Source organism: Pteronotus mesoamericanus, unplaced genomic scaffold (genome assembly GCF_021234165.1).
Source record: "Pteronotus mesoamericanus isolate MK-2021 breed Mesoamerican mustached bat unplaced genomic scaffold, CSHL_Meso_final contig_20, whole genome shotgun sequence".
NCBI lineage: Eukaryota > Metazoa > Chordata > Mammalia > Chiroptera > Mormoopidae > Pteronotus > Pteronotus mesoamericanus.
Window position 1 is genome coordinate 59,944,662 of NW_026555085.1, and position 144,179 is coordinate 60,088,840.

Consider the following 144,179-nt stretch of genomic DNA (forward strand, 5'->3'; position numbering starts at 1 on the left):
TTTTCCTATATGCTGAAATTTGACAATGAGTTTTGCATAAACACCACCACCATATGTCTAGCCTCTGGACTCACTGCTTATCAGAAAGTCCAGCCATCTCTGCAATGTGATGTGCATTTCAGGCATTTACACCATGCTCCATTTAATGCCATTTGGTGGGTTTCCACATGCAATTAATTTGTGATGCTGAAAGCTAGTTTAGGACAGTCTCACTTCTAAGCTAAGTCCAACTGCCAAAATGTGGCTTCACTCATGAAAGGTACTTTCTAGTGGCTAATTTTCAGAAGCATCGCATAGCCACCTATCAGTATATAAAATGTATATTTTAATTGCTATTCATTAAGGACGAAAGAAATCTATTTTGCCTAAATGAAATTAAAGAAAAAAAAGAAGTCACCAGGGGCACAAGAGCACTTGCATCTTTTGGAAGAGAGATTCTTATACTGCATTTATTAGAGTTCTCCAGCATCAGGCAGTCCCGTGCTGAATGTTCAAGATTTTCATGTGTACCATTACATGGTCCTGTTTTTAAAGAGGATCATCTTACTTGGCACAACGTATTTAGACATCCAGCTGTGTTGGTTCAAAGCCTTCTAATTCGAAATGGTTATAGGTAGAAAACAGAAGTGTTAGGAACCTGCTTCCCTTTGCCTTTTCCTGAGATCTGAAAAAGACTAATCCACCACACACCAGAAAATCAGCCTTTCACCAGGGGCTTCGTTCTTCCACCCCGAGACAGCTTCACAGGAAGGAAATCTTAAGAAAGGTACTGGGAAACTAAGGACCATGGCGATCATCTGGAAAGCGCCCAAAGTATTTCAGGGAGCAGAATGTATAATCAGCTCTTTTTCTGAATATGGAAATAAAATCCCCAAATCAGCCAAGGAGAAAAAGATCAAAAAAAGTAGTCCATCTCTATCTCCCCAGAATATGGCACCCATTCTAAATTTTTAAAATGTGAGTATCTTTAGTCCCTTCCAAGGGTGGCTTTAAATATATTGAGAGGTTTGCTTTGAGTGATGGTGCTGGATTCTCCATGGGCAAGTTTCCCAGACCATTCTCCTTGAATGTCAAATTGCCCAGGATGCTTCTCTATGAGAGCCTGACTTTCAAAATATACCAATCCTTAACACTTGAGCTGAACAGGAGAATAGAGGCTTGATTTTAAAGCATGTCGTCAAGTACTAGCTGAGCAGAAGGGACAACTCCCAAGGCTAACATAAAGTGTCTTTGAAGATCCAACTTTATAAATGACTTGTTAATCAAGTGTGAAAGCTTAAGGAAGAAAGAAAGTTCACTGGCATGACTTCTTAATACCCATCTGGTTCCAAATAGCCAATATTTATATTAAAAGGCTGAAGCTAATAACATTTTTCTTGTCTGTGTCAGTCTTAAGAGCTAGCAAGACCTCCAGTCTCTGATAATTCCTTTAAGTAAACACTTGAACATCGTCAGCAATCTGCAGAATGCTGAGGACAGAGCAGGGTGCAACCAAACTAAAAGAGCAGGGACTTCTACCTTACCAGAGTTTTTAGAGTTTTGTGTTCATTGCTGCCATTTAAAATTACGGCTATATTCCATAAATATCCAAATTTCCAATTTTGTTTTTTTAAAGTTGGAAGATCTAGGATCATTGAGCACTCATTCCAGTCCAGCAATAATTGATTGGCACTGAGTGGCTGCTGCTTAATCCCCAGGCCAGATAATCTAGAAAATCCTTCTAAGAGCAAAATTCTGGATATTCAATAATACCGTAGTAAGTTTGTTGTTAAACTTTTCATTCAAATAGCATTAACAAAATCGAATTCCTATGGGTGAAGCTCAGAACACCTCTCTGAAGTTAAAGTGAATTCCAGAATTGTGATTATTTAAAATGACAAGGTGTTTCCTCTTGTACTGAGAAGGATTACCATGGCAACAAGACATCATCAGTAGGGCAAAGTTAACCTGTCCCAACTACGGCCTAATCCCAAATCACATTCCCTATTAGTGGACGAACAATCCAATGCTTGATGAATCCTGCTTCACAATGATAATAAGAACCAACATCGAAGGGTCACAAAGCAACCTCACTATGAACATGTGGCCACCACAGCCAGTTATCCCTGTGGTAACTTTTCTGGTGCCTCCTGCTTAAAACCCAAAAGGTCAAAAGGATCTGTCTGTAGTCACACACTGAAAATGAACATCAAGTGAGCCCTTCCACTTCACGGGATGTTCCTGTCCTCCCTGAGCTCGTTTTAGGACCCCTGCATTAGTACATGACAGGTGTGCCTCCCCGGTCCTGGGCAGCAGCCTGCTGGCCCGCAGCGCCCACGCGCTTGCAGTAGGAGATGTGGGGCAAAGGGGTGGTGACTCTTAGTACTCCACCACGGCAGGGAGGGCTGAGGCACCGACTTCCTCCAGGTTCCTCCGCTCTAGATACACAACCTTGAACTGCAGCCTCTGGAAGACCTGCTCCCAGACTTCAGTGGTCTTAGAGTCGAGCTTCTGAACCTCACTCCTAAAGCTCCATACATACCACCCCTTGGCACAGAAAGAAGAAGCAGCCAGGAGCGGAGCGAGGAATGGGAGGTGGTGCTGACCAAGGTTGACCAGTGGCGGCAGGGCCAGCCAGGTCTGCGGTTCTGAGGAGGCAGGGGCTGCCCACCATATGAAGCCTACACACACAGTGCCTGACCCAGAAGCCAATAAATACATGACCTGACTGGCCACAGTCCTGTCCGGCAGTGGCCCCCGCGCCCCAGGCTGCCTAAGCCTGGGCAGACATCACTGCACAACCTAGGCCACATGATCATGGACCGGGTCCCTGTGTGTGCCCTGATCGCCATGACAGCGTGGAGCATCACCTTCCACAGCTGACTTGCATTCTTCTCTTCTGTCCTCCCTCTATGCAGCTGCCACCAGCTGGCTATGCTCCGCTCACCCTCCGTCCTGCTCTACAGGCTGCTGTTATGCGGCCTGCGCTACATGGGGGCTATGGACCTGCATCCCCAGGTGCCCGCCACCCTGGGCTCCATCAGCCCTCACCAGCTGGGGCTGCAGCACACCCACTAGCCTGCTCAGACCTCAGTGCCGTGTTTCTGCACACTTTGGCCTTCTGGCTCCTGCTACACCAGTTTGTCAAGGAGAAGCTGCTAAAGAAGGTGAAGGCCCGCGCTGCACTGATGGAGGTCACAGTGGCAGACACAGAACCCACACAGATGCAGACACTGCTCCGGAGCCTGGGGGACCCACTTGCGGGTGTCCACACCAGGGACTGGATCTACGCGAGCGCTGACATGTTCCTGGTCGTCAGCTTCACTGGCAGCCTCATCCTCTACAAGACTGTTGAGATGTTCCTCTTCCTGCTCTACCTCACCCTCTTCCAGGTCTACTACAGCCTATGGAGGAAGCTGCTTGAGGTATTCTGGTGGCCGATGGTGGCTTACACCATGCTGGTGCTCACTGCCATCTATCCCTTCCGGTTCCAGGACTTCCTCATGGCCTGGCACAATCTAATGCACTTGGCTGATGAGAGCTGGGAGACCTGGGCCTGGAGCAGTTCAGCCTGTCTGAGCTCTTCCCCTAGCATCCTCTCCTGGGGCTTCTTCCTGTTGACCTGCATCCTGCAGTTGCACTACTTCCACCAGCTCTTCATGCCTCACCAACCTGGGGCACATGCCTCATCCCCACCTCTGCCCAGTGCCACTTCCCACTCTGGGCTCACACAGTGCCACTGCCCATTCTAGACAGTACTGTGGTGAGCGAAACCCCACTGCTACAGCAGCAGCAGGAGGAGGAGGCCCCCAGAGATGATGGGCTGAGCACAGCTGCCCCATGCCAGGCCACACGGGTCCCAGAAGCCGCAGTCAACAAGCGGGGCCTGGTGGTTGAGCAGCTGCCAGATCTGGCTGCTGGCTTCTGGGACGTCCTCACTTTCACATGCAGTGGTTCATGCAGCACCTGTGGGAGCTGCACATCTTCAGACCGGAGGCCCTGTATGTATACTATCTGGGTGGCCTCAAAGAAAGTGTTGGTAAATCATCTGCTGGTCCTGCTGTGAACCCTCCCTCCACATTCCCCCCATGGCCTCCTGTCTGTCCACCCTGTGGACCTGCATCATCACTGTGTGCAAGGTGCTCTACCAGCTCGAGACCCTCAGCCCCTGAGTACTCCAGCAACTGCAATGAGCCCCTCCCAATAACACCAACCAGCAGAACATGGAGATAAACCAGTCCTTGCAATACTGGAGTCCCATCAACTGGTCTGGGGTGTAGAAGCTTCTCAAACCTGGGCTACATCCAGAACCACCTACAGATGCTGCCGCTGCTGCTGCTGTGCAAGGCCATGGTGTACCGGTGCCAATGGCACCTCTACCCATACAGCACCTGCTGGCCGCACTGCCCACCCAGGCTGTCTGTGCTGACAGTGCTGCCAGGAGGTGGACTGAGACCTGCTCAGCTTTTCCAGGTTCCTCCACGATTTGGGCTGGAGATCTTCCTGACAGTCATGGACATGATTGGGCAGCTCATGAACTTAATAATCATGCTACACAGCTGCTGGCCGATGGCCATCCTCACCCACGGATGCTGTGGGCCATCCCCTACCTCTGGCCCATCTGCCTCCTCCTAGTGCTCTTCCTCCTGTACCAGGACCTGCTGTGCCTGGGCATCAGGCCTGCCCTGCGCACAGACTATCCTTGGCATTGGAACCAGACCATCCCCAGGAACTCCACACTCATCAAGTGGTTGTACCTACCTGACTTCAGGGACCCCGACTCCACCAACTTCATCAGTGACTTCCTCTGCTGCTCTGATCCTTTAGGTGGTGGCAGCTGTTCTCTGCCAAGCACACTGAGGGTGGCGCTGTGTGGCCAGCATCAACACCAACCGCTTGGAGTCTGGAGGGCAGGGGAGCCCAACTCTGTGCCCAACTTCATTCACTGCAGGTCCTACCTTGACATGCCAAAGGTGAACATCATTCACTATTTCTAAAAGGTGCCAGTGGTGGTAATCTGTCAACAGAGCCACCCACTTTGGCATCTTCAGTTTGGGCTTCTTGCTGGCCTGCTTCTACCTGCTGCTCTTTGGCACAACCCTGCTACGGAAAGACGTGTGTACCCATATCATGCAGAGGGCTGCTGCATTCTCTGCGGCATCACCGTCATCATCTCCTACAACATGCTCTTGCTACTGTCCCACATCTTCATAGACTAAATGCAGAGTGACTTCTAATGAGCCATCCAGCTTTTCAGCCTCATGTGCATAAGCAAAAGCTACTATGACCTCAAGGAGATGCTGGGCAAGGACAGGACTGCCCGCTGCCGGTTCGGGAGCCAACATTCTCCCAGACAGTGGCTGCTTCCTGTTTTTGGAGTCTTCCTGTCTTCCTCGGCTCCTCGGCTGTGACTTCCTGCACATCAGAGCCGAACTCCAGGCCTCTGCCCTTCAGGCCCGGAGGTGCTTCGCTCTCTGCAACGGTGTCACCCTCAACAGCATCGACCTCCCCCATTAAAGCTGAGAAGTCCCGGGCCCAGCTGAAAAGACAGATGGAGCTCCTCCGCGCCAAGAAGGAGAAGCACAGGCAGGGCCTTCAACACCCCCTGGACCCTAGCCAGGAGACAGAGCCCTGCAGTCCAAGGGGCTCCTCCCGCCACAGGGACTGTGGTGGTGGCCCTAGCTGGACCACACCACAGTCATCCATTCCGGGGCTATTTCCTATCTGAGTTCAACAGTGATGGGGAGATGGAAGTCCGGCCCGAGGACCCCAGAACACCCACAGAGAGAGTCTTCTAGATGGCATGGCATACCAGATGGCATGGGTGAGCAACGCCCAGACAGTGCTAAGGCCGCCGCGGTGGCACGAGCTGTCCTAAACCAGTGGGTGGACCAGAGGGAGGCCTGGAGAACCGGGGGGTTGATCACAGCCCCGAGACACCGAGGGCCGAGCCCTGTGCAATAACCGCCTGCGCTGGGGCAGGCACGGCACAGGCTGCACGCCAATCACTGCCTTATCCCGCGAGATCTCAAGGTGGGAGGGGCACTGGAGCAGAGGGTGCTGGGCGCTCAGGGAAGCCAGGCGGTGCTGAAGGTCCCGCCCAGGCCTGCGACGCGCCGAGCAAACTGTCCAGCGGGCTGGGACCGAGGAGCTGGGCGAGCAGCCCAGCGACACTAGCAGCCTGTGAGCACTGCGTTCACACACCCTTAGCAGCAGCAGTTAAGGGTTAACGCTCTGTAAGCGATAGCCCAGAGGTGGTCTCCAAGCCCAGCGGCCTTCAAGTGCACCCCCAGCTTTCGGTATTTCAGACTCCACCGGGAAGGGGTCGAGGTCCTTCTGCTGGGGCACAGGGGGATGTGTGTAGGCCAGTCGCCCTGTTAGCTGCCTGCGGCACCCACTAGCCACGAGTGACCGATTAATATTAGAGTGAAGCTTGCTCTGCCTCCTTTCGATGTGAGCAAAAGCACTGCTCCATCCAGTGCCTGACTGCCTTGTGTTTTCCTTGGAGCCTCTGATGTGAAGATGCAGTGGGCAGAAGTGGTTGGACTTCTATTCCTGATGGCTGGACTTGTGATGATCTTTGCTGTCCTCCGTGTTTTTGGAGTCTTCCCCTGGCACTGATTACTGGCACTCAGTGTTCTGCTGGACAGACTACTAATAAATACTTGGGTTTCTTTTGGGTGATGAAAATGGTCTAAACTTAGATCATCATGATGGTTGCACAACTTAAATATACTAAATGGATATGGTAGCAATCCTTTTTGGAAAAACATGTACTACAAATGCACTAAAATTAAAACTATATAACCGATGTCTTCTGTAGTCTATGTCCAGGTGAGGATTATACTCGCAGAGGGCTTATACTCCCAAGAAAGAAAAGAGATGCCCGGCGTCTCATCTCCTCCACTTTAAACATCCCAGTCAGCCTCCAGGTTCAAAGAGATCAAGGAGACTAAATATAAAAGGAAGCTGTGATGAAAGGGAGGGTGTGTGTGAGACTTTCCTCTTACTCATACTACGTTCAGTGCTCTCTCTGCTGATCCGTCAGAGATGGGTCAGCTTAATGTCACCTCAGCCTTCATTTTATCTACGTCTCATGGAGGCTCGAATGTAATTCCAGGCATGAGACTTAAAGTTCACTTAAATCAGTTATTCCATTCATTTCTTTAAAAGAGTGTTTAAACTTTAGCATATTCATGTTTCAGCTCCATTGATGCTGTTGTTTCTTCTATCAAACTCCTGGGCCCATTCCAAAAGGAGGAAGGAGATAACTACATTCCAAAACACTCCATTGTTCAGCTCAGAAGACAAATCCTTTCTATTCCAGGTCCAATGGTTGTTGGTGTTTAAAAATGTGGAGCAGGATGATACCTCAAACATTGTTACTAACTTAGCAGTACATTAAACACAGATAAAGTTGCTATTAAAAGCAACATACCAGTTGCCCTGATTGGTGTGGCTCAGTGGGCTGAGCATCTTTTTGCAAACCAAAAGGTCACGGGTTCAATACCTGGTCAGGACACATGCCTGGGTTTTGGGCCAGGACCCTGGTTAGGAGTGCGCAAGAGGCAACTGATCAATGTTTCTCTTGCACATATCTCTCCCTTGCCTTCTCCCTCCCCACCCTCTCTCTAAAAATAAATAAAGTCTTTTTTTTTTAAAAAAAAAAAAGCAATGTACTTTTTCCTCCTGCACACATTCCTGAGGTCACTTTTGTTTGTTACGCTCCTTCACTTTATTACAAAACCATACCCCGGAGTATTGCTAAACTCAGTTTTCCCTCCACTACACTCCATGTAATTTTCACATCAAGGTGTTTCTATAGACTGGACAGAGTTAGAGTTCAGCTTCTTCTAGCCAAAGTGTTTAAATTTGACTAGACAGCAGCAATTGCTTTTTAATCTAAGCAAACCGACCTGTCAAAGGCAATCAACTCAGGGAGGTTACTCCAGGAGGATCCTAATAATCCCGATGAATCACACTGCCCCATATGAAACTCAGCTGCTGAACTCTTGACATAGGGTGTCACAAGTACTTAGAGGAATAAGTATATACAGCTGAACTCTGTGTTGACACACAAACTCTAGCCTCTGGTGCTTAAGTTAATGATCACTGCACTTGGTCTGGTGGAGGAAGCACACTGTTGTGTGTGGGGATGTCAATTCATGTTTAATGATGTTACATCAACTAGGCTTCATGTTACAACCCACTGTCCTCACAAGCATTTATCAACAAACCAAGTGCTTGATTCCTCCAAATGTAAATATGATTTTGTTGTTTTTTAATCACCTCCTATCTTTCCAACAAGGTTCCCAAACTCTTAATAATGCCAATGTGGGGATCTATGGTTAGCAAGATCTTTGCTTAAATATTGCCAAAACACTGAGAGGGCAGTAGCGTTGGAAGCACCATTTACACCATTAGTGAGTCTCTAGGCTGAGACTCAAGCCTAGATTTTATGGTTTCAGATTCTGAGGTCTTACCAATGCCGTAAATCTTGTTATTGAAGTTCAGTATTGCTCTAGTGTTAAGGCTGCACGGGTCAGCGAGGTAACATGAGATGGCAGTGTTGAGAGTCCTGCCGGAGTAAGGCAGCACGGTCGGAGAAGCCCCCCGCAGAGAGCCCTGCCACACTTGAGCGCTTTGGATAAGGAAACAGAGAGCAGGTGGGGAGCCAGAAACAATGAGCGGGGTATGGTGAACGGCAGGGCTGCAAATTCTCCCTCAGTGAAGGAACAAGTGCTCTCTGAGAAAGACTGCCTCTTACCAACGGTTGGAGGACAGCTTTAAGAGAAATGATAACCCACACTCAATTCCATCAAAGGGCAATGGAAAGAGTAGATTCTAAGGAGAAGGTAAGTTTGAAAGAATAACAACAACAGTAATAATAATAACTAATGTATATTAAATAGTTAATATTTTCTACCATTCTAAGTGCTTTATGTATATTAATTTATGAAATTCTCATCACAACCCTATGAAATAGGTACTGTCGTTCTGTTGAGAAAACTGAGGCAACAGGTTTGATAAACTTACCTGTGACCATACAGCTAGTAAATGTTAGAACCAAGCTTCCTACCGAGGCAAACTGATTCTCCAGTATGTGCTCTCGTTACTGGGTGGTAGTAATGACCCATTTCGAGACTTCTTGAATTACTAGAAATTTTACTAGGTCTTTCTGACTTAAAAACAATAATGAATATGTTCATTTCAGGCAGTATTGCAGCCTAGATAGTCTGATTGACCCTCCCATTGAAAATCCTCAAAACTGATGTATAAAATTAAAAGGAAAAAAACTTTTTAAAACATGCTAATAAGCTGATGAGTGGTAAAGGAAAGGTGATGTACATAAAATTACATGGAAAAGTGGACCCAAAGTCCGGGGCTTCCCCAAGGTTAAGAGTCTCATAGGAGAACTCATGACCCATAGATCCACTTTGAACATTAGAAATAAAAAAACTAATTTCTCAAGCCCTAGTGCTAGTGGAGATGAAAAACCGTATCTCCTAAGTTCAACACCACCAAAGAGACCTTCCTTTGGGTTTCTAGTACAAATTCATACTACTAGAGTGGTACCAAAGAAACTTTAGGTTAAGAAAACATAAACGATTCTGAGTTGGTAGTCCACTTAGGTGCCTGGCAGAATCAGAAGCAGCCCCACCCAAAAGGGGCTAAAAACTTAAAATCAGTTCTCCAAGAATTCCCACAGATAATCTACCAAAGAATAAAAGCTCAGAGCAAAATATCACGAAACACATAAATCACCATTTGTGCTTAAGTGTAGAAAATAGAGCCAGTAGAAACTATAAAAATAAGAACCAGACCCCAAGATACCAGGTAGTGCAATTATGCAAGAGAGTGACAGGTGCAATCTGGTAGTGTTTTCTTTAGCTGCACCTCTTATTTCTTGATCTCTGGACCTGGTCTCCTCTCATGTCTGGATGCATCCAGAAACCAGCTAGGCACTCAGGCACGCGTATCTGGAAGTGCAGGGAAGTTGCCATCCCTGGAGCAACACTCGACAATGATGTAATAAATGCTCTCATCTTTCTCTCTTTTCGTGGCCAATCCTGAGATACCAGCTCTTCTAAAGTTCCTGATGGAATTGAGTCCCAGGTGCCCACCGTAGAGATCCACCCATAGGGCCCCCAGATATTGCCTCTCCCTCTTCTCTTATTTCATTTTCTGCAATCTTCCACTCCTGTTCACTGGGTCCAGTTCCTACAGTAAACTACTTGCCCAAGAATTTAAAATACGAATAAGGAACAAAACACTAAAACATGAAAAGAAATATTTGGACAAAAGAACCAAATAGAACTTGTAGAAAGAAAAAAGTAATTTTAAAATTCAAAGGATGATTAAACAAAGAATAGACACATCATAAGAAAGAATAAGCTGGAAAATAAATCAGAGTATTTTGCATAATGCAGAACAAAGACACAAGATTAAGGAAAATATAAAAGAGGTTGCAGAGTGGAAATATCCACAAAAGTCAAGTTGGAATTCCTGAAGGAGAGAATAGGGGAAATTTGGGAAAACAATATTCAAAGAAATAATGGCTGAATTTTCCAGGCTGAATGACCTAAATCTTCAAATGCAGAAAATCCTAAATTGTGAAAGATGACTACATAGAAAAGCTGGACCAATAAAAACCATAATTTAATGTTTCAATAAATATTAATATATGGAAAGAAACACAAAATATGAATTATTACATAAATCTAAACGGAAAAATAAACCTGTTTAAAAGTGAAGATTATCAGATTGGATAAAAATAAATAAAATCCACTTATAAGGTGTTTTAGAAAGAAGCTTGTGATGTAAGGATAGCAAATAGTTGGAATTAGATGCATGAAAAATATATGTACAGTACAGGTAACCAAAAGAAAGCTAATGTTACTATATTAAAATAGACTTTAAAGGAAAAGGCATTGAGACAAGCTACATAATGAGAAAAGGTTAATTTACCAGTGTGATATAAAAATTCTAAGCTAAATTCTAAATAACTTAAAACTAAATAAAGCAAATATTTTAAAAGAATTACAAGAAATAAAAAAAATACACATACCAGAGACGAAGATTTTAACACACCTTAGTGGCTGATAGCTCACAAACTCAAGCAGAAAAATATCAGAAAGGATATAAAAGATTTGAACAATAGAGTTAATAAGCTTTATATATATGTAATATATAGTTATATTTACAGTTTTATAATAGTTATATGTTGTTCATATTAGCTTATGAACAATACAGTAAAGCTAATATATGTAAATATATTTATAGTTACATATTTATATATTTATATTATTACATTGTTATATATATTTATCATATATATAAAACATTGAACTTGAAGAATAGAGAAGTATTTCAAGCAGAGACAGTAACTTATAAGAAAGGAATACATTCTGGGCCATAAAACAAGATTCACCTAATTTTGAATGACTATGTCATACAGATTATGTTCTTTGCCACAATGTGCTTCATTGAAAAATGAAGCACAAATGGCCAATAAATTACTAAAATGATGCATGACTTTTTAGTAATAAAGAAAATGAACATCAGAATCACACTGAAATATAATTTCACACAAACCATATTGGCAAGATTTTTTTAATTGGACAGTTTTAAGTGTTGACAAGAATCTATAGTGACCACATTTCTTATGCACTGCTTGAGGGGATATTAAATTGTATCTTTACTTTGAAAAATTGTTAGGATCAACTAGTAAAGTGGGAAATGTGCATTCCATATGATCCAGCAATTGCACTGGGAAAATTTTGGCACATATGCAGATGAACAAGAATATTCATGGCAGTGTTGCTTTAATAAAAAAAAACTGGAAACAACCCAAATGTCTACACTAAACAAAGCCATAATAAACAAACAATAAAGTTCCCCTACAGACATGCATGAAATCCCTCTGGGAAATACGAAGCATGCGCTGACTGGATCATAGGTACATATTTAATTTTACTAAGATATTCCAGAATTCTTTCCAGGATAATCCTACCAGTTAGCAGAGATCAAGAGTTCTCACATCCAAATGAAAGTGTGGTATTTTCTGTTTTTTAATATTTGCTATTCTGATGTGGACCAAATTTTTATTTTAAATTTGTCTTTTTTGATTTGTATCTCTTCATATATTTTTTAGCCAGACAGACTTCTGTGAATTACCTAACCATATCTTTTGCCCATTTTCCTATTGGGATTCCCGTTTTTTTATTGCTGAAATGAAGAATTTATTTTGTATATTTTATACGTCAATCCCTGATTAGACATTTTGGGTATCTTTTCCCAGTCTGTAATCTGTGTGTCAACTTTATTTATGCTGTCCTTGAAATCAAAAAACCCCTTAATTTTTAGTAAGCAACTTTTCACCTTAAAGTTTGTACTTTTTGGGTCCTATTCAAGTGTTTCCCCACTCTCAGGTCATAAGTCCTTTAAATAGTTTTAACATTTTATCTGTAAATGTTGTTTTACATTCTTTTAAGAGATTATTTCTTAGATACTTTATAGTTTTAGCAGCTATCATAGATAGAATCTAATGTCCAATTAAAGTTTTGCTTGGTTAATACCAATAAATACCAATGCTATCATTCTTATCTCCCATTAGTTCTAATAGTTGTTCTGTTCAATCCACTTATTTCTTATGTACATAATCATAATACCTGCAAATATTTGCAATTTTGTTTCTTTCTTTCCAATCCTGGTAAGTCTTCTTTTCCTTATATCACAGCATTGGCCAAACCTTCAGTGTTATCAACAGTAACAGAGACTATTCTTGCCTTGGAGCAGATCTTAAAGACAATGTACGTTTTCTCACAAACATGATATTTGCTGTAGAATTTTTTTAATATATTTTTATCAAATCAAGGAAGATCTTTAAAATTTTGAATTTTTATGACATCAATAGGGGTAGATGTCATAATTTTATATCATCAAAAGGAGTCGAATTTTATCAACCATTTATTTCTACATTTATTGATGTCATCATGATTTTTTTTCCATTATTCCAATAATGTTCTATCCTCCAGAACAGTTAAGATAAAAAAATGTGTGTGGTTTTAAGCCATTTAGTTTGTGATAATTTGTTAGAGCAGCAAGAAACTAACACAGTATGTAATTCTAATTTTACATCTGTATAAATTGTAGCATACAGAGGTTAAGAAACTTGTCCAAGGTCACACAGCTGAGGAGTCCAGCCCCTGGTTAAAGCTGTGTGTGATTTTTCAGATCTCTTCATAGGCAATTACAAAGGCTTTATTTACCCCGCCCCCATACACAAGACTTGGTGTACAGGCAACTCACTGCATTCTCTAGAGTGGTTCAATCAACAGCTCAGGCCCTCCTGGCCAGTTAGGCTCTTCGAGTATTTGCATTCCTAGCCCTGATGCCTTCATTCCTAGTTCTCTTTATCTGAGGCCTTGGGCAGAGATCTTCAGGCACCTCTGCTGAGACCTTCTCATGAGGGGAGGAGGGAGAAACCTTGAAAACACTTTGTCCCACTCTTTTTCCAATACTTTTCCATTCCTAACCCAACTCCTTTATCCTCCCCTACAACTGTGGGGGTCCTAGAAGTGCTGGAGCCTTTAGGTCGCGGCTCCCTCAACATTGAGACAATGTCCACGCTTGTGCTGATGTGCCTGAGCCTGGATCAGTGCACCCTTCCATGGGGAAATGGAACAGGGGTAGTCGGTACCTTCTCCAATTTTAGACTATCACCACAGGTGATTAAAAGCTTCTTGCATTTTTGGCTTGTTGCTATGAATCAGCTACTCCAACCCCTGACACACCTGGTAGCTCAGCTCGTTTTCTCCCAGCTGAGCTGAGCTGAGCTCCTGACAGCTACTAGTGGAAAAGCTGGAGTTCAAACCCAGGCAGTCTAACGCTAAATCTGTACTCCAACCATGATGTTCTTTTGTGCTAAACCACTGTAGCCCAAGGATGGCGACTTGGACAAGGCAACAGAAGTTGACTAAGATACATTAGACAGGTGAACTCACCAAGAGTTGGAGGTGGCCTGGATGTAGAAAATGGGAGAAAGGGAAGAATAAAGGATGACTTCAGGTTTGTATCTTAAAACAAGTAGATGGTGATCCTCATTTACTGAGATAGGAAATTGGGATAGGGTGACTGGTGGCCCCATTAAAAAAGTAAAATGGAAATTCTCACTCAAAATCATCTAATAGAATTGTGGAATTTGAGTGAGAATTTCCATTTTACTTTTTTTCTCTATTCCTAGATATTATTAGGAAAAGAGAAATACTATATGAGAATACTGTACAGACACCACTTAAGGAGTCCTACCCACTCCTACAGTAAGCTTTTCAAAAAGAATCAGATATTGCTACTCTTCTGAGCAAAATGGAGAGCCTCCATCAAATATGGTTGGTATATGAACAGTCTCCAAGTGGAAACGACCAGATCAGAATTCCCAAGGAATGACCAGAACCTAGGACTAAGCAAGCTAATAATTTAGTCATTTTTAACCCCTTCATTTATATGTTCAATCACCAGGTTGATCAACTTATTAGCTTTGAAATATAGAGGCCAATTTAATAATTCAGTTAGGTCAAATATTGGAAGATGCATTGGACACTTAGTTTCTATTAAAACCGTCTTCCCCATACACAAATGCATTTCTTGTAGCTGGTTTTCACGCTTAATCATATGCTACATAAAACCTATTTCAAATATGCCTTCCATTTGACTGAATTTTATTTCCTTTGAGGGTAGGAACTGGGTCACAGTCCCTAAACCAGTGTTGAATACATAAAAGGTATTTAAGGGAATTTGTTGAATTGATTTGAAGTTTTCTCCACTAACTGTATATCCAGCAACACATAGGACTACTTCTTCTCCATTGCACTTAACGAGACTTGATTCACTCACAGAAGGATACTGTAATAGTCCTATTGTTTACAGTTTTAATGGTTTTGCAACTTTAGATGCACAACATATTTCCAAGCAAGCACCAAGCTTGGAAAAGCAAGTATGCCTAAAAATGAACATTTGTATAAAGATAATAAAAGTTAATGACTATCCGTGATCTATGATCTGACAATACACCTGTTTTTTTTCATTTTGAGATGGTAAAATACCCACCCTAACTTATTGTTGCACAGTGGGAAAGAAGCAATATAGTCCTATTAATCACTCTTAACTATCAGTTTATTAAGTTATAGTTTCCCAAAAGGCTTATCTTACATGACCGTTAATAGGCTGCAGGTGTTTTTCTAAAAGAATCTTTTTATAATGCAGTTATGTCATAAAGAGACAGCATGGAGTAAAAGAAAACCTAGTGGACTAAGAATCAGAAAATCTAGGTTCTAAATTCTAGTTTGGTTAAGGAGCCCTGAAACCTGAAGCAAAGTACCACCTCACAACTCTCCCGTTTTCCAATCTGTACAATGAAAGGTTGATTACAAATTAAGTAAATGAATACGCAAGTAACCATCACCTAGGACTAAGAATTTCACAAAGGACATTTTAACGGAAATCTGGTCACATTACAATAGCTTAAACCAAACTGTAAAATTGGGATTTCTCTTACTATTGTTAACCTTAAAAGTAAATCGTGTTGACTAATAACTGTGGAAGGGCACAAGAACAGAGAAGCATATTTCACATGGAAAAAAAAATGACTCCTGATTTATACTGATACGCCTGAATTGTGGAGAAAATAACCAAAATTTCATTATTAGCTAAATACCCACTCACAGAGACATCTGTTATACTTACATTGTCCAAAGGGCAAAAGGTTGCGCTCCAAAAGCTTGTATGTCCATTTTTAGGGAACTGTATAAATGGAATCGGTGTGTTTCCAGTTTGAGCATAAGCGCATAAGCAACCCTTGATGTAGCTAAACTACGTAACATAAATGCTTTGAGTTCTGGGTTCTGAGAAGGGGGCTTGTATCATATTGACAGATGGGGTAGCTTCCCCATCCTTGGGAAAAGGACTGAAAGTCAGTAATTATTAAAACTACTTTTGCCACACCCTTCTACTCACTTGCTCATCGTTTTACACTCTGACAGGGCACACAGCCCTAACTGAGCTGTGGGCGCAAGCCTGCCGAGTCCTACCTGCCAAACGGGCTCCCATGGGCCTCCCAGCAGGAACTCCACAGCCACGGAGCAACTGATGAGCATTTCAACAAACCACCCAGAAAATGTTACCACTCCTAGACTATAGTGTTGAATGAGACCGCCTGCTATTTATAAAAGCACAGATATTAGAAATCTAAGTGTTAAAAAGAATTTTTCAGACAACAGTGTGGTAATTGCTAGGCAGGGGGGGTGGAGTACAAGGGGACTAAATGTTAATGGAAAAAATACAATAAAGGTTAAATTTTTAAACACTTCTAGAGACATAGTCAAGTAAATTATGATACGTACACACAATAGACTATGCCACTATTTAAAACAATATTTACGAACGAGGTGTAATGACATGGGGAATATTTAAAAGATAATGCTGAATGAGGAAGATACTAAATGTTATGTTCTTTATGAACTCAACTATGGAAAAATGCATTGAGAGAGACTAGAAGACAATTGTTGAGAAGCAGAGTTACAACTTGTTGCTTTTTTCTAGTTAGTACACAAATCCATGCTTACCACATTTTCCCATATTAAATAAGTATTTCTGTTATTTGAAAAAAAGAAAAGAAAAAATGGGAGGGGTGCAAATCCAAATAAATCTCTAATTAGTAGAATTTTAGAAGCCATGAACAGTGCAAAGTACCAGGCAATGTGGAAACGGAGCTTTGTGGGCAAGGGAGCATTTCATTTATTTGTTTCATTTTGTCACTTTCATTTTGTTTGCAACAGAGTTTAATTAGGGGACTTATTTTTAACCACATTATAGAATAAGTCCTGTGATTATGAAAATACTGCTTATCACCATTGCTACTGCATTTTATAGATTCAGTAATACCTATTACTGATACTTGTTTCCCTTGACTAAAGATATACATATAATAGAAGGTAACACAGACTTGTGATTTAGACAAACAGAAAAAGGTTAGATAGTAAAAAAAACTTTATCCTATTTTATAATACTTCCCCAGATATAGCAATAGTCTCTGGCTGAAAAATGTTTCTTGAATATAACCCTATGTATTTTTTATTTATACACTAATAACTCTTCCATACACCTTATTTCACCTAACATACCTTAGAAACATTTACATATCAATATGTATAGATCCATGTCATTCTTTATAAATACTAATTAATATTCTATTGCATGGATGTAACACAATTTATTGGTAATTCCTTACTGATAGACATTCAAATTATTTCCAATTTTTCTCTATGACAAAGAAGGCTTCATTGCCATTTTTTTTACAGATATCTTTATGTACGTGAATTATGTTGTAGTGATAAATTCCTGGAAGTAGAATTGTTGAGTCGAAGAGTATATGTACATTTTTAAAATATGATATTGCCAAATTACCTTCCAAAGTATTTGTACCAATTAACACTCCAAAGAAACATCTCTGATCAACAAAGGTTTTTAAAAGCGAACGCCATGCTGTCAATGCCAGAAAGGTAACAGAAATTAGTGAGGCAGGGGTAAGAAAAAGGCAAACTGGAATGCATATTCAGTCATTGAAAGAAGCAACTTCTACTCAAGTCCAGCCTACTAAAAATGCCTTCCATGAATACTATGCTCAATGTTGTTAGATTGATTTCTCAAAAGCCAAAACTCTGGACTTCTGCACAAAACTTCCAATTTTTAAATTGTTGACAACTCATTAAAATTTTAGCATTGGCATGACTAACAAAAAAACACATGTTGAGTGGGACCGCAGGTACACAACCCTGGATGCTTCCCTGGTGAAATCTGAAAGCAGCCTGCATACAGAGAGAGCAAGGACAAGCTGAGAAAGGAGGCAGGCCCTCCAGACTGCACACACACCTACTTTGGTGGCTTGTTTGGGCGGCTGTGCACTAAAGTAGGTCTTTGCATTCACCGGCCAAATCCTAAAAGTTCAGATAGAGGCCTTAGCTGGGCTCAATCATATATACCTTACAGTTGGTCTTTACACACTGCTCTCTCCAGGCTGTGTCCCTAAAAATGGCTCCCACTGTGGGAATGGTGGGTAGAACGTGCATTCCAAGGGCAGAGAAGGGGGCGAGGAGCCTCTGATCACACAGGTCCAGCTCTAAGGCCAACTGGTGGTCGAGTCCTCTGGATCACCTTCCTCCAACAAGGAATCATCTGCTGGACCTCCACCTTGCGACCTGCGCTTTAAAACTTGCCACCCGCTTCTCCGCCACATCTAATAAAGACCTGTCATGGCCATAAGGCTTGATTCAGCATACTGTTTTAAAGCGGGGATTTCCTTAGATTACATTTTATTTTGTTGATGAACTAGAAAATGGATTTAATTAACTACATGGTCACTATCCACTCAAGCTATTTGAATGACTTAATCACCTCTTGCCCTTCTTGCCTGGAGGTTTTCATTAATCAGTTTTCTACAGTATGTTCCCGTGACTTATATTTTTATTCCTTTTAGAATGTTATGTTTCTCTTTTCTTCCTTATATGGAACTACCACATGTTTTAAGACTTGTCATTTTCCTACAAGTATAATCTTATTTTACCCGAAGGGAAAGTAAAGCTCTAATCATTTTTCTATGCTACCTTCCATTCAACATATCTATCTACTTACAGAAGAAATTGTGGAATAAATTAAGATGACTTGCTGCCTCTTTAAATAGTATTTTAAATCATGTAAAATCTTTTCATATTAACTACATTCCTATAGTTTAAAAAATAAATACCATGTAAAAGAGCAAACCCTGAAATTACTACATCTATATCAATATTTATATTCATGGATAAAATACTATGAGATTTTTAATGTTTAATTATTTCTTATACATAAATACTTGCAAAAGGACCAATCTGACAAAGCAACTGGATTATTTATAAACTGAAATTACTGTTTATTTAAAAAGATAGAGGGCAATGACCTCCTCTACAATTAATTTTGAAAACCAAAATTTAAAAATTATTAGTTTCATTTATTATAAATAAAGCATATGACTCTTAATTTTAGAGCTAAAAGTAATTTGTAAAGAATTTCTAGCTTTTAATGTAATCTGTTGAGATTTTTTTTTCTTTTTCTATTTCTTTTATTTTAAATTGAATTTATTGGGGTGAGATTGGTTAATAAAACTGTATAGGTTTCAGGTGTGTAATTTTATAATACACCAACTGTACATTGTATTGTGTTCACCACCCCAAGTCATGTCTCCTTCCACCACCATTTATCCCCCTCCATCTTTTCCTCCCTCCACCTGCCTTTCCCTCTGGTAATCTCCATGCTGTCGCATGTATCTTGGGAGGGGTTTTTTCCCTTAATCCCTATTCAACAAAATAAACTAACAAACAAAACAGAAACAGACAAGATAGAGAACAGACTGACAGCTGTCAGAGGGGAGAGGGAGGTTGTACGGCTGCATGAAAAAGGTGAAGGGATTAAGGAGATGTTTTTGCAATACAAAAAAAAACCCCACAACAACAAAAGAGGAATGAAAAACACGTATTAAAGAAGCTTTATAATTTAGCAAAGCTTTCAATGTATATATCTATATACATATTTACACAATATATATTTGTCTGTATTGACATTGACATTGTCTATATTTGTCAGTGACAAATATACTGGTTGCTCCTATAAGAAAATAATGCATGGTTAGGCCATTAGAGAGTCTACTGCTAGTTTCCTGACGCAAAGTCCTTAACATTACAAAGTCCCCCATTAGCGGTTCTAAATATGTACATGCTCCTACTTCCCATTAAAAGGTATGTGGCAACTACTCAAGTGTGTCTTTTCAAAATACAAACTGATTAGATCACCCTAAAATTTAAAACCTAATGCTCTGTATTAGGCATATGTCACTGGAACGCAACATTTTAATCATAAAAAGCAATTTAAGAAAAAATTACATATTTAAATTGTAATCTGCACATCAGATTACTTCTTTAAATGTGTCATCAGAACTCAGATAAAATAAAATAAAAATTTGATAAAATATATTTTAGTTTTACCTAAAATATAAATTAAGGCATAAGAAAAACTCTGAGAATGCAATATATATGGAAAACCGACAACTGAAAGAAGCAAATAATTCACAGTATAAGCTTTAATATATAAATTAGATATTATTTCATCAGCTGTGTGTTAGTCACATTAGTTTAAACTTTACATTATATATTAAAAAACTAAAAAGCTAAAAAACATCATTGCAATATAGATTCAATATGGGAAAATACATATTTTGTGGCTTTATACACAATCTAAATTAAACCATTCTATTCAATAGTTTTCCAAAATATAAACAGCACTTTACATGCAACAGAACATACCAGTCTGGATTGTCCTAATATATTTTAATATACAGGAAAATAAAGAGAAAACATCCTTTTAACAAGACAGTAACATAGCAGATGTGGAATGCAGAATAAGATTTTGCCTTAACACTATCTTGGATAAGATTAAAGAAATACCAATAAGGACAGTTTCTACCACTTTCAATTAAAATTTTTTTTAATGAACATTACTGTGATTTTCTATTTTCTAATTGTATCACAAACTGAGAATACATACAAGGGAAAAGGGGCGGGGAGAAAACCTGATCCTTTATGAATTTTAAACATCAGCCCTGCCTACGGGCTGTGTTTAGGCTGCTTTTCTGTTGACAGTTTCCTAAATTACTTCTGCCACTCTGAGTTGTGCATCAGTAGTCAGATGAGTTTTCCAGACTTCATTATGCCATTGTGTAACCATAGCTGCCACAATGTAGCGCCACCAGAAGTCTGTCCTTGAGTATTTCTTTACTTGGGTATTCAGGTAACTTGAGCATGTTGATGCTTTAAAAGAAAAATATACCACCATTAAAGAGGAAATCTATGAAATTTCTAATTGTTTTGTCTAGCAGAGAAAACTTCGAAAATTAACACAAAACCACTCTCTCAAATTTGCATTCAAATGGAAAACCCTGAAGTAGTATTTAAAAAGTAAGAACAAAAAAATAAAACCCTGCTGGCTGCATTGCGGTTTTCTTTAGCATGCAAATGTAGTGAAAGAAAGTAAGTTCCTTTTGGCCAAAAATAAGAGCAATTTAAGTACGAAATGATAGTGTAACTCCATGATACTATGACAATTTAACTTTAGTGACAGGTGAACTACATTCAATTAAATTACAGGTAGTTTCCTCAAACATATTTCCTACCAAAAGGGAGGAAGCAAGAAACCGTTTAGCTATTTATTTATCAGTGATTCCAAAATCCTGATAGAGATCACTGTTGATGTTTTCCTCTCCTTGTAGCAATACAACAGTTAGACTTTTGATCATTCAAAATTAATCAAAAATTCAAAATGCATTAAGATAAAAAAATTTAACATACCAAGTGCTTGAAGTTGGTAGAAGATTTGGAGTATATGGCACAGCAGCAATTGTAAAGTTTTGCAATCCACTTCCACCCATGATATTAGCAAATCCACCATGTGGGACCCTGGAACTAAGAGTTCATATCTTAATAAATTGTAATCATGAAAGGAAAATCTTTGTCATAGATATATTTTAAATTCTAAGTTAGGATAAGAATACATTCAACTCTCAGTCATGGACAAAATAACATTTTTTATTCTGCAACACTCTAACTCATTACTAAAAGTCACCCGGTGGCCAGTTAGCAAGCTTTCATAGAGGCACCCCTGCACATTTCTATAAGCTATACTATACTTTCAATTGGCCACAGCGCATAGCTCTACTATTGCATTTAGCATACTGCATGTACAATTATTTCTCTTCACGCGTCTCCCTACTAAACTGGGACTGACTTGTGGGCCCAAGTAATTTCATATTTGTATTTGCATCCTTGGGGTTAGCAAAATGACTGGCATCTAATAGACATTCATTAAATATTTGCTGAATAAATGAATGTTTGCTTGATTAATTAAAGCAACAAAGGCTTTTACATGTGATCCAAATAATTTCCCTGTTTGAAAAGTATCTAGAGTCAAAGGGATTTTGTTTTGTTTTTCACAGTGGAAAAATTAGAAAATTCTTCACATTTCTCTTTCCAAAGATTCACAATCTCTCTCTTTCTAATTTTTTTTTTTTTTTAATGTCACCTAACATAATGAAACCACAGGAAGGCTAACACAATACATAAACATCACTAGGAAATTTAATCTTGGCTACATGGCTGTAAAGGATGTAATTAAAACTTCTGAAATTCTATTGTCTAAATTTGTAAGAAAATTAGTATTTTAAATTAGCCTTTGCATATATATCATGATTAAACAGAGCCTGGAATAAACTTTTTTGTTTTTAAAATGAGATGCTGTAGTGCTTTTTTGGATAAATTAGAATGATGGTAAACATTTAACATATAGGTATTAAATGCATACTCGAAAGCAATGAACTCTCTTAATATTAAAAATGCTTTCTAACATGATTCATAGTACAAAGGATAATTCAGTTCATTTTTTAAAAACTGCTGACATTTGAATAACCAGACTAAATTTGGAAAAAAGGTCAGAGGGCTCACAGCTTCTGATTTCAAAACTTAAACTACAAAGTTACAATGATCAAAACAGTGTGGCACTGGCATAAAGACAGACACACAGACCAATGGACTAGAACATAAGACCCAAAAATAAACCCTCACATATATGGCCAAATGATTTTCAATGAGTGTGCTAAGAACATTTAATGGGGGAAAAGTCAGTCTTTTCAACAAACTGTGGTGGAAAAACTAGATATCCACCACAAAAAAATTAAGTTGGACCCTTATCTAACACCATTTACAAAAATCAACTCAAAATAATCAAAGACCTAACCTTCAGAGATAAAACTACAAAATTCTTATAAGAAAATATATGGGAAAAGCTTCATGACACTAGATTTTTGTTAGTGATTTCTTGGATATGACACCAAAACACAAAAGACAAAGAAATAAATTGGACTTCATCAAAATTAAAAACTTATATGCCAAAGGATACAAGGAACAGAGGGAAAAGGTAACACACAAAAATGGGTAAAAATATTTTCAAATTCTAAGTCATAAGGAACTGATATCCATAAAATATAGAGAACTCCAACTCAACAACCACCACCAAATAGGGAAAGGACTTAAATAGACACTTCTCCAAAAATGATATGTAAATGGCCTATAAGCAGACAAAAAGATGCTCAATCAAATCATTTGTCATTAGGGAAATGCTAATCAAAACCACTTCATACACATTAGGATTACTATTAATAAAACAAAAAACAAAAAACCACCAACCACCCCCTCAAAAAAAAAGAAGGAAAGAAAACAACCATGGAAAGGAAATGCAGAAATTGGAACCCCTATGTATTGCTGGTGTAGATGTACAGTGGTGCAGCCACTGTGAAAAATATTCTGACAGTTTCTCAAGAAATGAAACACAGAATTACAGTATATATACAAAAGAACCTACAAGAAGAGAATCAAAGAAATAGCTGAACATCCATGCCCATCGCAGCATCACTCACAATAGCCAAAAGGTGGAAGCAACCCAAGTGACCACCCATGGAGGAAGAGATAAGCAGAATGTGGTATATATACAACAATGGAATATTATTTAGACTTAAAAAGGAAGAAAGTTCTGGCATTTGCTACAATATGGATGAACTTTGAGGACATTATGGTAAGTCAAATAAGCCCATCACAAAAAGACAAATAATGTATGAGCCCACTAATACCCACTAATATCAGGTACCTAGAACAGCGAAATTCACAGAGACAGACAGGAGAACGGTGGTGGTCAGCGGCTGGAGGAGAAGGGATGGACAATTAGTGTTTAATGGGTACTGTGTCAACTGAGGAAGATAAAAAAGTTTGGAGAAGGCTGGTGGTGATGGTTGCACAATGTAAATGCACTTAATGTCACAAAACTGTATACTTCAAATGGTAAATGCTATGTATTTTTTAGCACATACTATAAAAGCTGTTGAAAATGAACCAAAATTTTCTATTTGAAATCACAGATATGTATATATTCACAGGGACAAACACAGCAATCTACTATAAATGAATCTCTAAAGACAGCAGTTTTCTCTTCTAGCTGGGAAGCAGTTTGGTTGTTATTAAATGTTTCCTTGATGAAATGCCTGAGTTTACCTTAGAGAGTTAAGTGCATATTGAAAGTCTGTCTGAATCTTACTAATAAAATGCTAATGCATGAGCAATTCCTACTTAGGGCAAAGTAATATCTAAAGACGACCTGAATATGTATGTAGACTGAAATAAAACTCAACACTAGTTAATCTATACATACCAACCTTTGCCTAAAAAATTAACAAAGGCAGCCAAAAATGAAAAAGTATTAAAAAATCCACTGTTCTCAGTTTCCTATAGAGTCAGATTTTAAAAACAAGGATACCACTTTATCAGAACAAGATGAGAAAATGAGCCTTAACACTGATTCTTACACAAATAATAATACAGTATTTCAATAGCAGGATAATCTATCTACTGTTTTCATATAACTAAATTTTGAAAAGCTTAAAAAAATTCCCAGTTTTAATATCTGAATTGAAAGTATTCAGTAAACTGATATTCACAAATAATCCCCAAAACCATACTCCTCCTCTTCTAAACTACAAACAAATATGACTGGGATCCATACTTGAAAAATCAGTAAATCTTATGCTAAGATCATGGTTCATCAAACTTAAGCATGTATGAGGAAAATAAATAGTCTGGATGAATATTATGAAACCTGGGTTATACAATGTAAAATTACAGTTGATAAAAATAATACACCATTACGCTGTTGGTGGGAATGCAGACTGGTGCAGCCACTGTGGAAAACAAGATGGAATTTCCTCAAAAAATTAAAAATGGAACTGCCTTTTGACCCAGCAATGCCACTGCTGGGAATATACTCTAAGAATCCCAAAACACCAATTCAAAAGAACCTATGCACCCCAATGTTCATAGCAGTGTTACTTTTAACAGCCAAGTGCTGGAAACAGCCTAAGTGCCCACTGGTAAATGAATGGATCAAAAAACTGTGGTACATTTATACAATGGAATACTATGCAGTAGAAAGGAAGGAGGAACTTCTATCCTTTGTGACAGCATGTATCAAACTGGAGAGCATTATGCTAAGTGAAATAAGCCGGACAGTGAAAGACAAACACCATATGATCTCATCTATAAGTGGAACCTAGTCAACAAAACAAAGAAGCAAGCAAAATAGAACCGCGGACATGGAAATAAACAACAAACTGACAGTCGCCAGAGGGGTGGAGGGAGGAGGATAACGGGGAAAGGAAGAGAAGGGTCAAGTCAAGGAACATGTAAAAAGGACCCATGGACGAAGATAACAGGGCGGGGGGACTGAATGTGGGAGGCAGGGAGTGAGTAGGGCAAGGGAGAGTAATGGGGGGAAAATGGGAATTAACTGTAATTAAACAACAATAGAAAAAGTTTTTTAAATCCGTTAGTATCTGCAGGGGACTGGTTCCAGGATCTCCTGATGTTACCAAAATCCACTAACACCCAAGTCCCTTACCTAAACTGATGTAGTATTTGTATATAACCTATACACATCTTCCCATATACTTTGAATCACCTCTAGATTACTTACAATACATAACATAATGTAAATGCTATATAGGTATTATACTTTATTGTTTAGGAAAAAATGACAAGGAAAAAAGTCTGTACATCTCCAGAACAGACACAACCAGCAGCCATCTTAGGCCTAACTATGTAGTACACATCAGCAACAAAGTAACATTTTTCAAGAATTTTCAATTAAAGGAGGGTTGAAACTACAGATAAAATCAAGTCTGACTCTCATTATTCTAAAGGGAATATGAAACAAAAGAGTATTACATTTAAGAGACTTATAGACCAAGAAAATATTGTCACTACCATAAAAATATTTAAAAATTACTTTTTATACTTATTCTATAATTGAACACATGTAACTTTTCAAGATTGCACTAAATTATACTAATACACAGAGAAAAACATTTCAGTATCTAAATATAAACCAATGGATAACCAGAATTTTCCAAAAAGCACTAAAGAAAAAAAAAATACATACTTTAGGTTTAGAATGGCAAATGTTATATCTATGGTAATGACTGCTGGAGGTCTAAAGGAAAAGGAAAGTTAAGGTTTAAAAAAATTTAAGACTTACTGTTTGAATTCAAAACAAGGGCTCAATGTACAGTAAGTGTTGAAAGGTGGATTCTTCAACATGAGGTGAAGCTCAGTTGTATTGTTTCCCCTCAGATTCCTTGGCTCTTACTCTTTACCCTCATCCTTCACCTCAGTTTAAATGGATGCATGTGCTCTACTTCATGACCAGTTAGCTAAGCAGCAGCACAGTTTCAGCACTGCTAACGATGACTGTGCACTAGTGACATGAGAGGGGCACTGAGTATTACTAGGCCAAGTGATTTCTAATTCTACAACAGCAGCAATTTTACAGACATTTTTTGGTACCAAAAATGTGAATAATTTTTTTCTCCACTTTAAAAACTCACACTGACTAAATCATAGGGTGAGGATGGGGAAATACAAAAATGCACTACATGGCGTTTAGATATAAACCATTAGAAAAATAATAAAAGAGCACTACCTCAGAAATAAACTGAAGTAAGTCCAGTCAGTTTAAAACTGGAATGTAAAAACAGACCCTATAATAATTTACAGAAAAAAAAGTAGATAAACATATCCATAACATATCTATAAAATCTTGAATGTAGGAAAGGATTTATAAAAACCATAAAGGAAAGTATAAGCAACTTACAACATAGTTTAAAACTTCTATTTTATAAATTAAATTCATAATTTAAATTACATGAAACTAACTTAATACAGTTAAAAGGTAAGTGAAAAACTGGGAAAAAGTTCTTTATATATGTCCCTATTATTTAAAAAAAGAACATTTTTAAACTGAATTTTTGAAAATGACAGCAGAATAATGCACAGAAAATGAAGACAAGCAATTTAAACCACTCAAAAAGTTATATAAATAAGATACATGAAAATAAAAATGATTTTATCTTATATTGACAGAATAAAAGGAACAGGCCGTCTCCCTCCCTGCTCATGTGAATACTGACATCTTTCTGAAGGATAAATGACCAGTATGTATCAAGTTGTAAAAATGTATATATATTTGTATCCAAAAATTTCTCTTCTTTGAATTTAGCGTATATAAATAATGCAGGATATTGGCCTGACTAGTATGTAGCACAAAAATTCCTTATTTCTTCAGCATTTTTCATAAACAGGAAAATTTAGCAACAAAGAACAGTATCAATGAACAAAAGTCAATAAACTGAAGAGCAGGCAGCCGTTTAAAAAATTAGATCTATAAATGGAATAATTTTTAATGATATATTACAAAATTCAGAAGTTATAAAATAGGGACAATGTTCTTTAAGACGTAAAAATTTAGCCCTGTCTGGGTAGCTAAGTTGATTCGAGCATGGTCCCCCTGAACCAAAAGTTTGCAGGTCTGAAACCCAGCCAGGTACGGAAGGCAAATGAACAATGTTTCTTTCTCACATGGATGTCTCTGTCTGTCTGTCTGTCTCTCTCTACCTATTTGTTCCTTTGGTTTTTTTCCATAAATGGATCTAGTAGCATTTAGTTGTCTTTAACTTCATTTGAAACTATTTTATTAGACTGTATTGTGACAGCTGTCATTTCAGTGTGAATTTTTTAAAAAACTTTTCAAAATTGGTGGATTTTTGTATAGCCATTTTAACACTGAAGATGGAAGAAAATAAGCAACATTTTTGGCATATTGTTCTTTATTATTTCAAAAAAGGTAAAAAATGCAACTGAAATACAAAAAGAAAAGACTTTGTGCAGTGTATGGAGAAGGTGTTGTGACTGATCAAATGTGTCAAAAGTGGTTTGTGAAGTTTCGTCCTGGAGATGTCTTGCTGGATGATGCTCCATGGTTGGGAAGACAAGTTAAAGCTGATAGTGATCAAACTGAGACATTGATTGAGAACAGTGAACCTTATACCAAGCAGGAGACAGCCAACATACTCAAAATATCCAAATCAAGACGTTATTGGTGAAAATGAAAAAAAAGGATTTTTATTTTATGGAAAAAACCCTATGGACTCTTAGGCCAACCCAATATCTCTTTCTCTATCTCTCTCCTTTCCTCTCTTTCTAAAAATCAATGAACAAATCCTTGCATGAGGATTAACCAAAAAACAAACAAACAAACAAAAAAAAACAAAGTAAAAATTTATATATGTGAGAAACATTCTGGAAGAATAACCAAAATGTTAAGTGATTACCTTCAGTGATTGAGATTAACAGTGATTTTTTAAAATTTGAATTGTCTAACCTTTCTACACAGAAAATATAAAGCCAAAGGGGGGTAGGATCAAGGGCGGAAGGTGAGGATGGATGGTGCGGGGGGACGAGTAGGGGGGAAATGAGACAACTGTATTTGAACAGCAATTTAAAAAAAAAAGAAAAGAAAAATTTTAAATTATTTTTATTACTCAAATCTCTAGGTATTTCTTGGGATGTTGTGTGTGTGCGTGTGTGTGTGGGTGCGTGCGCATGTATGTGTTGTCCAGAAATAAAAATTTGGCTACTACCACTGACCAATCTTCAGAACGATTACCAAACTATAAAATACAATATAAAGGCTAATAACCCTGGTTGCAACTCAGCTTATTTTTTTATACATTAAATAAACATTTATCGAGCACTACATTTTATTTTAAATGTCTAAATAAATCTTTGTTTAATATCAAAAAAGTGGAGCCCTGACCTGTGTGGCTCAGTTGGTTGGAGCGTTGTCCCATGAACCAAAAGGTCCCGGGTTCAATTTCGAATTAGGGCACATGCCTAGATTCTGGGTTCAGTCACTGGTGGGGATGCGTATGGTTATGCAACAGATCGATGTTTCTCTTTCACATCCATGTTTCTCTACCTCCCTTTCTCCCTTCCTTCCTCTCTCTCTAAAATATCAATAAGCATATCCTTGGATAATGATTAAAGAAAAACAAGTGGAAAGGGAGGTAAGACACAGACAAGTCAGACTAATAATTCATTTTGGTTGTTTATCGCTAAGCCATTAGGAATGGAATACATTAAATTCTTTTCACATTATCATAAAAACACTTCTTACCTGCCAGTAACAAACTGCAGGAGAAGAACTCTCTCCTCTGGAGTAATATCTTCCACAACTTCCCAGAACCACTAACAACAACAACAAAAAAGACTTAGCTCATATTTCAGGGCAATCATAGACTTAATGCCAGAGAAATATGCAGCATTCATAAAGCATATTTTATTCTAAGAAACTCATTTATCAAAAATGATTTCATACAAAGCTTTCATATGCAATTCCCATGAGAAGAATTTAGGGAAAAACTTTGTTAATTAATGTGAGTTTTCATCCAATAGTGCTGAAAAGCTTACAAAATTAAATGGCAAAACTTAACTTCATTCTAAGCTCTAGAGAAATTTTACCTGAATAACTGGATCTTCTCTTTCATAGCCACTTGTGTATTCTGTATTTTTTATCCAATCACTCACATCAATTTCTGGCATGCCAGAAAGCAGTAGCTCCTTTGGGGAAGCAGAAAAATATTTCATTAATCTTCTTGGGCGGGGGGGGGGGACACTATTACATTTAAAGAGTAAATTTGCCTTAATTAGAAACTAATTTCATGTAAAACTGATTATTTTTATGACTGTTTCTATAGGTCATCAATAACAAGTACTATTATACATGGGAGAGAACCCTTCATAATGATGTTCTCAAACACTGTGAGATGTGGAGGTATATCTACATTGATACAATTTAATTAAAACATAAGAGACAATACTTTGTTTATACATAAACATTTATGCAACAATAGTCTACATGTGCAATAATTTTATGAACATTATTATCTTTATGTTTATTTTTGTTTTATGAATTTTTAAAATTCTATAAAGAAACCATACCCGCGATAGGAAAGTGACAACAAAGACCCAAAAAGATCCTGGGTCAAGCAAAGGAAAGGATCATCAAGAAACCCTAATCACTAGGGAAAAGATAATAAAAATAATTATATTTAAAAAGCACACACATTCATGCCTTTGAAGAACTATTCTGGAACAATTCAGATCCTTTAATGTCAACTTTCCCCAAAGTGAGGGAAAAAAAATGGTATTTCCCTAATGACATTTGGTAGCCTCCTTTTTCCCAGGAAGATCATGAAATAAACAAAATAGCAATCAAATAACAAAAAAGTTAAATGAAGAATGACAACAGTATTTACCATTATGGTTTCCAAGAGAAAAGAAAACTTGGAAAAGAGCTTGTCCACATCTCTAAACTAGCCCATTTCTCACAGCTGGATGTATTTACTGACATAGTCAGGTGAGGCAATAACTAGCCTGCACTTAACTAAAACACTGACAAGCTGGAATATCAGGATTTGTTATTACAGAGACAGACATAACGTGGTTCAAAATCAAGTTTCCTACAGCAACGACTCATGATATATACCAGACTAGTATAGAGTGTTCTTTGAAGGTTAATTAAGGCTAATATAAGGCAGTATCTGTGAACTCCTAGGTATTTCTGAGATCTAACTGAGGAGTCTGCAAGGTCTCTCTCTTTTCCAACTTATCTAAGGTTGGATTTTCTCCACATACCTCAACCAAACAGCATATCATAACAGATAATGTGCAGAGGCAGATATAAATACTCAACTGTCTTTTATAAAGCTAGACATTAAAGAAACTTGCAAAAATGTAAAAAACAATACCATTCTTCCCATTATTTATATTTCATTCTGGAAAATGCAGCTGTCATTTTTAAAATGTTATTTATGTTAATAGGTAATGAATTATGTTAATTTGAATAAAATATTTTACACTATTTTAATCTCAATTACAGTAAACACCAATTAATATAACTCACATGTAAACAAAAAGGCTTCTGTCATAGGGGTTCCTGAGAACTGCCAGTGTTTTAGTTCTTGCCATGCTACTATATAAAATAGTTTTACTAGATGAATGCATTCTGGTTAGGGTCCATTTACCACCCACAAATACATTCTCCATCTTTCTTTGCATTGTTCTATTCCCTAGGAGGCTGATCCCAGCAAACTAGCTCTTGCCTCCCAGCTTTGCGTTGGGTTCCTTCTTTGAGAACAGACGAAAGTCTGGAGTGAGAGTATTTTCTGCTCCCTCCCTGCTTTAGCACATCTTTTCAGTAGCCATGTCTCCTCATCACAGGGCTCCTCACAATAATTTCTCTGCTGTCTCTTCAGTTCTAGAGGTGGTACAGCCTTTCCACTGTTACTAGTCTCTGGATGCCTCACCAAATCCTGTTTATTCTTAACACTGCCTGCGCCTCTCTAACAGTCCCTTTGTTAAAATTGTCTTTATTTGAACCATCTGGGGAATTCTGTTTTGTAGCAGGACCCTGATACAGGCCTGTCAAAAGGGAGTAAGAATGAATTTTATGCGTTTCTTAAAATCTGAGTTTAATCTTCTCTTCTAAGCTGGAGTAAGTTTTTAATAATATTAAGATGCTTTCATTGTTAATGATTATGAATAAAAATGACAGGCTTTATTCTCAAGAAATTTGAACTATTTCACGAATATCATAACTTTTTATGAAGAGGATAAAAGATCTTTATTATCTTTTTTAACACTTCTCTTCCCAAACAATCCTATCATCTGAATCAGCTCAACTAGTTTTAAAGCCAGAGTCTAAGACACACCAAGAATCCTAACTTCTAATAAATGTGACAGGCAAAGAAATAAAGCTTTTAGAAGAAAACAAAGAAAAATACCTTCATGACCTTGGAATAAGAAACAGTTTCTTAAACAGGCCACAAAAAGCTACATTCATTTAAAAAAAAAAAAAAAGATACACTGAACAGTGCTAAAACCAAAAACTTTTATTCATTAAGACACCAGAGTAAAAGATACTCACAATATATACACCTGAGAGACTCCTATAAAGAATATATAGAGTCCTACAAATCAGTAACAACAAAAAAACAGAGAACACCATAGAAAAATAGACAAATCACTTGAACAAACACTTCAAAATCAGAGAACACAAACAGCTCATAAACATTTTAAACATATCAAATACACTCAACTACATTAACCATAAAGGAAATGCAAATTAAAATCAGGATGAAATATCACTACTGATCCACTAGAATGGCAAAACGAAAAAATGAATTATCAAATGCTTGTGAAGAATGGGTACACCCAGAACTTTCATACCTGTTGGTGAGAGTGTAACTTGATACAACACTTTGGAAAATTATTGGCTAGTATCTACCCTAACGGAATAAATGCACACCATATCTGCCAGCAATTCTACTCCAATATATATAACCCACAGAATGCATTCCCATGTTCTCCGAAAGATGTGTACTAGAATGTGTATAGCAGCATTATTTCAATAGCCCAAAACTAAAAAGTAACCACCAACTGTTCGTCAAGAGTAGAAAAGACAAAAACGAACTACCATACAGCAATGAAAATGAACAAATTACGCTGCATGCAACAACACCTATTTTCTCACAAACAAAAAGCTTAGCTAAAGAAGTCAGATATATTCAAGGTATTATTTCATTTACATTAAATTCAAAAACAGGCAACCTAATCTATGATATTATCAGTTAGGAGAGTGGTCACCCATGATTGGGGAACAGTGAGTGAAAGGGGACATACGAGGGACATCGGGAGTGCCAGCGTTTGTCAGTTTCTTGATTTGGATGCTGGTTTCATGGGTGCAGTCAGCTTGTGAAAATTCAGCAGGCTATACATTTATGATGCATGTGCTTTTCTCTATGTATACGGTAATTCAGTAAGTTTCACAGGACTTATCAGTATCAGTAAAGGTTGCTATTAGTTTTTTACACCATAGTTCCAAGAAATGATGTAAGTCTGTTTAACAGTTCATAAGTGCTCCTCCATTTTAAATACTAAAAACAACTTTTATGGTTATGCAAAAACTAAGTAAGTCTACGCTAAACAAAACTATTAATCCTAAACCTAAAAACAGAACCAAAAAACTCAAAACTGATATTTAATGAAACTAAGTCACAAGGGACCTCAAAATTTAACAGCAAATTCTGTCCACTACTGTACTAAGATACACTATGAGTGAAAAAATGAAAATACTGGTATATCTATAAAATTAAAGGTACATATCATTGTACTTATTCATATATTAAAATGAAAGGCATAGGGTAAAACTAATTTTATGAAACAGAATAAAAACCAAAGGGTTTCCATTAATCTAAAATTTACTATGCTAAGTTGTACTTCTTAAAAGCTATACTCTATTTAAAATACTACTGTGTTTTATTAAGGAATTAGAAACTCATAGGGTTTGAAAATGATTATTACCAAAAATAAAAGAGAAAAAGGAAATAAGGGAAAATGCAGATATAAATCATATAAAATTAGAAATCCCATTAGATCACAGTAAAAGGTAGGCAAATTAACAAAACATAACAAAACATTCATTAGGGATCAGGGTCCAGCAAATAAAGTGGACTCCACAGAGGTTTGAAATGAAAGATTATAAAATTATACATGTGATTAAAAAAGAAGCTGGGAAGACGACCTAAATACAACAAGAAAAACCCTATTAATCAATTCTTCTATTTTGGAAGTACAAGAAGTTTGTATCAGTATCCTTTTTACCACAGATGGCTAAATAAAATATTCAGAAATAATGGAATTTTGCTTTTGGGGAGGCTGGACTTCAGCATCCCCCATGTACGGTACTTTGGAAATAATATTGCATTTTTGTTCATCACTATTGTACTCCGTTTCACATTAAGTAATTGCTAATCTGGTTATTCAGCTTAAAAGAGGTATAAACACAAGTGTTGCGACAAGCCTCTAAACATGAACATTAAACCATCAATCTTACACATTATTACATTCATCATAGTATTCCAAAATTTTTTCTGAATTACATTAACTGGAGTTTTGTATTGCTGTGTAACAAAGGAGCTGATGTTTTTCCTTACCAACTCAAACTCATCAAAAAGTTGTATGAGGGAAGGTGGAATGAACATATGAAAGCCCTGTAAAAAAGCGTTGATCTGAGGCTGAATGGCTCTTGTCATTCGAAGTTCAGTAACCAGCTGGACATACTCCGCCTATTTAAAAAATAAAAGTTTTTGTGATGACTTTTAATTCCACATACTTAAGATAATGTTAATATAATAATTTCTCACTTAAGAGGTAAAGTTTAGAATTAATTTGGCACCAGTATTCATACACCTCAGCAAACCAGCACTTTACCATTCACTAAACTGTTTGGGCCAAACTTCTAATCACCCATGATTTCTCTCACATCCTGTAACAGCAAGTGCTATCAGATCTACTTCCAAAAAAATATTCTCAATCTGGCCTTACCTCACCACCTCCACTTTTAACACCCCGGCCCAACACCTCACCCGGATCACTGCAATAGCTGGTGTCCCGGTTTCTATTTAGCCTCTGTGCTGCTCCTTCTCCACACCACAGAGCGATTTTTTTTTAAATATGTATAATTTAGATCACATAACTTTCCTGTTCAAAACCCTACACTGACTTTCCATGACACTTAGAATAAAATTTAGATTCCTCTCCTAGCCTTGCTTTCTCATCTCATCTCCTTCCACTCTCCCCCTTGCTCACTTGCTGCGTTACCCAAGCACAAGCTTGCTCAGGCCTCAGTGTCTTTACACTTCCTGGTGCTTCTGACTGAAACGTCTCATTAGGACGTAATCTCTCTGCAGACAGGGCCTCTGGTGTACCAACAGATAGCCTCAGCTCCTAAAAACACTGATGGCCACTTTGTCAGTGTTCAAAAAATATGTGATAAATTCATACATTGAACAAATTCATTAATACATACTTAGAACTTGATGAAATGGCCCGTCTGACCATAGCTGATTTGATTCTAAGTTAAGCTATTTTTACACATTTTACTTTAAAATACATCATCATCATCATAGGAAATAGCATCACTTAAAATTTAACTGGTAATAAAAAATACATATTGGCTCAGACCATAATAAATTATCATATATATATTCTATCAATTATTATTTATTTTAAATTACATCTAAGCGAAATTTTGTGAGTTAAAAACAATATACTGTATGTAATTCTCACTTCCCAGGAACAAATGCTCTAAACACAAAGGGGAGAATGCCTGTTTGAGGACCGTCTCTTTATCTACCTACCTACCTACCTACCTAGCTACCTACCTATCGACACTTATCTGACACTATGTCCCCCAGCTCCCACAGGCGCTGAGCCAGGAAGTCAGATTTGACTACTGGCTATGAATTCTCCATATATCTCAGAGCTATAAAAGTGTCACCGTGAATTCCTCGCAGCTCCGCCCAATCCCCATGTGGCTCCTTGTACAATCTGGCACAGGGAAAGCTGCCATCCCTGCCATTTAATCTATTCCTACCCCCAAATCCCACTCCCTACCACCCAAAGGCTTTTCTCCACTAATAAGAATTGACCAGTTACCACAAGTTACATACAGGTAGTTACAAGAGGGAGATAGAAATGGGGGCCAAATAATCAAATAGAAATATAAACCTAAGTTTTCAGGGTCCAATTAATAATATTTAATAATATACTTCTAAGTGATAACCAGCAGTGACTTCTGCATTAGCACATGATTATGTTGATATTTATGTCTGCTCTAACTAAACCTGCTTACTGAACACTACAATTTTTTTGCCCTATTCATCCATTAATTATATGTTCAAGGTGCTATGTGAGACATTATCTTTCCTTAACAAAAACAGCTTTTTCCCAACAGGTTTTGCTTTTACAGTCCTAAGGTACTATTCAAGTCATCACTCAAGATATTAATAAATTATGAAGCATGAAATAAAAGATCTGTAAATTGCTCAAGTACACTTAATTTGCCACTGTAGTCGACATTTATTAGAAGAGTATACATTCTCTTTTTTATCACTTAATTACTATTATTTCCTCATTCATTTGATTTTTAGAAATCGGCTGTTACACGAACACTAATCTGTGCTCACATGTTCTCTTCTATTCCACCTAATACTGTTTTCCATCTTTAGTTCTGTAACTCTGGTTCATGGTTATTGAATATCATTTAGGAAAAACGAACTCTTTCAGATACCAGTCCCCATACTAAGTTAATTCAAATGTGAATGAATCTTGGTCTAAATTATTTCTCATTAAAACAATAAAATCCTAGCCATCACAAATCGCCTTGAGAGTAGTAAAATAGGAGTTTTCCAGGTATTGAAAAAATAGCTGTGTTTAAGTTAAAATCTACAGAAAACAGAAAATAATCTAAATCCAGTTGCTTCTAAAATATGTTGCTCTGCCTCCTTAAACAGCACATCCTCAAAGAGGAAAACACACACATTTTCTTGATGATACTGTACAATTATTACTATGAACACGCACTGTTACCACGCACTGACACATCGTTCACACTGCGCTATGGAAACGCACTGGCTGCACTCCCTCCGCTTACACAGGCAGCCCAGGCCTCACGTCCACCCTTCCGCCCTGCACATCTACATCAGATATCGTGTATGCCTTACGGAAAAAATGGACATATTGATGACAATCAGTGTACAAGACATTGGCATAAAGAGCTGTACAATCAAACATTAAATATGAACCAAATCTAAAAATCGCACTTTTTTCTAAGGTATTAAAAGAGATGATATATAACTTTAGGGAGGCAAGGGAATATCTTTTATCCCCTACAAACATTAAGATTAAGGAGATGCAACTTCTGACATTATGTTCTAGTTAAATTACAGGTTTAGTTACAAAAGTGTTGTTTTAATAATCTCCTAGTCTTCTGAATGTGTGTAATGAATAGTATCACTCCTCAGAAGTGCTCCTTAAAATTCCAACTTCTTTATAGGCTTTGGACCTAAATTATGTCCTCTTACATGGGGCGATGTTGAAACTTGACACATTTTTTGAAGCTATTTTTCTTCTTTTTCACTCTTTGTAGAAAAATATCTAAATAAACCATATTTATATAAATAATAAATTGCTATGGTGAAAACAAAATATTCCTCTTCCCTCGAGTAGACCAATAAACTTGTTCATATTTGTAAAACTGTCTGGAATTTTTTTTTTTTTAGCAATAGTTTAAAAGCTTTAATTTTGGCATAATTCAATTAACTGTTTGATTATAAATTCTTTGGTAATAAAGGCTTCCTTCCTGGGTTTATCCACTTGACTATTACTGTTCTGTTATGTAAGAATTCTCACTAAAAATTTCTCTACCTAGAACTCAAAAGAATACTTTTGTAGGTTTCTTTTGTAGGAATAAGTAAATACAAGAAAAAGGAGAGGCATGTTCTTACAATGTAGTATTTTTCAATAACTTTTTCTTGATGAGTATATTCTTATTTTCAAGGTCACAGATTAGTTACAAACATTGATAGTCCGGTAAAAATCACATTACTTCAGTTTCCTTGAAAAAAATTTAGTTATTGAAAACAGTGATTCTTCAGATTACCATTTCATAGATTTGATAGAATTTTAGAATATACTAACTAAAGTGCAAGGAAAAGTATGTTCTCCTTGTAGACAAGAAGATATTAAACATAATTTAAAATCTAATCTAATAATACACACACACAATATGAAGCTCAGACCTGAACTGTTTCAAAAGTTTTCTGAGTAATAAAAAGATTTCTCAAAGTATACTTTTCTGAAGATAAAATAAGGAATCCACCACCATATACTCCAACTGATATTTTGTGCTTATATGTGCATCAAATGTGTTTGTGTGTGAAATAAATGAAGTGAAAAATAGCAATAAAATACAAGGTATTAACCATATAAAAATGAAGTGGAGGAAAACATACTAAATATTTACTTGCAACCTTGTTCATATTCACTGGCTTAGTAAATAAGAGGCCTAGCAATTACACAATAATACAGACCTTGATTTAAAGTGAGGGTCCATCACTTACTAATTTTGAGCCCTTATACAGTTATTTAACTTCTAAAGAAACATATAGTGTCGCTCTGGTCAGTGTGGCTCAGTTGGTTGGAGCGTCGTCCCATTATACTGAAGGGTTGCAGGTTGGATTCCCAGTCAGGGAACATGCCTAGGTTGCAGGTTCGATCCCCAGTCCGGGCGCATGCAGGAGGCAGCCGAGCAGTGTTTCTCTCTCACATTGATGTTTCTCTCCCTCCCTTCCTCTCTCCCTTCCTTTCTCTCTAAAAAGCAATGGAAAAATGTCCTCGGGTAAGGATAAAAAAAAGAAAGAAATATAGTGTCATAGTTACAAACTCAGGCTTGAAATTTATAGTCTGCCTGGGTTCAAATCCTAGCTCCAAAACTTATTAATCATGTGATTTGGAGGAAAGCTACTTAAATCCTTTATGCTTCAGTTTCCTGACTTGTAGGAAAAAATATCTACACTTCACATAAAGTACTTTGAACAGCGCCTAACACATTATAAGCACTTAATAAATGTCAGATGCTTTTAATATTAAAGTTGTTTCCACACTCAATAAGAAGAAATAACTATCCCAAAAGGCTGTTATAATAAATGAAAAATACACAAAGCACACATCTCAAATACATGAAATATATACAAAGTACTCAACAGACAGTGGCTGTTATTATCACCAGAGAACAGGACTGGTAGCAGTAAGACCGACGGAGGAGGATGGCAACACCAGCGGTCATTCTGGGGGCCAGCCCACACAGCAGCAGTCATCTTTGAGTCATTCTTTCCACCTTCCCAAACAACTAATTACTAAGTTCTATAAATTCTATATCCTTGAAAGCTAGCTCACTTTCTCCACCCTCACTGTCGCTCTCTTATAAAATCCCCCCTGCATGTTCCACACACCAACGCCACAACATCCTATCCGTTGACCTGACTCCAGTATTGCCCCATTCCAATCCATTCCTCACACTCCAAGCTGAGTTTATGTTTTCCTTAAAAAACAGAAGTTTAATCACGTCACTTCCCTCTACGGCATCTGTAATCACCCCTACAGCCTACAGACCAATTTTCTAATTTCTAATTGTGAATTAAAGTCCTTCAGATTTGGCCCCTTTCTACCTCCCTCACCCCACCTTTTTTCCACTCACTCACTTTGCACTCTAAGGTGATATCTACGAGTCTCATCTGTGGCGCTCCAAACACATGTTCAGTCAGCTCTGTGCCTCCCAGTAAGCACAGAACACTTCCTTCTATCCATTCTTCCTCCTAACTGACCACCTAGTGATTTTCCTCTGTAGTTCAACTTCCACGTCACCTCCTCCATTTCCTAATGTCTTGTCCTATCCCGCCCCCATTTTTCCCTCCCAGTCAGAATGAATTTGATGATTAGTATTGTAAAAGTGTTTCTAACATTTAAACCCAAGTAGCTTACTCTTCATTTCTAGCTGTTGGGTATAACTGAAAGATTTAAGCAACAATGACCATAAAAAAAGTCACTTTTAACTCCAGATTTCACAGTTCTACAATTTGGTTTTCATCAAGAATTTAAAAGTGAAAATGTGAAAGCAAAACAAAATAAAGGTTAAAAAAATTTAAGTGTAAATATTGCTCCTGGTAATTCAGCTGTTTTCAAAAGTGAAACCAAGGTTTCTTCCTCAGATTTTAAAACAAATCATTCACAGATACAAAATTAAATTTAAAAGAACAATATAGTTCAAATGTGGAACCAATATATAGCCTTCTGCCTTACATCACTTGTATTTTTTAATGTACTGCTTTTTAAACAAAGGTATTTTCATCTGTTTGGTTTCACTCTATAATTACCAAAGCCTTTCAATAAAACTTAGGAATAAATGCCTCCCCCATGTGGAGATCAGCTTACATAGACTTTCTCTTACTAACTAGCTTGGCAAGTCATTTATGCTTCAATATACGTATAAATTTTGAAGTTGAACTCCAAACATGACAATTACAATTTTATACCTATAAAGGTAAAATAGATAAAAGGCTGATCATAAAGCAACAAAAAAGTTCATGACAAAAATGTATGTTTAAAAAAAAACACCTCTAAAGAACATGGTTTGAAATTTTTATTTGTAAATTAAATACTTCAACAATTTTAAAGTGAGTGATAAATTTAAGCTGTTGGTATATTTCTAAAGATCTGACTATTAAAAATTAATCAGGTTGTTTATTAAAGAAGCATAAATGTTTAAGCATCAACAATTAAATGTAAAATTAAACTTGGCTCTTACTGGGAATATTAAAAAATGAAGAAGTTCAATTTTTTGTGAAAAATTTTTATATTGGAAAAATGAAAGCTGAGAAGAATTAACATATTAGTGATTGAGAGCCTCCTTTTACTTCTATTACTAAAACTAATTATTGAAAAACATTAGCCTGTAATCAACCAATTAGTTAAGATAGTTAAATAAAAATGTATTAAACTTAGGAACTAAAGTTTCAAGATCTTTAACACTACAAAAGTATTCCAGCCTCAGACTAGAATCAAGATGGAGGGTATGCCTCCATTGTGAGTATATACTCATTAGTTATTATTTTTTCAATATCTTTCTTCATCCTAGATTTCAGTAAAAGACATAACAGCAAAAGAATAAAATATGAATTTTTAAAAATATAAACAAATATCAGATCATAGTGAGAAGGAAGCTATCAGGAGAAACAAGTATGTATATCTATCATGCTATTGTTAACTGGCTTTCCACTTTGTTATATAAAATATATCAGAGAAGACTGACAAAGCCACTCATCAGATACAGCATTCACAGATAGAAATGGTGTTTGAGGTTTCCTCATGAAAAGCCATCCCTTATTTATAAAAAAAAGAGTCTATGACTTCATTGTCCTTAATTAAGAGTATGTCTCCAGTGTAAAATAAAGTGACAAATGCACTACAAAGTTGGACAACCTAAAAATTAGAAGAATTTTAAAAAGTACTTTCATTCACAAGCAAGCTCATATAAATTTTAAAAATTAATTTAAACACTTACTATTTTAACTTTCTAGAGCATCATATTACTCATTATATTACAAGTCAAGTAAGCTCTTCCTCAACACGATTAATTTTGTAAATAGTATGGAGAACATTAGATTTGCAACTGGGAGACCTGGGTTTTGGCCCCTGCTTTACGCTTAAGTATCCTCATGTGTAAATGAGGGGGTAGACTAAAATATTTCTAAGGATAAATGTGGAAAAACTCATTCATAATTTTATGTTCCAAAGATAAACTTGCTTATATGTACAACATCTAAGTTTGCTTATATGTACAATATGTACAATATTTAAGTTTCAAAAAGTAAAATTATGTAGCTTAATCTAGGTCTCCAATTATCTGTATACACCTGAAATGAAACGCTTATTTTCATTAAAAAACTATCCAATAACAGCTAATTTTTGTAATACACTTTTAGGTTTACAAAATGATAGTAAAAATTCTCTACAAGAGGAATTATTATCTCCATTTTACAGACTAGAAAACTGAGGTTCAAATAGTTTAGCTAAAACATGGACAATTCTTTTGACTTAAAAAAATATAATCAATATTTTACTAAATCGCTAGTCTACAAAGTAGTTCTATGAACACTATTTTTTTATAGTTAAGTGATTTTTTTTATCTTTTTTTAAGTTTTATTTTTATAGAGAGGGGAAGGGAGGGAGACAGAGAGGAAGAGGAAGATCAATGTGTGGTTGCCTCTTGCAGGCTCCCTACTGTGGATCTAGCCCACAACCCAGGCCATGTGCCCTGACAGGGAATCAAACCGGAGACCCTTTGGTTCATAGGCCAGCACTCAATCCACTGAGCCACACCAGCCAGGGCTATCGTTACATGATTCTGAAGCTGTCTTGGAACTATAATCCAAGTAAAGGAAAGAAAAAAGGTTTTAGTCTTATTAACTATGAGTTTGATATGTGATGGTTCAGTTAATTTAAATATTTTACCTTTTATAAAATGTTATTGAACTCTAACAGTAAAAGCTTTTTTCGTTAGTGCCAGGAGACTTTAGAACATCAGGGTCAAATTACAAACAATGGCTAAGGTAAAAATTCAAATACTTACTTTGTTATTTTGTGTTACCAGAATACTTTCACCCCCAGGTTTCAAAGGCACCTCTTCCATTGCTCCAAATACATCAGTCTCAACAGAAAAAGTTAGTTCTAGACCCAGATCACTAATATCATTATCTAAAATCCACTGCAAATTTTTGGCATATTCTGGATCAATAGATGCCACATCTTGGTAATTTACAGGAATACCTAAAAATGTAAACATACAGCAGTCATATTTTACATGTTTTTGCCTTTCCTTATCTGTTTAATGGTAAAATACTGCCCTCTACAGATACTGTGTAAAATTGCAATATAATCAAATTCACAGCATGACTTAAATGGATGCTAATTCCTGAATTTGAAGGCCTGTTAATTTAAGCTTATGTTTCTTCCACATTTTTACAATGTAATCTTTTTTTGAAATAGCTATTCAGAAAATTATAAACTTCAAAAGTACCAATTTTCTTACTATATTCCTATCAAAATGCATTCTTAGCATAAATATACACACGCTAAAATGAAAAACTTTTTGTAGCAAAAGAGTAGGTATTTTTTTTCTCTCCCTCAGGCCCCCATTTAAATACCTTACATATACAAATAGTCTCTAATCAAAATAAAAATGATCTCATCCAAAATGCCATTGCTTACCAAACCAGAGTCCCTAAAAACTGTAAGAAAAACACTTTAAAGAAATGTCTATGGAAATAACATTAGTGCCATACCAAGAATGTGCTTGTAGAACGATCTTGTGAAATAAATGTTGACCAGCTGCCTGTGGTTCAGTGCTAATCCCAAGATCTGTCCAGCAAACCGGAAATAGTTCAGGTGATCAGGATTTACATAGGAGTTGCTGTTAGGCTGAAAAGTTGTTCCTATTAAAATAAATACAAAATAACTTACTTTAAAAATTCTATAGGCAGAAGAGAGATCATTTTAATGCAGATAAATTAGCTCACATAAAAATTCAGCAAAACTGAAGTTACGTATAAACTTCCACAGGAATGCTCTTTATGGAGTATGTAATAGGCAGTGGAACTAGAAGTACAAAAGATGATCATTAACCCACACAAACGTGTCATAGTAAATCTTTTTGTGCAGGGAGAAAATTTTAGAATACTTTGAACTGTACTTTTAACTGTACTTTTAACTGCTGTAATTGGAAGACTTGTTAGATCCTAGAAATAATATATTAATCTCTCTCTCTCTCTCTCACACACACACACACACAGAGAGAGAGAGAGAGAGAGAGAGAGAGAGAGAGAGTTTTCCTAGGCAGTTGTGGGGAAGGAGCTACAAGGCTGTGAATCAGGGCAGGCACTGTCTCGTTCAGGCCCAGCATACAGCATAGTAAATGTTTACTACTTTTGCTCTTTAAGGAACAGAGCACTGTAAGAGAATAACTAAAAACTTTAAATGTACAACTGTTCTTAAGTGATAGGCCTCATCAATGAAACTGATGCCTTTTAACAATTACCAGAAAATTAAAAAAATATTAAACAAATAGGGAAATATTCAGGAAACAAATAATAGTTTTTTACTTGAAAACTAGTGAAAACCATATAAATTTTGTAAGTTCAAAATAAAAGTAACTCCAATACTCCCAGCTATTTTCATCACTTTAGAAAAATTGTACTTCACAGAATAATAATAACAACAGCTAATATTTCTGCTTTCTATGTGCCAGATACTGGGCCAATCATTTTTTTTATACAACAGCTAATTGATTCTCACTACATTCTAAAACATAGGTCATCACCATTTCAAATCAGCAAATTGAGGTCCAGAAAGGTTACGTTTACTGGCCCAAGATCATAGCATAAGGAGGGGCAGAGCCAAGATTCACATCCAGTGTAACACCAAAGGCTAAATTCTTAGTCACTATACTATATTACTTCTCTAATGTAAGTATCTTAATTCAGAGAAATTATTATAGACATTCGTCTATTTAAACATTTCCCACATTTAGGAATTTTTAATTCTTAAATGATATTCTATGTTAATTATACCTCAGAATGATTTCATCTAGATTTTAATCTGTTAATACTATGACCCTAAAAAGAATACTCATATGGCTTACAAAAGGGACAAGTCACAATCTTTATAGTCTATGTGCTTCAGTATATGCTATGCTATAAATTGGCAGGATAAGGATGTACCCTGACTAACAATCTCATACAAAATCTGTTTTCCAGGTATGAAACTAAATAGACTCAGAATAAGGGGCTATAAAGGAAAGAAAGAAATCTAAAATACAACGTTTTAATGCTAAATCTTACATCAAAGGTGAGGCCTAACTATCTAAACCCAGTGTTTCATCGATCTTGTCAAATTCAACAAATTCTTCTCAGAGCAAACAGTTAAAGGTAACAGAAATAAAGCAGGCAGTTCCATATTCCTCAATAAATTCAAATGCACCAGGTGTATCTGAGGAGCCCATCACATAGGTGACCTTCTACAGCTGCCTAGCATCACTGCAGCTCACCCCTGCTTGCCTCTCTCTCAGTCATCCTTCTTATTCAGAGGAGATTTGCTGCTCAACTGGTTGGATTCAATCAGGAGCTACAGTTAATGAAGCACTCTATCCTTATTTTAAAAATTTAAACAATGGGAAAGAAAAGATTTTCAGGAAATAAAAGCAACTGTATACAGCATTTAAAAACTGAAATCCTACCTTCACTTGGAGGTCTCTACTAAGTTACAAAACTCTCAATTATACCTCACACAAATAAGGTGGTATTAACCATTTCCATTTAGCCTACAATATAAAATTACAATTCTGTAGGTCAGGAGTTTTCAAGAGTTTTTCATCTGTATCATATGATTAAATAAGAGCTTTTTGAAAACTTTAATCTTTATTTTACTTTTTCCATTACCATTTAGTCTCCTTATACTTCCCTTCTCCCAGCAATAAGAGCTTTTAGTTGTCAGGTCTTGGTATTTTAAAAAGACTGAAAACGATGTTACTATACATAAACAGATTTTAAGTTAAGATTTGACACCATGATTTCTAGACTTTGTTTTTATGACCAATTAATTTTGAGACTTGAAAGCTCAAATAGGGCTAGCAAACTGTAATTTTTCCAAATAAGGATTTATATTATTTTTAAGTTCATCTACTATCACCATTTCACTAAAGGAAATTTTAACTCAAGAAAAGTAGACTAAAGGACAATCCTTAAAGTAAATAAATTTAATTTTAGTTTACAAAGGACTAATGAAAAGTTTCTTGGATACCAACACTAGTAACTGATATAAGCATTTGAATATCAACTGTGTAAAGGAAAGATGGCTAGACTGAGTCAGGTTCCATTCATAACTGTGTTAACGTAGACAAAAACTCTGAATTTTAGTCGTTTCTTCAATGAAATGGGAATACCCCACCTAGCTCATAGGGCTACCATGGGAATCAAAGAATAAAAACACTGAAGTAGTTTGAAAATGTGACAAGTCACAGAAAAAGTCATCTAGACTGTACCACTTACCGTCAGCTGACTGGGTAAACAATGCATAATCGGGATTGACTATCTCATTAGATAGAATATCAAACCACTCACGCACAACACCTTGACCCTGAGTTCAAGAAAATAAAATTAAGTATCAACAGAAATATATAAAATGGGGAAATTTTTTGTAAATAATAAAATTAAAATCATATTAAATTCCTTCCATTATCGATTAAATATTAAACTGTACTCAAGTGCATTTCATTCTTTTATATGCAGTGGTGTTCACAGCACTTAATCTCATACCCACCATGCCTTCTTCGCCATGGAACCTCACAGCAATTCCCTGCTTTAGCTTTGCACAGTTTGCTTTTGACACAACTTCACAGCTACTCCTAAAAATAGAATCTAAATATGTAGCATTGGTTAATTTCACATATTAAAATTTACAATAATTAGTATTTTGTGCCTCACATACACATCCATCTTCTCTGTTACACATACCTCTGTGAACCAGCAGGATATCACTTTCATTCACTGGCCTGTGCACCATGTCTGAATCCGGTTGTCCTGAATGCAAGTGTTCATAGAACCACTCACAGCGATCTTTAAATGGCTACCCCAACAAATAACAGTAAAATATGTTAGCAGTATTCCGGTCACCTATTAAATTTACTAATTAGCACGCTAAAAGTCCTTTCTACAAATAATCATCCTTAGACCTTTATTTTTAATAATAGTTCTAGATAATGTCTTGCTATTTCAATAACTATTCACAAAAATGCAAAGCTTAGCTGAAATATTTTAACTATCTAGATAGCGTATTTTTTAAAATTCCCTACATTTTCAACAGAAAAGACTTTATAAATTAGAAGGTTATATCTAAGAACTTAATGTCATACATGTAATTAAACACACTCTCAATTTCTTTTAAACCCAACAAAGCTTATAAAAATGAAATTTTTTCAAAAAAATTATGCCAATATGTTCTTTTTATTTCTATCCTGTTAATAAATGCAGCAACCAAAAAAGAATTTGTAAGCACCTTCTTTCCCTCCTCCTTCCCTTCTTCCACCCTAAAAATTAAAGAATAAGATCTCTTACACAGTAAAGAAAGTCTCTTTTGTTCATTTGTCAGATATGCATTACATGTGATTTGCAATTTTTATGATTATTCAGAAAGTATTGCTGAGTACCCAGCATGTGCCAATACTGCAGGTAACATAAGAGCTGTAAAAATCTCAATTTATTTGCTAAAAATTGTTTAGTCCAGTTAAAGAGATGAGATTAACATTAGAACAATACCATACATACATACTAAGTTCTACACAGTGATGTACAAATTACAGTACTTAAGCCCTGGCTGGTGTGGCTCAGTGGATTGAACTCTGGCCTGTGAATCAAAGGGTCACCAGTTCAACCCCCCGTCAGTGCACATGCCTGGGTTGCCAACCAGGTCCCCAGTAAGCAGGAGTGTGAGAGGCAACCACACGTTGATGTTTCTCTTCCTCTCTTTCACCTTCCCTTCCCCCCTGTCTAAAAATACATAAATAAAATCTTTTTAAAAAAAAAAGAATTTAGAGGAATTAAGAATCATCTCAGAACTTTATTTTTCCTACCTGTAAATGGGGAAAATAATACTTCTAGGGCTAATTGTGAGGATTAAGTAAAACAATGCAAATATAGAGCATAATAAAAATTACAATAATAAATTAACTAATGTTTATTAAAGCACCCATAAGCCAGGTACTGTTTTAAGCACTTTAAATGCATTTTGACATATCCTTACAACACTATGAGGAAGAGACTCTTATTATACCCATTCAACAGAAGAAAAAAAATGTAACACCAAGAGGTTATCATGTAGAAATACTCAACACCCACAATGCTCAACAAAAAAGGTGTTGCTTTTATTATCACTCATAACAATGTTAAAATTATTGTAAGTAGTTAAAATGACAGTAAGCATCCTTGCTGTTTTAAGATATTAAACTATATATCCTTTATCTGTAAAATGTCAATCAAGAAATAAAAGCAAATAGCAATTTTTTAAAGTAATTCAAAAGGAACATTAAAAGGTACAAAATGCTATCAAAAACTAATAAGATATCTGTAAGATCAAAACATCCACATACATATACACAAACCTACAAAGCCAAAAGGCAGATTTTTGTGTGTATAGTTTCTGAGTATCTGTACTTCCATGAAATAATTCATAAAACAGGACTGACTCAGCAATACAAAATGTTTCTCCCTTAACTAGAAGCCACCTGAAAACCACTCACAGGATGAAAAGTAATCCCTTAGAAGAGAGAGTTTTTGGGGTTTTTTTTTTCTTTCTGGAACAGCATCCAAGTTACAAAAAATTTCTAAGTATAGTAGAATACAAAGTATTTCTTCTTCCTGATGTGAGTGTATGTTGCCAACATGATGTCCAATTACCCCTAAAATCTTCAACGTGTATTTCCTACAAGAGAATTCTTCTACATAACCAGAAAACAACCATCAAAGTCAGAAAACGAACACTGACACATTACTGTATCTAATCCTTATACCCAATTCAAGTTTTGCCAGTTTCCTAATAATGTCCTTTATAGCACAATGACTCATGAATTGTATTTAGTTGTCTGTCTATTTTGGTAAGTTCTTCAGTGTTTTCTTAATTTTCATGACCTTGATACTCTTAAAGATTGCAGGTCAGTTATTTTGTTAGAATGTCCCAATTGGAGTTAGCCTGATGATTTCTCATGATTAAACTCAGGGTGTGCATCTTTGGCAGGAATATTAAAGAAGTGATACCATATTCTTTCTCTGTGCATCTTACCAGCTGGCACACTGATATATCTGCTTTGATCACTGACAAATGTATCCACTGTAAAGTTCTTTTGTTTTTAAATCTTTGTAATCAGTAAGTATTCCATGGAGAGATAGTTTGAAACAGTAAATATATCCCACACATCATCAAACCTTCCATTTATTTTTCTTCAATATAGACTCATGAGTTGATTTCATTTATAATATTTTGCCATCATTATTTATTTTGATGATCATATTGTTCTAGATTTAGCAAGTGAAATCTATTAAAGCTGGTTCTGAGGCATTTTTAATATAACATAATTCTTTAAACAACTTTCTTGCACAGTAAGATGTTCCAGGCTCATCTGTACTTTCCCTGACCCAGTCCTAGAATTAGCCATTTCTCCGGTGAGTCTGGTTCACTGAAAATGGCATTTAGAGACCAAGAACTGAGTGCCAGGATTGCTACGTCTGTCTACATTAAAAACTAAGTTCACACAGCTTTCTCCAATTACAATCCAATGGCACATGGTTCATTCTATTTTTCTCCATTTGGTAACTCCCTCCTCCAACAATAAGAAACTAAGCTCCCATAATCTTCACTTACTTGATCACCCTGTATATAACCAACATCCTATTACTAACATGCACCCTTCACTGCATGGATGCCCTCCATGCCACTTGGGCTTTGTCAAACTACTCTGAGTAAATGCCACCACCCTCCACCGTGGACATCCTCCATATGCCACTCCAACTCGCACACTCCATGCTGAGCCCCTCTTCTACAAAGACACCCTCCTTGCCACGCCCAAGCTCCAAACCCCACAATGGAACAACACAACGTTTGCAGACACCTCCCTCGCCCTGGTCAGGCAACAAAATCCCCTGTAAATCAAAAAGGTGGGTAAGGTGGAGAGCTAATGCAGATGCTTTTGGACTGAATTATTTAGGAAGGAAAGGGGGAAAAGGAACTGAAAAGCAGAGACAGTATTAAAAAATAGCAAACTCCTTTTTTCAAAAACTAAGTTTCTTTCACCTGTAATCTCATTTGCACTAGAATGGAATCACAATGTAGGTTTAAAAAATATGAACTCAAGTACTAGACAGACTTTTAAATTCTGGTTCTCCCACTCAGTAGCTGAATGACTTAACTTACTTCACATCTTCAGCTTCAGTAAGAGTACCCATCTAACATAATTTCTATGAAAATAAAATAATCCACGTAAAGCATCCAATAAATGTTATTATTGGTACCTTCTCTTTTACATTTATCATTATTAAACAGATGTCAAAGGGTACCTATGCACTTGTGTATAATTTTATAAGAATTAGTTCTTAGCTTTAACTTCTGAAAGAATCAGTGGTCACTTAAGACATTTAAAAACACTAGTAGTATTTATCCTATGACTACTATTCAAACCATAGCCTGTAGTCTATCCTACATGTCTGACAACAGTTTCCTAAAATTTTGCCAGGATCATGTCATTCTCCTAAAGCAAAGTGATCAGTGCCTCCTGCCACCCTGGCAAACAAAGATTCTTTAATCTGGCAATCAAGGCTTAAGACATAATGACCCAAATCTGCCTTTCCAGAATTTTATCATATACTTCACCTGCACAAAATTTCTGCTTCAACCACTGTAGTTCGATGCACTTTTCCACCTACATGCCTATATCTTGGCTGGGACATTCATCTTCCCCATTTATCCTCATCAGAATTTTGCATGTTTTTCAAGGTCCAGTTTAAAATCTACCTCCTCTTTGAAATTTCCCTTGACTATAGCAGCCAGAAACAAGTGTTTTATCCCCTAAACTCCTAAAGAACCAGGTAATATTGTAATTACTATCTTATAGGTACATTTATTATCTCCTCTGCTAGACTTAATTAATATCCTCTTGGAGAAAGGATATGTTTCTTCTGTTTCCAAAACAACCATCATTAATTGAACGTGTATGCCAGTCACTACTTAAAACTTACTCTTCACAAGAGTTTTATGAGGTTTACCTCTGTTTTACAGATGAAGAAACCAAGACTCAAGGATGCTAGAAATGTACTCAAAGTCACATAGTTGTTAAGTAGCAAGCTTTTCCTAACATGTTTCACAAAACATGAAATATGTAGGATGAAGCCTAGCAGGGGAAAGGTTCTCAGGTCAAAGAAGTTTAGAGGATTAACAAAAATCTAACCACTCTTTTTAGCAAAGGGCTTCGAAAAGCCTCTAACAAGCTGCTGATAAACTGTATAAATCTCCAACAGGGCATATTTCCCAAATGTATTTGGGGATGAAATCCTTTTCTCAAGGACCATGAGGCTTACAGGATTAGTGTTCCAAGAAACTCATTTCAGGAAATGTGGCGATGTGTTCTGTTGTCTTTGAACAGCCTTCATAAATAGCAGGACTTCAATACACATTTCTTGGAGAAAAAAAATTACTCCTCATACTAAAGTAACACACTAACATAACTCCATAGTCTAAAGAACAAGGTAATTTCACTGTTCTTATAGCAGGAAGTCTCATATATAAAAACTACTTCACTACACAGTACTCAAATTTAGAAAGTTTTCCTTAGACAGACTAAAAACAAGATTTAGAGAAATTTCTACCTGTGCTTTTATGATGTGCATGAATCTTGACATCAACTCAGGACATTCAAGGAGGAAGTGAAAGTGGTCAAATATAATTTTGGGATTTCTAAAAGAAAAATACACTTTGTTTAAATGGACAGAAAGGATGAGTGGCATTAACTGAAATGTAGATGCAGCTATATAGATAGTAAAATAGAAGATTATACCTACTATACTTTCATTTGTCATGAAGCATTTTTTAAATAGTTTAACAGAAGTACTTTTTGTCTTCTGTTGAGATGAAAACTATAAGTAAGGAAAAAAAGCTGTAAGGGCAGTCCATGAATCCAAGAAAGCCTTACCTGTTAACAAAGCATTTTAAGACTTCATCATGTTTGCACACAAATTCAATGAAACGGGGTGAAGTCATTCTGTGGGGAGTAAAAAAAATCAGAACAAATAGACAAAAGTTGGTGATATAGCAAATTTGTAAACTATGTATAGAACTGAACTGGCTTTTAGACAAAAACATATATTGGGGTTTGGATCATCTTTACAAATTTAAGAAATTAGGCATGGCTAGTTAATTATAAGATGAAAAATAAATAATTTTCACTAATATTGATATCAACAAGTGACATTTTAAAAACCTTGAAATGTTAAGCATCTCAGGCCTATACATTTCAAATATGTAATAAAGTGATCCCACACAAAGTGGCATTCACCATTGTACATGCTAATAACTTATATAATGCTTATCAAATATTTTGAACTAATTCTAGATGAGCACAATGACTACCCTAAAACAAGATCAGAACAGAACCTAAAAGCAACAAATTACTATTTGTTTTTACTGAAATTACAAAAAGAAAAGGCATTTTTTCATCTATCAGAAAAGAAAGAATAAGCGTGTAGTATAAGCCTTGCCAGTTGGGCTTTCTCTTTTTTACAATGCAAGCGCCTGACTTAAGTTTTGGTTGCCAAGGCTTCCGCTTCAAAGAGGCATACACTTCAAAGATGGCTATCTTTAATAAACACATTGCCAGCCACCCAACTAGATAAGAGCCAGGCCACCTCCCCCCACTGAGGCTCCCTTGTTTTAGAGATCTTGATTGATTTCAATAACTGACCACTTATGCTACTTGGTTTTTTTTTCCTTCTTCCCACGCTTTAAATTCCCATTCTTATGTTTTAAGTTCACCAATAAAGGTTGAGCACCAGAAACTGCCCCCTATTTTCAACCCCCAAAAAACAGAACGCCCGGCCCATGCCCACACCGCTTGTGCGCTAGCTGTCTCGTGGGCCTTGCTCTCACTCTTGCTCTCTCCCAGCGACCTCGCTGTGTGGCCCCAGGTGTGCCATGTAATTTCCAGACCTTGTAAGTAATAAACCTTTTTTTTTTTTTCAAAGTTTCCTGATGGTTATTGCTGAAGGGCGCCTTGCAATCATAATAAGAACCACAAGGGCTGGTCTAGCCACAAGATTGGTTATTGATAGGCTGAGACCTGCACACAAAACAAAGCAGAAACCTTCTTACCCTGGAGGCATCTGACAAGAACAGCACATGTAAAAAGCTTGAATGACAGCACTTAGCCGGTTAGCTGTCATAGAAATAACATCCTGACAGTCTGCACTGGCTTCCTGTTTCCCTCCTAGAGCATCTGGTTTAGATTCCCTGGTGCCAGTGGATAGATTTTCATAGCTCCCAGGTCCTGGAGGTTGAAATGGAGGAATGGAAGTACCATCTTGATCTTGGCCTTTTTGTTTTAGTAAAATAGAAGTGATATCCGTTGAGTCCTTTTTGTTTTTCATCAGTTCTGTAGCTATTAAAACTAGCCATTCATCTAATGAGTGCCAAAGCAATTCAAGAGGCTAAGAGAAAAAGAAAAGGTTTTTTTAAATATCATTCTGAAACTCCAGCCAAATAATTAATATAAAAAAGAAAATTTACTCTAGATACTTTTATTTTCCCAAGTTAATGTGAAAGCAATGACTATAGGTAAGTAACAAAAAGATATGAGTGCCATATAAATGTCAATTTCTTCATTTATAATGAAAATTTAATCATATTCATGTATTCTTTGGAATAAAAAGGTAAAACTAAAACCTAATAAAAAAATGTATAAGCAATTTTCTTTTAAAAATTTTCAAATATTTAATTTTAAAACTATGTATTACTTTTATATATGTGTGTATATATAATCCCCTTAACCTTTATTGTGTTAATGTGCAACTTTCAATTTTAAGTCTTTTTTCAATATTAAAAAAATGAGAATTCTTAAAGAGCCTAATAAACAGCTTAGTTTACTGTGCTCTCTTCTCTACATCTAATTCCTAAAATTTTGAAAATTTATGACAAGAAATTTTAAACTATGACATATGTATACACACACATATACATATATATGCTTACCAACACACACACAAAAATCAATCTCTATTAAATGGTAACTATAAAATACTGACCACCAAATTCTTAATTCCAAGTAGAGATGAACAGCTTAAAATGGAAAAGGATGGGGAGTAATTAAACTGTTTATTTCTATACTATGTAAAATATTCCTTTTGAAAGGAATAAAGTGTCTTTGGTAAATTAACAGCAAATAAAATTTTATTTTTTAAATATGTGATCTCAAATGTTAAAACAGGACTAAGTATTAGAGAAGATGAAATATATACACCATCTTTAATAATTAATAGTTTTTAATACAAGCAGAAATATAAATGCCCAGCTACTACTAAAAGATCTAATACTGGGAATCTAATGTATAGCAGCATGACTATAGATATCGATGCTGTATCATATAATTGAAAGTTACTATGAGAGTAAAGCTTTAACATTCTCACCATAACAGTAACAAAATGGTAATTATGTGAGGTGAAAGATGCGTTAACTAACCTTACTACAGTAAACATTTTGCAATATATATGTATCAAATCAGCACACTGTATATCTTAAACTTATACAATATTTATGTCAATTAAAAAAGAACCCACTAGAATATTTTTATTTCCCAAATAAAGGTTAACAATTAGCAGGGGGTAATGGTTAAATGGTCCTTCATTCCTGCACCGTTTTAAATGTTCCTGTTGAGAATGATTAACTTTCTGCAAATGAATGTAAAAGTTAACCTTACTTTTTGATTCTTATATGATTATAGAAAGCTACAAACTAAATCATGCACTTTGGAAAAACCTACATTCAACTAAAAATAATCTTACTTTTAAAGACTGCTATGGGAAGAGATTATGCATCCACATTTGGAACCTTAGAAAATGTTTAAATAACCTGATCTGCCAGAAAATTTGTTCCAATTATCTAACAAATCCCTCTACTATGTCTTCAGCCTTTCTTTGGGTATCCATAACATTTTCTTTTTGAGAATATTTGACTTAATAAATTTACAAACAATTAAATCACCCCCAAGTCTTCACTTAAACATTAAATCAAAAAGCAGAAAACAAAATAAAATAAAAAACCTCACTACCATCAACAAAAACGTAATGTACTCATTCAACAAACATTTAATTAGCACATACTAGGTAAACAAGTAAGCAAAGGGAGAAACCAATTATATCCTTTCTAAGGTTGAAATTAGTTCCCCTCTCCACCACAAGAGGGTTTTTCCATGATTAGGCAAAGAGAGCAGTTGGAAGACTGGGGGCCCCCCCCACCCCGCGCTGCTTAAAGGAAGGGCAAAGGAACTGCCTGCTATAAACATTGAGATGATACATCCACTGAAAATGTCTTAATTTTAATCATGATTCAAGTTTGAGTCAAGAGTTGCAATTCGTGAGCAAAACATTAAACCTGATGTAAAAAATGAAAAAGAACTTTTTATGTCAGCATAACTAGCTTTACATCAGAAAATGAACTTCCAAAATAGAAAGAACAGGTGGTGGTGACGTAAACCTGCTTGAAACAAAAGAAAAAAGGAGTAATTGGTCTCTAAATGAGAAGGGCTAAAACCTAGAAAATCAACACACTGGGTGGAGATGAGCCTAAGGCAGGAAACAACCTGTGGCTCATACAGACTAGAACACTGAGTATGAACCCAGAACAATCCTATTTTCAAAAATTGACAATGTGCAAAACTGCAACGTAAATTTTGATTAATCCAGAAATATTTAAAAATAGAGTTTGCAATAAAGGAACACAGCACAGAATTAAAAGAGAATGGGAGGGGGGGGAGTAATAAGCCATCTTAGGCCCTTCTTTTCTCTTTCTCATCTTTTCCTTCTTCATTCACAAATGCACTAAAACAAAATCCCAACCTCGAGGTATTTTTACCTAGGGAGTTGTCCCTTTGAAGATTTGTTCAGAAAATGCAATCCTCAACAACCAAAATAAATACTATCAAAATAACTTTAATTTCTAATTGTGGCAGCAGCCACAGACAAAAAAGATTATAATAAATTTTTAAAAATAAAAATAAATCATTGCAAATCATGTCTATGATGCTTTCTATATTCACAAATAATAATAAGAACATTAGAGAAGATACAAAGCACTGTACATCTCAACTGTTACTGAAAAAATGAGTCAATGACTATGGAAAACACGAACTGACTTCTTAGCACTGTGAAAATATTGCTTCATTTCATATTACTGAGTGATCTTCACCCCAGAGTTATATTCTACCTGTAGCAACAATGATGACAATCATAGATGATTTTTAAAAACATTTCAAGCTATATTTCAAAGCTGTAATATACAATCCCAAACTTGTTGAAAACTTGAAAGTTTTTCCCAGGTGTCAAAGATACAAATTTGACAGGAAAGCATTACCAACTTAAGTTCATCAATAGTATCTTGAAATCCTGTTAGTCTGACTATTCTTAACTTGATAACTTCAAATGCCACAACCCAAAACAAGACCTTAAAGTTAAGTTTCTCAATCTTTCTTGGCTTCCAAATTTTCCCAATGCTACTTCTGTGAAACTGTTAACAGTCACAGCTTACTAGTCATAAAAATAGCATGTCAAGATTCAGGAAGCGTAAATTGTCTTCCCTGTGCTCATCCTGCTTCCAAACCTGAACAACTCCTCCTTCAGATGCTCTGAGGTTCCCAAGGCGCTATATAAAAATCTCCTAACACTGAAAAAAGGCTAAGTGTTCAGATTAATTTAAAGAACTCCTAAGATAAATGAGAAAACTGGTAACAGAATGTTAAATAATTTCACCTACTAAAAACACATGTCCTATAAACCTACTCATATTAATGGAAAACCCATTATTAATCTTACTAGCATGACATGTTAGAGTACCTAGTTCATGAATGGAAAGTGGGGATCAAGAGCTATCTTGAAAAAAATCTAAAAATTAAAATGATATTTCCAATCTAACATTACTGCAACTCAGCAAATATTTAAGAGTTTCACAACTGGAATCATCCCACGATGAACAGAAAACCATATAGTCATAGATGACAATGTAATTTCTATTTTTATCCTGTAAGTGGAGGGCAGATCATTTTGCCATCCTCTAAAGACTCCACACTTAATTCATAAAATTAGATAGAAAGATATCTATATATCTAATAAATCCCTTAAGAACAAAAGTGCTGTTTTAAAAAATTAGCTGAGTTTTATAATAAAAATGTTTTAAGTGACAGATCAAATTTAAGAGAAAGTAAGTACTGAGAGGCAAAAGCAGAAAATAATGCCTTAAAAAAGAAATAAAAGTACTAACAAATGAAATAAAATAGAAGAAAAAATATACATATATAATTGATATATAACAATCAAAATACAGAGTCTGAATCCCATAAAAGAAAAGCTAAAAGCAAAACAGTGATATCCTTTTCTACTCAGTTAATTCTGTACTGACTGGGCAGGTAGGAAACTAACATAAGCATTAAATGAATATAGAGAGGCTCATCAGCCAATGCTTACTTTCTGACATCATTAGCAAATAGGGGGCACATTCAAATTTTAATCAAAAAATCAGACTACAGTGAATATAAATAATCGTGACCATATCCATACCTGATTTGATTTTTCTATTCATCATTATAAGTGAGTAGAAACAGTAAGTAGAAAAATCAAATTAAGGGTAGATTCAGTAACTAACAGCAGAAGCCATACCAGAACATGTTAAGAACACCTTTGTATAATGTGAATGTTTGAGCAATAAAACCCATTTAATACAGCACAGAAAAAACAATGGATCAATAATTTAGATTAGAATTTTACACAGACAGTAAGTTATCACTCCTAACTAATATTCAAGGAAGTGGTATGTGAAAAGCCAAAATTTGAATTACAAGACGATGCATATCTTCCTTCTTCCAGGAGATGGCACAACAGGGGAAGAAAATAGAAGGGGGGAAAAAAAGGGAAACTCTTTCCTACATTGATATGAGAGAGAGAGAGAACGCAAACAGATGCAGGGATACTTATACATACCTTCCAAAAGTATATCATACCTATTCTAAATAGTAAAGCATCTACTAGTGTTAAAGTGTTTGCAAACCATTTATTTGCAGGTGTCTGCCAAAAATTTTCTACATAAGCATCATTGAACATAACTCATTAACTTAATTTTAAATCTTTACAGACAGTAAAGCTGTCAATCATAACAAGTTTGGGAGGAAGTGGCACATAAAAGTAGTTACATCACTTTTTGGATAGATAACTTGTATTAACACTCAAAAGACCATTTAAAAAATGTCTTTATGAATCCAAAAGCAAATTTTATACTATAAAAATTTCTTTAGATAAATTACCTTTAAAAAGATAGCATGGAAAAAAACTATTAAATTACATATTTGTCCAAAATCTGAGTTCTTTGAAAATATAATGCCATAAAAAAGTATAAATAATAGCAATTACAGCCATGTTCATTTTGTTTACTTTATAAAATTATAATTTAACATGAGTAGCAACCTTGCCTTAGGTTTCATATGGAATTACTATTCCAAGAATTCCATCCACAAATTTAATTGTACAAAAGAAGCAACTGAAGCAATATAAAATGTTTTCACAAAACACGTATCTCAAAGATTCTTCCTTGAAGTGATACCAGGAATTAACTTTTGGTAAACCCATTAACTGAAAGTAATATAATTTAAAAACATACGTGGCCACACCCAAAACATATACATGATAAAATCTGAATGTTCTTTCCTTCTGAATTAAGTGTTTTTTAAAAAAGCATAACAGCTGCATATTTCCACCTTAAAAACCTATAATCCAATAAAAAGTAGATTTAAATAGATTTAAATATTAAATTATATATTTACCATTAGAATAAAAAATATTAATGGAATTAAAATTTTACTTGTAAGAGAAATATAAAAGCTCACCAATTGAGACTTGCTGTTGATTAAACAGAGATGAGAGGAGGAAGGTGTGTGCCTAACTTAAAAAGTGGTACGGGTATGAACCAAACTTACGTCCTGTGTATGAGGTTTCTGATTAATGAATGCATGCTTTGTCAAATTCATCTCTTTTACGTCTATCTTCATAACAACGTCATATACTTTTCTGACCTTGAACACCTGGCTTCTTGGAGTTTTATTCCCATTGTAGCCCATATCGATTCCGTTACTGGGAGAGGATGGACCAATTCGAAAGACATGACAAAATATCCTCACAATCCTTAACAGGCTTTTCATTTGAGCATCATAATTACTAGACAGGCTAAAAATAAAAATATGAACAGATTAGACATAATAAAGTAAATTATATCTTAAAATACTTTAACACATTTTCATTAACTGGCCATCTGTTTCATAATATAACAAGTAAAATTCCTTTACTATCATGAAAGAGGACACTATGTTTTGTTTAACAGGAAGTTACCAAACATATGAGGTCTGTCCAGAAAAACTCCAGGCATCATTAATATAATGAGAACAGTTTTCTCAACATCATTATAACCTGGCAGCCAAGCACAGAACACCCATATGTGAACAATAATGACTTCACTGTACTAGTCAGTGGGGGCAATAGACGCTGTTGAGAGAGCATGTATACTGTGTGGCCACTGCATTCAAAATGACTGAAAAAAAGTAGGGCAATGAATCTGCATCAAATGTTGCATGTTAAGCTTGAACATTCTTCCATGGAAACTATTCAGATGGTACAGAAGGTTGCATCTATAGGCAACTGGTGATTGGCAGCTTCATCACAACATGCCCACTCCTGCACGGTATCTTGTGGTTTTTTTGTGAAACTTCAAATCACCTAGGTGACTCAGCCCACTACGGACCAGATATGGCACCCTGAGACTTCTGGCTTTTCCCAAAACTAAAATCACCTTTGGAAGGGAAGAGATTTCAGACCGTCAATAAGATTCAAGAAAATACAACAGGGCATCTGATGGCGATTGAGAGAACTGTGTGAGGTCCCAAAGTGCCTACTTTAAAGAGGACTAAGGTGTGATTGCCCTATATACAAGGTTTCTTGTATCTTGTATCTTCTTCAATGTCTCTATTTTTCATATTACATAGCTGGATAACTTCTGGAAAAACCTCATTTATTACTTGGATTACATATGAATAAGTTATGCATTCTTAAGCCATCAGAATATAATCAATGATCAAAGCATTAAATATGAAGAAAATCACCACTGTAGAAAGTAGGTTTCTTGAGAAACCAGTTACAAGGTTTCTTGAGATACCAGTTACAAGGCAGAAAGCTGGTATCAGCTTTCACTTCCAAAAGTATGTTTATAAATTAAACTGATTCTTTAGAATTCTGAGAACACGTCACAGAAAAACAGTGGTAGAAATGTTGGCCTTATATTCTTAGGCCAACCCAGAGCTCAATTGTACAGGCTGATCTGTCTACTTTTCAATCCATAATTTCATTTCCTCTCTTCACCCCAGAATAATTACCAACTTTTCACATATAGAACATTCTAAAATTGAATAATTACTTAAAGTTACTACCTCTATTAGGGTTGTTCTCTATATAATGGGTTGTCTTATTAGTCTACATAAATATAGGAAATACATTCCACTATTTTAAAAAAAAGAAGACTCAAATCCAATTAACACTAATCCATACTGACTATAATATAAAGTTCCTTTGACAAATCACAAAACCCTTCAGAATCCCATAGTGCCTGGAGATTGGTCATCATCATAAATATCAATCATTACTCTTCCACAGGAAAACTGTAGAGGACAGGCTAAATTTGTATTGAATCTAATGTTACATATTTTAAAATATTTTGTTGGTGGTGTTGTTTAGGGGGTAGCTTTATTCCAAAATCTGTAACATTAGTTATCTTGAATTACAATGGCTGCACAAAATCAGAGTGAAGAGTTGCATATACTTTTGGATAGAATAGTATGACTGCCTTTGTACAAATTTAATTACTATCAAAGCTTATTCTATCTTCCCCTAAGTGAATTTTATCCAGTGCATTAAAGTTTGCCTCTATGATACTTTTAGGTATCTTTTAACATTAAAAAAAAAAAAAAAGCCTCAGGATTAGTAATGTAGAAATAGCAAATGCCTACTTCTAAGTATTTCATTTTGGTAAGTGCCAATTTAGAGGTAATTTCCTATCCCTCTAATTTGACATGGCAGTCAAAATTTCCTGACATTTTCACGTCAATATTCATGTTGTTTTTTTCATTCTAAGAATTCTTAAATTGGCCCTGGCTGGTGTGGCTCAGTGGATTGAGCACCGGCCTGTGAACCAAAGGTTCACTGGTTCAATTCCAGTCAGTGCACATGCCTGGGTTGCAGGCCAGGTCCCCGGTTGGGGATGCATGAGAGGCCACCGCACATTGATGTTTCTCTCTTTCTCCCTCCCTTCCCCTCTCTCTAAAAATTAATTAATCAACTCTTTAAAAAAAAGAATTATAAAATTGTTTAAAGTAACCAATAAAAATGAGCTCTCAGTTTTAAGTATTAATAAAATATAGTAGCTATTGACTGGGACAGCTACAGCACATCAGCAAAATTTTTCCTTTGTGTTAGTAACTTTAAAATGTGCACAGAATCATTAATTTTGGTTGAATTAATTTTTAAATATTTGTTTTTACTAAATATTTCTAATTTTATATCATAAGACTATTCAGACTGACAAAATAGAAAGGTTGTTTGGTTGAAACAATTTTCTTGTTTTATGGTGTTGCAGATCTTGGAAAATTTAACTACAATAACTCAAATTCTTCTGCATGAGAAAAGTGTGATTTGATTCTCTTCTGCAAAATTACTACATAATTGCTACAGGTAATGTAAGTACCTGATCTGGAGTTATCTTACAGTAAGAAATATTTCCTTACAATGGAATTTTAAAATCATTAACTATTAATATAGTCTAATTTTATATTTCTTTGCCCAGTTTAAGCTTCTTCCAAGCCAAGCCAATTGGAAGAAACTTAAAGTCTTAAAAAAAAAAAAAAAAGATCATTTTTCACTCTCCAACTAGTGAAGTATCTCTTTTTGTATTAAACAAAGAGATTATAAAAATCCAAACTTCACCATACCTTTCCCAATAGATCATAAAATAATTTCTTTCCAAGATACCAGGTCTCAATACAAAAGTTTAAAAATCAGTTTCCTAGTTCAAAACCCTACCAATGTATCACCACTTTTGTTTTTTATGAGTGTACACCTCCATTCAGTCAGTGTCTTACTTAGCAAAGGCTGTGATTTCTCTGTTCATTTGCGCATTCTTAACTGTCTTTACCTATAATTTTAAATCTGTAGAAAGCAAGATAACTCACTTAATAAAACAAAATATGTGAAGGCCCTCAGTAAATATTTATTATCTTTACCAAATATTCCTAGAATCAGTTACACAAAAGGCTATTCATTTTTTCCAAAAGTGTGCCAAATAACATCTCAATTGTCATTAAGATATAAAAATCAGTTATTTCCTTAATTAAAATGTCTGTTAAAGTAAATGGCCAAAATTACATCATATTGTAGCTTGAGAAACATAAAATGATTCACAAATGAAAAGAAAGACAATCTGCAAAAATCCCATTAAACATAACTAATATAATACTGAATGACAACTGTAATTTAAAAATTTAAAGAATTTTAAATACCATTAAACATAATTTAGAAGGCAGAAATAATTTGTATTTAAGATCCTCTTAAGAATCTACCTTAGAAGCTGTGAGATAATAGAAAATATATCTATTGGTCTCTGCCCCTAGTTCCTGGTAGAGCTCCTAAAAACCCTTAAAACTTAAGTGATTAGAGCACTAGGAGCATCTTTTGTTCTACTATTTGGTCTTCAATGTACAGAGCTCCTAAATCCCTTGGAATTTCCTGGGTGATACCAGTGTCTTTTGCTCTGCCAAGGTCATCCCTGGCCCAGGATAGAGGCTAGATACCAAAAAGGCCAAGTCATGATTAAAAGCTTAAAATTTTCAGGCCCATTCCCCGTCCTCCAGAGAGAAGAGAGGCTGGAAATGGTGTTAATGATCAACATGCCTACGTGATAAAGCCTACGTAAAAAGCCAAAAAATATGGGACTCAGGAAACCTCTGGGTTGGTGAACACATCCATGTACCAGGATGGTGATGAAACCTAACTCCGTGGGAACAGAAGCTCCTATGCTCAGGACCCTCCCAGACCTTGCCCTAAGTATCTCTTTATCTGGCTGTTCATCAGTATCCTTTATCATATCCTTTAATAAACTGGTAACTGTTTCCCTGAATTTTGTGAGCTAGGAAATAATCAAATCCAAAGGGAAGGAGATCATTAGAGCCTCCACTTTGTAGTCAAGTCAGACAGAAGTTATGAGTAATCTGGAGACCTACTGCCTGGGACTGACATCTGAAAGGAGGGCAGTCTCATGGAACTAAGCCCGTAATCTGTGGGACTGGATCCTATCTCCAGATAGATAGTGCCCAAATTGATTTAAATTCTAAGACACCCAGCTGGTGTTGGAAATTGTGTGATGTAAGAAACAAAAGCCCACACATCTGGTATCAGAGCGTTGTTTGAGCGTGAGAGTGATATGAGAGTAAAGGAGAAACAGAGAGGGAGAACTGGGTTTTCTCCAAACAGTATCAATATAATAAACTCTAACAATTCTAATAATCAATACTCACTACTGATCCCAACAAAGATGTTTTTACAGGCCAAAGAAGGCCATAGTAAAAGATTCTATAAAACATTTGAATAGTAGCATGGTAGCGGCAGTTTAGCAAAGTAACTTTAAGACTTGTACTGGTAATAGATCCCTTTTTCCTACCCTGTTTCTCCTGTTCCATTAATCTTCATTCATATTTTTTTGGCTGTTGCAATTTATTTTTTAATTATATTTTCTTGATTATGCTATTACAGTTGTCCTGATTTTCCCCCCTTTACCCCCCTCCACCCAGCACCCCCATTCCCTCAGGCAATCCCCCACCATTGTTCATGTCCATGGGTCAGGTATCTAAGTTCTCTGGCTTCTCCATTTCCTCTATGTACTTTACATCCCCATGACTATTCTGTTACTACCTATTTGTACTTCTTAATCACCTCACTTCTTTTCCTATGCCCCCACACAGCCTCTCCCACCTGGCAACCATCAAAACACTCTCTGTAGGCACAATTCTGTCTCTGTTCTTGTTTACTTTTTTGTTTTTTAAATTCAATTGTTGATAGGTATGTATTTTTTGCCATTTTATTGTTTATAGTTTTGATCTTCTTTTCCTTAAATAAGTCCCTTTAACATTTCATATAATAATGGTTTGGTGGTAATGAAGTCCTTTAGTTTTCTCTTCTCTGGGAAACTCTTTATCTGCCTGCCCTTCAATTCTGAATGATAGCTTTGCTGGGTAGAGATGTCTTAGCTTCAAGTCCCTGCTTTTCATGACTTTGAATATTTCTTACTAATCTCTTTTAGCCCACAAAGAATCTTTTGAGAAATCGGCTGGTAGTCTTATGGGAACTCCTTTGTAGGTAAACAATTGCTTTTCTCTTGCTGCTTTTAAAATCCTCTCTTTATCTGTAACCTTTGGCATTTTAATTATGACGTGTCTTGGAGGAGGCCTCTGCATCCATATTGTTTGGGACTCTCAGTGCTTCCTGGACTTACATGCCTATTTCCTTCACCAAATTAGGGAAGTTTTGTTTCATTATTTTTTCAAATAGATTTCCAATTTCTTGTTCTTTCTCTTCTCCTTCTAGCACCGCTATGATACAAATGTTGGAATGCTTAAAGTTGTCCCAGAGGCCGCTTATACTTTCCTCATTTTTTTAGATTCTTTTTCCTTCCTGTTCTGATTGGCTGTTTTTTGCTTAATTACACTCCAAATCATTGATTTGAGTCTTGACTTCATCCACTCTACTGTTGTTTCCCTGTAAATTGTTCTTTATTTAAATTAGTGTATCTGTTGTTTCTGTCCAAATGTTTTATGCTCTTGAGGTCCTCACTAAGTGCCTTGAGCATCCTTCTAAACCGTGTTTAGAAAAGGGTTTTAGAAAAGGCCAATGGCCTCTGTTCACCCTGATGCCAGACACTTCAGTTTCTCCCTGTATGCCACTGGTGACTTTCAAGCTGCCACCCTGGTGCTGGAGCTCAGAGGGAGTGAGTCGGAGTAGATGAGTGTGAGTGTAGGCTCTCTAAGAGGAACCCCACTTGGGGCTCCAGCAGTTTGTTCCACTGACTCAATCCCCACTGGTTTCTGCAGCCACAAGTTGTGGGAATTTATCTTCCTGGCACTGGAACCCTGGGCTGGGCGTCCTGGTGTGGGGCTCAGACTCCTCGCTACTGAGATATCCCTCCCAAAGTTTTATCCACCACACATGGGTATGGGACCAGCTTGTTCCACACCTGCGTCCCTCCTACCAGTCTGGATATATGTGATTTCTTTAATTCTGTACTTGTCAAACTTCCATTCAACTAGATTTGTCGGTGCTGAGTGATGGTTGTTTTATATTTTAGTTATAATTTTGATGCTGTTGTGTGAATAGGTGAGCCACATCTGCCTATGCCACTGTCTTGACCAGCAGTCCTCCTACTCAGTTTTAAGGGTTAGATTGGAACCTAGTTTCTGCTCTTTTTAAGTGAGGATATGAATCCTGGTTCTCCTACGTATTAGCTTGGCAAATCATTAAACTTCATTTTCTTAAAAAAAATACGAAGATAACAATATCTAAATCACAAAGTTACTATGAGGTTTTAATAAAACAATGTATTTGAATGTTTCTTAGCTTAGTACCTGTTTAATAACTGTTACAGGTGGGCGTAAAAACATATACATCTGTGCATCATACAGACATGTACTATGGGATCCAGCCATGTACTATGATAGAGACATTTATTGAAGAGGATACAAGAAACAGTGTACATAAGACTCTGACACCTCAGTCCCCTTCAAAGTAGGCACCTTGGGACCTCACACAGTTCTCCCAATTGCCATCGCCTGCCCTGTTTTATTTTCCTGAATCTCATTGTTGATCTGAAATCTTTTCCCTTTGAAAGGTTATTTTTGTTTTGGGAAAAGCCAGAAGTCTCAAGGTGCCAAATCTGGGCTATCGCGAGGCTGAGTCACCTTGGTGATTTGATGTTTCACAAAAAACTCTTCACAGGATGTGATGCATGAACAGTCATATTGTGATGAAGCTGCCAATCACCAATTGCCCATAGATGTAGGCTTCTGAATCATCTGAATAGTTTCCATGGAAGAATGTTCAAGCTTAACGTGCAACATTTGATGCAGATTCATTGCTCTCCTCACTCAGTCGACAGCCACACAGTATACATGTTCACTCAATGGTTTCTACTGCCCCCATTGACTAGTACAGTGAAGTTGTCATTGTTCGCTTATGCACATTCCAATCCACTCTCTCAGGCTGCCAGCTTACATCAATGTCACGCAAACCATTCCCATTATATTATCAATAGCTGGACTTTTTCTGGACAGACATTATATATATAAAACATAAATGCTTTCTGATTACTGTAAAAGAACAGAAAATGGCACAAAGATTTATATAGAAAAAACAAGTAACATTTCTAATGTTGGAAAACAGGTTAAAGGTATTATGAGGCATTTAAAATAATAATCATCATCTCTAGCATTTTCCATTTATATCATTGTCATCATCGTCGTCATCCTCTCCTCTACTATGTGCCAGGCACTGTGCTTGGCACTTTATAGCACCTTATTACTTCATTCTTACAACAATTCTTTAAGATATTTACTATTGTTTTTCCAACAAAGAAATACAATCCTGATTAAACTGTAAATGAAACATAAGGGGCACCTGGTAGATGGCCTGGTAGATAGTAGGCACTCAAAAATAAGTATTAGGTGGATGGTGAAGGGAGACCTGGGAAAGTTATTGTACTTGCTGAGGTCACATACTATATGTGATGTCTGGATTTACACCTGAGTCTGGTGTAAATACTTTTACTTAGCATGTCTAAATCTTAGAAAGTCCCCATCAAATAAATGGATTAATGAAAATAAAAGGAGAGCATTATTTCAAGGTAGAATTCAATGACTCTTACAGACAGAGTCTAAAGTGGTCTTGTTCTATAAAAGGATTAATGGAAATAACTAAATATAAGGAGAGCATTATATCAAGGTAGAATTCAATGACTTGAGTAAAACTACTGACAAGAGACTTAAATGGCTAAACGAACACAAGAAGTTGACACTGGCACCACAAAGTATAAGGGACCTAGCAAAGATTCTTCTAAGTAAATAATACAGAATGTAATTCTAGTCTGAAGTATATGAAAAGTCTGAAGGAAGACAGAAAAAAAGGGCTAACATAATGGATTTGACGATGTAGTTGTTTTACACCACAGAAGCAGCATGTAATTGGAAGAAAGAAGTCCAGCTGCAACTCAAAGAGGTATGGAAAGATCATGACCTATTAATACTGTCAATGTATTAAGAATAGAATTAAAAAGATTATTACAAATTGAAAAGCGTCCAGATTAAAGGTGGGCCAAGTCTGCCCTGGCTGAGGTGGTTCAGTGGATTGAGCACTGGTCTGCGAACCAAAGGGCTGCCCTTTCAATTCCCAGTCAGGGCACATGTCTGAGTTGTGGCCAGGTCCCCAGTAGGGGGCGCACAAGAGGCAACAACACAGGGGTGTGTCCCAGTCTCTCTCCCTTCCCCTCTCTCTGAAAATGAATAAAATCTTTAAAAAAAATAAAAAATAAAAAAAGTGGGCCAAGTCTGTAAGCTACAGAAGTACACATTAACCATTTCTAAATGGCTGTTTATTCCTTATTGAAGTGGCTAACCACATACAAATAAGTGTAGTTTCAAGAAAATGTAATATATAAAGCAAATATTATAAAGGCATTAACTCCATGGACTTAGAGATGAGCTATTAAAACCATGTAATTTTTTGAAAGAATAAAGAACTAAAAAGAGGGAGAGTTCAAGGAGAAAATTTTATAAGGAACATTAGGGTGTACTGAGAGGTTGAACTAAGCAGCTTATACCTGGTTCTATGTATTAGTGATCAAGATTCCTAAACTAATTTCTTGATTCTTCTTTAGGCAGATTTTACTTACATGACTGTTCAAAGCAATCATTTTATAAACTTCTATACACATATGCCCAAACTTAGTCTCTAGTTTTAGTCTCCTTAGGGAGACTAAAGTCTTCTCAGTAAAAGTTGATTTTTCTGGTCCTTTCAAACAAAGCATACAATGATGTGTCAACAAATTTTTAGAATCTCTTACCACTGGCAAAAAATGCATACAGCAAAATACACTATTCCCAGAAAAGCCTACAAGACAAAGCTGACAGATACAGCTACTTATTAATCTGTTTCTATTTTAAAACACTTACCTAAGCAGTTTATGACCATTGGTTGTGGCAACTTCAGCAAGGCTTGTTAAAATCTTCAGGTACTGGCTTTCACTCTGCTGAGACAAATGTTCTAGAACTTGCCGTAACTAAATTTTTTACAAATTAAAAAAGTATGATTATTTAATAATCCATTAAACTTTATCAAAAAATTAAGTACCTGTAAGTATCCCAAAGCCAATTAGCTGAAATCGAGTCCTTTACAATTTTGCCTTGCATAAATTCAAAAGCTAATATAGAGATAACATAAAATCTTTGTTCAAAGTCACCAAGGAAGCAATAAAAAATATAAATAGAAAAGAAATCACCAAGTTTATTTATAGAAATTTAATTCTAAAATTTAAGGAAAATTTAAACGCTACTATTCTAGATACAGAACTAAGATTATCAATCATAACATGATATTCCTCTTAAGACCAAAGGCCAGAGAAAAGATTTCTAAGGCCAAATATTAGCACAAAGTGTATTATTATATAATACAAACTTATCCTATAATGCAGATAAGGAAATTTATTATTATAGTATAAATATTAAAATACAATAAATTTATTATATTATTATAAATATTTATATTAGTACAGTATTATAAATATTACAATACTTAAAATTATCAATATAACATTTATAATAACAAAGTTAAGAAACACATTTGCAAACTTTCATATATGCTAAGCATGCCTAAAGCTTGTTCTTTTACAAGCTACTAGCACAATTACATTACCATGTTTTCTCGGAGATCTTCATTTTGTGTCATTTGAATAATTGTCTGGAAGAGCCTAGGGTGATACTGAATTAATACTTCACAGGTCTCTCCATATCCACCCTAAAAAAGATTAAAAATTATCTAGGTTAAAAACGAAGCTCCTAAAGGAAAACTTGTAGACCCTACACGTTAGGAGCTTAGTCCCACAAGAGTGGCCCCACTTTGGAAGGCAATCACCAGTCCAGGCCTCCCATGCTTCTGACTAACCAGCTATAAGTCAGGAGTTCCCACAATCCTCTTCTTGAGTTTGCTAGAGGAGTTCACAGAACTCTGGGAATCACTTTACTATTACTTGTTCATTATAAAGGATTCAACTCTGGAACAGCCAATAAAGGAGATTCTTAGGGCAAGGTATGTGGGAAGGACCACAGAGCTTCCTGCCCTCTCTGAGCATGCCACCCTCCCAGCACTCTGATGTATTCACCAACCCAGAACTGAGAGCCCCACTGTTTAGGATGTTTAGGGAAGTTATGTGATGTAAGCATGCCTGATTAAATTATTGATCATCAGTGAATGAACTCAAGCTGGAGCCTCTTCCCCACCATGAGTTGGGGAAGAGGATGCCCTCTAAACACATGGTTGGCTCCTCTGGCAAGCAGCCCCCATCTTGAAGCTATCTAGGGGCTTTCAGCCACCAGTCGTCTCATTAATACACAAAAGGACATTCTTATATGTCCTCTCGAGATTCCCAAGGTCTTAAAAGCTCTTGTGTCATAAACTGGGATAATAACCAATATACATTTCTTAGATCACAGTTCTTTTAAAGAATATATTCTTCACAGAATAAAAATCTTTGAACCCACTGTCTCACTTGAGAAAGAAAGGGATTTTGCCAATCTGTTTCTATGATAAAGTAAGGGACTAAGAATATATAGTAATAACATACCTGTACACATAAATCCAGAGGGGTTATTCCATTTTTATCTGGCAGATATTTGGCTCCTCGTAATAAAAGAATCTGTGCTGTGTCTCTCTGACCATGACTGTACAGAAATAGAATCGAGTTAAAAATATAATCATTTTAATTTCATGTGTTCTCCATAAATGATGGACAGTTAATATGAATGAACAGAAGATGAACAATTTTTAAAAATTGAGGGGAAGGTCTGAACTACATCCTCAACAATCAGGAAAACATTTCTCAATGTTGTCGTACTTTCACTATGTAGATAAGAAAATAACTTATTAAATCTTATAATTGAACTTGGAACACATTACTTACAATAAATCATAACATTTTTGAAATAAGTAGCTGCTACTTAGGCTTATGCTTTATTATTTTCTTCTAGTCACTTCTTCTCGCTCTAACCAGATCTTCCTCCTACCACGCACATCCAAAAAACCTCATTGCTCCAAATAAGAGTACATTTTATGGCACCTTAATACTTGAAAAAAATGTAAAATGAAAAAAAAGAAAAATATCAAAGTAAGAGAATGGGGGAAGAGTTAGGGTTGGTTAGCCAAAAACACCATCTAGCTTCTAGTCTTCATTTTATCAGTCCACTCTGTTTGGCTTCTGCGGACAGCTATTCAATCTGACCTAGAATGGATAATTCTTTTATCCACATGCCCCATTCTCTCCAATTACTACTCGCTTTCTAAAAGTAGTAAAGTTAGAAACTACCACTCTTTCAGCTAAGAGGCAGTTTATTTGGGGGTAGCTTCAATGAGATAATCTGATCTTAGATACAGGAAATAAAAAATATTTACAACTCAGGGACATTAAAGTTTTGAGCTAACTTTATGAAATGCCCAAGAAAGTCATACAGTTTGGAAGAGTATCTGATAAAAAATGTTTTACCTTATAAATGAGAAAAGTCACTACCTCAAATACAGGTAAAACTAGAACTCAGCTCTCTGTCTTCTAGACCAATAGTCTTTCCACAATACCATTACTTAAAAAAGAAAAGCCATTTCACATAGAGAAAGGCTATACAGATTTCTCTGAACCTAAAAAAAGAAACCAAACCAAAAACAAAAACTATTTATTCCTTTTTTTTACAAATGACAGTGTGTAAAGTATAATTTATAACCAACTAGAATTAAAGGTTAAAAAACAGGATCCTACTATAAATCTGGTGGCAGATAATAATAGTTATATCACTCTCTTGATATTTTATTGTAATACTGATTACCTTCCTTAATACAAATAACAACAGGCCCAAACTAACTTAAGAACAATATCTAAAACACTAAATTGTACACTGGAAACCAATACAAAATAAATTTTTTTAAAAACGAACAATATCTAATTTATTCCAGAAAAAGCAAATCAAGAAACCATGTTTTTAAATATTCCTGTGTGCAATTTTTCCAATTAAACTATAAACTTCTTGACTTGTTCCATAGTAGTAAGCATGGTAGTTGGTTTATAACATGTACTCAATACCATTGATGAAACATATTATAGGTTTTAACTTTAGATATCACTCATTTGACAAATAAGCATTTAAGGAGGTGCTGCATTACAGAAAATTACAAAAGAGGTCTGAATGTTAATTTATTTGAGGATCTATAGGTGACAAACATAATGTTCAGTTCTTTGTGCAGTTACATAGCACAGCAGAATTTAAATCTAGATTAGTCTGATTCCAAAATCCTTTATTTATATCACATTGCTCTACCAAGATGAACAAACATACAGTTTACCCTCAAACAATAAACAATTTCATACTCAAGAAAGTATGATATCAGGTGCAAAAGGAAGTATGCTTTGAGAACAACACAATGGGGATCACACAGTATGAACAGCAAAGATCACCATGTACAAATGACTGTTCAATAGATGTGGTTTTTAAAGAGTCTCAAATTAACTTCGCACCATACATAGCAAAAAGGAGAATTTGCATGGAAAAAAAATACCACTATGACATTTTTATAAGGATGAAGTAATTTCTAAAACTACAATAAAATCTCATCTATGATCAGGTGACACTTCATTTCAAAAGTAAATTAGAAACAAGAAACAAGAGCTAATTATATACAGAATCTGCATAACACAAGAAGGGCTTCCAGTGCCTCATTTGAATATTCCAAGAGATTAGGGCTACCCTATAACAGACTGCTGAGTTCAAGTAACTGCAAAAATTTGCTCAATGAATAATTATTCTTTACAATTCAACTTATTTTTTTTATACTGGTTGAGATAATACCCCCTTCAAGGATATGACAACGTATTTTAGGGAAACGAAAAAGTTATAAGATTCAACCATTAAAAAACCTGTAGTGCACCCAAAATACTTAGAACTGATTTCTCAAGCACTTTTTAAGTCTCCTAACTTTAGGCTCTTTCAACGATATGATTTGAAAACTTGGCTGAAATGCATATGGTATATACATTGCAATATTTTTAGGAAATGCTTACGAAACAAAGACACCGTATTTTCTAATGGTCTTTTCCCATTCTAATAGTTTACAATTTTGAGTCTACGGGCTGTTTTACATGGCTATTTTGAATCTGAGTTCACTAACTGAAAGAAGTTGCCTAGTAATACCTACAAATCCGTGTTCAAAATTTTACTTATTAGTTTATTACAGACCTCTGAAATGCCAGCGTGTGCCCATAGTACACATGAAAGAAAGTTAATAAATTATAATGTTTTATGCAAAATAACTAAAGAAAAAAGTGGCTAGGAAGTAGTTCTTGTCATAATTTTAGGTCAAAATCAGTCTAAAAATGACTCACTCACTAAAACATTCTACTATTAAATAATACTCAGAATTAAGACAGAAGTAATACAAAGGAAAAAAGAAAAGGTCTGTATGATAGGAGAAAAATGATATTTCCCAGAAAGAAAACACTTAATAGCTATGAAACTGAATGAGGACAATACAATTTTGTGCTTCCTGGGGAATGGGAAAGTGTGCTGGCACTCAGTGAGCGCTTACCAACTACTAGGTGCCAAATACTCGGCAGGATGCTTTCTATTAAACCCAACTCATTTAATTCTCCCTGTAGTCTCACAAGGCAGACATCAGCATTTCCATTTCACAAAGAAATAAAGCTTCAGAGATCAAGAAACTTGACTATAGTTGTAAGGCTTTGGGCTGCTTCCAAAACTTAGGCTCTTTCTCCTATATATCTCAATACCTTTTGAATTTAATTCAAAATAAAAAAAATTGTTTTGACAGTTGATCTTTAAATAAGACACATGTTAATATACCTAGTAACACCTCTCAAACAGTAAAATCTTGCATTAAGTCTAACTTTTTAATCTTCAAGCCCTATAATTTGTCTGCAGGATCAAGTTGTTTTAATTCCCACAGTCCTTTCCCTTTGTTTATCAAAGGCCATATATAGAAAATAATTATACCTTTAATATATAACTATATTTAGATAACACAAATACTATTAAAAGTCTGCTTATAAATGAACCATATTCCACACCTATTATCCTGCTATAATACAATGAATTTATTTTCCTGTTTCAGTTTTAATCAGATTTGCTTAACCATCTTTGTTCAAAGAGATCCAATGTTTGCTAGATTAAAACCTGATGATGGGGGCCCTGGACAGGTAGCTTAACTGGTTAGTGTCGTCCCAATACACTGAAGTGTGGGTTCAATACCTGGTCTGGGCACATATAAGAATCAACCAATGAATGCATAAATAAATGGAACAACAAATCAATGTTTTCTCTCCTTCTCGCTCTAAAATCAATTTTTTAAAAAACTTAATGATGGGAATATAATACTAGCAGAAAATAGTTCAAAAAAATTTTTACCATATCCCTCTGCTTAGACTAATTATATGAATATACCAGTTCTGTACAATACTAATATAGTTATATTTTACTATTATACGTGGCATTATTTTATATAAGATATTTCTCAAACATATAATTATAGTGATTGATTCATTCAAAAACATTTACTAAGCATTTAAGCAGAAAGCACCATATTGCACATTGACTATAAAGTAGTGAATAAAATAAACAAAATTCTTGCTTTCACTGAGGTTTTGGTCTAATAGGGGAGGCACACTGTAAATAAGTAAATAAACAATTACAAAATATAAAGTGCTGTGAAGGAATTGCTCATAATGCTGTGCTAGAAAATTTGGGGAGAGGCTTGGTTGGATTAGTAAGGAATTGCCTTCCTAAAAAGTAACAGAGGCATGAAGAAGGAGTCAGCCACAGAAAAAGCGTAGGGAAGAACTTCTTAGGCAAAACAAACAGCACATAGAAAAGCCTGCTGGAAGGGGCCGGCTGTGTTTGGTGAACTCCAAGAGAACCAGTGGGCTGAAGGACAGCGAGCCAAGCCAGGGTGAGACCACGCAGGCCTCACAGGTGAATGCAGAGTTTGGATTTTATTTTAAATGCAACAAAGAGGCACCGAAAAGTTTTAAATTCAAGGTTTAAACACAAAAGGACAAGACCAATTAATTATTTTTTAAAGATCTCTTTGGCAGCTGAGGAAAGAACAGACAGGAGGGAAACAGAGGACTCAGGAAGACCAGTTAAGTGTCTACTGCAATACTCTAGATAAGAGTTAACACTTTAACTAAAGAGGTTTCAGTGAGTTGAAGAGAATAAAGAGATTCAGAATCTATTCTTAAGATGGAATTTACAGAACTGACTAATAATTTCCAAGTTAAGAGTCAGAGAAAGAGAAATAAAAAACAATGATCTAGTTTCTGGTTTAAACTGAAAGGATACAGGTTACAATGACTGAGGTGAGAAAAACTGAAGGAGGTTTGAAAAGGAAAGTCAAAAAGCTGCATTTTAGACATGTTCACATCAGAGATTCTATGAGGCTTGCCAGTGATGGTGTAAATCAGACAGGTGGCCATTCAAATCTGAAGCTTCAAAGAAAGGTCTTATATTGAGATAACCCCTCAGGATAGGATATGATTTCACAGAATCAAACAATGATATTATTCATAAACTCAGGACACTATAGAAAAAACTGGTTTTCTAGCCAAGCAACCAAATGATAATTTTAGAAAATGACCAAATTCAGGTAAGATCTAAAGTCTAGAGATCCAAAGTCCTTGTATTTTGATTCAAGGTTGTTCAATGACGATTTGCATCAGTCGGATGAAAGTAACATAAGAAATCCTAAAAAGCAGCTAAACAAGAAGAAAATTATGTATTTCAGTCTGAAACAAATTTCCATAAAGTGGTATAAAACAGGAAAAAGGATAAAGAAAAAGAACAGCTTTCTGAATAGCGCTATATTTGAATTTAAGAGCCTAAATAAATATTATAATTCATATAATTTAAACCAAAGAGAAGAATCACTAGTATATTGTGAACTGCTGCTAACTACAAACAACATTTACATAATGTTGTGTGTGTATGTGTGTATGTATGTATGGGAGGGTGTATTTTTATAATTACTATACTGTAACCTCCACAAGGACTGGGGTGTATTTACTACTGCATCACTAATGCCTGTAACAATGGATGGCGCACAGTGAGTGCTAACTAAATGTTTGCATGTTGCATAAATGAATCAATGAACAAAGTATATGCTTTAAGAATTTTAACCAGGACAGAGTGCAAAAATAACTTAAAGCATAATTTAACATGTAAGAAGAATGATTCAATATTTCTTTTTTCTTTAAAGTTACAAATCCAGAGAAAGCAAAGACATGGCTCTGGACCAAGACATACTTTAAAATTTATCTCACTGGAACTGACTTGGTAAACTTAATAAAGTTAAACTATGGGAATTACTGTGTTATATGTCTCTTATTAGTTTACAAGTAATTAATCTAAAATTAAATAATCAAAATGTCAAAAGCTCCACTTATACCATATAAAGACAATATAGTAGAAAATACTTTTCCTCATGCAGTTAAGTAACAACCATAATGCTATATACTTCATCTTAAAAGACAGCATAGTATTAATAGGAAAACAAGAGAGCCTTAGAAAATATACAGAAATGTTTGCACTTGAAATACAGTACATATACAACATTTTTTAATGATACCATCTGGAAATATAAAATATCATACCTGCAAGCAAAGTACAGTGGAGTGGCTCCTGATACGTTTGGCCTGTTAATATCAGCGCCACTGTCTAGCAAGCATTGCACTGTCTGGGAAGAAAAGAAACATTAAAAGTAAAGCCAGAAAATTCAAACAAAGACGCAATTATCACAGTTTTAATCCATGTAAGGAAAGTTCTTGTCACAACTTGAAGGTCTGAAGAATGAGTAGGGACATGGCAATTATGAATCCTGAACAAATTCAACTTCTGATAAGCCGTGAGTCTCTCAGGCACTATACAACATACAAGGAACTATCTATGTAATATAAAGTGTGTTAACCTGGAAAAGCTCTAGAAAGCTTGCACATAGAGTACCAAAAACTTTCAATTTGGCTACTATAGCCCTGGCTGGGTGGCTCAGCTTGTTGGAACACTGTCCTGTACAGCAAAAGATTGCAGGTTTCATTCCCGGTCAGGGTGAGTACCAGAGGTAACCAATTAATGTTTCTCTCTCACATTGATGTTTCTCTCTCTCCTGCTCGCTCTCTCTCATTCCATTCTCTTCCTCTAAATTCAATAAACATATCCTCAGGTGATGATTCTTTTTTAAATTAGCCTTAATTTTTTAAAAATTTGGCTAGCACAAATGAGAAACTAAATTTAATTTTATTTTATAATTATTCTAAGTTTAAACAGCCATACATGGCTAGTAAATTTAACAATACTGCTCTAAAGATCTTAATTTAAAAACCAGATTATTTTTTTGTCTCTAAAAAGAAAAAATATGTACCGGAGCTATAACTCTCAAAGTCAAAGGACATAACTGTTAAAGTACAAAATGTTAAAAACTTAAGAATCCTTTTGCTATTAACAGCAGCCAATACTGACTCAGTTTTTCAGATCACCAGTTACATATACTCTGTCCCCTAAGTTTTTCTTCTGCAATCATCTAATACTAACAAAAAGTAAGCTAATATAAAATCTTAAGAATACACATCTGATGATTAGGGGTTGGGCAAGGCTTGCCTGAAAACTGTAAGAACAAGAATCTTTTCAGGTTTTATTCCTATGACCCTCACTTTAATTTCTCCTAAAAAAGAAAATGTGTAAACCTTAGTTTTTGGAATTAGACTGTTTAATATTACTTCTGGATTGAACACACATGTTCATTTTTCTTGCTGTTCTAAAACCTAATGCAATGGCAGTAAAATAATCAGACTATAAAAACCCACAAGGAAGAACAGGAAAGAATATAACAGCATACCAGGCAATGGCAGTAAAATAATCAGACTATAAAAACCCACAAGGAAGAACAGGGCAGAATACAATAGCATTCCAGATAAATCAATCAGTTTGGGAAAATGGCAAGCACATGAAGAAATAGTAACTGACTTAGCAGATCAAAGAAAAGTCAAAGTCTACAGTGCCTATAAACAGGGATTCCAACAACGAATCATCAATGCTTGCTACAGAACACAAAAATTACAGTAGCTGATAGTACCAAGTACCATGGAAGATAGGAATTTTTACATAAAGCTAAAAACAGGAGTAGTTGAAAGCTTAGAAAAGAAACAGCTGGATCTTCTTCCAGAACCCCTCTTCCCCAACCCAGTCAGCTCCTAACCCACCATATACTGTCTCAGAAGGAAGGAGGTTTATTCTTTGGATAAAGTGAACAGAGAGGTTCTGGACTGCCAGACAAGAAATATACTTGACTCAGCAGTAAACGATATTTACTTAACTCTATAAACAACTAATATTATCTAAGCAAAACTTGTGGTATAATTAATTTTAGAAATTGGGGATGAAGGCATGGGAATAGGATTTAAATTAGTCAAATCCTCATGCATCGTAACAAAAACTGATTTGGTGCTATCTAAAAGTTATGAACTGAGAAAGAGCAGCAGAAGCATGTTATTTGGAAAGAGATATTATTACAAAAAGCAAAAAAGAATTGAATGTTGTTGCCTGGTGATCAAGACTTGACAAAAAAGAATGATGGCTTAAGGAAGTATTTTTTATTACAAAGGTTTTAATAAAAATATTTTAAGATACACTATTCACATATTGCTACTTGAATTTACTTCTATCCCAAGAGGAATTCTAAAATCTATATAATCTATAAATATAATAGAAATATTACGTAAAGCTTTATGATCAGCTATATAATTCCTTTACATTGAGCACAAGTGGTACAGCTCTTCTTTCAAAGAGAAAAAATTAAGCATTTGGATCATTGGCCAAACTGAGCCTTTTGATCATTGCTTTCCTCTTTTTGATTTCGGACCTCAAAGTTCTCTGTGTGGTCCCAAAACAGGACATAAATAGCAGCAATAATGTTTGCTAACTGTTATTGAAATTATAGACAATAAACTATCTTGCAAAAGGCTCAGGAAAGTCCTGACCAGTGTGGCTCAGTGCGTTGGGTGTCATCCTGCCAAATGAAAGGTTGCCAGTTCAATTCCTGGTCGCAAGGCACATGCCTGGGTTGCAGGCCAGGTCTCTGGTTGGGGGCTTGCAAGAGGCAACTGATTAATGTTTCCCTGGCACATAAATGTTTTTCTTCCTCTCTTTCTCCCTCCCTTCCCCTCTCTCTAAAAATAAATGAATAAAATCTTTTTTTTAAAAAGGCCCAAGAGAGATGAAAGCAAATATATCTATATCTATCTACCTATCTATATATATGTATTAATATGCAATTAAAACTTAACAATCCAAAGAGAAGCTGAAATAAAATAATTAGTAACAAAATATACTATGCATTCATAAAACTTATATAGTTATCAAAACTATGTAATGATATAATAATATGAATAACTTTAACATGTGCCTAGACAGTGTGCAATAAGCAATCATTTCACTTAATACAGTGTTTGAGAAAGTCAATATTCTCTCCACTTCTACAAGCAGGAATCTGAGTCTCAAAGAGGTCAAATAACGTGCACCTCAACACACAGATAAACAAACAAAAAGGAATCAAAACCTAATCCCACGTTCATAGCCACTATGCTATTTACCTAAGTAAGAATTCTAATTTTTCTGAATTCAGATTACTAAATATATTATGACTACTTTGGTGTATCTTCATATGCTATATTACTCATAGATGATCTAATAATTCCTTATTAAATAAATGCCTAGACAGGTACCTGTGTTTAGTTTTTAAGTAATGCTAAAACAATATACTTTTTATAATACTTCTCTATTTTTATTTATACTGTAGAGCTTGCAGTATATAAACAATTTAGCCATTAGACTAACACATTCTCTACTGTTCTCTTCCACAAAGTGGTAAAACAAACTTGGGGCAAATCATAGCAAGAAAGCATTATTTACAATATGAACTATCATATGTTCCTATCATATCCTTGTACATAGGAAATATTCTACAAAGACAGTAGAAATTCTTTCTGTTCTTTTAAGAGAAAAACACTTAAGTGGAAATAGCTCATTCCAGCATTTACTTTTCCATTATAAATCTTTGTTTTTGTTTTAACAAAATTATCTCAATTAAGATCCTCAAAATAGTCAACTACAAAAAAAAAAGTTGTAGTAAGTTTTCAATAGCTTCACTTGTAGATTATAGATAAAATGTTATCCGAAGACAAACAGGGAGAAAAACCTATTTCCCTCAGAGTAAAGATAAAAAATACATAAAGGGATATGAATGGGAAGAATAAAAAACCACCTTATAGCACTGAAATGAGTATAAAGCCATCGATCTTTGTAATTTAAAAAAAAAAGGATTTTTTTTTTTTTTTTTTTTTTTTTGGTAAAAGCTCTGAAACAGGAAGAGAAAGTCCAATGCATAATTCAATTATCAACTAAATGGCATAATGGGACAAGGAGCAAGAAAGTCACAAAGAACCTAAATCACCATTTTAAAACATTTTCCAGTTTATGTAATTGATTTATATGTACACAAAGGGTAAAATAACTTTGTAACTAGTAAAACTTAGGTGGATGAAATTGAGTATTTATTAAAATAAATACACAAATGCATTTGGAGAAACAATACTATTTGAAAATATTAAACTATATAGAAGCATTAAAGCAAAAACATAATTGAAGAGAATAAATTCTGGATCCAACTACTAACATCCCTAAGGATCCTTAAAAGTGAAGAATTTCTCAATAGATACCAACAAACTAGGTAAGATCTTTTACAACAACCAGCACTATCAACTCATTATACTTAAAAGTAAAAAAAGTGAGCCCTGACCAGGTAGCTCATTGGTTAGAGCATCGCCCGGAAAAGCCAAGTTTTCTGGTTGGATCCCCAGTTGGGGCACATACAAGAATCAAACAATGAATATATAACTAACTGGAACAACAAGTCTATGTCTGTCTGTCTCTCTGTCTCTCACTCTCTCTCCTCCTCTCCCTCCCCTGATCTAAAATCCATTTAAAAAAAAAAAAATGACACTCAGAAATGGAAAGATAATATCAGAAATAAATTGGTTGAAATGATATGGCATTTGACTAGTCCATTCTTTCCATCTTTCAACAAAAATTTCAATGTTTATTATGTGCTAGGGACTACTCTAGATGCTTACAGCAATGAACAAAAGGGACAAAACTCTCTGTCTTTATGAAGCTTACATTCTAGTGGAAAAGGAAGACCAAGAGACAAAAGAAATAAATGAAATATCTAGCATGCTAGATGGCAATAAAACCTATCCAGAAAAATTGATAGAATTTGAATGACAGATTTGAACTCAAATTTGTTTTAGCATATTTCTCACCACTAAACCCCTATACAAAATAACTGCTGTGAAAACCTGCATTGTGTCTGCTTATTTTATGGCTTCTCATTTACTTGCAAACATTAAGCTCAGCAGCTTACAATTTAGTAACTATAAATGTAGAAGTATGCCAACATAAATAAATGTGGCTGATACAAGATTACCTCTATTTTTCAAGTTATCACAACACAATTTTAAGAAGGACACTGAGCTGATATAACTTTATATGCCTCATTTAGATCACCAAAATATGGCTTTAAAATAATTCAGAATTTGAAATTCCCTCCTCCTCTTAAAAAAAAAAAAAATTATTCTCGTATTTCTAGATAATCTACAATGGGGGTTGGGGGTCTTCTTCCTTATGAAATAAGAAAGTGCCGGGAAGGACACTTGAAGGAAAAGCATTGAAAGGGGATTTTCATATGGGCTGCAAGAAATCCTTAAAAAGAAACGACACATTTTCTACAGACTTCATGACCTTTCAAATGATAAAACAATATCCTGAGTAGAAAACTAATGTGCAAAGCTAATGTTTGGGTCAATCACAAAAGTCATTTAATTGAAGGCAGTGACTAACAAAGACCACCTGTGCCCAATACACTGATAAATTACAAAGTAAGAAATCCAAGGCAGCTCTACTTTATCAATGCCAAGGCTCTAAACAACACTGATCAAAGTAAAAAGGAATAATACATATTCAATATTAAAACTACAAGTAAAAATCTACTATAGCATTATCATACACTGAAAGGCCAAATAACCAAAAAGGATCTTTGTTTTACCTTTTATTAAAAATAATTATGGATATTAACCAATGTCACCCCAATAAATTTAATTTTAAAAATTCTGAACATTAGAAAAAAACTCAGATGACATGACTTATTGGCAATGCACAAATAACTTAAGCACTAAGAAAAATGGCCAAGTCATTAATCAGTGACTGGTTTATATGTCTTCTCTAGAAATCTGTCCACATAAAACTATGGGGACTTTAAACTCTTATGTAATATCTAGCAAAAAAAAAAAATCAGTATTATCCATTTATATGAGAAAAATCAGAATAGTAAGAGAACTTTCTATTTTTGCTCACATTTCCCAGAAGTGATAAAGGAGAAGTCTAGCATTAGAATAAATTACTCAAAACCTAAAAATACAAAAAATATGTAATGTTAGTCTATCTACCTTTGTGCCTTGAGGCTGATCCAATCAATATTTTTGCAAAGCTTTTACTTAAGCATGTCTATACTATAATCTCTGGATGAAAAGCTTGGAAGCTGGCTAAAGATATCAAGAGAGCTGACTGAACATAGGTGAATGAGCACTGTTCCTTTAACAAGCCTACAATTTCAGCAAAAAAAATGCAGTCAGTTCTATCAAAGATATTCTATAACATCAGTGTCAAAGGACTGCTTTTATGTTTCAGGAGCTTAAATCTACCACAAGCAGGGTTCAGTTATCATTTTATATGTTTAAAAAGCTTCATATTCAGCATATAAATTTAGCAATATAAAATTTATTCTGATAAAAATAAAATTTATTTTATAAGAAAATGGAAATTTGTCCATAAATTAATCCTGCTGTATACTCTAATTTACATAAATTAAGACTGAACCATCTGACAGTTCTCTAGGGTTTCTAAATCCCAGTTATTCCAGGGATACATTAAGCAACTATTTGAGGCAATTCGACACATTAATAAATTTTAACTAATGACAAAGAACGTTACCAAAAAGTAAGTTCAATTTATGACCAAAAAAAATCAGAGTCAATTATACCTATGTAGAATAATATTAGGTCTCACTACTCTTTCTGAAAACATGATTAAACCGCAAACAACACACTGCACAAGAGTAAACGAATTAAGGATCCGGATAGTGCTCTCTATATTTCCTTCTAGATTTACATTATCTATATTAATAATAGCAGTAACAGTACCAATACTATTATTGCTTTTAAGTGTCTTCCGATGTGTTCACAACTCTTTTCTTAATTTTGTAATCAGTAAAAAATATGTATACCTTAGGAGGTACATAAGGCAGGGGAAGAAAAAGTTGTCAAAGACTATACAATAAGCACACTGAATAATCAAACTCTGAAATGACTTGTTAAAATCAATATCCAAAGACAAATCATAATTTTAGTATTGTACAGCTAATAACAACTGACCTAAGTTATAAAGAATTACATTATTAAGGAGTTATGATCATTTCTTTCACCTGATCATTTATAAATAAGTATAGAAGCAGTTTAAAATCTAGTGCTATGATGTTGCAAGGACAAATAAAGATCAGAACGTACTCTTCAGATGACCAAACCACTACCTTCATTTTGGTTCAATGTTAGTGAAACAGATGCATCTATATGAAACCATAGCAAAGATTACTCAATTTTTTGGTTATAACAAAAGTGAGTGTACCAAATCTTTTAATTCTCAAAAAAGCAATGTAAATCTGGAAAACATTTCTTGTCATTAAAGCAAGAATATAGTATTCAAGTACAAATTCTACAAAGTTTTAGCCAGTTACTCAAAATCTTATCATGTACCCTTCTTCTTTTTTTTAAAGTTCTGAACTTTTTAGTCTCCTAAGAAACCAAATCACATATTTTATAAACATACTGCATTCTTGGCATCAAATATCATGACTATTCCCTTTATTCAGCACATTTAAAATTATATTTGTTATTCTCTTCACTCTGAAAAACAATGTTACAATAAACATGAAACTTATTAATTTGATATTTGTTAGATATTATCAAGAGTATATGTGTTAATTTGTTATGTTTTCAATTACACAGCCTAGGCTCTAATTCTAATTTGACTCCTAACAGTGTGATCATGGATGAGTCATCCAATTTTCAATTCTGTAAAGTGGAATGATCCACTTCTAAAAATATACACCTGATTATTAGGAGTATCAGTTCAAAGGAAAAAAAATTTAAATGTATTGGTTAAAACATTATAATTTCAGTTGCAAGTAACAGAAACACAATTTTAAACAAATTAATATAATAGGTGGGGGAGGTATTGTCATGCACCCTTGAGATTTACCCTAATATGAGATTAGAGAGTAAATTTCAGAGGATTTGTTTATCGTACCTATCTCTTTATTTGAAAAGAAATGGTATGTTTTTATAAATGTTTTTTAAGTAGAGTTTCTCTCCCTCTTTAAAGTTTTATATTTTGTAAAAATTATATAAGCAATACACAAGCTTTTAAACTTAAACATAAACTGAAATCTTGAAAACCATATCTACACTGACACCAGTTTTCAATACCTTTTAATGATTTTATGTAAGAAATGGCTACTTTGACTCCATGAAAAGGCCACTTTTACTTGCCACTAAAATAAGTCACTGTGGTAGCTGACAAGCATTTTAGACTCAGTATTCAACTTATGTAAAGATATGCAAAGAGTTAAAAAATTCAATAATCCCTATCCTATAATAAATTATATCTCATAAATGAATAAATCATATCTAACTCAACATAAAAGGGTATGCTCCTCTACTGACATCTGAATAAGGCCCAGAAATATATGAGTAATTATGAAACACAGGTAATATCAACACAACTATCAACACAGATTTTTAGAGGTACAATTCAGCCTGGAGGCTAGAAGACAGTAATTTTTCAAGATTCCTTCTTGCCCTCATTGAAGAAGGAGTAAAGATGAATAAAATGATTCAGAAAATTGCCAGTTTTAAACATTATATGTATATGATCCTTGCAGATAACTATAACTGATCAACTATGACAGAATGGAATGTCACTCACTAATACAATCAACCCCAAGTCAACATGGTTTTTTGTACACTTCCTCCTCTACTATATCTGCAAAATCTCACCCTGTAAAACTCATCACCACAGTAAAGTCAGACTCCCTATAAATCTTCTGAGAATACAATTCTTCAAAGGCATTTGGCTATGAGGAATTCTCCCTTACTTTACCACACCTGCTTTAGGTTGCAAACCATATGGAATATATTATACTTATACTAACTACCTTTCAATAACTTCAGAAGGCAATTCTAAATTTCTAATGCAGCCTGTAACGCACATGTTTTGAAACAAGATTTCCTATGTAATTCTTGCTTCTTCACTGATTCAAGACAACTAAAATTAGCTTTTATAGATCACTTCTAATCTAAATTCTAGCTTTTCCTACACAAGTTTTGGGTACACAGGTAGGTTTTACAATCTTAGTAAATGATACTCTTCTTATATGTTATATAGCAAAACAACGTTTATATTAAAGTAAGTGCTTTTCTGTCCTATGAGAGCTACCAATAGGACTCATTCTCTGATAAGCATGAGCTGCGTAAAAACCTGAGCCACTCACAATAATATTTCAGGTAATTTTTTTTCATATGGAATACTTTTAAAATTTAATAGTGTGGAATCTGAGAAAGTAAAAAATAATGAGTAAGAATGCACCGTGAAAATACTGGGTTAGTTTTCAGATGATAAAAGATAAAAAACTTAAAATGAACACTGATGTTCAGAAGAAATTCCTGGAAGATAAAAAACAATCCTATATCCTTCCTCTTTTATTGAACTCTTATTAAACATAAGACGATGTCAACCTTGGCCTCACTATCTCAAACAAGTGGAATATTCTGTGAATTGAAGTCGTATGTAAAGTATCTAATCATGTTGGATCCTACATCCTGAACCCAGATTAGGAAAAAAGTGTTTGCAGAGATGGAAGTCCAGGATTCCACTAAAAACTCTCCCAACAAAAAAGATAAGACTCAGACAGTATACAAAAAAATAAACATAAACAAATTTGGTATCTTTGTAGTTGTGGATGTGACTTTTTGTTTTGGGGTGGTCTTTGTTGTTGATTAGCAAGTAAATAAATTGTATTACGAATAATAGTAAATGTAAAAATAAAACTGAAAGTAACCAGGAAATCATAGGAAATTATAGCAAAGCGGAAATTCATCTAAAATCTTATGCTAACAACCTTTATATAAGGCAGCGAAGTTTCCTAATGAGAAAGAAAGCTATTAGCAATTTTAAAAGCCAAATGTTTGTGCATAGGAATAACAGAAAAAGTATAGTTATAGGACAAATGTATGATTTCAGAAATCTAAAGCCAGAAAGAAAACAACTGTCATTCTAGTCTTTGTATCATATTCTAAGACAGTATACAAATAGGATAGCCCAGGTTAAACTCTTTAAGCAATGTCAGTATTCACTTTTTTTACTATTTAATTCCAATAATTGAGGCTTAGTAGTAAAAAAATAAAGTAAAATAGGAAGAAGTTAGTTGATGAAACTGAGAACAAGACATAATTTTTAGTTAGATATGAACATACTACATTAAAATTTTAATATATTCAACAATTAAAAATGTACAAATCAGAAATAAAATAAACCCAAATTACAAATATTTTAAACAAATTTAAAAGCACTATTTTCTATTCCTTTTTTCTACATTAAATATATTAATCAGAAGTCTGTATGATGCAGAAAATATTATAACAAGATTTTGCTATAATGCTTCATGTTCCTAATTGTACACAGTAAAAACTTTTCTGGGATTGAGAGTTTTAAAAAATAAACACATGCAACTTAAAATTCTCACAGCTGAATTTACCGTCTTATGACCGTTCTGGCAGGCCACATGCAGCGCTGTCTGCCCCATTGCGTCCTCAACATCGACGTCACTGACGTGTTGTACAAGGTCATGGAGTAGTTCTGTCCGCCCATTCACAGCCAGCCAGTGTATCTGTGCAGCCATTCAGTTACTTAACATTTATGCAAGAGTTTTTCATATAAAAACAGCAGATAAATAATGCTATTATTTCCCAAATTGTGAGCATAATACACACACTAAAAACTAAAATTAAAATTTAACACCTGTATTTTTTATGTATGAGGAAAATATGCATCAATATGTAGGTTAGTTACACCACCATGTATTTCAAAATGAAGCACTTCATTGTTCAAAGTAGTTAAGTGTAGACTTAGGATCATTAAGTACTCTGTTTCTTAGATGATCCTGGACTCTATGCATATCTTGTCTCTTGAAAAAAGGTACTAAATATTTTTTCCCTTCCCCAGAAGCAAACATAAGTTAAAAAGTAATTAACCAGTAGGTGTCATATTCTTTACTTCCTGTATTTTACAGGTAATACAGATATCATATATAAATAATAAAAAAATATGGAAAATAAAAAAAATACAAAACGCCAGTAAGTCTACCACTCAAAGATAATCAATGTTAAAACTCTGCACTATGCGAACCATCCATTTTCATTTGACTTTTTTCCAATTAAAAAATATGATTAAGGACATGGACTCAGTGACAAGATGCATGACTCCCATGGGCAAGAAGAGTGAACTAACTCAAGATACAAGGCACCTTTAGTGAGAACAGCAAAGGGCATCTACAGAAACCAGCCACATGGCTGATACAGATTGTACTATCTGATGTGAAATAGCCTACCTCCACCAGTCCTGTATACTGTCCAAAGTAAATTTTTTCTATGAACAATCCCTTTTTAGGTAAATCAAAATGCTTAAAATCTGAACGGATGTAACTTAAAACTACTTTATGGAAACATCAACCTGGGCAGCAAGAAAGAAAAAGACATGTAAAATTTTGCTGTTTCCAGTCTATATACAAAAAAAGTCATCAAAAGGAAAAAAAAAAAAACATTGATTAGTGTTAAAAAGATTGGTTTATTAAATGTGTTAATCAATCCTTCAACATAAGCCTCATCTTTCATTTTAAAGCTATCCATAGAATGTGGTTATTTTATCTTTCAGCCATATACTAGTTTTTTTCTCTTGCCAACATGTGTAAAAAGGGAAGCCAATTACAAGTGCAAATAATGTGATAATCTTTTGTAACTCAAGTCTTAAAATGTTCTGTAGTGCTAATCAAAGCTTCCTCTTGCTGATACTAATGATATAATGATAATGATACTTGCTGATACTTGCTTGATATATATATATATAGTTTATATACATATAAAGTGTGTGTGTGCGCGCACGCGTGCATCACGAAACTTCGGTTTTAAAACAGCAGCTTGAACACATGTATCAGATCGATTTCTTCCCCAAACACCAGTGAAATGACAGTAAAGAGTACTTCATCTTAAAGAACAAACTCAATATGATAAAGAAAAGAATACAACAGCAACAAATTTTGGGAACTGGAAGCTTTTGTCTGACTTGTCAAAACCAAAAGCTGAAGCCTAAATCAGCAGTAGACAAAGCCAAGGACCATGATCCTATCACAGAACTCCCAAAACACTTAAAGAATCATTAGTAATTACCTCTTGAAGCAGGAGTAAATGTGGGACTCCAGTCAGATCAGTTGAAAGACTGTTTGATAAGACTTAGACCCTTAGTTCCCCAATCCTTCCCTACTCTGCATGGCCAGTAAATGTCCCCCCTCAATTTGACAGAACACAAGAGGCTTAAAAACAAAAATGTTAAAGTAAAAGACGCTAGGCACATTGAGGCAAGAGTGGCACTCTGAAAAGGGAGATGAAGTGCAAGTTTACACAGTGAATACTGAAATCCCAAAGCATTCTCCTCCACCCAGCATCCAGAATGCTAAGCAGTTCAAGAGTAAATGCCGAAAGAAAATGACATCAGGAAAGGTCCTAAAGACAGATCACCCTACACTGAAGCCCACAGTGAACAAACCTCACTCATTCAAGGCTTTCGAAGAGCTTTCTCCTCTCCCATCAAACATCTGACAAATGCAGCTAATTTAAAAGACAAAATACAAAATAAACTAAAAGCCAAAGTAGAGAAGAAAAGGAACAATGAATATTCAAGAAAGAAACTTCAAAAGAAAAAAACTAGATTTAATACTCTCAAAGAGAGAACATGCTGACTACACCCTTAAAACAAGAGAAGAAAAAAAATTTTTTAAATGGGCAGTTCAAAAAAAACCTCTCAAAAATTAATAATGTGATTAGAGGCATGAAAACTCAAAAGAAGATTTAGCAGATAATATTGAAAAAGTCTCCCAGAAAGCACAAAAAGACAGAAATGGAGAAACAAGAGAAAAGGTAAGAAGATTGAAAGGCTAGCCCAAGGAGTCCAATATTCAAACAACAGGAATTCAAAAAGATGAGAGTAAGGAAAACAGAGGAGCGGAAATCACCAAAGAAATCATTTATGAAAATTTCTTATGAGCTCCCATTACATTAGTTTCCAGGCTGATAAAACATCAGTATTATCCAACCAAATGGATAAAATTAATCCAAACCAGGACATATAGCCATGAAATTTCAGAACTCTATGGACAGAGTAGATTCTGTAAGTTTCTACAGAGAGAAGGGAAAAGAAAAAACAGGTTTCATAAAAAGAATCAGAATCAAAATGGACCACACTTTCAAAAATGAAAACCAGAAGACAACGAAGCAATGTTTTTAAAGTTCTAAGGGAAAGCAATGTCCAGCCTGGAATTTCATTGTCAGTTAAATTATCAATTGCATAATCAGACAAACTCCAAGACTCAAGTAACATTCACTCATGCAAACTATGAACAAATTTGCCTCCCATACATCCTTTCTCAGTTAATTACTAGAAAATTTGCTCCAGCAAAGTAACAGATTAGTTACTAGGAAAAAAAAAACAGATATAGAACCTATATAACAAAGAACCCAAAGAACCCAAGAGAAAGGCAAAAGGAATCTCCAGGATGATGGTGACATTCCAAAAAGTGTGAAGCAGACCTAGAAATCAAGCAGTCTGGCTCGGGGAGAACAGAGGTCTCCATGAGAGATTCGTTCAAAACTAATCAAGAAGAAAGGCACTGACCCTGACTGGTGTGGCTCAGTGGGATGAGCGCCTTGCAGGCCAAAAGGTCACCCCATAGGACTCCAGGTCAGCAGGACTCATGCCTGGGTTACCTCTAAGTGTATGCAAGAGGCAACCAATAGATATTTCTCTCCCACATCAATGTTTCTCTCCCACATCAATGTTTCTATCCCTCTACTCCTCCCTCCCTTCCATTCTCTCTAAAAATAAATAAATAAAGTCTTTAAAAATAGAGAAGGAATTTCCTGAATACATATTATAAGGATAGTTATAAAGCTTAGGGAAAGTTTGGTAATGAATTAATAATTAAATACTTGGAAAATTTGAAAAAATGTATTAAGCTATAGTAAGGGAAGAAAGAGAAATAAAAGACATACAGATTGGAACTGAAAACTATATATCTATTTGCAGATAACAAAAAATCCCAAGGAATCTACAAAAATCTCCTGGAACTCATAAGTGAGTTTAGCAAGGTCTCAAGATACATGATCAAAATACAAAAACCAAACACATTTCTATATACTGTCAGTAAACATACAGAAACAAAAATTAAAATCATAATACCATTTACTACTGCTCAAAAGAAAATGAAATATTTAGCTATACACTTAAAAGATGGACAAGATCTGTATGCTGAGGAATACAAAATGCTGATAACAGAAATCTAAGACCTAAATAAATAGGGAGAAACACTGTGTTTATAGATTGGAACATTCAACATAGTAAAGCTGTCAATTCTCCCCAAATTGGTCCATAGGTTTAATGCAGTTCCAATAAAAATCCCAGTAAGGATTTTTTGTCATAGACAACTTTATTCTAAAATTTATATGAAAAGACAAAGGAATCAGTATATCTAACACAATCTTACAGAAAAAAAAGTGGGAGAAATTACTCCACCTGATAATAAGGCTTACTATGAAGCTACAATTATCAAGACTGTGTGTATTAGCAAAAGGACAGACACCTAGATCAGTGGAACAGTATTGAGAACCCAGAAACAACCTTACACAAATATGCCTAACGCCCTGGCTGGTGTGGCTCAGTGGACTGAGCACCAGCCTGAGAACTGAAAGGTTGCTGGTTTGATCCCCAGTCAGGGCACAAGCGTGGGCTGTAGGCCAGGCCCCAAGTTGAGGGTGTGCAAAAGACAACCAATCAATGTATCTCTGACACACTAATGTTTCTCTCCCTCTCTCCCTTACCCTCTCTCTGAAAGTAAATTTAAAAAAAATGCACACACACACACACACACACACACACCCCACCCCCACCCCCCAGCCCCAGCCCAACAGGTTTTTGGGAAAGATGCAAACCATTTTCATGCAGGACAGATAGCCTTTTCAACTAACCATGCCAGAGTAATTGGACTTCATAGGCAAAACCAGAACCTTGACTTAAGTGTCACATCTTATACTGATATGAGTTTGAAATAGATCCTAAGACTTAGATACAAAATATACAATTATAAAATTTTTTGAAAAAAGATAGGAGAAAATCTTCAGGATCTAGAGCTAGGCAGAGTTCTTTTCCATAAAAGGAAAACCTCATATATTGGACTTCATCAAAATTTAAAACTTTTGCCCTACAACAAAACCCGTTTAAGAGTTTAAAAAGGCAAACTAAAGATTTGGAGAAAATATTTGTAAAAGACTAATCCTTGACAAAGAACTAGTATCTTCAATACATAAAGAATTATCACAATTCAACAGTTAAAAAATCCAATTATAAATAGCAATGAACTACCATTTCACATAAAAGGATGAAAAATTGATAAGAGAGCACATGAAAACATGTTCAACAACATTAGTAATTAGGCAAATTCAAGTTAAAACAGCAAGAGATATCACTATATACCTAGAATAATGGCTAAAAGAAAAAAGAAAAACTAATAACAATAACAACACCAAATGCTGATGAGGATGCCAAAAAGTGAGATTCCTGGTGGGGTTGTAAAATGATACAGCCACTCTGAAAAAGCTAGGCAGCTCATTTGAAAATTAAACATAAAACTGCCATACAACCCAGCAACTGCATTCCCGGGCATTTATTCCAGAGAAATGAAAATTTTTATGTTCATACAAAAACCTGTACACTGTTTATGTTTATAGTGGCTTTATTTGTAAATAGCTCCAAAGAGGAAACAACCCAGATGTCCTTCAACAGGTGAATAGTTAAATAAACAGTGGTACATTCACACCAAGGAATACTAGTCAGTAATGTAAAAGAACCAATATTGATACACACAAAAATCTGAATCAATCTCCAGGGAATATGATGAGCATACAAAAGCCAATCCCCAAAGCTTCCACACAATATGATTACATTTATATAATATTATTAAAATCAAACAGATTAGTGGTTGCCAGGGGTTAGGCATGGAGTTAAGGGGAAGAAAGGTGTGGTTTTTAAAGAAGAGCAACACAGGACATCTTTGTGGAATTAGAAATGTTTGGAATATTGTCTACGGTAATAGACACGTGGGCCTACACAGGTAATAAAATTGTATACAACTTGATACACATACATACACAGACACACAGGTAAAACTGGGTACAAGTAAACAAGTAAAACTGGGGAAATGAGTCAGACTGCATCAATGTCAATATCCTGGTCATGATATTATATTATACTATGGTTCTATAAAATGTGGTCATTGAGAAACTGAGCAAAATATATAGGGGATTTTTCTGTATCATTTCTTACAACTGCATATGAATCTATAATTATCTCAATTTTTTAAATGTGATTATTAACTACATGGAAAATAAAATGCATTATAAGAAAAGTACTATGGAAAACAACATAGCCTAATTATGAATAGTTTTTATATAATCAAAAATTAAAACACTGAAAAATGATGTTGCTAAAATTATGTCTATATTTGTAAAGGTAAGAGGGAAATGTGCTTGTACATACATGATGGAATGTGAGGAAGAGGGACTGAAAAAGAGAGATATTATCTTATTTTCCAGAAAGTCAATAGGTGATGCCTAAAACTGAAAAAAAATAAAAAAGGAGCAGTATTAGCATGTTATTCAGATACAGGGAAACAAAGTTTTTAAATCCATTAACAATACTTCAGAAGAATCGACTATAAAATGAGAATTTTGGAGGTTGAAAGGAGTATCAAGAGAATGTTTTATTTTTTGGGGGGAGAGGGTGTCATAAGGTGTTTGTATACTTATTTGAGGTATAACGCCATATAACTAGTCATACAATTCACCTATTTAATGTATGTAACCTATTGGTTTTTAGTATATTCAGGGCTGTACAATAATTACCACCATCAACTAAAGAACATTTTCATTCCCCCTAAAAGAAAACCTATACCCATTAGGAGCCACTGCCCATTTTCTGTTTCCTGAGACAGATAAAATAGAAATATAGATATAAATACGAAGATAGGTAATAGATAGATAGATAGATAGATAGATAGATAGATAAAAGTCCACCCTGACTTTGCCACCTTGGTGAAATAAGTCACCATTGACTTCAGTATTTCTTACTGATGTCCTTTTTGCTTTGTTCTCAAGGAACTTTCTCTTAGAGGCAATGAATTCTTTGACAGTATCTGGGAGAGGGTATCAGTGACAAACCAAACAAATATTCCATCACTCCTATTGCATAATTCTTATAATTGTGCTGAATCCAGAACAAAGCAACTTAAGTCTAAATACCTCACCGCTAACAGCAATACATATATAAGTCAGGAAAGAGTCTATAAAGCCTAAGGGTGCTGAATGATGGACACTTAGCAGACATCAATATTTTGAGTTGTTTTTTGGTGTGACCCTACCCCTATCCCATCCTTGATAATGTGTGTGTCTTGCAATATTCAGGATGGGTGAGTATAAAATATACAATGTTCAAAGTGGTGGAAGAGTGCTTTTGAAGGTCAAGGTGGAAAGGTCTGGCTCTCTACTATAGGATGTCCTTGAGCAGATTGTCTTAAGAAAGAGCACATATAGAAGCTGAAGATCTGTAAAGTGATCCCCTTAACCACACATGCCATAGACCTTTGGAAGTATTCATGAAACCCCAGGGCTATCTGAGTACCAGCTAAGCTTACTGCTTTAATGTAGCACGCTCTCTTTCATTTCCATGCCTTTGCTAATCTATTCTACAGAACAAAAACTCTCTTCCCCAATTCCACTCCCACCACCACCACTTTTACCACTCTAACTTCTATTTGTCCCTTTGGCCTCCCCTCACATGGTATTTCCTGGGATGAGTCCTCTGCTATGACTCCCATAACTCCTATGTTCACATTCATTACAATGTGTCACCAATACCCACTGACTTTCTTCTTTGGAGACTTGGTCAGTTATATTCACTACTCTACCCCTACACCAGCAAAGTGCCTACCTAGCGTATGGTAGGTATTCAAGAAATTCCCATTGAAAGAACAAATGAAGAAACATGAGAAATCCTTTCTGAGGGTGACCAGCCTAGAAAGCTTGCAGTCACCAATTCTCTTCTTTCAGAAAAATAATCCTGGGGCTCTTGGCTCCCTATTGAAGATTACTTCCCCCTCAGGAGCGCTTCTGTAGCAGCACATTTTCACCATCCTAGCTTCCTTCACCCAATGGTGTCCATGAACCTAATTGTTGAATTAATTCCACCATAGCAGTCTGGGACAAGACAGGAACATAGTTGGCAGCCAGAACAGTATCCAAGAAAAGGAAGCATACCACACCAATCAGGGCCACAGGAGAGAACACTGAGGCTGATCCCAGGCAGAAAGAGGATAGAGACTGTTTTTCTATAACAAGCCTTGGAGACTCAAATGACTCTTTAAATATATGCATGAATAATTTCTAAATAAAAATTTGATTTTAGAAGTTTTCTACTTCACTTCCCTTTAAGTTCAGAAGGATGAGGAATTAGCACATAAAAACTTACGTGATAAAACAATTATATTAATATTGGACATTTTATCTTGCCTATACTAGACTGTGCCCTAAGGAGAGATCTATACCAATTCCATAGTTTTATAACCCTCTGTGATACTTAGCATATTACTAAGCAATCACTAGATATTCAAAACAGTTTTTCTTTATAAAGTAGATGATGCTATACATATAACAATATCTGAATTATCACAGGAATTGTGGATTCTATATAATCATGATTGAGCTTATTCTTTAATAAGCCATTAAAAGAAGGATACAAATCTTAAGGAAGCTTTTTTTTTAGTGCTCTACTGCACCCCACGAGTCCCCCCTCCTGCCAAAAAAATGTTTTAAATCAGAAAGGTCTTGAAAATTGGCATGGTAAGTAAATACTCAATATTCATCTTTATTCACAAGTTAAAAGATTCAAAACCTACAAATATTACCAAAGGAAGGTAATATTTGTTTAAAAAAAAGAATTTTCAGCTTTACTGAGATATGACTGACATAAACTGCGAAATATTTAAAGTATACAATGTGATTATTGGATATACATTGTGAAAGGATTCCAACCATCTAGTTAACTAATAGATCATCATATGCACCTCTTGTAAAGGAAGGTTAAATTTAATAATAAAACTTAACATCTTCTGCCATAACTTCAGAGTAACTTCTCAATAATCACAAAATTCTATTTTATCTCTATTTCTAAAATGAATAATGCACAATTAGTGACAGAAAAAGAAGTTTAATTAAAATTCTTGAATTCAACAGTCTCCTCAGAAATATCCCAAACCATCTCCCTATAATATCTATGTAGGTAAAAAATTAAAAATAACTTTTAAAAAAAAAAATGACAAGGCAAAATGAATACAAATAGTTTAAATAGAACATATTCTTCTGAAATAATATAGGCCAAAATATTAACAGTGATTATCTCTGAGTGCAGGGAATACAGGTGAGTAGTTATTCTCTTTGTTACCTTTTTTTCCCTTTCTGCCTAACAACACAGTTTTCCTATAATGTACATATAAAAAGAATTTAAAAGGACATAGTGAAAAACAGCTCTCCTATAATGAACTCATAACACACCTTGACAAAGATACCCCTAAAAAGTCCCTGGAAAATTGATGACAAAAACTAAGAAACTAAGACCTCAAAATAAAGGAAATGTCATAAACTGAAATATGAGGAAAAAGGAGAAATATGGTAAACCACAGTTTATCTTAATAAATATTGCTGAGAACTATATCTCAAGTCATTCTGCATCTTCTTAATTATCACAAATAAGTAACCTAAAGAAACATGTATACTATACATTGCATTACTACCACCTTCAATATTATCTTCTAAAAAGTATTTTGAGAATCTCGTGAAATTCTTAGTACTTACTGCTGTAAGGCCTTCATTATTACAAATGTTGACATCAGCACTGTATTCTAATAATTTACTCATGCATTTCTTCTGCCTGAAAAGAAAGAGGCAGTCACAAATAACTAATAAAAGAAAAATAAACAAATGACAATTATTTTCCTGAAATATTAACTACACTCAATATTAGTTTATAGCAAGTATCAATCTATATCTGCAATATTTAAATAAACACTATAACATTTGAAATAATATGCAAAATGGTTTCTGCAACTCAAAGATAATAGGATAAAGAAAAAGCACAATAAGATTTTCATGTCATGGGGGCAAATTATTATTCAAAATGCCATGATTTGCCCTGGCTGGTGCAGCTCAGTGAACTGAGTGCCAGCCTGCAAACTGTAAGGTGGCAGATTCAATTCCCAGTCAGGGCACATGCCTGGGTTGCAGTCAAGGTCCCTAGTTCGGGGCATGTGAAAGGCAACCAATCTATGTATCATTCACACATCAATGTTTCTTTCTCTCTCTTTCTCCCTCCCTTCCCCTCTCTCTAAAAATAAATAAATAAAATCTTTTTAAAAAGTGCCAAGACAGTTCTAGTGTTGATCGAATGTTTGAAATAGTAATCTTCATTAGCAATATAACATGAGTCTAATGGAAGGGGAATGGATATAGCAAAAGGATATCTTGATGTTGTATTCTATATTCTTGATTGCAAAATATTCAAAGTTGAAACTAAGATGAATTATAAAAATATATACATTAATTAATAAAATGCATGTATATGCATCCCCCTACCCACTTTATTTTTTAAAATTATGTCTACTGTGGTAAAATATATATAACATAAAATTTAGCTTTTTTAAAAATTCTATTGATTTTTAGAGAGAGAGAAACACTGATTTGTTGTTCCACTTATTCAGGCATCCATTGGTTGATTCTTGTACATAACCTGACAGGAGATGGAACCCGCAAACTTGGCATATCAGGACAACGCAATAACCAAATGAGCAACCCAGCCAGGGCCAGAATTTAGCATCTTAACTATTTTTAAGTGTACAATTCAGTGATATTACGTATATTCATACTGTACAACCATCACGACCATCTATCTTAAGAACTATTTTCACATTGAAAACTGAAACCCATTGAACAATAACTCCCCATTCCCTCTCCCCAGAGATTTGTAACCACCATGCTACTTTCTGTCTCTACAGTTTGGGCTTATCTAAGTACCTCATAAAAGTGGAATCACACAGTTGTTTGTCTTTTTTGTGAGTGGCCTAATTTCACTTTACATAATCTCCTCAAGATGTATCCCTTTTTTTAGCATATGTCAGAATTTCCTTCTTTTTTCAGGCTAACTAATATTCCACTGTAGGTATATGCCACATTTTGTTTATCCATTCATCCGTCAATGGATACTTACATTACTTTCCTTTTAGCTATTGCGAATAGCTATAATCACGGGTATAGAAATATTTCTTTGGGACTCTGCTTTCAATTTTACTGGGTATATATCCAAAAGTAGGATTGTTGGATCATACAGTAATTCTATTTTTAATTTTTTGAGGAACTACCAAACTGTTTTTCAGAGCATCTGCTCCATTTTACATTCCACCAACAGTGCACAAGAGTTCCCATTTCTCTATACCAAAAGTTTTTTTTGATAGCCATACTAATGAGTGAGTTAATATCTAATCATTGTTTTGATTTTTATTTTCCTAATGGTTAGTGATATTGAGAACCTTTACATGTACTTAATGGCCATTTGTGTATCTTCTTTGGAAAAATGCCTATTCAAGTCCTTTGCCCCCTTTTTAACTGCCTACCCATTTAACTTGCTTACAATGTTTCCTCTTAGCCTGATCAATTACTAGTCACTATTCAATATTTATATCGATGTTCCCTTCATTAAGTAATGAAATGAAAATTATTGCTTTGGAAACAAAGTGATACACACATACAGATGGGTGCATGTGTGTATATAATATCCATTTTCTACATATGCATTAAGGAAGCGTAATCCATGGCATAAATATTTATTATCTAGTTGAGTAAATAATTACATATATAAAAAACACATAACACTGTACGTGTAATAGTATACTGTGTAGTATGTTATATATATTATATATAACCTTAATATGAGTATAGTATCTACATATATAGTACATGATATATAAAATATTTAGTACATAGAGTATATATGTATAACTGTTTACTGAATTAGATAAGTTTCTTCATGCCATGGATTATATCATATTTCTTTAATCAACTCAGTACTAAGCATACCTAGGTGTTCTCAATAAGCCTCAATAAAACTTTATGAATTATTATTAACCTTTATAAATCAATAGATAAAATTTTTATTGGCTGAATAAATCTTTTATAGGAACAAATTACTTTTCTTGCTTTGATTTTTGTATCTAAAATGAAGGTCAATGTCATTTAAAATCAGCATTATAATAAAAGAAACAGAAGAAAATAAAGCTGAGTAAACTTCCAAGTTCAAACATTTACAAAATTCCTTCATCTAACACATTGTTATGAAAACCTTCTAAAATAAATCTTCAATAATGCCAAGAAAACAGACCAGAGAGTCATATTAAAATGAATTCACTGCTTAAAATATGTGTGTGTCTGTGCCCATATTGCTGAATGTAAAGCCTATTCAGAATCCTGTCAACTTATTGCCAAAATAAACACTTAGTGGAAACGGGCCAGTGAAATGGTCCCAAAGAAGTATTTTGGGTGGGGATCACTTGAGAAAAAGAGCAGTGCATAATGAACCTCCTCTCAAAAATGAATTGCAAAAGGTACAAGGCAATATGAGAGAAATAGATCCTCTTCTTACTTAACAATCATTATTGCTACTTTCCAGAACCTGAGGTAAGTCAAAACAACCCACTAAGAGAGCACGTATTTTGCTAAAAATTGGAGCTAAAATATTAACACGGGCTCTGTGCTTTAGGAGCTCACAATCTAGCCAAAAAAAATAAAGAAGAAATCACGTTTCAAATCTGAGCAATATGAAACCACAGGATACACAATAATTTTGAAGTCTTCCCTTTTATTCCCATACAACTGTAAGCAACAGTGGATCCTGCTATACAGGAAGCAACTATTTTCCCACCCCAATATTGCAACAATTATAGGAAGCTTATGGTAACCCATAGGAGAGGGATCTGTCACCTAAGTGCTCTGTGGCAGCTTAATGAGTCTTCCGCTGGAAAGGAGGGCAATTCAGTACTAATGCACCCAGTATTAATGGGTAAAGAAAGGAATGCTAAAGTAGGGCACCTGACAATGGTAGCTGAGGAAACAAAAAAAAAACAAAAAAACACGAAAAAACAAGAAACAAATGGACTAGCAAAAGAGGCAAAATCCCCTACAACTTATGCTTTAGTCTACACAGATATGAACTCATAAAAAAATTAAAGTAAAAAGCTATTTCTGAACACATAAGAAGCTACAGGAAGTAACAAGTACTCAAGTGGCTTAGAATTTATTGGGCACCTCTAAGTTGTACAAGACACCCATTCAATGAATACACCCATCTGTCCTTGCAGATACAGAGTACTGAGATATTTTTCAATGCGTAACTTTTTCAAAGAGCTTTGTCACTATTCTACCAACACTTGGAATAAGGTATCTAGGTTTGAGATTAATTCAGGAAGGAAATTAATGATTTACTTCATGACATTTAGGTGACACCCTACAACATACCTAATGTTGCCAATTATTATAAAAACAATTCTTTAATCAGCAAGCTGTTACCAATTAGAACAGTGGATAACTAAATTAGTTCATATGTTAAGTCAGGAAATGGGGAAGACTAGATGGGGTCAAAAGACTATGTCCTTCCCAGTCCAATTTAGACATCAGTACGGGTTCTTATCTTTTTGGTTTCACTTTAATTCTTGTATGTGAAAATTTGTCTCAAACCTATATCCATATCTAGGATCCCAGTTCAAAACAGGAAAAATATTTGTAAGAGTAATCAAAAGAAGAGACACATGGAAATAAATTTTCATAAAGAAGTTTTATAGCATTAGAAAAATGTAAGTTTCAAGTACTTATTTTCATTTTGAATATAATTCCAAACATTTTTGTATGGTTTTTCAGTCCAACAGAATTTTAAGAAGTAAAACATAGCAATAGAGACAAACACAGAGGTGTAATATTTTTGACAAAAAAGGAGAAACCATAAAGAGTATAGTAGGATTTAAAATAGCACACAATAATGTAATGATGTTCATAATGATGACCAGAGTTATCAAGAAAAGGAAAAATATATTCACATTTTGGAAATACTACTTTCATAATGGGGAAAAAGCAATTAAAAAATTAAAAGGAGGGCTAGTAAGTGCATTACATATTGATGAAACATTTTGTTATAACTAAAATGAAAAGCAGTTTTGGCACTGAAAGGAATAAGCTACCCTTATCCAAAAAGCTTACTCTATCTACTACAGCTCATTCTCAAATAATTACTATACATAAACTGGATATAATATTTACTCTGTATTTAATTACATTAATAAAATTAAATAAGCAATTTGGAAAATATGCCATGGAGTAAGATGTGGCTAAAGATTAGCAGGAAAAAAACATCAAAACAAAAAAAGTGAAAATTATGCTTTTCAGAAAATAAAATGTAATTACAGTACAAGTAAAAATGAACTTTAAATATATTTTCAAGAATAAAAATATCAGTAAACAATTTCATAAATTATTAAATATGATAATACTTAAAAATTGAATATAATGACCTAAGAACCTCTTCCCAAGACTGTAATTGGGTTGGAAAAAAATCAAATCAAGGTAGAGTGCCTTGAATACTGATAATACAACATAATCTACTTAAGGAAACAAATATTTACCCATTTCTAGCTGCCAAATGAAGTGGAGTACAGCCGGAAATATCTTGATAGTTAGGGTTTGCTCCTTTCTTTAATAGCAGAACCAAGCATTCCACAGAGCCACAACTAAAACAATATTAAAAACAGATCAGATATATTCGACAAACAGCCAAGTTGACATAGCTTAAAGAACAAAAACCTCTATTAAACACATTATTTTTAGAGTCCATAGTAACCTAAAATTTGGCTTAACTTCTGTCACAAATAATAAATATCATCTACTTTAAGATACTATAAAGCCAATGACCATGTGCAGTTAGCATATGAAATCTTATATTGGTTGGAAAAAAGAAAAATTTTGATAAATGAACTCTCTTAAGTACATCTAGGAAAGACAGTCCCTGTGCCTAACCTACTCTGATCTGACCTAGAACAATCTAAGACAGTACATATGAGACTTGAGTCCAATCTCAAGGTTAACAATTTATTTAGAGAAAGAACGCAAGCATGACACACTATGCCCTAAACATATAAAGAATCACTCAGCTGTCCTCATCGCTCTCCATAACTACTGTGGGCCAACACTGACTCAAAGTCAACTACTGATCATTACTCTAGATCAGAGTTTGATCCAAAATATCTTTAATCTTACTTTGCTGCAATGTGAAGCAGGCTTCTTTTTACACGTCCAAATGCATAGTTAACATCAAACTTCGAATTTGATAGTAGTTCAGAAACAGACCTGCACAAAAGAAAAAATTAAAGTGTTCATATGTTTTAAAAAACACATAGCTAAAGTTAGTTGCTCTTTAGGTAGTCTTACCAGATTCTGTCTTGCATAAACTAAAAAACAACCATTGTTCTTTAAGCGTAGCATGGCTGCCAGCATAGAATCATCCAAAAACCAATTGCCCTGACCGATAAACTAGTGCTGAAGTTTTCTTCATCTACACTGTGTCACCTGCTCTGAAGACAGTTAGGTGGCCTTCAGCTCCCCCTAGATTCTTGACGAACAAAAGGAGCAGGGCTGGCTGCTCCCCTTGCAGAAAGCTGAGCCCAACTATATAAATCTTGATCAAGAAGAAAAATCAGAGACAAAAACATGTTTTAATTATTATCAGAATTTTAAAGCAAAAAACTTGTTTCAAAATATAGTTTCTCTTCATTTTTTTCTTACTTACACCAAACTATCCAATGGCTAAATACAGCAGAGCGGTCTGCTAAAAGTGTAAACACCTCATCCCACAATCATATAACTGCGTCTTTTTTTACTTTATTTTTGTTATCAACACAATTACAGATATCCCACTTTTTCCCCTCTTTGCCCACCTCCACTCACCCCTGACCAACCAAATACTTGATTTAATAGCTAACTACTTATTTTAAAAAGTCTGTTGCCATAGAATCTTAGAAAATCATGTTTCTTAATTCACAGACAGACAATTATAACAGACTTAAATAACTTGCCCCAGAACAACATTTATGTCCAAACTGCATGTGTATATACACACAACATTCAGATAAATTTACATTTCTCAAAAAGCATAAATTTGTGAAATTGGGACTCACCTGTGTTGGTCAGCCATAACCATTGGCATTAACGTATAAACAGCAGTTTCATTATCTGATAAAGAAAAATAAAAACAGAAAAAGAATTCATTTATCTCCTACCTTTCAGCTAGTGTTTGAATTCACTTTTATTTATTACTAATGGTCATTTCTCAATTCAATGAATTTTAGAGGTTTATGTTTTTTAAATAAGTTACTTACAAAGGAATAACCCTAACAACTCCCATTTAGTCCTTAAAAAGTTAATTTTTTAATTTTTTAGTTTTTAATCCTCACTTGAGGATATGCTCATTGATTTTAGAAGAGAGAGGAAGAGGGGAAAGGAGAAGGAGGAGAGAGAAAGAGAGATGTGAGAGAGAAACATCAACCAGTTACCTCCCACAGGTGCCCCAATGGAGGATCGAACCTGCAATCTTTTGGTGCACGGGAGTGACACTCCTACCAAACGAACCACCAGGCCAGGGCCAGCCGTTACAACGTTAATACCAAAGCTAACACTGATGAGTTCAATTTTGAGGAGGAGAACAACGACATAGTATCAAAATATCTCCCCAAAATATTAATTACAGAGGAAAAATAATAAATTTATAGTGGAAAACCAAGAAGTTATCACCTACTCAAGTGACAAAGGGTAGTAACATCACCAAAAATAATGTACATTGATTTCATACAGCCCTTGATATGATCCACTGAGAAGGGCAACATCACTTTTTTAATATTCTTGCCAAAAATGCCCAACTTTAATCATGAGAAAACACTGGACAAACCCAAATTAAGAAGGATTCCACAAAATATCTAAATAGTACTCTTACAGTCTCAAGGACATTAAGCCCTGGCCAGTTTACTCAGTTGGTTGGAGCATCGTCCTGTACACCAAAAAGTTGCGGGTTCAATCCCCCCCCCGTCAAGGCACACATGATCAGTAACTGATGGAGAGGTAACTGATCACTATTTCTCTCTTACACTGGTGTTTCTCTCTCCCTTTTTCTCTCTCTGAAATCAATAAAAATATACCCTCGGTGAGGATTTTTTTAAAAAGTCTCAAGGTCATTAAATACAAGGAAAAACTGAAGAATTATTAGTTTGGGGAAGGCTATGACAACTAAATGTAATATGGTATCCTGGATTGGATCCTAAAGTAGAGAAAGGGCATTAGTGGGAAAACTTGTCAAATGAAAATAAAGTCTACAATGTAGTTAATGGTATTATATCAATGTTAACTCCTCAATTTTGATAACTGTACTATAGCAGTAAAAGATGTGAACATTAGGGGAAGTTAGGGAAAGAGTTTATGGGAATTCTGCACTACATATACAACTTTTCTGTAAGTCTAAAATTAGTTAAAAAATAAAACATTTAAAAAAATAACTACATGCCCTGGCTGATGTGGCTCAGTGGATTGAGCAGTAGCCTGCGAACTAAAAGATTACCTGTTATTCCCAGTCAGGGCACAGGCTTGGGTTTCAGGCCTTGTCCCCAGTTGGGGATGTGCTAGAGGCAATCGATCAATGTTTCTCTCCCTTTCTTCCTCCATTCCCCTCTCTCCAAAAATATATAAAATCTTTAAAAACAAGCACAAGCACAAAAAAGGAGAAGGAGCAGCTGCAGCTCCGAGCAGAGTAGGTAGGAAACCAAACGGGAGCAGGAGCTAGGTGGGCACCGTGGCCGGGATCACTACCATCGAGGTAGCGAAACGCAAGATCCAAGTTCTGCAGCAGCAGGCCGATAACGCAGAGGAGAGGGCACAGAGCCTCCAGCGGGAAGTGGAGGGAGAAAGACAGGCCGACAACAAGCTGAGGCTGAGGTGGCTCCCTTCAAGCACAGGATGCAGCTAGTTGAAATGGAGCTGGACCACACTCAGGAGCGCCTGGCCCACTGCCTGCAAAAACTGGAGGAAGCTGAGAAAGCTACTAATGATAGAGAGAGAGCGATGAAGGTTATTGAAAACCGAGCTTTAAAAGATGAAGATGGAACTCCAGGAAATCCAATTCAAAGAAGCTAAGCACATGCACAAGGGGCAGATAGAATTATTAAGAGGTGGCTTGTAAATTGGTAATTATTGACGGAGACTTGGGACGCACAAACGAACAGGCTGAGCTGGCAGAGTCCCGTTGCCGAGATGGATACACAGATCAGACTGATGGACCAGACCCTTGAAGTGTCGAGCGCTGCCGAAGAAAAGTACTCTCAAAAAGAAAACAAATATGAGAAAGAGATAAAGATTCTTACTGACAAATTCAAGGAGGCAGAGACCCATGCTTAGTTTGCTGATAAATCAGTAGCCAAGGTGGAAAAGACAATTGGTGATTTGGAAGTTAAACTGAAACGGATCAAAGAGAAATGACTCAGTACACAAAGGATGCGGGACCAAACTTTCTGATCTGAAGGGGGTGTGGAGCACCCCAGTCCCGCCCTGCTGCTGCTCCTCCCTCTGACCCTTACTCCGCCTGAGGCCAATCTGCCAGAAGCTGACCTTTAAACTGAGGGCTGATCTTTGGCTGAAAGGCTGCTTTCTCCTTTCACTTCTTCCCCCACCCCCAACTCGCCCAAAGTTTTTCGCCAAAATGTCTCTGCCTCTCTCCAGAGATTCTGGTTGGACTAAAGCTGAGCACCTTTGGGAACATTTAAGGGAATGTGAGCACAACGCCAAGTGTCTTTAAAAGCATGTTGTGATATACACATTTTGTAATTATCTTTGTTGTTGTTTTTGTTGTTGTAGGAGCAACCATTTGTGAAACATTTCAAATAATTCCACGGTTCTCGTACAGCAGTCTATTCTCACTTTTAAAAGGTAACTTTTTAGCTTAATCCCTATTGCACTCCATTGAGGAGAGACAAAGGTATGGGCCTGCCTTACTGAGAGCCAAACAGAGCCCAGAGACTCTGCTATGGGGAATCACTGCTTTGTGCAGAGTACCAGTCAAACTGGAAAGGTTATTCCGGGGGGAGTTAGGGAAAAAAAGTGATGTTCTGGTGAGACCTCTCTGAGACCAAATCCTGACCCATCTCTACCCCCTTCTCAATGGTTTACAAAATAAACTGTGCAACTCTTACGTTGAAGTGACTGGTTATCTGCTCTCATGCCTCCTTAAAAGAAAATTGTTTTTGCCACTGACTTAGCCGTATAAAACTCATCTCATCAGCCTTTTCTGGGTCTGAAGCTGCTGTCTCTAAAAGTGCCATCTCATTGTGCTTTGTATCAGTCAGTGCTGGAGAAATCTTGAATAGTTTATGTACAAAATTGTTTATAAATTTTGAAACTTTGCTTCTTTGGGGTTGGAGGGCACTGGCCAACCCACCTGGCTGTGAAAGCTCTCTACGATCTGGGCTGGCAGTGTGCTGATCTTTAAAAGTTTCTTTCCTTACCCAGTACCCCATTTTTGGTGAGGTTTCTGTGAGGTCTGTTAGGTGCACATCCTGCAGCTTATAGGCTTAAAACGTACTCTTCTTTGTTGTAGTCTCTTTGGGGGCCAGTGGGACAAAGAGAAACCAATAGTGCAACTATTTTGATACTGAAAATTGTCAAATGTCTCTTTAAAATACAGAACTAGTCCCTCAGGGGAAACAACAACAACAGCAAAGGAGGGAGAATTGTTATCATTACAAGTAACTTCAGAGATAAAGCAACCAAATGTATGGACTTTGTCTGGATACTGACTCAAATCAACTGTAAGAGGATATTTTTGAGAAGAAAAAACTAATTATGGACTAGGTAATTAATGATAAAAAATTATCATTAATTATGGCATTGCAATTATATTTGAAAAAACAATTTATATATTTAGGAATGTATACTGAAGAATTTAGATATGAAAAGGAAGTAAGTTACTATTTCTTCACATTTTTTTTATTTAACTATTTGGGAGTATATACATGCAAAGCAATTCGCTCCTAATCAACATTCACAATTTCAGTATGGAGATGCAACTCTCTTGCTATAAAAATAAAATACCAAAGAATCCTATTAACTAACAGTCAACATGTTTTAAACTATTATCTTAGAGGCACTGCTCTAAGCACTTTTCTTTTTTCTTCATTGCATCATTTCCTTTATCCTCACAACTATCTCATGATATAGGCACTATTATTATCCCCATTTTACAAATGAGAAAACTGAAGCACTAAAGTAACAAGCTGAATGATGGTGACATTAAGTGGCTAGATTTCAAACATGGCTAATTCCAAAGCCCCATAATAAAGTTTTCAGTGTACCCAGTATGCGCTATAGATAGTAACCAAAGGTTTAAAGTACAAAACATACTATTCACAGATGCAATACATTGTAATGTTTTATTACTTTATAGGTTTTGGGGGGTTTTTTTTGTTTGTTTTTAATGTTGACTGCAGCTATTAAGTTGTTCCCATCAACTACAAGTAAGTCACCACCAGGAGTTGAAAAACACTACACTAAGCCTCCCTGGGCATGGTAACATTTTTTTTGCTTGATTTTTTAAATTAAATTTGTTAGGATGACATTGGTTAATAAAATTATGTATGTTTCAAGTGTACAAGTCTACGATACATCATCCAAAGTCAAATCTTCAAGTGCACAATTCTGTGATACCACCCAAAGTCAAATCTTCTGTCACCATATATTTGACCCCCTTAACCCTCCCATGCTCCTTCCTTCTGGTAATTACCATACTATTGCCTGTGTCTATGAGTTTTTATTTATGTTTCTTGTTGATTCATTTGTTGTTTTCAGTTTTACATCCCACATGAGTGATGTCATATGGCTGACTTTTTCTGTCGACTTATTTCACTTAGCATATTTTCAAGATCCATCCGTCCTGTTATAAATGACAGCATTTCATCTTTTCTTATGGCTAAGTAGTATTTCATTGTATCTTTGTACACCTTGGTTTTCCAATCATCTATCCAGGGGCACTTTTGTTGTTTCCGTATCTTCGTCACTGAATAATACTGCAATGAACACAGGGGTACATATATCTACGTGAATAAATGTTTTCAAATTTTTCAGGCAGATACCCAGAAAGGTTGCTCAGTCATATGACAACTCTATTCTTAATTTTTTTAAGAATCTCCTTACAGTTTTTCATATTGACTGTACCAATTCAAATTCCTACCAGCAATGAATTTTTCTCTGGGTTCCTTTTTCTCCCCAACCTCTCCAACACCTGTTATTTCTTGTCTTGTTGATAACAGACATTTTAACAGGTGTGAGGTGGTATCTCATTGTAGTTTTGATTTTGCATTTCCCTAACAGCTAGTGAGGCTGAGTATTTTTTCATGTATCTGTTCAGGAGAAGTGTCTGTTCAGGGCCTCTGTCTATTTTTTATTTGGATTGTTTTTGGGTTTTTTGTGGTGGTTTTATTTTGTTTTTGGTGTTGAGTTGTATGAGTTCTTTAAACATTTTGGATATTAACCCTTTTTAAGGGGGTGGTATTTGCAAATATCTTCTCCCATTTGGTTGTCTGCCTTTTTGTTTTGTTGGCGGTTTCTTTTGCGGTGTGGAAGCTTTTTCTTTTGATACAGTCCCATTCATTGATTTTTGTTTTCACTAACATTCTTTATATCTCACATAATACACACACCAATAAAAATACAAACTTCTAAACCATGACAATTTCAATTAAGTAACTCCATAATCAACAAAGTCATAAACAGGAAATGCCTTTATTTGTGAATTCAAACTTATAAATCAGGATAGTGCACAATTTTAAGTGAGCATAGGTAATCATCATGAGGTTCACACAGGTTTTAATTATAAGGTGTTACTTAGGTAACATTTAAATGTAGACCTTATTTTTTTAAGTTAAATCTAACCTTATAAAAATATAGCTCACATACATTAAAAGGTAGGAAGAAACACATAGAATCATAACTATGGTGCTAGAAGGAGACTAACTAGTAAATACTTTCCTTAAAACAGACTATAACTTGTCAGGTACTTCCTTCTCTACTCTCATAAAGATACTGAGTACTAGATGTATAATTTAAGTGTTCAGTGATAAAAAAAAAAGTTTAATCTCTTACTTAACCAGATATGTTGGTCATTTTCATTAATAAAATTTCACAACTCAACAACTAATGAAAATCTTAAAAAACATTTATGTGTTATATATACAATTACTCCTCAAACCATCAAATGGAAGTGATTTTTTTAAAACACTGATAATTATCCTAATCATCATGCAAATATATGCTAAAATGGGCTCAAGTTCTGTCATTTTATTATATAAGCTACATTCACTGTAATGCAGTAGTTTAAGACTTCTTCCATGTAAGCAAACAATATAAATCAACTTTTCAAAGTCCACTGAGAATCCATATCCCTAAAGTAAGTTCTTTCCTTTCACTTCCTCTCTCATAAGAATATTCTTACATCAGCTCTGAAGAGGATGACCCAACAACCTCCACTCCCTCCATTACTTAATGGCAACACTCAAGTTTTCATCAAGCCAAGGAAATATAAATGTGTCCTCTCAGTACAATTCAGGAAATCAAGTATCTGCAGTTTAATCCTATGTGACAATTTTAGAGTAAAAACTGATTAAAAACTTTCCAACCCTAATAATGTGCTCCAATTAGATGCTTATTAATTGATGAACTCTAGCAATGCAAAATAAATTTCTGATTAGTTCCTAAATTTAGAGAGAACTCTGAAGTTCTCTTCAGCCTTCCAAATGCAAACACAACAATCTGGAATTTTATAATTAGAATATGATACACACACACAAAAGAGCCAATCTCAGAAAATTCAGAAACAGTCATCAAAATTTAGGGACGAAGATAATTAAAGGAACAAGATGAGCACAAACTCACTATAATCAAAGAAAAACAAATATAAGCAAAATACCACTTCTACCTAACAGCATGGGAAAAAGTTTTATTTTTAGTTACTCTAGTTTTCAGGGCCTCTCAGATTATTGGTGGAATCCTCCAAAGAGTATGTTAAGAGGTAAACACTCACAATTTTTAAAATGTTGTTATAATTAGATCTATAATTCTTCTTTTACATATTAATCCTAATATGTAAATATTTATAGAGACGATTTAAAAAGTACCAGCTTTACCTCATAAAATCTATCTTAAGAAAATTAGACTCTATATTTGTTACATATATCCTATGAATCCTACAAAGTCATTAAGCATATTTAAAGATACAAAAAAAGTGGTTCATTTTCTAAAAGCAAAATAAAAGACTATATGTAGTATGATCTTAATGTGATAGAAAAAGAAATAATAATAAAAGTTAAGAAAATAATAACATTGTTTATTATTGGGTGAATAACAGAATTTTTGATTTTTCTTTTCAAAATTTTCTACAATGAAAGTGCACTACTATTTTTAAAACCAGGAAACAACAAATTCTAAATCATATTTATATTAAAAAGGCTGGGATCTAACCTAGGCAATACAAATTGCTGTGTAAATAAACCTGCACATGCAGTCTTCTTCAACTTATATTAATAATATGACTGGACAATGAGTGAGAGCAACACTTAAGAAATAAACTCAAAGGTGGAAGAAAATGTTGAAGCTGGAATTCAAGCTACTAAAAATCAGGATTATTTTCAGTCAACTACTTCATAATAGCAAGGTATTAAATAAAAAATTATTGAGAAACAGTGACCACAGATCATCCCTATTCTTGAGTCATAAGTAGAGTCTAGAGAAAATTTTTTCAAGAAAATTACTCCCAAAGTATCCAGACCCACATCTCTTTGATGACTCCCTCCAAAGGTCTCTGTCACTAATTTACAAATCATCTCTCCAGCAACAATTCAAATAAAGTTTTGAAAAAATAAGATAAACTGATGTAATGCATAAAAAAAAAATCAGCAACCGTAATAGCCTAACCCTTCCCTCACATAAACGAAAGCCTCTGAGAGAGGCTGACTGTCATCCTCCACTGCCACTAAAACGTCAGAATTCAAGAGGCTGCAAACAAAATGGCTTTCTTTCTCACCTCTGTTATAGGTAGCATTTTACCTGTCCTGAAAGGACCGTCCCTGCCTGGTACACTGAACTAAAATTCCTAAATTGCAGTGGTCGCTCCTCGTTCCTTTTAGAAGCTCCCCAGCTCCCACTTATGCCTGACCAATAGATAAAGGATGAAGGCAGGCAAGCACATTAAAGAAAAGTGTAAATACGAGTTTGTACATACACAGTATTTCAAGAGGACAGGTTTCACATTTGACACCCTCTTATTCACCTATTGTGAAAATACAATAGTGCTCTTCGCCAGGGATCCCCATCCTCCCGTCCACTCACTGCCTGTTAGGAACCTGGCCGTGAGCAAAGCTTGCCTGAGGTCCATCCCCTGTCGCCCCGCCCCCCTCGACAGTGGGCGCGCCAGGGAAGCTCACCTGAGCTCCGCCTCCAGTCTCCCCGTCCCATTCATCCACAGCGGTAGAGCTAGGGAACCTCACCTAACCTCCACCTCCTGTCGCCCGTCCCCGATCATCCACAAAACCGGTCCTTGGTGCCAAAAAGGTTGGGGACCGCTGCTCTACTCTTTCAAAAATAAAAGACTGCTTAATCCCCACCCCACCCACTGCAGCCTAAAGTAAATAATACTATTTTTGGCGCATCTCCCTATCCCCAACAAACAGCAACTGTAAAATGGCCCTCAACTGTGTTGTTTCCGGAATCTGGGTCTCCGCCATCCGTCGGGAGAGACTTCTGTCTCTTCTGCTTCTTCCATCAGCAGGACCAGCCACTACCTTGGCCCCTTCAGCAAACTACCCCCTGCCTAGGTGAGAGCAAGAGCGAAGGGTGGTCGGGGGTCCAGCCCCGCCCCTCCCAGATCAGGAAAGTAAATATAGGCATTTTGTCAGCTTTCAGTTACTTTTCCCACCGGCCTCTCAGGGCGCGAGCTCCACCCCCGGGCCGGCCGCCCCTGGATCCCAGTCCCGAGCCGCGCGGCCCCGCTCACCGTCGGGCAGCTCCACGGTGCGAGCGCGGCGCAGCGAGCGAGTCAGGCGGTTGAGCTGCTCCATCGCTCTCTCCATCCTCGGCGCGCACTCAGCGCCTACCTAGCCGCGCCGGCGGCCTCCGCGCCCGGCGCCCTACATTCCGCCCCGACCCGTCCTGCGGTCGGATGCGCCGGCTCGCCCCGGCCGGCGCCCGGGACTTGCGAGGACTGCAAGGACTGCACTGTGCCGCGTTCTGCCTGGGTTTCGGAGATTGCCAAACCGACCACCAAGGGAACACCCGCCACCGCCCCTTCTCTCGCTCTTCCGGCCGCCGCGGCTCTTCCCTCTTGGCCTTGCACGGCCTTCTGGGAATCGTAGTTCGGAACCGGCCTATCCTAGCTAAGCGACTCGGGCGGAGCCAAGCTAGGTGTGCGGTGGTTACTCCTCACTCTGGCAGCGCCGAAGCCCGGGTAGGGCAGTGGGTGCGGAAAGCAGTGCCAAGCCCAGGCGTACCCCCAAGTTCTTGGAGAGACTTTTGGATGTCACCACGCCTTATCTTCTGGTCTTGCAAAGTTGCACGGGAGCCGTTTCCTTGACGTTCAATTGTGTCACTCTACTGTATAGTAGATTGCGGATTTGCACAGTTCTTAAAAACCATCATCCCGGTTTTGGTACATTTGTTTTTCAGACATGTAAATTGTTGAAATATTATACTATTTTCACATATAAAATTTAAATAATAATAGAGTCAAACAAGTGCCAAAGCAGAATACACATTTTCCTTCATTGCAAGTGACTTAACCATAGCTTAATCATTTGTCTCTCCTGCTGGGTGACTTCATAAGGATAGGACCCCATTCCGTCTTGTCTTGTGCCTTATATTCCCGTACTTGCCACAGCACCTGAAACAAAGCTGAAGCTTTGGGGGAAGATCCGGATGATGAATATTTCCGTTTACTTAGTACAATGCTGAAGTGTCAAGGTGGTGACAGGTTCCAGTGGGAAATCCAAAGACTCTGACTTTTTAACTTGCAAAAAACTTCACAATACAAACAAAATGTGAAGGAAAAGAATTTTAAGGAAATCAGTAAGGGATATCATGATTGTCGCTTCTACACAAAAGTTGAGCACAAGCCAAGATAAAAACAGAAATTTGAGCAGCTAAAACATGAAAGAATTAATCCATGCACGTGAATATGAATCTAACACAACTGACAATGAAAAGATAAGGAGGGAATTTTGTCTTCTTGGATATAACCAGTGTCAAGATGGGGCCAGAGTAAGAGAGAATCAAAGAATGTGTATTTTTACATCTTCTTCCTGGCAGAAAGGCAAAGTTATTCCTGCAATGAATGGGCACAGATATGTTGATAATGTATGTTAGCTAGTCCAAAGAAAGAAAGCTAGTCTCACCTGCCCATCCAGGAAATGAAGGGGCATATGGTGGCTGGCATGGGTTTTCTCTGCCAATGCCATCCTAAATTAGTTCCAATCTGCAGCTATCAGTCACTTGTGCCAGTGGTGCAACAGGCTCAGGGCAGAATCCTCACCACCTGGTTCAGATGAGAGCTAACCAGTCTGGCAACAAGGTGGAGAGGTTAAAGTTTCCAAGGAATGCCAAATGCTGCTATCAGCCAATGTGGACTATGCCCAACCCTTTGCCACCTAGCTTCAACTGGAAACGTTCCAACCTTTCTTGGCTTCCCTATACCATTCAGAATGTCAAGTTCCCCACTGCTGGACAGAAGCTAGCACTTCAGTCCCTATTATCACCACCACTCCCTAAGCTGTTGTGCTAAATAAATCATTTTCAATGTCCCATTGACACCAAGTCTGGAGTTTTGTGCAGGGGTAGGAGTTCCCAGTAGCCTCCAAGGTGGGCATCACTCCTGCTGATCACTGTTCACCACAGGAGCAAAGGTTGGAAGAATGTTACAGAATGCTACTGTAGATCCTGCAACATGATATCTCTCAAATTGCTCTGCTCCAAGGTATATGAAGTTGCAGTGCTACTATAAACTTTTCACTCTCTGTCCAACAGAACTTTTCTACAATGGTAAAAATGTTCCATAATCTGCACTATCCAAAATAGTTGCCACTAACCAAATGCAGTCACTGGGTACTTGGAATGTGACTAAAGCAATTAGATTTTAAATGTGTATTTAAATGTAATTATTTTAAATTAAATACCCACATGCACCTAGTGGCTCCCATATTGGACAGGGAAGATTATAATACCAACAAGAAAGCTGTCCAGCAGGACAACAAAACCCAAATAGCTCTTCATAGGTTATTAACTAAAGAATTCTGAAAGAACTGAAGATTTTCTCATTTGTCCTATGGAAACCAACACCAAGAGTGTCAAATGAGAGATTTAAAAGGTCATTTAGAATCATAAGCCCCACTATCAAAAGCATAGAATTTTTCACTTCTAAAATTCAAGATTTTTCTCTGGCTCAGTTTTAATTTTTTTTCTAATTTTTTATTTCTTTTCTTCCCAGGAAACTGGTTTTATAGGTCATTCCTAAGCTTAAGTTTCTCCATGTAAAAGAAGAAAATAAGTCCTGACTGGTGTAGCCCAGTGGGCTGGGCATTATCCTGCAGACCTAAAGGCTGCGGTTTGATACCCTGTCAGGGTACATGCTTGGATTGCAGGCGGGGACCCCTCTGGGGGGTGTGTGAGAGGTAGCCAATCAATGTTTCTCTTCTCCTCTTTCTAAAAATAAATAAATAAATTATTTTTAAAAAATAAAAGAAAACAATCAATTCAACAAAAATTCAACAAAAAATGCAGGAGGTGAGCAAGGAAAAAAAAAGAGCAAAGACCAACCATTGTCTTCCTCCTAAGATCAGGAATAAAACAAGAATGATTTTATCACTTCTCTTCAACATTATACTAGAGGTCCTAATCAGTGAAAATAGTACTGAAGTAATTAGATATCCACTTAGAGGGGGAACCAAAAAAAGAAAGAACAATTCCTATATCACATCCCAGACAAAAAAAGCAAGGAAAGATCATTAATATGAATGTAAGAGTTAAAACTGTAAAGCTTTTAAACGAAAATATAGGAGACTACTTTTGCGTCCTGGTGACCTGGGAGAAGGCAAAGACTTCTTATATAGGGCACAGGAAGATTAAAAAAAGGCATAAAAACAAAAATTGATGTTAGTTTTAAAAATTAAAATCTTATGGTCATCAAAAGACACCATTTGGAAAATTCTCCATGGGAAAAAATATTTGCAACACGTCTATCTCATAAAAATGTTGTATATGAAAAACTCCTACTACTCAAAAGACAACTCGGTAAATTGAAGATGTTTGTGCTATAATATCCTTAGGAAACCTGATATAATTGGAAAGATATCCTAACTTCTCTTATGACAAAGTCAGTAAGTGTTTATTCCATCAAAGCAAGAGGCTTAGTCTCTAAAACTAAGGTGAGATAATATGGGGATAGGGTGGAAGATGTTCTCCTTTCCAGACAACATGCAAGCTTTATATATGGGACAAAATTAATCCTGGGAAAATCTAACTGCAGTATATTTTTTTCTATTTTCTTGAGTCCTGATAACACACTACAAATACTAAAGACACATACCTTAAAAAATTTTAATATACATTAAAAATTCATAATGAATTCATAAATTCAAAGCACTATAGATATCTGTTCTCTTCCATGAATATCAGCCATGGGAAATACATGCCAATTGCAGCTCTTGCTCATGGATATAAATTGCAAGTCACCAGAACTTTCTCAGGAGTAGATTATTGCAATCCATAGGAAATTCAGGATTACAATGTATTAACTCTTGGAAGAGATGTAAATTATGGGATTTCCATAAATCACAAAAATTGTGATTTTTGTGAAGTAGGAGCTTTTGGCTACAACTAAAATAATTTTGACATTTCAAAGTTTCCCATACCTGTTGCAAAAATGTGTATGATTTATGCTAATATTAAAAGCAGTACTATGTCTTCTAAAGCAAGGCTTTGGAATATAGAGACAGACAACATCCAAAATGAGATGCATACTGAGAATTTTTTAAATTCTAAACTGTTAAAGCATTCATAAAAGTCTCTGACTTTCATAATAAATGAAATGAAATCAGTGATTAGTCCTATGAAAGAGTTTCCTGAATTTCGTAGTAAATTTAATGACCTTAGTGATCACCTGAGAGAGCTGAAAGATCATGTTTCCTACCTAAAATAACAGTGTTAAGGAAACTAGTATTGTTGAACTTGCATATATTTGAAACCAATTTTATTTGTATTGTTTTTTTGCCCACTCCAGTAAAATACTACTTTTTTGCATTTTTTTTTTAACATTCATCTTGGGTTAGGTAAAAGATGTCAGTGAGTTCATTCCATCTTCAGTAACTCAGTCCCAAATTCAATGCAAACAAATATTTATATGAAAGGAGCAAGGTGAAAGTACTATAAAGATTAAGACATTTTTACTCTCAAGGAGTACAACTTTTGAACAGAAAGTTAAGACATGTACAAACATCAAAGTAATACATAGAAAACTGCAGAGAGTCCTAAAAGTTATGGGAAAAAAAACCCACTGGGGATGCGAGGTAGAGAATCATCACTTCATTATATGGGGGCAGTAGAATCAAGGAAAATTTCATGCCTGAAAGGAGGTCAAGTTAACACATGGTAAATAAGAACAAGCAGGACAATCTGATTAATAGTAAATAATAACCGTTGATACCTGTTGAACATTAATGGCTGATTCAGCTGAGGCTCATGATAAGTTGGATAATTAAGGCTACCTAATATGTATTAGTCAGATTTCAGTTGGCCTTGAATGCCATGCTTAGGAGCTTGAAGCCAGTTCCTCAAGCAGTGAGGAGCAACATAATTAAATGGTAGTACAAGAAGGTGGCAACAGCTGAATGAATTAGAAGGCCACTACAATTATACAGGTGAGTGAAACCAAACACTCTATGAAGGTGGGAGTGAAGAAAAAAGAGGTGGATGTGAGTGCTAAGGATTGACAGGATGCAGAATCTAGATTTTAGATGAGTAAGAGTTAAAAATGACTCTGAAAGTAATGGTACTCAGAGTAAGTTCTCATGAAGGAGAAAACCTTGTTCAAAAGTTTTTAAACTTTTTAACAAATTTTCATGGTGGAAAACAATATTTTAAATTCAAGTCATCCATTCCTCATGAAGCTGGGTCTGATTTAGTGTTATGTACGTTTGAGTCTGTCTCTCCTCCGCTTTGGTACAGTGGGCTTATTAATAAACACATTATCATGTGTTTCCTTATTTATGTGCACATGCTGTGTCTCTAAATCCAAATCATTAGATTACAGAGTCTGAAGAGTCTTAGAAAGACTAAGTCTGGAGTATGGGATGATCTTATGCTAAATACATTTAATAAATCCATCTGTCATATGAGTATTGGTTTTCCACATCAATATCAGTGTGGGTTTAATTTACATAAAATCACTTTCAACCACCTATGAATTGATTTGTTCACCTTAAGACAATTAGTGCGGCAAAAAAGTAAAAGGTCTAATTTCCCAAAGTAGAGTGGTTTAGGACTACAGATTGAAGACATGGGCATTCTGGTGCTGACACTGACACTAGAAAACTGGGATTCATTCAGAACATCTGGTTTCAAGTTTCCTTGTCTGCAAACTGAGATTTATTAATCAGGACTTTTTCAGTTGCAAGGGACAGAAATTTGACTTCAGCTAGCTTAAGTTAAATATAGAATTTATTATTATAATAGGATGATTCATGGACCCCAAAGGAGGAGGAACTATTAGTCTCTCTCTGGTTTCTGTCAGACTTCTCTTCCTAAAGAACAACTTGAAACATTTACTTTCCACCCCAGGATCTATACAGCCATCCGCATTCTTCATAATTTAAAGACTAAACTCCTTAGCATGCTATTTATAGCTTGAAAGTCTGTCCTCAAACAACCTTTTCAGTCTTATTTTAATAACTGCCTGCATTTATTGAGCCCTTTCTACAACCACAATTTGCCTTAGAGGCAAACAAACTGACATTAGAATTCCTGGGTCTACCCCAACCAATCATATGCCTTGAAAAACATTCTTAACCCTGGAAGCCTCCATTTTCATCATTTGCAAAATGGGGGCAAATACAGTGTCAACAAATAAGTACTATTTCACTGATTTCTTTCTGTATTTCATAGTTGGAAACATGGTCTCACATCTTACAGCTTTTCTTGATGGCCCATTCTTAGACCAGGGTGCAGGGTCAAATTATTTAAATAGGTTGCTCTCTTAGGAACCGGGTGCATGGATTATGCACTTTCCCAAAAAGGAGCCAAGAGACATAAAATAAATTGGCCAATAAGAGAAAGCAGATTTATTCAACTCCAAAAGTTTGTGTCTGGGAAATAACATCCTTATTTGGCATATCCTTTATATCTAATCTTCCAAAATATTGTTAAGTTTTTTTGCTTCTTGCATTTGAATCCTTCCTCATTTTAGCACTACCACACTCCCAGAAATTCTCAGTTTATTATCTTTGCACTTGTTGCTTTCAGACAAAAAGTAATCTGAAATAACAGCAGTTGCTGTTCTGTCTACCCTCCACAATAGCCACCATGGAAGACTGTGCCCCTCACTACTCTCTTGATCCCAACTGGTCATTTGAGGCAGGGTCAAGGATACTTGGTCAGCCTCCCCATTCTGAGCCTTGGAGGCGGTAGATTTCATATCTTCAAGGGAGGAGCAGTCTCCTTACAGCTTTATTGTACCTGGACACATATCACAGCTCTAAAATCCTTATTAACTTCACCAAAATAACCACTGACTTCTGTGCCTTTGCAACCTGCTTCCTACCTAATCTTACAGTTCCCGTTTAACCCTTACATTTCAGCATTCTGGGCACTGATTCTTCAAATTAAATCTATGACTGAGAATGCCTATAGCATTCACAAAGGCAGAACTTGACTTGGTATGAAAATCAAGGGGAAAAAAACAAAAACAAAGACGGTTGGATCTATCGTTTAAAACTTTACAATTACTGTGTTTTGCTGTATATACTGTGCAGCCATGTTTTTGGCCGAAACTTTTAGGGAAAAAAATCTTTTGTTATAATTTTTTAATTCAATTTTTTAAAATTTATATTTATATGCTTGTTTTTTGTATTATAAAGAAAATTTAGCATTTTGAACACATGTATATTGTTATTGCTTTCTAGGGTTACACTTTTAACACATAAGCATAAATAAAAGAATTAAAAACATTTATATGGATATGGAATTAGTACTACCCATGCATAATGCGCATCTTTATTTTTCCCTCAAAAATTTGGGCAACAAGCCCTGGCTGGTGTAGCTCAGTGGATTGAGTGCCAGCCTGCGAACCAAAGGGTTGCCAATTCAACTCCCAGTCGGGGGTCGGGGGGTATATGCCTTGGTTGCAGGCCAGGTCCCCAGTGGGGGGCGCGTGAGAGGCAACCACACATCGATGTTTCTCTCCCACTCTTTCTTCTTCCTTTCCCCTCTCTCTAAAAATAAATAAACAAAATCTTTCTTAAAATTTGGGCAAAGAGTGCATGTTATATGGCAAAATGTGGATACCTAAAACATGGATACCTGAGAATGCAAGTATATGGACTTAGAAGTAGAGTGTAGAAAACTTTTGATTCTTTTTTTTTTAATTAATTTATTTTTTCAAATACATTTGTCTCTGCCTTCCCCCTACCACTTTCCCTTACCCCCTCCCTCCTTGCCTCCCTGCCTCCCTCCCTCCCTCAACTCTTCCCCTTTGGCTTTGTCCATGACTGCTTGCTATATGTTCCTTGACTTTCCCCTTCCCTTCCTTTTCCCCTGCCCCTCCTCCCTCCTTCCCTCTTGTCTCTGTTGATTTCTTTTCCTTTCAGTGCTGCTGGTCTTATTTTCCTTGCATCTTTGTATTATTGGTTAGGTTCCGCTTATAGGTGAGATCATATGGTATTTGTTTTTCACCCCCTGGCTTATTTTGCTTAGCATAATGTTCTCAAGTTCCATCCATGCTGTTGCGAAGTTTAGTAGTTTTTTTTTCTTTCTGCTGAGTAGTATTCCATTGTGTAAATGTACCACAATTTTTTGATCCAATCATCTACTGATGGGCATTGAGGTTGCTTCCAACACTTGGCTATTGTAAATTGTGCTGCTATGAACATTGGGATGCATAGGTTCTTTTGAATTGGCGTTTTGGGACTCTTAGGGTATAGTCTCAGCAGGGGAATCCCTGGATCAAAAGGCAGTTCCATTTTCAGCTTTTTGAGGAAATTCCACACTGCTTTCCACAATGGCTGCACCAGTCTGCATTCCCCCAACAGTGGACTAGGGTCCCCTTTTCTCCACAGCCTCGCCAGCACCTGTTGTTTGTTGATCTGTTTATGATGGCCATTCTGACTGGTGTGAGGTGGTACCTCATGGTGGTTTTGATCTGCATTTCTCTGATGGCTAGTGATGCTGAGCATCCTTTCAAATGTCTCTGGGCCCTCTGTATCTCTTTCTTGGAAAAGCGTCTGCCCAGGTCCTTTGCCCATTTTTGGATTGGATCGTTTGTCTTCTTGGAGTGGAGTCGAGTGAGTTCTTTATATATAGTGGAGATCAAATCTCTATCTGATGTATCATTAGCAAATATATTTTCCCATACGGTTGGCTACCTTTTCATTTTGCTGATGTTTTCTTTAGCCGTGCAGAAGCTTCTTATTTTGATGAGGTCCCACTTGTTTATTCTTTCCTCTATGTCCCTTGCTTTAGGAGACATATCAGTGAAAAAATTGCTGCGTGGGATATCTGAGCATTTCCTGCCAATGTTCTCCTCTAAGACTTTGATGGTGTTGCGACTTATATTTAAGTCTTCTATCCATCCTGAGTTTATTTTTGTGTATGGTGTCAGCTGATGATCCAATTTCAATTTTTTGCATGTAGCCATCCAGCTCTCCCAACACCATTTGTTGAAGAGGCTATTATTGCTCCATTTTATGCTTCTACCCCCTTTATCAAATATTAGTTGCCCATAGAGACCTGGGCTTATTTCTGGGCTTTCTATTCTGTTCCACTGGTCTATGGGTCTGTTCTTGTGGCAGTAACATTGTTTTGAGTATAGTGGCTTTGTAGTATAGTTTGATGTCTGGTATTGTGATCCCTCCTACTTTGTTTTTCTTTCTCAAAATTGCTGGGGCTATTCGGGGTCGTTTATGGTTCCATATAAATTTTTGAAATGTCTGTTCTATTTCTGTGAAATACATCATTGGTATCTTAATAGGGATTGCGTTGAATCTATAAATTGCTTTGGGCAGTATGGACATTTTGATGATATTAACTCTTCCAATCCATGAGTACGGTATATGCTTCCATTTATTTGTGTCTTCCTTAATTTCTTTCTTCAATGTTGTATAGTTTTCTGCGTACAAGTCTTTTACCTCCTTGGTTAAGTTTACTCCGAGGTACTTTATTTTTCTTGTTGCTATATCGAATGGTATTTTTTTCTGAATTTTTCTTCTTCTATTTCATTGCTGGTGTACAAAAATGCCTTTGATTTCTGAATGTTGACTTTGTATCCTGCTGTTTTGCCAAATTCACTTATTAGGTTGAGTAGATTTTTGGTGGAGTCTACAGGGTTTTCTATGTACACTATCATGTCATCTGCAAACAATGATAGCTTTACTTCCTCCTTTCCTATTTGGATGCTTTTTATTTCTTTTTCTCATCTGACTGCTGTGGCTAGGACTTCCAATACGATGTTGAAAAGAAGTGGTGACAGTGGACATCCTTGTCGTGTTCCCGATCTTAGTGGGAAAGCTTTCAGTTTTTGCCCGTTGAGTATGATATTGGCTGTAGGTTTTCCATATATGGCCTTTATTATGTTGAGGAATGCCCCATTTATTCCCATTTTGCTGAGTGTTTTGATCATAAATGGGTGCTGTACCTTATCGATTGCTTTTTCTGCATCTATCAAGATGATCATGTGGTTTTTGTCTTGTCTTTTGTTTATGTGATGTATTACATTTATTGACTTGCATATATTGAATCATCCCTGCATCCCTGGGATGAATCCCACTTGATCATGGTAGATAATCTTTTGAATGTATTGCTGGATGCGGTTTGCCAATATTTTGTTCAGGATTTTAGCATGTATGTTCATCAGCGAAATTGGCCTGTAGTTTTCTTTCTTTGTAGGGTCTTTATCTGAGAACACATTTGATTCTTCATGGTACTTTCTTAGCTGAACACTGACTCAGTTGGAGAGGGGTGATTTCTTTTCACCTTCCTAAATAATCTATACAGAATATATAGTTATTGCTTTTTATCTCTCTCTGAATTTCAACACAATAAATTCATTTACACTTTTTGGGTCACTGTGGAGAGAAGTTTGGTGAGAGTGGGGGTAGAAGACAGGTGAAAGGGGAAGCAGGTGCTCTAGACTGGGTGGCTGAGGAATAGTGAGGATGGGGGAGCATCTAAACTCCCGTGCACAGACCCAGGGATGCTTTGAAGAGCTTCTCTGTTGGAGGATTATATTGCCCTGACCACCTCATTTCTGGACGAAATTGTTCCCAAGAGCATTGAAGGTAGGAAGGGGTTTGATTCTTGCACATGGTCATGTACTGCTTACACTGATGCTCAGAAAAGTGCCACTAGACTGGCATTTGGGCTGAGGGCAGCTGCACAGCTATTCCATTCTGAGCAGCTTTTCATAATTGGGTTGATTATAGATTTAAACATTTTTGCAAGATATCATCAGACTGTAAGGCTAAAAGAAATAGCCTTTCAAAAAATAGCCTTTCATCTTTATGACACCTGTCTATTTCTTCAGATCGCTATTTCATTATGTGTTCAACAAATGGAACAAGTGCAGAGCCTTGTGTTTCATGCTTAAAGGGGTACTGAGAAACATAAGGTGCTGTCCTTGCCCATAAGAAAAGAACAAGTGAGCGCTGGTGATAAAGATGGGGGAGAGGTAAAATACATGACAGAAAACAGATTAAGACATGCACATTTTAATTCATTGAACACATATTTATTGCGTATCTATTGCATTCCAGGTGCTGTTCTAGGTATTGGGGACATAACACTAAACAAAATAGACAATATCCTGGTCCTCATGGGTTTACGTTAAAGTAGAGAAAACTTAAAATGTGAATATTAAAATAGATAATATAACATAAGCTATTTTAAAGTGCTTGGTGGGGAAAGGCAGAAGGATCCACAAGTACAAAAGTCATGAAGTGGAAAAGAGTTTGGAGTATTTGGGAGACAGCACAAAGCCTGGTGCAATTACAGTAGAGTGAGCTTGGGGGAAGTACTAAGACATAAGGTCAAAGAAATACTGGGGTAGGTAGACTGTGATTTGATGAGCCACCAAATGATGTGAAACAAATAGAATGATGTAATCTAACATACGTGTTTTAAAAAGTATTTGCCTAACTACTGAGTAGAGAGCAAGCTGTAGGAGATACAAAAGTGCAGCATAAGAGGTCAGTTAGGAGGTTGTAGCAACAGTTCTGCAGAGGCATGGTGGTGACTCAAACCAGGATTGTTTCTGTGAAGATGGTGAGATAGAATGGTTTTTAGGAATCTGTTGGTGGTTAGGGGGGATTTGAAGGAAAGAGAGCAGTCAAGAATCTAAGGTTTAGAGCTAAGGATTTTACTGGGTGATTGAGTTGCCATTTATTGATATGGAGGACACTGGAGAAGGAGCTGGTTGGAGCAGGGAGCAATCAGGAGTCTTTTAAGTTTCAGATACTTATATATATATTAGACATGTAAGAGAAAATGTCAAGTAGAAGGTTGGATCCATAAGGCTGGCATTGAGGAAAGAGGTGGAAGCTAGATATATTACATTTCTCGTCACATTACATTACATTACATTTCTCATAAGCACTGGATAGTATTAAAACCGTAAACTGGATGAGACCTCTTAAAGAATGACATCAACATTTACAGATAGGAAAGTGTAGATGGATCTAGCAAAGCAGAGAGTTGGGCAATGAGAAGCCAACTTAAGAATGTTTTTAAAGTGATCCTGAGAGTCAGAACTAAGAAGACTGACAATTGACTCTTGAATTTCTTAGTTTAGAGGTAATTTATGTCTTTGATAAGTATGGTTGCAGTGGAGTGGTAAGTGTAAAACCTGATTGCAATGGGTTTAAATGAAACAGCTTTCCTGCATTGCTGAAGATAGCATTAACTGGTGTAACTCATTTGGAGGACAGTTGGACAGTATCTATCAAAATGCAAATGTACACGTTTGACCCAGCAATTCAAGTTGGAATTTATTCTGTAGATACACTTGAATATGTGCAAAATAACATATGTAAAGGTAATTTTTTAAATGGTAGTAAAATTTGCAAAACAAAATTTTACCACCTGAACCATTTTTAAGTATATAGTTCAGTGGAATTAAGAACATTCACATTATGCAACCATCACCACCATCCATCTCCAGAATACTTTTAATCTTACAAAACTGAAACCCTGTATCAATTAAATCCTAATTCCCCACTTCCACTCTTCCTCCAGCCTCTGGCAACCACTGCTCTACCTCTGTCTCTACCACAGTGAGGTGTTTCTTTTATAACCTCCACCTATATAAATTAATACTGTTAAATTAACTACAAAGGAGGCCGTTAGACAGGAAGCTCTAATGCCCTGGCAGCCCACATAAGCAAACCAAATACTAGGCCTGTAAGTGCCTCAAGGTTAAAAAAATCAAAGCCTAAGAACAATCAATCACAAATAGCCAACCAGGCTTTCCCAAATAAGGCAACCATGGAAGCTATAGCTAATCCAATAATTTCCTTGTTTTGCTTTTGTGTTTTCTCTATAAATGTGTTGATCCTAGCTCTTGTTAGTAGAGTGCTTCTAACCATTTCTAGTAGGATGCTGCCCATTTGAATAGGTTTGCTCAAACAAACTTTTTCTTAAAGATTTTACTTATTTATTTTTAGAGAGAAGGGAAAGGTGGGAGAAAGCGAGGGAAACAATCGCCGTGTAAGAGAAACATCAATCAGTTGCCTCTCGCACACCCCCAACTGGAGATCTGGCCCACAACCCAGGCATGTGCCCTGACTGGGAATTGAACTGGGAACCTTTCAGTCCACAAGCCAGCACTCAATCCACTGAGCCACACCAGCTCAAGAGTTTGTTAAACTCTTAAACAATTTAATATGCCTCAGTTTATTTTTAAATAATACCCAACTGACTTTACTTGTTATTTGTTAAATCCTTCATCCTATTTTTTTCTACTTATATTTCTTCCCATCTAATACATACAATTATTTATCTGTCTGTCACCACTGGAATGTATACTCCCTCAGGGCAAGGACCTCTGTTTATTTTTGTTCATTGCTATATCCTCAGAACCTAGCACAGTACTTGTCAAGTGTAGGAGCACAGATATTTGTTGACATGAATAAAGTTCAGAGAGAAAAGCACTCCTTTCTAGTTTCCTGGTGAATGGATAAATCCTGTCCCTGAGGATGTGCATCATCCTAGTGTTGAGCCCTTAGTTTTCTGCTCTTGTTTCTCTCCAACTATCAGTTCACTACCAATACAATTTTTCTCTTAAGTTCTGACATAGTTTTGATTCAATTTCTTATCTTTTACCACCATTTCAAATTCTTAGTCCCTTTGCCCTTCCCCTCTGACCTCCTCACAACTGCTACCTCTAAGACCATTGATGTCCTCAGAATACATGGACGTATCGACTACTTCTTCCTCCCTCTCCATGTTTATTAGTATTATCTCAAACATACATACAAAGTTTCTGGAGTGGAGGCAGATAATTATTAACTTAAAAGCAAATAAACACCCTATGATTTCCCATGGCCCAATTATTTCCCCTGGGGTGATAAAACAAAAGCCAAATATTATTCTACAAACACAGGGCTTGTACTGTAGAAGAAGAATGTCTTCCCCCAAGAGAATCTGGACATTTATGCCAACAAAAAAAGAAATGAGAGTCAGCTATCTCCTTCCCTACTGAAAGTCTCCTTGGAGATGAGATGGAGAAGATCCAGGATTCTCTTGTAAAGAAATCTGTCTGGAGAAAGATAAGGCCTTTACAACTCAGGGGTGCATCCTAGGTCTGGCTGCTGTGTCTCCCATCCCACCCTCAACTGTAAAGAGATTTACCCTGAGAAATCTGTCTGGAAGTTTCTCATTATCTAGTCACAAGTTACCTTTCAGGCTTGCTGGAACGAAGTTTCAGTACCACTTGTTTAGTACCACAAGTTACTACTTGTTCAGCTATGCAGAAACATATCTTCTTTGGATATTTGCTATAGTATTTTCTCTACAGCCTCACACCATCATACCCTCTGGTTTGCTAGTATCCACCAAAGACTTAAAGCACAAGCATCAGGAACTCACTCTGACTGAAGCTGAAGAAGAGTCACTAGGAAGCACAGAGTCAGGCTTGGGAGCCAGGACAGCAGATTACAACCAGGATTACTCTACAGAAAGGGTCTGATGACTGCTGACGGACACCAGGCACCACAGTCACACAGCTGCCGTCAGCTGTTAGCTGCTGACATCAAACACGGGGTGCCACAGCAGAACTTCCACTACTGCTGCTGCCATCACAAAAATGGATTGGAGTACCCATTCTTTATACCACTGATTTCCAGTTTAAACTGGGGGGATGGAGTATCTAATTGGTTGAGCATAGGAGATGTGCTTCTGCCTTAGTTGCAACAGAGGATAGCAAAGCGAATCTGTCTTTCTACCTTCTGTGGAGGGAGGTGGGCTCTGGCTATCACTAAGACTTATATTATGGAAAGTTGTCCCCTCTCAAAAAAAGGAAGTTCTGATGCTGGGCATCCACAAAAACAACAAATATCTGCTGTCTTGCTACTCTACCTGTGTTTATCACATTTTTTTTTTATCTACCTCCATCCAAATGCATAAACCAGACATCATGGCATCATCTCTGAATTGTTCACTCAACACACACTAGGTCTCAAGGATCTGTTGCTCCACCTCCTCTTAAGGATTTATTTTTCTCTCCATCCTGGGTCTATTAAGATATAATAAATATTCAATGTAACAAAAATACAATATAATATGATGATTTCATGTATGTATATATTGCAAAATAATTACCACAGTAAGTTTGGTAACAAATGTTTTTTTTCTTGTCCTGAGAACTTTTAAGATCTAATCTCTTTGCAACTTTCAACCATACAATATGGTGTTAACTTTAGTCAGCATGCTGTATATTTTATCCCCAAAGTTTATTTCTTTTGCAACTGGAAGTTTGTGCCTTTTAATGACCTTCACTGTCTCCTCTACCCACCCCTTAGCCCATCCCCCTGTAAGCATTTCTTGTATCTATCCTTTTATCTCTATCCCCATCACCATGGCCATAGTTGGGCCTTCCTCATTTCCTCTTGCATATTGTCCTGGGATATTTGCTAGAGTATCCTAGGTGGTTCCCCTGAACCAGGCCTCAACACTTGCAATCAATCTTCCAAACTGCTCTCACACAATTGTTTTTCTAATATTCAATCACATCATTCCCAGACTTAAAGTCTGTCAAGTGGCTTTCATCATATTCCGAATTAAGTTGAGACTATTGAAATGGCATATAGGGCCCTTCTAAAGCCCTATTTTAAGTTTCATCTCCTTTAGATATTTTGCTACATGAACCCTACATTCCAATTGTGACAAAGTACTTATTCTCAAATATGTAGTGCTTTCTCACACATTACACTGGAATGATGTGTTGTTGCTTGCCCCAGAAATGTCCTTCCGACCTCATTTACTTGCATAGTTGCTCCTTTTTCCTTAAGTCTCAGCTCATGCCACACCCTTGATGAGTTAGGGGCCCACCTTCTCTAATCCCATAGGTTATTCTATACACAGCTTAATCACCATGTGTTATTTTATTGTCTGTCTCCCTCACTAAGTGATTTCTTTGAGGTAGGATCTTGCTATCTCTAGCTCTTCATTGCCTTGAGTATTTAATGCATATTTGGTAATGAAATAAAAAGCATCACTGGAGGCAGAAAAGAAAGAAATTTCCATTGCACAGGTGAAATTGAGACCTGAGCAGGATAGATGACTTGTCCTAAACTAGATGGCTAATTATGGCAGAACTAAAGTGAGAATTCTTAAATCCTAACTCACTACTTTCTCCTTTCTTTTAGAACTCCTCTTCTACAAGTCATATTGGCTCTTCTGAAAATCTCACTGCAAATTTGATTCTGGAAGTTTGCTCCTACGAATGGAAGGGTCACATATGTTTTTAAGTAGAAATTTATGCAAAGATATTGCCCGGTAACGACACCTCAGGGAAAGTTACCCAGATTTTATCAACTTCATATACGTATAAATTCTATTAAAAATTATTTAAAAGTCATTTCCTCATAACACAAGTCAGCTGACCTGTTTCAGTGATGGTTGAGGTGATGGCACTTGTATGAATGCAAAAATCTGGGTTTGGACACAGATGCATACTATATGATGTCATATGTGGAATCTAAGATAGACAAACTCAGAGAAATAGAGAGTAGACTTCTGGTTGTGAGTGATTGAGGGTGGGGGAACTGGGGAAATATCAGTCAAAAGATATAAACTTTCAGTTATATGATTAATAAGTTTGGGGATCTAATGTACAACATGGTGATTATAGCTAATAATACTGTATCACATACATGAACATTGCCAAGAGAGTAGATGATATATGTTTGCACCACAAAAGGAAATGAAAACTATGTGACAGGATGGATGTGGTAGCTGATATTATGGTGGTAATCATTTTGCAATTTATAAATGTATCAAATCAACACATTGTATACCGTAAATATAAACAATGTTATTTGTCAATTACATCTCACTAATATTGGGAAAAAATTAAGAAAACAGCTAATTCAAAGGGGAAAATCTGAGTTTTAAGGAAGCAGGTAATGTTTTAAGACATTGACATGTCAATAATATGGGGAGGCTTTGTGCTATCGCCCTTGTTAAGCAAATCAGATGATTGTTTATATCCCTGCCAGTGCTTAGATGCTATAATTGCAAAAATTGTCTGCTCAATAAAAGTAAAAGAGAGAAACTGACAGGCAGCCATGAGTTCATGGATGACCCAGAACAAAGTTGTCAGACTCTGCATGTGAGGCTATAATTATAGGACCCAAGCAGAATCCACCATGATTGGAAGTCTAATTGTTGCTCAATACCAGTGGTCTGAGAAAATTAGAGAAGTACTTCCAAATCACTATTGCCACGTATTTTATAGCCTGAGTTCAACAAATTATCATAACTACCCAGGCTGTGGTAGTAGTAGGCCATAAATATTTTCTTTTATCTTTGAAATTTTACCCTTTGTTTTGTTTTCCATACCAGGAGGACTAGAAGCTTGTCATTAGAATAATGAGACAACAAATTTAGTCTTATAATGAAATAGGTATTTTAAATAGAAGGGTAAATTTATATTTAATGACTATCACCATCTCTCAAATAGAGTTAAGTTTAAAATTCAATTGGCAGGAATACATACAATATAATGTATGTATGTATTTATAACAAAACTACATATTTATAAATTTACACATCCATATTAATTTTTTAAAAAGTCTACAATGATAATACTCATTAAGGACCTGATACTGGTGTCACCTCTGATGAGGGACATTATATTGAGAGAAGAAAAGTTAAGATCACATGAAGTAATTTATAGTTTATGTGTCTCTGTATTTTTAAAGTGTTTAGCAAAAAACAAAAACAAAAACCCAAGTTGAATTAAGTATTAGTCTTGCTAGTAAAAAAACAAACAAATGCACACTCATGAATTGGTATAGCAGGATCTGACCCAGGCTAGATAGAATTTCTTATGCCTTTAATAGCTCTGTTACTAGACCCAATTATATTACATTCATGTTTACATAAAAGACCCTAAAAGTAATTTTAATATGTATCTGGTATTTTATTATATAGATGTAGTGTAATTTTATTCACAAGTCTTTTACTTTCTTCACAACTATTTAAAACAACTTTTAACTCTTTTTGTTAGGGAGTTTTCCAAACACAAACAAAAATAGAGGAAATATACAAGGGTAGGCAAACATAGGCATACTGCTGTGAGTATAGGAAACACAGAGTTTATTCTTGTATTATTTATTAACTTTGGTATTATTTTCCATATGAACAGTTGTAAACCTACTTTTAAACACTGATTATAAAGAACACCTAAGTATCCATAACCCAGATTCACTCTGTTGCCATACTTTTTTGCATAAATTGAAAACCTTATTTTCTCTACTTATATAACTTCTTCCTCATTGTAATCATCTTTATCTAAAGATGAAGAGAATTTATGAATGCCTGGTTTCTGACCCATTCACTATTCTCAACAAGTTTAATTAACCTTTAAAATCATTTTCCATCAATTACAGAACTATTTATCAGAGTTTCATAACTATCTGGGGCAAACTTATTTAAGGTCTAAATCCTCTAAGATTTTCTCTGTCTTTGTGATAATTCAAAAATATAAAAATCTTGTACAAATAACTACAATGATAATTATGTATATAAAACTATTAGTGATGTGATAGAAAGTTAAAAAGTTGGATAAAATAGGGAGAATCAGAAAATAAAATACTGTTTTCTCCCTGTTTTGTTGTATGGATACAACAAAAAGTTGTATCCATACCTAACATTTTCTTTCAAGCCATGGTCTTTGGTTTTAAGCATCTTTTGGCCAACAGAAAATAAACAGGTGGAAGATGCAAGTCTAGTTCACTATTTTAGTTCCTCTAAATACCATCCTCCTGGACATGCTTCAAATTTAAAATAGGGTTGTTCTCCAATGCATGACAGAGGCGGAACTCAGAGGCCAAGACCAAGAATTAGTCTGGAGAGCAAAGTGGAGTGTAACCACAGTGTGCTTCAGAACAATGGCGATTCAGGACCATGGAGAGCGACTCACCTTCTTTATTACCCTTTCTGCGGAGAGTATGCTCATACAGAAAGGCACCTGTAACTACCATGTGTATCAAGAGTGGCTAGAGCGCATGCACAGACATGGTTCAGAGGCCAACAGCAGAGGCCAATCTAGCAGCCATAGAGCCCAGGCAGAGGGATGATAAACGTCTTCAAATCCAGACAAACATCCAGGAATCACTCTCAGGGAAAGGAAAAGTCAAGTCTGAGGACAAAATGGAAGGATGGGGCTGAATAAAATAGACAAGGGAAAGCATTCAGGCTTGAGGACTAGAAACAGCATTTTCACATATGGAAGCAGGTAAGCAGGTCCATACAAGAGTGCAACTAGAGTAAGTTCTTCCTGCCCTTTTATCTGAATCAGTTCAATTTGATTCAAATCCACAAGCACTCAAGGCATGTCAATAAAAGTGAAATAATAGTTTTAGGCAGTAGCCCTGGTGTAGACAGATAAGAGTTAACAGATTTGCACTCCTCACTGGCGTGAACAAAATCGAATGAATGTTATTGATTACAACTGTGACCTGGGTAGGTCCTGCTGAGTCCTCATGGTCTTTATATTTGGAAGCAGATACCTTTATTCACTACCAATTATTTTGCACTAAACCAGAGTAGCTAAAACAGAATGAAAGAAAAATGAGGTTTGGGAAGGGAAAATTGATGAGTATAGGCATTATTATTTCCACCCTCATTTTAAGTACTTTAATATTATTTTAATCTCTCAAGACAAAATATTACTTTATATAGACCTCTTTTAGGAAGAAAACCACAAGTGTGTGTGTGTGTGTGTGTGTGTGTACACATGTGCATATAAGTTATATAAATTGAGAATAACTTTTGTCTTGATTTTATTCAAAATAGATAAAAGGGTGTCAACACAATTAGGAGAAATCAACAAGTAAGCACAGTATATAGAGACAAGTTTTTTTTCTTTGATTCAAGAAGAAAACTGTCTCTTACTTAAAGGTAAGAGAACACTTATACTCTATTTTTAACTATTTTAATAAAGGACAGTTTCATTAGAAGAAACAAACCAAAAATACAGTGTACAGTGGGTAAGATTCTTAACATCAGAAGCTCCTTTCATAGAGACTGACAATGCTGTCTACTTAGCAGGGAAAAAACTGTGAACAGAAGTTCAATAGTTTGGCAAATAAGCAAGTAGAAGTAGTAGAGGACCATATGTCCACTTCATTTTACTGCATCACTGTCATAACTACTGTGAATGCAAATGTTGTCTGGCACTAGCATAAGTCTCTTCATTAACCTCTACAATGAATTTGGTATGATATGACTGACTATGTGCATGTCCTCAATGCTCCATGTGTACTTTTTCCAGATTTGTATTTTGTTGGTTACAGGACACCTTCCTATACAAAAGACTCATTTTCTGTTCAAAGATATAGAAGAAACTACAGGGTGGGGCAAAAGTAGGTTTACAGTTGTCCATTTGGAAAATAATACAATAATTAATAAATAATAATGCAAGAATAAACTCTGTGTTTTGTGTACTCACAATTGTAAACCTAATTTTGACCCACCCTGTATACTTCTGCTAAAATCATATCCAGCTCTTGCCCAATATCTAGAAATATCAAGGGCCAAGCCTGGACCATAATAATTTTTCCTCTGCAAGTGCTATGATTAGGGACTTTGAGCAAACTCCTAGTATAGAGGTTAGCATTTTTTTTCTGTAAAGGGCCAGATTTTTACACCTTTATGGGCCACAAAGTCTTTACCATCACATATTCTCCTTTTTTTAATTTTTAAAATAACAGTTTAAAAATGTAAAAGACCATTCTTAGTTTAAACAAACCAGAGGTCATATTTGACCCATAATATATAGTCTGCAAACTCCTTCAAGGAAAAGGTTGGTAGAAGATTAAAGTTGCTTGGCCTAAAGAAAGTAATGAAATGAGGGCACATCAATAAAATCAGGGAAATAAGCATTTAAGTGACCTTTTAAAGATGTTATACCTTTTTTTCCCCAAAGGAATGATATGGCCATGCAATGTTTTTTTTGACAACTAAAATTACTTTGTGCCTTGGAAAAGGATATGAGTTGCCCATTCCACATAAACAGTGATGTTTATAGGACTAAACTGATAAGACAGCTGACACACTCAAGTGCAGTATTCACTACCGTCCTTGATTTTTTTTCGCTAATCAAGGGTTGTTTAAGCAACAAGTTGAGAGAAACTTTCTATATTATGTGGATAAAATCTGTATGTGTATATCTCTGTGCATTTATACATAGGAAAAAGATAAAATATATGTGCATTTACATGTGTGATAATGAATATATATGAGTTAGTAGAGTATAATTGAATGAATAGGAATGGTTATTACACAGCCAGCCTGTTAACTAGTTTTGTTCAATCATTGCCTTCTACCCCCATAAGGTCCTGGACATACCCACTCATATAGCAAAGAGGTCTCCAGTGTCACTTTACAGAGCAGTGCTCATGTCTGGAGTGAAGAGAATTCTGTTCTGCCTGACAATGACTGCCAAGGTATACCTTACCCACTTCCATTTAATTAATTGGTTGATCCTCTTTGGAGGAAGTTTTTCATATATATGTGTATTTAGATTAAGCGTACTGTCAAGGAGGTGACAGTGCCTGCTACAAATGGATCCCACATATGCTAATTACTTTACTGAGCACAGAGGATACAGAGAGATTAGGGTAATGACTTGGATGGATGAACAAATAGGTCACCTAGAGATGAGTGAACTGATTTGTCTAATATTAGAACCGAGCCCCACAAACCTCCTGCCTGAACTAAATCATTCAATTGCTTCTGTAGCTTTAGAATTTGAAGTACGCTTTTAAGCCTTTAGAATTTTAAATTTTCCATGTATTTGCCAGGCTTCTGCCTGTGGAAAATTATAAGGATATAAAAACAAACTCTAACATAACTGCATTCCTAGCAGTTTATGATTTGTCAAAATAACCTCTACCGTCCTGCAAGATTTTAATTATTTACCTAATATCAGTCATATAAAGACTCTGAATGGGAAAATCCTCAGCACTGCATGGGCTGCAGTCATGAACAAATATCAAGATGTAACATAAAGATATTCCTTCATAACTCTTAACAGCAAATTGGACTTTATAATTTCAGTACATAAAATAAAGTGATAAGAAGCCAACACAGAGGGTTTGCTGATCTAGGAGTTAAGGGACACAGATCCTTAGTTCACTTCTGCCTTTAGGGACTTTGTGAAGTTAAGATATTTAACCCTCAGTGCCTTATTTTTCTCTTTTTATATAATTGATTTCACAGGCAAGTGTCCATACTTTAGTTAATGTTAAAGTTGTCTAGACGTAAGGTAAGGAAAGGGTGCTTTATTTTGCACTTCTCCCTGCCTCTCAAATACATACTTCTCAATGTTTATGCCACAAAAATAAATATACTAGGTTCAGTGATAGAATGAGAAGAATGATTTGTCAAGTTTTTAAAAAAGAAAAAAAGCTAACCTATTGGGTAATGTGTTCTGATTTAACACTTGTTTTAATTTCTGTAGGCTTTCAAGAACTATCTCTACATGTTCTAATGAGATATCTCATTTCTGTGATGAGAAATTAGGTCAGAGAGTTTAAATTAACACCAGTTTTACCACCATAGGAAAAACTGAAAGTTGCTCATATGATTGGATCAAAACCAGCATTTAGATATAACTAGACTGACTTTTTCTTTTCCTTTCTCCCCTGCCATCTCTCACTCTTCATATCCCTCCCAACCACTCACGTGAGGCCAAAGATGGAGAAAACAGTATATTCTGTGGCTGAACTCCATTAATTTTCATTGGGACTCTCTATAAAGATAAGTGACAAAAGGAACTCCAAGTAACACTTTAAATGGTTTCTGGAAGCCAAAGGGACACCTCTCGATATAAGTGAGAAAGAGGGGCACTCTCTACACATCTTCTCATAGCACAGCATGACTTGGCATCACCAACAATAGTTTCAGAAAATGCAGCGCTGCTTCAGCACCTCCAAACTGGGCAGTCTGAAAACAATAAAAAATGACACCTTCAATAGATTCAATATTATATCAGATGAAGGCAGCAAAGGCAGCCACCACTTTCAGGGGCTTCTCTTCTCAGGCGGCACATTTAGACCAGAATTTCAGAATATAACAGGGCTTCCATACAAGACATGCCCTGGGAATTCAGAGGGAGACTGGAGGTCCTGTGATAGATGAGGGCAGAAATATTAAAATTTGATTGATCACTTATTTAACTCCATTTTTATCCACAGACTGGTGAAGAATGACAAATTCAGCTCATGTGGAATTTCTGGTAAAATCTAGATTTCAAATATTCTTCCCATCATGTTCATAAACCATGGAATTGCATAAATTTGATCTTCAAACTATATGCTTGATTTTAGGCAGAAATATAATTACCATATTCACGTGTTACAATAAGAGAGGTGATGGAAAGAAGTCTCACTAAAAGAAAAAAATAATTTCCATTGATTGCTGAAATTCCACCATAAATAATGTTTTGTTGTTGTTGTTGATTACTGCTCTTTGAGAGCAGTTCTGTTCCTTTATCAGGTGAAAAGGAGATGGAAAGGAATTTGAGGGGGGCAGTGAAGAAGTGAAAATGATAAGAAATAATGAGGATAAGTCTCATGCCCCCATCAGCTTCGCTATTGTGTTGTTCCTCTGGCTGGAAGGCAGGAAGAACGGTCCTTTCAGTTTCTGCTTCAGCCTACCCCACCCCAGTGTTTCCCTGAGCAGTTTCTAGTTATACTGGTGTGTTGATGCTAGGATTTGGAGAAAGGACCACTGGATTTAGGAATAGGACACCTGGTTTTAGCCCTGTCTCTCTAACTAGCTAACAAAGGCTCTTGAGGGGTGGGGGGAAATGACCATGGTTTATACAGCATTTGCCAATTGCTGTGATGTAAATATTCCCATAATGACCTATTCCACACTACATGATGTCAGTGACTGTGGAATTGTGAAGAGATTCAAAATGGCACATATTATCATGTAATATTGCCACCATACAGACACAAGTATTTGTAAATAACCTCAAGGACACAGATGATACCAAAATGTAGAAAAATAATTAGGAAATGAGTTCTATCTTACGTGTGTGTGTGTGTGTTTGTTAAAAACAACTAAATCTTATTTAATTATCACTGTGGGTCAGAATTTGTTTTTTTCTAATTGAGGTAAAATTGACATACAATAAAAAACACATACTTAAAGTGTAGAATTTTTGACACATGTATTCATCCATGAAACCATCATCAAAATCACAAAGGTGAACATATCCATCACTCCAGAAAGTTTCCCCGTGCCCTTTTGTAATCCCCCCTCCCGCTCATCCATCCCCACTCTCGTCCTATCTCCCAGGCAGCTCCTGATCTGCTTTCTGTCATTAAATTAATTTGGATTTCCTAGAACTTTGTATAAGTAGAATCATACAATATGTTTTTGTTATCTCATTTCTTTAACAGCTTATTTTTTTGAGATTCATCCATGTTGTTGTATGTATCAGTAGTTTATTCCTTTTTATTACTGAGTACATTCCATCACATGAATATACCATAATTTGTTTATCCACTCACCTATTAATTTATGTTTGGGTTGTGTCTCAAAGTTTACTGATGTTCTTGTTTTGTTTTCTGTTTTTAATTTTTTACTTTTTTGCATGTCATTGCTGATAGTTTCTATTGCTGTGCATCCAAATTTACCAATCTTTTCTTCTGCAATGTCTACTCCATTGTTAATCCAGAATGGTATAGAATAGTTAAGCTAGAATAGTATTTTTTTTCACCTCAGTCTAGTTCTCATCTCTAGAAATTCTATATGGATTTTTAAAATACCTTCCATGTTTCTATCATAATTAAATGTTGAACACATGGAATATAGTTAACCTGTTTCTTACTGTCTTTTTCTGCTAATTATAATCTCCGTATCTGTTCTAAATTGGTTTTAATCTATTAATTTTTCTTCTTATAGTTCCCTTTTCCTGCTTCTTTGCATTCTTCTTATCTTGGATTGGATATTATGAATTTTACTTTGTTGAGTAGTACTGCATATTTTTGTACTTCTATAAATTTTCTTGGGCCTTTTCTGTGATGTAGTTAAGTTACTTAAAAAGTTTGTTCCTTTTGGTTCTCAATTTTATGAATTTTTAGGTCAACTGGACCAATATTTAGCCCAGGGTTAATTATTCCCCACTATTGAGGCAAGACCCTTTTCAGTATTTTACCCAAGTTACAAGTTTTTCCAGTTAGTGGGAACAGGCATTATTTCAGATCACGTGTGAGCAGAGCACTATTTCTTCTAATGCTTTCAATAGGTCTTTTGCTGGTCTCAATTGATTTCCTTATATGCACATGCTGGTCAGTACTCTGCAGAATACTCTAGAGAGATCCTATGCAGAGCTTTGAGGTGCTTTCTCTCTATTGCCCTCTCCTCTCTGGTACTTTGTCTGGAGAATTCTGGCTGCCCTGGTCTTTCTGGGCTCTTAATACTATCTCCACATCTCCTTAGATGTGAGTCCTTAGCTCTGCCTACATTCTCCCTTTGCTCAATGGCCAAGAGCCTTTCTCAAGGCAGTAAACTGCGGGCAACTGCAGGATCTCATTCCTCAGGGATCACTCTTTTGTTACCAAATGCTCAGTGTCTAGAAAACTATTTTTTAGTATATATTATCTCAGTTTTACAATTTCTTTCAGGTGGAAAAATAAATCCAGTCCCTGTTATTTTTATCTTGGCTGGAAGCAGAAGTAATTACTTTTATTTTTAGCATAATTTATTTCATTGTAAGTTTACACAATTACATTTTTAACAATGGCTGTGTAAATCAACTAACTCACAAAATTCCTGAAAATTTTACAAGTACCTCATGCAAACCAGTAAAAGCTGCCTCTAACACACCTCTCTTGAGTTTCACTTTCTATGTCCATTTGAAAAATAGACTCTTCAATACAATTTAAGATTACTTCCAGTTTATCAAGTCCAAATTCCATGGCTTTAGGAAGAATTGCTTTGACCAGGTTTATTCGATAATTTTTAAAAATGAAACAAACTAATAAATTCTTTAGGATTCAGACTCACAATTTAACCTGTTGTACTACTCTCTCCTTTTTATTTAATCAAGTCTTCTGTCTCTATGCAGGCCAAGGCACATTTCCAGTTCAGGCTTTTGTCATCTCTAGACTAAGACATTACTGCAACTGATATTTCTGCTTTCAGTCTTGTTCCTCTCCAATTCTCCCCTCCATGCATCAGGAGAACCATCTTTCTAAAACCACAGATTTGATCAGGTGTTTCCATTATCTGCAGGATAAAGTCAAAGCTCCTTAGGATGATACATAAGGCCTTTGGAATAAAAACATATGGCAAAATAAGTTACTTCCACAGTCTTGGCAGTATGAAACATCCACACCCATGTTGTCACTCATGGAGTCACAGGATGCTTTCTTGCCCTTTGACTTTCAACTTGGCCATATGGTTGCTTTGACCAATGGGATGTTAGGAATGTGACATGAACAAAGGCTTGAAAGGAGTTTGTTTAGTTGGGCTTGTGCTTCTGACACCACTCTAAGGCCATACTCTGGTAGGCTTTGTTCTTACACCCAGAGCTCAAAATGAGCTATGTGGGCTCAACCCACAGCCTGAAGCAGAGTTCTTTAGCCACCCTAGCCTAGATCAGCCCACTGCAGTTTACCTGAAGACCAATGAGCATGAAAAGAAACACTAGTTGTAGGCCAGAGATTTCTGTGATTGTTTAAAGTGCAGCAAAAGCTGATGGCTACAATAACCTTTTAGTCCTTATTCCTGCTTTCACAATAACCTGTGAGGCAGCCTTACTTGTATTGTACAGATGGCATAAATGATATTTAGTGAGCATATGTCGCTTGCTTAAAGTTTACATACAAGTATGTGTGGTGGATGTGGGTTTTGAGTTCAGATTTGTCTTTCCCTATTATGCACCTTGCTTTCATACTGCTCCCCCAATTTCTTCTACTTTTTGCTTTAGCAATAAGAGATCTAAAATACCATTCATATCTCTAGCCTTTACACATACTGTACTGCACTAGGTATATGGTAGATATTCTCTAAATATTTATTGAATGGTTAACCAATAAATGACTGTTCAGTGTGTCTTTGTTTTGTCACCTGGATAATTCATAAATATTCTTCAATACCTGGTTTAGAGATCACTCCTATGCGAGTTTTTCTTCCTTCCTCCAATAATTTCCTTTGTGCTTTTCAATATTTACCACAGTTCCAATATTATAGCTATCATACTAAATTGCTATTATTTCATAATACATATGTTTTTCTTACCTTAAAATTTCTCAGTAATTAATTTTGTGTCCCTAAGATTAGTCTGGGAATAGTAAATGCCTGATGTATGTTTTCATTCTAAGCAATCTTTGTGATCACCAGAATTGTAGTAGACCTAAGCTTCCAGGAAATTCCAGTGCATGTAATCATCATTATAACCCACTGACATTATCCACACTTTTAAGCAGACACTGAAGAAAAACTTAAAATTAGCAAGTTTTGCCCTGGCCAACGTGGCTCAGTTGGCTGGAGCATTGTTCTGCAACTGAAAGGTTGTAGGTTTGATTCCCAGCCAAGGCACATACCTAGGTTGTGGATTCAATCCCCAGACCAAGCATGTATGATGCCCAGTCTGAGTGCATTCAGGAGGCTTTGCTGGGTAGAGCAATCTTGGCTGTAGGTTGCTACTTTTCATGACTTTGAATATTTTTTGCCAATCCTCCTAGACTGCAAAGTTTCTTTTGAGAAATTAGCTGACAGTCTTATGGGAACTCCCCTATAGGTAACTAACTTCTTTTCTTGTTCTGCTTTATTTTTTTTTAAGATTTTATTTTTAGAGAGGGGAAGAGCAATGTGTGGTTGCATTTCACGCACCCCCTGCTGGGGACATGGCCTGCAACCCAGGCATGAGCCCTCGACTGGGAATCAAACTGGTGGTCCTTTGGTTTGCAGGCCGGCACTCAGTTCACTGAGCCACGCTAGCTAGGACTCTCTTGCTGCTTTTAAGAGTCTCTCTTTATCTTTAACCTTTGGCATTTTAATTATGATGTGTGTTGGAGTGGGCTTCTTTGCATTCATCAGTTTGGGACTCTACGATTCCTGGACTTGCATGTCTGTTTCCTTCACCAAATTAGGGAAGTTTTCTTTTATTATTTTTTCAAATAGATTTCCAATTTCTTGCTCTTTCTTTTCTCCTTCTGGCCCCTCTATGAATGTTAGACCTCTTAAAGTTGTTCTAGAGGCTGCTTATACTTCCCTTATTTTTTTGGATTCTTTTTTCTTCTTGTTGTTCTGATTAGTTGTTTTTTGCTTCCTTATATTCCAAATCATTGATTTCATTCTCGGCTTCATCCACTCCACTGTTGTTTCCCTATAAATTGTTCTTTATTTCAATTAGTGTATCTTTTGTTTTTGACTGGATATTTTTTATCCTGTTGAGGTCCTCACTAAGTTCTTTGGGGCATTCTTAGAACCAGTGTTTGGAACTCTGTATCTGATAGGTTGCTTATCTCCATTTCGTTTAGCTCTGTTTCTGGAGTTTTGATGTAGTCTTCCATTTGGGACTTTTTTCTTTGTTTCCTTGTTTTGGCAGCCTCCCTGTGTTTGTTTCTCTGTACTAGATAGAGCTGCTTTGACTCCCTGTCTTGGTAGTGTGGCCTAATGTAGTACGTGGTCTGTAGGTTCCAGTGGCACAGCCTCGCCTATCACCTAAGCTGGGTACTAAAGATGTGCCCTTTGTGTGGACTGAGTACACCCTCCTCTTGTAGTTGAGCCTTGGTTGCTATTGGCAGATCAATGGGAGAGACTTACCCAGGCCAGTTAGCTGCAAAGATTGGCTGTGACCACTTACCACCAATCTCTGCCCTCCATGGAGTATCAGCTGTGCAGGGAGAGTGTGGTGGTTCTCTGATGTGGTCTGTAGATGTCCACTGGGTGTGCTAGCCCTGGGGTTTCTTGGGTGGTGCAGGCCAAGGTCAGCCCCTACATGTGTTTTGCCTGGGGCCACCTTGCCTGAGCTATGAGGCAATCTGAGGTAACTGCTACTTGTGCTGGGCTGGAGATTCCCAGGTGAAGCCAAGCTGTGAATGTAGGCTGGCTGCTGCTAGTGCCATACCCAGGGCTCACTGAAGTCAGCTATTGCTTGTTTGAGAGGATTTAGGACGTTGTGAAGCATGAGCCAAGACCAGCCATTAATACGGAAAAGGAGCTTGGGTGGGACATTATTTGGGTGGGGCAGAGTCTCTGGGGATCTCAAGACTGGTCAAATAGTGATAGCCAGGTTGATGGAGTCTCAGATATAGCACCAGCTTGACAGCTCTGTGGGGGGAAGGTTTAGAAAAGGGACAATGGCCTCTGCTCACCTTGATGCCTGACACTTCAGTTTCTCTCTGTATGCCACTGGTGCCTTTCAAGCTACTACCCTGGTGCTGGAACTCAAAGGGAATGAGTATGAGAAGGCGAGTCTGCATGTGGGTTCCTTAAGAGGAACTGCTTCAGGCTCCAGAAGTTTCTTCCACTGACTCAGTTCTTGCTGGATAATGCAGCCAGAAGTTGTGGGGACTTATCTTCTTGGCACTGGAACTTGGGCTGGGGGGCTTGGTGTGGGGCTGGGACTCCTTGCTCCTGAGATATCCCTCCTGAACTTTTATCCACCACACATGGGTGAGAGACCAGCCATTCTGCATCTGCGCCCCTCCTACCAGTCTGGATGGATGTGGTTTCTTTAATTCCATAGTTGTCAGACTTCCATTCAATTCTACTTCTGATGGTTCTGAGTTATGGTTATTATGTATTTTAGTTTTTAATTTTGATGTGGTTGTACAAAGAGGAGAGCCATGTTTGCCTATGCCGCCATCTTGACTGGAAGTCTGAAGTCAGTACTTTTAAACCTCACATGATAGAGCCCTCAGAAAAGACTAACTGGCTCAGCCTTTATGTAAGAACAGCAACAGCCACTAGATGTCAGCACTTATGAGCTGTAACCCTGCCAATGGCTCTGATGTTGGTTTTCTTTATTTTTCAGGCTATGATCTATGACAAAACAAATTAGAAACCATATAAAATGCTCGCTTGAAATATGTAAAATAATATATCTAGAAAATTAGAGAGTAAACTCAATCATGGTGACAATTCTTGTAACAAGATAAAAATCTCATTTTAAGTGACTGTTTTGCAAGCCCTAGGGGTCAATGACCTGGAATTTTGCCGAATCAGGACTAGGACAAAAATTCTACATGTAAGGATTCTCCATGGGCAATACCCTATTATCTCAAGAACCAACTAAGTGGACTTTGAATTTATGTATTTGGGATTTTCTTCAGGTCATGAGAGCAAGATATTCTTCACAAAAGAATTACCCATTGTAGCCCTGCCCATGTGCCTTCATATGAAGCTTCTTGCCACCTACCCAACAACTGTCTTCAATTTCTCCTTTTATATATGCGCCACAGAATCACTAAATTCCCTAGTACTTCTCTTTTGAAGTATATTAAACAAATCAAAACCAGTGCACTAAGAGGCTCATAAAATATAGTTTTTTCTTTTTCTTTTTCTAGAACACGAAACTCCCTCTTGGGCTGCTTCTCAGTAGCAAAACAAAGATGCACCAAGAGCAAGGAGCATGCCAAGGATGTGTCCACTGGGCAGAGTCTGTGAGCTTCTTACTGAGAATAATGCAAGTCTAATTAGCTGCTTAATGAATCATTATTAAGCTGTCTGGGGTTGAGGGAGGAATGTACACATTCAGCTCAGCTGACTGGCATAATTTGATCAGAGTCTGAAATAAAACAATAGAATTTATTAGGCCATTAGATAGATACTTCCATAGGTAGCCTCAGAGATCTCTTCCATATCTGAGGTTCTATAATGAAGCTAATTAAAGAGCCCCTGTTTCTTGAATCACCAAAACTTAGTTTTAAGAAAATACAAATGGTCTTTACTTTTTAGAAATAAAAACATGGTAAAATCACTTCACAAAATTAACATTTCTATTGAGCATGCCATATAACAGAGAAGTAAAATAAGGCACTAATATTGCTTTCCATTTTCCTCAACTTCAAATTTTTGTTTGCATGCTCTGAGAATTTTGTCCTAAACTATTATAGTCAAATTATTATTATACACTGATTCTTTTAAAATAATTGTCAGATTTGTACACTCCTTTCTAACCATAATTGCCAGGTATTTAATATTTTTAAATGGGTTCATTGGGTATCACTAGTCCTTTCCTACATAATTTAATCATTTATTTTTACTTATCTTTTTAAAATGAGAATAAAATTCTTGAGGTGCTTTTATTTGTTTTCCTAAAAATTATATGGAGAGTTAGAAAAAAGTTAGCATTATTTGACACTGTCTTTTCTCATTTTTATGGACTTCATATTTTCTTTAATCTTGGGAATCAAAGCAATTATGTAAAATTTTCTTTTGAAGTATGCTCTTCATCTATAATTTACATTCTTTATTCCATTCTGTTTTTGTTCCAGCATTTTTATACAGGTCCTATGTGGGTGTTTATTACTATTTGTCAAAAAAAAAAAATAGTGTGGTGGAGTCATCTTAATGCCTTATTCATCTGGGGAGCATTTAAATCCTTACCTTAGAATATGAACTAGAGGTTTCATTTTAATGTTTTTTATTCTATTGTATAATCAGTCCTCTATTTGCCTAAAGGTGAGGGGGACCAAACCTGTTGCTGTAGGTAGCCACAGTGTTAGGGTTTTGTATTATAAACTCCTCACCACTGCCCAGTTATATAAAACTATGAAAAAATATATACTGTCATGTTCAGTGGGATGTCCTCAAGTGCTGACTTATTCTTTAATCTGAGTCCCACAATTTTGTGAAAAATCAGGTTAATGTGACACCCATAGTTTGTTAACCACTTTTTTTAAAATTTTTCTTCCTTCCTTCCTTCCTTCTTTCCTCTCATTTTGAGTGGGTCAACTTACCTATTTCCCTATCCAATCATCTTTGTTCCTCTACTGCAAATTTGATTCTTAACATAGAATCCCCTTTCTCTTATCATCCAGAGCTCTCTCAGCCTGATTAAGGAGACAGAATAGAAAAATTTTTAAATGATAACTAGTAGCCACAGGGTCTATTACAACTGACCATCTGCACTGGGGAAATGGGCTATAGAAGACTTGGTCTTTGCCTTTCTTGTCGCCTCCCCATGATTTTAGCCTTGCATCTTCAAAATGGAAGTACAGTGGGCACTTTATTACCTTGACTTACTTCTAATAATACTACAAATGACTTCTAGTAGGGGAAAGCTTTGTTGATGCTTTGGGAAAGCATATACCAAACTTTTAACTCTGAGAATTTGGCTTGTTACACATTATGTATTCTATCATGTTCTAATTTTTTTTCAATAAGCTTTGTTTCATTTCAGTAATTTCTAAGAGTATTTAAAAATTAATTTTTAATATTGTGGCAAATAAAATTTTAGTACATTGAACATTAAGAAGTGAATAAGAAAATCCTTTGTAGAGAAAATGAATGCAATTATAATTAAAGTTGCAGAAATGAAAAATTTTCCAAATGAATATAAATATACTACAGCAAGTACATGGACTGAGGAAGGGCATTAATTATATTGAAATGCAATGACAATTATATTCACTATAATCTAAATTTCAAATTGGAAAAAATATTAAAGGAAAGAGGAGGGCCTAGAAGTTCCTATTGAATTGACTGACTTCGGAAATGTTAAAATATTTGATGATGCTGGAAGTGCTGTTACATTTATAGACAGGTTCTAACAGATTTTCCCAATTATCATGAAAACTATTCTAGTTCAGTAGACAACAGGCATCAATAATAAGCCTTGGAAACAACCTCCCAGGTATTTCCATGAGATGATTATATTATAGATGCTTTCATGCAAACACATAGATATTATAACTTGAACCAATTTCTTCATGATGCACTAATTATTATTCAAATATCTTCCAAGTCTCTATTCAGCTAAACAGGGGTGTCTGTGTTCCAAGTCCTTGAGGAACCCTGTAGAAACCTGAGTCTAAGAAATTGGAGCATCTCCACACCGCTCTGAGTTAACTGTTTATTTTATGGCTGCCTCAAGTTTTTGTTTGTTTTGTTTTTTGTCTAGGTTTTTTTTTGTTTTTTTTTTTTTTTTTGCAGATAAAGCATCACTGTAGCAAAGCATGTCGTTAGATAAATTAGTTCTATGAATCAATATCAGATATTTCAGTCCCAATCCTGATTTTTATTGGTTATGTGAAACACTGCCCCAGTTATGTCACGTTCATGTATCCTTTTATTGTCCAAACAACCTTTGGGATAATTATACCATCCCCTACATCTATGTCTAATGTGGTTCTGTGAAGCGAGAATTGGCTTGAACCTCTACCCACAGTCAGGATCAGGACGCCCAAGCCCATTCCTTTGGCTAGGTCATGTGACTCAGTTCTTCTTCAGTAAACACTGCAGGATTCTGTTCCTTGGCAATGCTTTCTGGCTGCTGCTTTCACTGTTGTCCTGTGCTGGCACACTTCTTTGCATCTGTAGCCACAATGTGTTCCTGATCTTCGTTGTACTGCCCCACAATGGAAGAGGGAGATGTGATAAACTGTTATTTTTAAAACTCCTTTTTGGCCTCCAATATAACATTACTAGACAATGATTCCTTACACTACTGAAAAGTCCCCTTTTTGAGGGCAGGCACCAAATCTATCTTGTTTGTTTCCATACTTCCAGGACACTTCCTGACATGTAGTAAGTGTTCAATAATAATTT

The 144,179-nt window shown here is 35.9% G+C and overlaps 1 protein-coding gene and 2 pseudogenes across 5 annotated transcripts; 2 read left to right on the top strand and 1 right to left on the bottom strand.

Moving 5' to 3' along the window:
* Positions 1–2,503: 2,503 nt before the first annotated feature.
* LOC129066902 (piezo-type mechanosensitive ion channel component 1-like) lies at positions 2,504–5,777 on the top strand (annotated as a pseudogene).
* A 14,403-nt stretch (positions 5,778–20,180) lies between these two features.
* On the bottom strand, positions 20,181–110,746 carry HACE1 (HECT domain and ankyrin repeat containing E3 ubiquitin protein ligase 1). Of its 5 annotated transcripts, none has more exons than XM_054569771.1 (24): positions 110,464–110,746; positions 101,561–101,615; positions 100,644–100,733; positions 100,013–100,117; positions 95,148–95,223; positions 85,676–85,807; positions 75,354–75,436; positions 69,276–69,372; positions 68,348–68,449; positions 67,609–67,715; positions 58,372–58,522; positions 52,416–52,750; positions 51,241–51,309; positions 50,918–51,005; positions 46,022–46,133; positions 45,828–45,925; positions 45,557–45,644; positions 42,797–42,946; positions 42,085–42,281; positions 34,049–34,180; positions 29,514–29,612; positions 29,170–29,240; positions 21,411–21,518; positions 20,181–20,873 (listed from the first exon to the last, which is right to left on the bottom strand). In XM_054569771.1, exons 1-24 carry the CDS (start codon positions 110,537–110,539, stop codon positions 20,771–20,773), a joined length of 2,724 nt encoding a protein of 907 aa, XP_054425746.1. In that variant the 5' UTR covers positions 110,540–110,746; the 3' UTR covers positions 20,181–20,770. The 5 variants fall into 5 exon arrangements, 4 of the variants coding, with proteins under 4 accessions (XP_054425746.1, XP_054425745.1, XP_054425744.1 ...); XM_054569770.1 differs by having other exon boundaries at positions 21,411–21,524; XM_054569769.1 differs by having other exon boundaries at positions 21,411–21,524; positions 58,276–58,522.
* On the top strand, positions 101,953–103,940 carry LOC129067607 (tropomyosin alpha-3 chain-like; annotated as a pseudogene).
* Positions 110,747–144,179: the final 33,433 nt, after the last annotated feature.

Bases quoted from the DNA above. Each gene is read 5' to 3' on its own strand.
- HACE1 (XM_054569769.1), bottom strand. From the start codon at position 110,539: ATGGAGAGAGCGATGGAGCAGCTCAACCGCCTGACTCGCTCGCTGCGC. The intron at 101,616-110,463 runs GTGAGCGGGGCC...TTTCTTTATCAG, and splicing joins CACCGTGGAGCTGCCCGACG to ATAATGAAACTGCTGTTTAT. The intron at 42,282-42,796 runs GTATGGCACTAA...TTACATTTTTAG, and splicing joins GTTCTACAAGCACATTCTTG to GTATTCCTGTAAATTACCAA.